Consider the following 120,326-nt stretch of genomic DNA (forward strand, 5'->3'; position numbering starts at 1 on the left):
CCAGCAGTACCAGATCCGACAGTCGGGGACGGTGATCACCTGGGAATTCGGGACTTGGCGGCTCCAGTATTCACCAGGTTCGGTGGCGGCGGAAATCGTGTGGTTCCGGCTCTTCTCAGGACAGACGTCTTCTATCCTCGAGCCTGCCCACACGTCACCTTTGTGGATTGACTGTTATCAGATTCTGAGATTGTCTGTATATTCGTTGTGCACCTTCACAACATTAAATTGTTACTTTTTTGGCTCATCTATTGACCGTTCATTTGCGCCCCCTGTTGTGGGTCCGTGTCACTACACTTTCACAACAGGATATCTCGGCCAGCGTCATGGATCCCGAGGGGCATCACCCATCTGTTGGACAGCCAATGGAAGAGCAGGGTGCACAGGCGTCTGCAGGAGGCGTGCTCGGTGAGTTGCAGCAAATCCTCACAGCCTTTACCGCTCGGCTGGATTTGATGTCCGAGCAAAACGTCATCCTTAATCGCAGGATGGAGGCTCTCACCGCACAGGTGGAAGTGCGCGATCAGAGCGCTGCTGCGGCTCCTCCTCCTGCCGACCCGGTGCCGGATATTAACATTCCACTGGTCGTTCAACGAACCCCCCCACCATCCCCTGAAGCATACATAAGTCCCCCAGAGCCGTACGGGGGTTGTGTGGAGACGTGCGCGGACTTTCTGATGCAGTGTTCACTCGTCTTTGCACAACGACCCGTGATGTACGCGTCTGATGCCAGCAAGGTGGCTTATGTTATTAATTTGCTTCGGGGTAAGGCACGTGCCTGGGCTACGGCGCTCTGGGAACAGAACTCATGGTTGTTATCAGCATACACTGGGTTTGTGGGGGAGTTCAGAACAGCGTTTGATCACCCTAACAGAGGAGAGACCGCTTCAACAATGCTGCTGTCAATGCGACAGGTGCGCCGGTGCGCAGCCAAATATGCAGTCGACTTCCGCATCGCGGCTGTGAGGTCCGGCTGGAATGACGTTGCGCTCCGCGCCGCCTTCATAAACGGACTGTCATCGGTCCTGAAGGAGCATCTGGTAGCTAAGGAAGAACCGCGGGATTTAGATGGGCTTATCGATCTCGTTATACGGTTAGACAATCGGTTGGAGGAACGCTGTCGGGAGCGAGGCGAAGGACGTGGCTGGATACGCGCCGTCCCTCTCCCTTCCGGGTTCGAAAAGGGACCGCCCTCCCCACGCTCCACAGCCGCAGCACTCCGTGGGGCAACAGCTCCCCCTGCTGACGTTGCTAGGGAAACGCGCAGGGCCAAACCGAGAACAGATGACAGAATGAGGAGGCTGGTCCGCGGGGAGTGTTTTCTCTGCAGCTCCAAGGCGCACATACAGAAAAACTGCCCCAAACGGCCAAAACGACAACACTCGCCCTTAGAGACTGGGCTAAGGGGGGGTCACAACATTCACGTGGGACACACACAGATTGCCACACGACTCCCAGTTACAATCCTGAGCGGGGATTTAACCCTTCAAGCCCCAGCACTGGTGGACACGGGGTCAGAAGGGAATCTGCTAGACAGCAGATGGGCAAGGGAGGTAGGGCTCCCTCTGGTGGCGCTTCCTTCGCCATTGCAGGTGCGGGCACTAGATGGCACCCTCCTCCCTTTAATCACACACAAGACACAACCAGTAACTCTGGTGGTGTCTGGAAACCATCGGGAGGAGATTGAGTTTTTTGTAACTCCTTCTACCTCCCGCGTGATTTTGGGCTTCCCATGGATGTTGAAACACAATCCCCGGATTGATTGGCTGTCTGGGGTAGTGGTTCAGTGGAGCGAAACCTGCCATCGGGTGTGTTTAGGATCCTCGGTTCCTCCCGGTTTGCATGCTAAGCAGGAGGTCAAAGCCCCTCCCAATCTGACGGCAGTGCCGGTTGAGTACCACGATCTTGCTGACGTCTTCAGCAAGGATCTGGCACTCACCCTTCCCCTGCACCGTCCGTACGATTGTGCCATTGATTTGGTTCCAGGCGTTGAGTTCCCGTCCAGCAGGCTGTACAACCTCTCATGACCTGAGCGCGAATCAATGGAGACCTACATCCGGGACTCATTAGCTGCCGGGCTGATCCGGAACTCCACCTCCCCGATGGGTGCAGGTTTCTTTTTTGTGGGCAAGAAAGATGGCGGACTCCGTCCATGCATTGATTACAGGGGGCTGAATGAGATTACGGTTCACAACCGATACCCGTTGCCATTGTTGGATTCCGTGTTCACCCCCCTGCATGGAGCCAAAATCTTTACTAAGCTGGATCTTAGAAATGCGTATCACCTGGTTCGGATACGGAAGGGAGACGAATGGAAGACGGCATTTAACACCCCGTTAGGTCACTTTGAGTACCTGGTCATGCCGTTCGGCCTCACCAACGCCCCCGCGACGTTCCAAGCCTTGGTTAACGACGTCTTGCGGGACTTCCTGCACCAATTCGTCTTCGTATATCTGGACGATATTCTCATCTTTTCTCCGGATCTTGAGACCCATGTCCAGCATGTACGTCAGGTCCTGCAGCGGTTGTTAGAGAACCGACTGTTTGTGAAGGGCGAGAAGTGCGAGTTTCACCGCACGTCTTTGTCCTTCCTGGGGTTTATCATCTCCTCTAACTCTGTCGCCCCTGATCCGGCCAAGGTTGCGGCGGTGGGAGATTGGCCCCAACCAACAAGCCGTAGGAAGCTGCAACAGTTCCTTGGCTTCGCTAATTTCTATAGGAGGTTCATTAAGGGCTACATTCAGGTAGTTAGCCCCCTGACAGCCCTGAACTCTCCAAAAGTCCCCTTCACCTGGTCGGATCGGTGCGAAGCCATGTTCAAGGAGTTGAAACGATGGTTCTCTACTGCGCCAGTTTTGGTGCAGCCCGACCCTAGCCGCCAGTTCGTGGTTGAAGTGGATGCCTCTGACTCAGGGATAGGAGCCGTGCTATCCCAGAGCGGAGAGACCGATAAGGTTCTTCACCCGTGTGCCTACTTTTCTCGCAGGTTGACCCCGGCTGAACGGAACTATGACGTCGGCAATCGAGAACTCCTTGCGGTGAAAGAGGCTCTTGAGGAGTGGAGACACCTGTTGGAGGGGGCGTCTGTGCCATTCACGGTTTTCACTGACCATCGGAACCTGGAGTATATCAGGACCACCAGGTGGCTGAACCCCAGGCAAGCCCGCTGGTCACTGTTCTTCGGACGTTTTGACTTCCGGATCACCTATCGCCCCGGGACCAAGAACCAGAGATCGGATGCCTTGTCCCGTGTACACGAAGACGAAGTCAAAACTGTGCTGTCGGATCCACCAGAGCCCATCATTCCGGAGTCCACTATCGTGGCCACCCTCACCTGGGACGTGGAGAAGACCGTCCGGGAGGCCCTGGCACGGAGCCCGGACCCCGGAACTGGTCCGAAGAATCGTCTATACGTCCCACCAGAGGCCAGAGCTGCAGTCTTGGACTTCTGTCACGGTTCCAAGCTCTCCTGTCATCCAGGGGTGCGAAGGACCGTGGCAGTTGTCCGGCAGCGCTTCTGGTGGGCGTCTATGGAGGCCGACGTCCGGGAGTACATCCAGGCCTGCACCACCTGTGCCAGGGGCAAGGCAGACCACAAGAGGTCCCAAGGGCTTCTCCAGCCGCTTCCTGTGCCCCTGGTCCCATATTGGCCTGGATTTCATCACGGGCCTTCCGCCGTCCCAGGGCAACACCACCATCTTCACGATAGTGGACCGATTCTGCAAGGCGGCCCACTTCGTGGCCCTCCCAAAGCTCCCAACAGCCCAGGAGACAGCAGACCTCCTGGTCCACCACGTCGTCCATCTGCATGGGATACCTACCGATATCGTCTCTGATCGTGGTCCCCAGTTCTCCTCACACGTCTGGAGGAGCTTCTGCCGGGAACTGGGGGCCACTGTGAGCCTCTCGTCCGGGTATCACCCGCAGACCAATGGACAGGCAGAACGGGCCAATCAGGAATTGGAGCAAGCCCTGCGCTGTGTGACGTCTGCACACCCGACGGCCTGGAGTGAACATCTGGCCTGGATCGAGTATGCGCATAACAGCCAGGTGTCCTCTGCCACCGGCCTCTCCCCGTTTGAGGTGTGTTTGGGGTATCAGCCCCCTTTGTTTCCCATGGTGGAGGGAGAGGTCAGTGTGCCCTCGGTCCAGGCCCACCTGCGGAAGTGCCGTCGGGTGTGGCGCTCCGCCCGTTCTGCCTTGTTGAAGGCCCGGACGAGGGCGAAGACCCATGCGGACCGTCGGCGATCCCCGGCCCCTGCTTACCAGCCCGGGCAGGAGGTGTGGCTGTCCACGAAGGACATCCCCCTCCAGGTGGACTCCCCGAAACTCAAGGACAGGTATATTGGACCATACAGAATCCTCAAAATCCTCAGTCCTGCCGCAGTGAAGCTCCAACTCCCGGCTTCACTGCGGATCCACCCAGTCTTTCATGTGTCCAGGATCAAGCCTCACCACACCTCACCCCTCTGTGCTCCTGGTCCGGCGCCACCTCCTGCCCGGATCATTGACGGGGAGCCGGCTTGGACAGTGCGCCGGCTCCTGGACGTCCGTCGAATGGGCCGGGGGTTCCAATATCTGGTGGACTGGGAGGGGTATGGACCCGAAGAACGCTCCTGGATGAAGAGGAGCTTCATCCTGGATCCGGCCCTCCTGGCCGATTTCTACCGTCATGTTTTGAAACAAGGTTCAGTCAGATCGGCACACAGAAATGATCACACAGACTGCATTTTGCTAGAACAAACAGGCGTATATTTATTCCCCACAAAAGCAGTTACATCAAGCACAAGTGGTTGCAGCGCATGAAACATCTCTTTCTCTCTTACCGTGACGCCTTTAAGGTGGAGAGCCAACACCCTCGGCAGAGTGCGCTTGTCAACCGGCTGGGCGTTCGTACGAAACCCGCAGCAGACTCTATCGAAGCATGGCTCTGGCCCCTCTTTTCTAGTGTGTGCGCGAAGGGAGGGTGAGTGGCCATTTCACACTCCCTGGCGCACATAATTCCTTTAATCAACAGGCATCAGAAAGTTCTTTCCTCTTGCAAAAACATCTCAGCTCTTCACTCCCAGTTCAGACTGACCCCAGCATGCTTCACTCCCAGTCGTTAGTGGATATAAAAACAAATTCGTGCAATTAGTGTAATAATAACAAATATATCATTAGGGTTATTTTAAGACAGGGGCAAAACAACATATTATTCTCTCCACACACGTCAACACCCCGATAAGCCTGGTCGGGCGCCAGGAGGCGCCCGTTGAGGGGGGGGTCCTGTTGTGTGGGCCGCCAGAAGAGGAGGTACTGCTGGCCCACCACCAGAGGGCGCCCTGCCTGAAGTGCGGGCTTCAGGCACGAGAGGGCGCTGCCGCCACGGACACAGCCGGGAGTGACAGCTGTCACTCATTATTTCCTGACAGCTGTCACTCATTCTTCATCATCTCACTCCATAAAACCCAGACGTCATCTCCACCTCATCGCCGAGATATCGTACTTCTATGGAGGTAACTTCTCTGCTGACTTACATTAAGAAATAATCTGAGCTCTTTTTGCAGCTGTTTTCCTGTGGTGTTTTCTTATCTGCTGGATTGGCGGTTGGTGTGATTAGCGACTGCTTCGCCTCACACCCCAACCAGATAAGTGGTTACACAGACGCTGCACGAGTGTGTTTTAGAGGTGGAGGTGGCATTCCCACCGTTGTTGTTACGGGGTGTACACACACCCACACTTGACTGTCTTTGCTCTTCGCCAGCAGTACCAGATCCGACAGTCGGGGACGGTGATCACCTGGGAATTCGGGACTTGGCGGTTCCAGTATTCACCAGGTTCGGTGGCGGCGGAAATCGTGTGGTTCCGGCTCTTCTCAGGACAGACGTCTTCTATCCTCGAGCCTGCCCACACGTCACCTTTGTGGATTGACTGTTATCAGATTCTGAGATTGTCTGTATATTCGTTGTGCACCTTCACAACATTAAATTGTTACTTTTTTGGCTCATCTATTGACCGTTCATTTGCGCCCCCTGTTGTGGGTCCGTGTCACTACACTTTCACAACAGGCCGACCGATATATTGGTCGGGCTCTAGTGTCGACTTTCAGCTTTAATTCAAGGGGTTTAACAAATATATAACATTAACAATTTAGGAATTACCACCATGTCTGAACACACTCCCTTCATAGTCAGAACCCATATGTAACTACAGAAATTAGATGTTAGTCAGAGCTCACGCCTTCACCAAGGCTACATGTCCACTCCACATGTTCCTGACCGCTTAACTCTTCTTCTGGATCCTACATCCAGAATATGTTCCAGATCAAATTTGTCCATCTGCTCACTAAATTTAATCAACATCTTCTCACAAATTTTTGAATATTGCTATGTGCCAGACAGTCCTCTGGATCTCAATTCCAGTTGGATCACCTTCTAAATCCACTTGTGTGAACTGCTGGATGTACAGATGGCCACGTCAGAGTGCACACAGCACAGCGAGCCGCCTCCCAGCTCACTGACAGCTACAAACACCGAGACCACAGCCAGGACAGGTATATTAATAAGTACTACACTACCTACATACACAATTACATAACAAATAACTAAAACATAATGATCACATAACAGAGAGTGACACGCTGTTGTGTGTGCTGAACTGAAATGTCGAGTTAAGATCTCTGGTTCTGGACGTCCCAGCTGGAGAACACGTAGGGGAATCAGTAGCTATATCTGCAGAACTACATATATATTTGCAGTAGTTATGCCATATGTTTATGCATAAAGACATCCCCCTTATAAATTAGTGTTTTGTTTTTGGATACATTAAGGGTAAAACTAAGTGGCAAGTAACGTCAGTTTTTTCCTATCAAAAGTAAATTTCGTGGCTGTCAGTGTCTTTGTATTTATTTCTCACAACAGAGGAAAGGTGGCCCAAACAATAGTTATTAGTTAGAAGACTACCCCGTCCAACTGATGTGCATGTGTTATGTCTTCTCCAGGCTATTAGCTATTTGATAACATGACTTGTGTGTGTGTCACATGCACCCGGGACACAGTGAATCAGTCTAGAAAGTGATTTACTAAGCCCCAGTATCAAGTGGATGACAAATATTACTTGTTGAAGCTTATACATTTATTTTTCCATGAATTATTTCTATAATTTGTGTATATAAACAACTGTTTTCATGTTTGAACAGAAATGATGACAGTTGTAATTATAATATTTTCTAAGACTTATATCACTATATAAGACACTCACACATTACATAGCTGGTTTGCTGGATTATAGTTTGTATATGCATTAGTATAAATTTAATAATTTTGAAGAAATCTTTATAATCATGTGTTTTTTTGTTATATTCTAAGTTCATTCACTGTGCCCCAGACACTGATTGACTGCGCCCCGTGAATTATTGTCCGGGGCACAGTGAATCAAAAATTTTAAAATCGATTTTAAACACCTGTAAATGACTCTTGGGGAGACATAAATAACAGTCTTATAAACAATAATTTGCTGTATTAAATCCACAATAGAATGACCTAAATCTATGCATAATGTGTTTATGCTGCCACAAAACAACATTTCTGATCCACTGTGCCCCGGCTTCCCCTACCGTGTTTTGACGGACATGACCTAACAACTGTCCACTGTGATGTGTCTGCTTGCTGTCCTTACATGGACATACATAAAAACATATATCAATGTTGTGACAGGCTGCAGGTGAAACGGACTGTCAGACCATCAACACACAGCAGGTGATCTGAATGTCAAGTCACCCAAAAAGGCTCTGTTCCACCTAACGCAGTGTCTGTCCTGCCTCGCACTGTCCACAGGACAAGCTGGGGCAGTACATGTGGACATGATAGGAATGCATGAAATGCTTCATTCATGTCATTTCATGACTGTATGTCTGTGACCATGGGTCATCTACAGAGGGACAGACGGTTCATACTTCTATTGTTCCCTCGATAAGAGGGATTCAATAAAATTCAGTGTTTTTTTATGGTGTGTGGTTTTATTTTTTTTTTAAATATGTTGATCTTCTTGTTGATTTCAGGCATTTTACACACCTTTTATAGGACAGCGATGGTAGCGCAGTGGTAAAGTTTCTGTCTGGCAGTCAGAGCTTTTGTAAATTGCGTGTATTTTATTTTTATTTTTTGCCACAGCAGCCTCACAATGTGGTTACGCATGCTCTAGCTGCTCACACTGTGTTCCCGCTGCGATGGTTTCATGCACGAGCGGAATCATTCCCGCCTGCCCAACCATGTGTCCCTCCCAACGTTGGCTTGCTGTTTTCCAGTGGTGTCAAAAGTACACACATTTGTTACTTAAGTAGAAGTATAGATACTGCAGTTTAAAAACACTCTGGTAAAAGTTGAAGTATCAACTTGACCTCTTTACTCAAGTAAAAGTGAAAAAGTATGTGCTCCAAAACCTACTTAAAGTATAAAAGTATAAAGTAACCTTTAAAAAAAAAAAGGTAGATGCCACTATATGAATTGAAAGCTTAATTTAAAAACTGATTCGTTCTACATGTGGCCCAAGACCCAAAACCCAAAATTACCCCCAACACCACCTGCACAAAAATGTTTCAATTCTAGAAGCTCTGAAATGCAATCTGGGACTATTCCAGACAATAAACTGCAGTGAGTGCAGCATCCATTTAGTGAAGGGGGAAAAAAAAACAACAAAAAACACAACTTTCCTTATTCAAATTCATTCCAGTAGTATTTTGCTCTTACTAGGATGTAGCAGTTTTCTAGATTGGCAGATAGTTCTGGAGGAAATCACTGAAGAAATTAACAAATTTAAAATATGGTTTGTCCGAAACAAACTCATTAAATAAGACAGGGATGAAGTGGAGGTATAAGAATCACTAGGTGTTCACAGGAAACACTCATTTATTTATGTATGTATTTATTTACGTATGTTCATTGTTAGTTGCTTTTATATTTTCTGTTGTGTTTCTATTCAGGTTCTTTTTGCCTCTTTCTCTAGAATTGTATATAATAATCATTAGATTATTAATATATAAACAAAAATAAATTTAAGAAATATTACAATTTGAAAACAAATGCACCCGAACGTGATGACAGCTGCAACTGCATAATGCTAAGTTTTAACATTGAAAATGCCATAGACATGCTAACGCGTTAGCATCGCTCCCGTTTTTAAGTTATAAAATACATCCATCAACTGTTTCAGAAGACCATAACAGGTCAGTTTAACATAGAAAATGTAAATAATACTCACATAAGTATGCTCTTTAGGGTTTTAGCGGGGGAAAATTAAGCGAAAGAAAGAAAGAATAAACGAAGCAATGGTCGTAGCATTGCTTCAATCTGCGAACCACTGCTTCGATTGGTTCACGGTTCACAGCAAAGCCGTGCTGCAGAAAAGTTGATTACAGGCGCACATGACGTGAAATATATATATAAACATTAAACTGAAGCCAAAAGTAACGAGGCTGTTTGTTTTAAAAATGTAAGGAATAGAAAGTACAGATACTTGTGTGAAAATGTAATGAGTAGAAGTCAGAAGAAGGCAGAAAAATAAGTAATGGAGTAAAGTATAGATACCTAAAAAGTGTACTTAAGTACAGTAACGAAGTATTTGTACTTCGTTACTTGACACCTCTGCTGTTTTCATGGTTCACTCATATGAGCTATTTTGCCGTGATTTGCCCTGATTTGTAGTTATTTGTACTATGTGTGAAGGGGCCCTAAGCGATTGTACAAAAAGAAGAATGGTGAGAGAAGCCACCAACACACCTATTCAACTCTGAAGGAGTCATGGGTTCCTGTGGTTGTGACTGAAGAAACTGCACAGTGCAACTTTTGTCTGGTGCATCACCACTTATAAGGCATCATGGAGACGTGGCATAGAGAATTTTTAAAAAAGAAATATTTAAATGTGAACAGGTATAAGTTAACTTAAGGAGGAGGAGCTGTATCATAGATATTATGTTTGTATGTCTACATATGAGTCCTTGGGTGTTTTGCTCATAAGAGTCCAGCAGAGGGCGATGTGAGACCAAGGAAGTTGAGCATGGTTCAGTAGATTACTTTTTGGGAAACTCAGTTTACCAGTGGATGTTAATCATTTATGAAGATGCAACACTTAATATAACACAGCCACGAAGGTAGCCAACATAAACATATTTTGTTGACACGTAGGTCTAATTTATCCCATGTAAATTATCACTTATCACTGTTCTGTTTTTTTCTTCCTCTTCCTTTCTCTTGTTTCTTTTCTGGCTTCCTGTAAAATAACTCTGCCTCATGATTGCTGAAGTTTTATATTTTGCCAGTGTCCTGAGTCCCGTTGAAATGCACTAGTACCCATCGACATGATCTCCACCGCACAACTGCGCTGCACATGTGCATCTCTCTCTACCCCGGACTTTACACTTCACCCGTCAAGTTGAGCTATGTCATGTGGCTGGCTACTGTGGGAGGCGCCCCCTTGAGGGGGATTCTGATAACATTGTCACTGCACTTTCCTGCACTGACTGCCACAGAATTTAAAGGGGTGCTCACACAGTTTGTTGTTGCATAAAATTCAAAACCAGTCATTGTCTGGGGGCCACAGACAATTGGTTGGTTTGCTTGCCTTGTTGCAACAGGCCTATATCTATATATTCCTGATACATATACGGATATATACTATATATATAGTGTTCAAAATAATTAGGAGAATGCAGTGTATACACTCACCAGTCACTTTATTAGTTACACCTTGCGAGCACTGGGTTGGACCACCTTTTGCCTTCAGAACTGCCTTAATTCTTCATGGCATAGATTTAACAAGGTGTTAGAAACAGTCCTTAGAGATGTCGGTCTATATTGACATGATAGAATCACACAATCGCCCATTCAACCAGTATGTCCATTCTCCTCTGACCGCTGATATCAACAAGGCATTTTAGTCCACACAACCACCACTGACTGGATATTCTCTGTAAACCTTAGAGATGGTTGTGTGTGAAAATCCCAGTAGATCAGCAGTTTCTGAAATACTCAGACCACCCTGTTTGGCACCAACAGCCATGCCACATTCAAAGTTACTTAAATCCCTTTTCTACCCCATTCTGATGCTTGGTTTGAACCACAGCATGTCGTCTTCACCACATCTAGATGCTTAAATGCACTGAGTTGATTGGATGATTAGCTACGAGGGCTGTCAATAAAGTATAGGTCCTTTTTATTTTTTTTCAAAAACTATATGGATTTCATTCATATGTTTTTACGTCACACATGCTTGAACCCTCGTGCGCATGCGTGAGTTTTTCCACGCCTGTCGGTGACGTCATTCGCCTGTGAGCACTGCTTGTGGGAGGAGTCGTCCAGCCCCTCGTCGGAATTCCTTTGTCTGAGAAGTTGCTGAGAGACTGGCGCTTTGTTTGATCAAAATTTTTTCTAAACCTGTGAGACACATCGAAGTGGACACGGTTCGAAAAATTAAGCTGGTTTTCCGTGAAAATTTTAACGGCTGATGAGAGATTTTGAGGTGATACTGTCACTTTAAGGACTTCCCACGGTGCGAGACGTCGCGCAGCGCTCTCAGGCGCCGTCGTCAGCCTGTTTCAAGCTGAAAACCTCCACATTTCAGGCTCTATTGATCCAGGACGTTGTGAGAGAACAGAAAAGTTTCAGAAGAAGTCAGTTTCAGCATTTTATCCGGATATTCCACTGTTAAAGGAGATTTTTTTTAATGAAAGACGTGCGGACGGGTCCGTGCATCGGGACGCAGCCGGCGCGGTGCAGCGGCACAGGAAAAACACCTCCGTGTTGATAACCATTTGTAAAATCCAGGCGGCTTTTGATGGCTTTCAGTGGAGTGAGTATATGAGAAATTGTTTAACAGCTGGACATGTTCCAACTTGTCCTTAAGGCTTCCAACGGAGGTGTTTTTCCTGTGGCGGAGCGTCGCAGCGGCTGCGAGCCGACGCTGCAATCCGTCCGCACGTCTTGCATTAAAAAAATCCTCCTTTAACAGTGGAATATCCCGATAAAATGCTGAAACCGACTTCTTCTGAAACTTCTCTGTTCTCTCACAACGTCCTGGATCAATAGAGCCTGAAATGTGGAGGTTTTCAGCTTGAAACAGGCTGACGACGGCGCCTGAGAGCGCTGAGCGACGTCTCGCTCCGTGGGAAGTCCTTAAAGCGACAGTATCACCTCAAAATCTCTCATCAGCCGTTAAAATTTTCACGGAAAACCAGCTTAATTTTTCGAACCGTGTCCACTTCGATGTGCCTCACAGGTTTAGAAAACATTTTGATCAAACAAAGCGCCAGTCTCTCAGCAACTTCTCAGACAAAGGAATTCCGACGAGGGGCTGGATGACTCCTCCCACAAGGAGTGCTCACAGGCGAATGACGTCACCGACAGGCATGGAAAAACTCACGCATGCGCACGAGGGTTCAAGCATGTCTGACGTAAAAACATATGAATGAAATCCATATAGTTTTTGAAAAAAATAAAAAGGACCTATACTTTATTGACAGACCTCGTATTTGTGTTAATGAGCAATTGAACGGGTGTACCTAATAAAGTGGCCGGTGAGTATATAAACAGTGTCTCACTGACAACCAGACTAGCTCTTAATTTCCATCATCCATCCAGCAGGGGGCATACACATGCATTATATTACACGTGTAAAAGAAAGTTGTTTTTTGGATTAATCTGGTGCATGTTTCTCAAAATCTTTCAAACCAGAAATCACTTAACCAATAAATAAAAAATTTACTACCTAGATATCCAAAAACATAATATAATACAGAGCTGTGGACTTTCTGCCAGCTTGGCTGTGCATGAGCTTCAAGTGCGGTGCTTGGGTTCAGTGAGCTCACGACTGTGCACAGAAGAGACGGTGGACACTTCATCCTCAATTCTTTTAATCTGAGGAGAGATTCTTTTAGTATTTGGATCCAGACGTGCGTTGAGCGTGCACCGAGTCGTCTCTATTGGGGTGCATGAAATTATTTTTAACTGCATTCACAATTGAATGGTGTGCACACTCAGCTGCAGCCCCTCCACTCACAATGTCATTTTACCACGACTGCATCGAAATTAACCCAGTTACTACTTTAAAACAAGTTGTCATGACACAAAATCAAACTTATGGCAACTTTGCAATTAATTGATAGTTCACATGTGTGTTGATCTGTGGGGAGGGGTCCATATGGATCACAGATGAACTCGGATCTGTTACACTACTAAGCAATGTACTCACGGACCACTAGGGGTTGCCTACGGACTACCGGTGGAAAGCCGACTACTCTTTGAGAAAGGCTGATCTGATGCATCAAATGTCACTAAATTTGGATGTGTTTGTCCTTTTAATTTGGAGATGTGCAAGATAGCATTCATTGTTTTTGAGTTATGTTGTTTTTACGGTAAAAAAAAACTATATTAACATATTTTACTCTATTTGTACAAGGTGTTAATATAAGAAGTTCTGGAAAAAAATCATGTTTGTAAAGAGCTGAGTAGGTTATATATCAATTGGTTAAAAGGATTCTGCACTTCATGCATTAAAATGTGGGTGCACACGTTTCCCAAAAGCTGCCTGTACCCCATTCAGAGTATTTATTTTTGCTGTATTTTTTGCAGATTTTTTTATTTACACGTCCACCAGTTTAAAAAAAAAAAAAACAACTTTTTTTTTTTTAAAAGAGTGTGGAGCTAGAAAAGTAATTTATTTATTAACTCACTGCATTTTACAAGGTCTTGGCTTTTCCAAAGCTCAGGAACAAACAAATCAACAAACAAATGCAGGTGAAAACAGTCGGACACGAATGAATGCAAACTTGATGCTTGTCGTGATGGATAATAAATAAGTTACTCTCACATCATAGAAGGCGAGCAAAATGCCCCCTAAGCTCAAATACCCAGCAGTATACGGTTCAAATCCTCAGGTAAGGGTTTTAACATCTCCCTCCTCTGTCTCTCTCTCTGCTCCTTGATGTTTTCTTGTCCTCCTCCGCAGGGCCAAAGATGAGTCCAGCTGAGAGAGCTGGTTGAGAAATCCAACGTTTGGCAGAATGTTCCTGTGCCTGCAAACAGCCTCGACCGCCTCCACCAGGGTGAGTCTTTCTTTGATCATGAGGAAGGCCAGCACGAGTGCAGCCGAGCGACTGGTTCCCCGTGCACAGTGGACCAGCACCTTACCTGCACACACACAACATACAACACACAATATGGACTCATGTTGTCCATTGTTTCAGTCAGGGATGCACGGCTGCATATCAAACTCATGGACCCGCCGTGTGTTTCTGCGATGATCCGCCTCAGCAAATAAGTAAATTCACCTCTGACCTTCACAATCAGGTGAACACTGGAGGAAATAGTCCAGTTATTTTATAGAAAGCCTACACACCCTTTAGATGTTACACATTTTAACTTATTTATTAGGCCACAGGCCAGAAACAGGTCCTGAGCACCACCCCCCCCCCCCCCCAAACACACACACACACACACACACACAAAAATCTGTTTTTTGTTGTTGTTTTTGAGTTTTTTTTGGGGGGGGTGGATAAATTTCAGTGTTGGCATTGAAAACGCTGGGTGCAAACCATGTTTTGACTACTTAAATGAGTCAAAGCAGTACTTAAATGAGGGTACCCCAAATTGTAAAAAGCCACTTTTTGAAAAAAAAAAAAAAGGTGCCATATTAAATAGCTTCTTGCTTAGTCAGTAAACTTTGGATTGTAGCATGCAATATATCAAGTTGCCCTTAAGGACAAGGGACACAACTTTAAGTTAATTTATGGCTGTCGGTCCATCTTACAGTCTAATTTAACAAACTAATAATAATAATAATGATGATGATAATAATAACATAATGACCCTCTAATAATAATAGCCATCTAATAAACAGTTGAATCCTTGCTGCACGTTTGAGCAGCTTTTGTCACCATCTAGTGGGTGATATAAGCATTTCAGGGCTTCTGTTACATTTCCTACTTGAAACCCAAAATTCAATATAAAAGCATTTACAAATGTCACAAATGCATGATTTTTTTTGACACGCAGAGCTGTGACCTCCCAGTATTAATTATAATAATAATAATAATAATAATAAAAATCAGATTTTGAGAGTTTTATTATTCTTGAGTTTTATTGCGTCAGGAAGGGCATCCGACGTAAAAACCTCTGCCAAATCAACATGCAACTTGTGCCAAATCTGTGGCAACCGGAGTGAAAACAAGAGAGCAGCTGAAGGGTCTTACTTTGTGGTTCTTTTAGGACGTGGAAGGTTTCGCTGTACAGATAGACGGAAGGACAGTAATTTCTGTTGACAAGCACAACTTACAGTTGAGAACAAAAGGTCATTACACACACACACAATTCCCCAAAGCAGGTTTTTATGGTGCTCCAATCAAAGTAAACGCATTCACTGAAATGTGAAACTTAAATAATAAACATAATAGTGTCACAGAGGCCTGGAAATCAGAAAACCTGATTTCCCCTAAATTGATCTAAATGTACTATGAACCAACCCTTACCAAAAAGTAGTATGAATGAAAATGAATGAATGAATGAAAACTGTTTATTTTGAACATTTGATACAACAACAATTACAAGATAGATCAGTAAAGACAACAACAAAAAAGTTCCTAGTACATGCAAGTATGTTTCAAGTATACTTCCAGTTTACTTTTTATATACTTGTCAATACTATTTTTTGGTAAGGGAATCCATGGTTCCATTTAAACATTATAATTTGGTTCACACAAGGTTGTTCAAAAGAAGGTTTAACTTTGTGAGGCAAAACAAAATCAGCATGTTTAAATGTGCCTGCTTGAACTTTACATTTGGTTGGTAATTACCAACCAAATACTGTAATACCTGTTTAGAACAGGAAATTTAAGCTAAGCTTTTATGCTATGCTAACAACAGCTGGCTTCTTCCTTTAGGCTACTTCTATGCTGTGCTTTCTGCTGCTGTATGTAGTGCTGCCCCCAGTGGTAAACAAGAGGTGAGCAGAGGCAGTGCCAACATGTTGCAGCACAGTAGTAAAACTGTGAAGAAGGTTGCTAGTTTTTCGTACAATTTGTATTTGAAGGTAAGCAATGCCGCTTTAGGCTTCTTCTAATTTATCATGGAAAAAGAATGTTGGCATTAAACAAAGAATTGTTTCGGATTGCTTCATATCGCACCAAACTGAATAGAATCCCTTACCAAAAAGTAGTATATGCAAGTATGTTTCAAGTATACTTCTAGTTTACTTTTTATATACTTATCAGTACTATTTTTTGGTAAGGGATTGAATTGTTCCATAATAAAAAGTATCAGCTAGCCTAAACGTTAGCTTTGATAATGGCTAGTCCTCCAACTGAAAAGTTAACTCTGATAATGCAAAACTGATCAACTGCTAAAACATTTGGTGAAGCTGCTGCTATTAACCTTTATAATATGAATTTAGCTAAAAAACAAAACAAAATAAAACAGAAAAACGGACCAAAAGAGCTGAAATTCTAATATGTTGTAATGTAAACATGAAGGTACCCAAAAAGGTTCAGCATGCCAAGATAAGATGTACATGAATAATTTCATGAACAAATAAAATTAAACACTTTCTATTCAACATACAGTTTATTCACAGTACAGAAAGTGCTGAACTAATAAGATGTAATAATAAGCATAATGCAATCTGCAGCTTTACCACTAGGTGACAATGTATCCTACACACTGTAGCTTTAATATACAGGGGTGCAAACAGTATTGGTCTGGACTGTATGTTCCTAAAGTGTTTTTTTTTTTATTTGAGCTGATGTGTGAGTGGCTGCGTACCTTTCTGTGTCAGAGCGTTGTGAATGAACTCAGCTGTCTCCATGAAGAATGGACTCAAGTCAAAGTCTTTACAGTCTGCTGCTTTTACCCCATGATAGAGTACACCAGTGTCTGTGTAGAAAAGTGGCCCGGTGTCGACGTGCTGCGGGCCGTCTGCACCGTTCACCACGTGCGTTATTCCCATGCGCACTAACAGGCTTTTTTCTCGAGCTATCACCCTGCAAACAGCACACGGTGCAGGAAATGTCATGTTTAGTCATACAGTCATACAATAAACGTGTTACTGCTATGCTGCAGTCACCCACCTCTGTTTACAGGAAGGTGCGTTAGATAGAGGTGGGCGGATTGATCCTAATATCGATAATATCGATACCAACGCTGGTATTGATATTGAACAATCCTCGTGTAAAAAGATTGAAACTCAAACTTTTTTTTCTCTCCCGCACGCAATGACTGCTGCGCACGCAGATTCATCAAAGTCTACGCTCTGTCTGTAAGAGCAGCGCTGTGCTGTGTCACACAACATGGAGCAGTGCACCTTTGTATTGTGGTTTGTCAGCCCTCTACCTCAGGAGATTTTAAGTTGTGTTGAGTGACATTTTTTAAACAAAAATGTTGATTGTGATAATAAAGTATTTTGTTGTCACGTACAATCTTTGGTGAAATTCTATCCTAGGTCTTTTGGATCCTTTGGGTCTATGAAGGTTAAATATGAAAAAGTATCGGTATCGGTATCGATATTGGCGATACTGGGCCTGTATTTACTTGGTATCGGATCAATACCAAAATTCCCGGTATTGCCCACCTCTAGCGTTAGTCTTTGTTTATCAGCAGGATTACGCAAAGGATTTAAGCAAATAGGTCTAAAGTCTGGGCTGAGGTTAGAAACCATTACACCCAGGAATCTTAGTACAAATCTACTTATGCCTTGAATTTTGAGAACAATTAAAGGGGCTGTAATGGGTGAAATCTATTTCAATCTATTTTTTCAGTTGCGTGTGATGAGGATATCAAGTAGAACATCTTGGAAGATCTGCAACACTGAATCTGTAAACTATCCTGCTTAAAGAAAAATGTATCCCTGAAACAGCTCCTCTTATACTTAGGGAATAACCCTGTTGTATCTGATGATTTGCAGACATTCATGCTGGTTATACGGTCGCAAATAGAGCTTAAAAAAAGGAGTTTTATGGTGACTCGTTAGTGGAGCTGTAAAACGGCTATTTGTGACCAAATAATGACATGAACGTTCACAAATCATCAGACACACAGGGGGTTATTCCCATTCTAATTCAATTCCATTGTTTGCACAGTTTATTTTTCTGTAGGTAATTCAGTCAGTGAGGTTTACCGTCGAGCCAAGGCAGCGTCAATCCAACAGCGGTCAGGGCGCGGAGTTATCTATCAAATGTGAAAATCCATCAAATCATCAATACTTTCGTATGGCAGCTTAAATTTAAAATTTTATGGTAGCTTAAATTCACCCATTTCAGCAGCAGCAGTACGCGACTTTCTCTTGCTCTCAGCTAACAGTGCTAACGGCTAGCAGTCTGCACAGCCGGTGTTCTGTCAAATTGTGCGTCTTGTCGCATAAATCGACAGTTCCACGTACCAACAATATTGTGCATGCGTGCGTATGCATGCACATGCGCAGTTGCGCGGAGGACCGGAATGACATTTGACAGGAACATTTTGTCAGAGCACAAGTGAGGGCGCGGAGTAATACATCCAAATGTGAAACAGTCAAATATTTTGCCACCGTTACCCCGATATTATACGGTCTGAAATCTCACACGTTTAACCAATCAGATTCACGGAAAAAATGTAAGTGGATTAGAATAGCATCACATACATCACAGGAATACATATTTTAACTTCTGATTTCTCTGAAAGACACGCCCACTGACCCACTGAGTCAGTTTGACACATTCACATTTATGAGGGAACGCGAGATGTGACATGTTGACTACGTGGTTTCTCTATGCATGGTCCACCACATACTGTAGGTGCCTCAGTGTTGAAGACACAATGGCCCGTGAAGTCCAAAGTGATGCCCATTTTCCACCTGGCCGTGGCAGATATATGGTTACTTTTAAGCGGCAGGGACAGACTGGTTGTTTGCTTGGGTAGTTGCCATCCAGGACCCGAGGTGCGAAGAACAATCCCAGTCCTGACCTGATTTGATGTCTATGGACCACTCATTTTGCCAAATTATTCATTCCTGTGCTCGCGATAACGACAACATTTATTGAATGAAGAGATGATTCATTTTTTTATTGTGGTCGCAGCTTTGTTTGCTTGTTTTTGTCAGTATACACTAGCTTTTTTTTGCTATTCCTACCCGAACCAATCAGCTGTAACAAAAAAAGAGCTCTACATAAATTATTAACTTTCCCAGCTATAAATTGTGAAAGCAGAGCTGCCAATATTCTATTTACCCAGACCCCAGTGTGATTGCATGGTTAACAGAAACTTTTTTTTTTCCAAATCCAGTATCAGAACACAAAAGATGAGTTTCACTGAACGTCTCCTAATTAATCAACCGCAGTGATCAAGCCAACAGTCAAAGGGAAGAGACACTCACTCTCGTTGGTCTGTTCCGACACACGCCATCGGGGTCTTTCTAGTTGTTGCCGCCAAGTAAATTGCACTGTCGGTTCAGTTTGTCTGTCAGCAGAATGTCTCGCGCGGCTCAGTGAAACCTGACGGCAGAGGTAGGCCTCAGGTTGAGAAGGAGGTGATTAGTGTTTGAGATGGATGTGGATCCAACATAATAAGGTAAGCGGCTGCTTCTCAGCCACTTATATCCATCTTGTTTTCACTCTGGTGGAAGAGCAGCCACGCTCGCAGCAGATTTTAGGACAAACAGACGATGATGGGGGTTTGGCAGAAGAACGAGCGCTCTGAGTGCTGCTTTACGTGTGAAAGCATCACTGGTGACTCAGTGGAGCAGCTTTCATATTGAATTATGAATCATTTGGCAAATTAAGGACTTGTTTGTGGCAAGAATTTCTCAATCGCAGTGTCACGTTGCAGACGAGGGCTGGAGCGAGCGCGACACTTACGCGTCTCCGATGTAGAGGTTGGGCCAAACCTCGTTGACGGCACCAGTGGGACGTCTGTTCTTCAGCAGAAGGCCGAGCAGATCGCATGTGGGCGGTGTCTGATATTGCAGCTCCTCCTCTCGGCTCATGGCCCTCGCATAAATGTCGCGCTCTAATTAGGGATCTGTGTTGCTGTAAATTTTCTGAAATCTGTGCTGCGGTCGATCATTTGTGAAGGACCTGCTCGCCGTGTTCCCCTCTGAGTGTGTAGGTATAAGTGCTGTTTAAAGCCGGAACCCAGCAGGACGCAGACAGCTGAGGAGGCCAAAAGTGACAGGAACAGTGTGGACTATTTATTCCTCAGCACTCTGTAAGAGAAGAAGGACGGCTTGTGTTGTGACCACAGCAGTGTTTGTTGTAACACTGTGACTCAGCGTTTTTGGCCAGGAATCAACACTGATGTCTTTGTTAAAACAACACTGTCATCCATCCATTCATACCTGTTTATGCCCATCCATCCATCAGTCAATCAATCAATGGATCCATCTGTCATCTCTTCCTCTCTTTATGTCCATCTACAACCATCCATCATAACCTCCGCCAAGGAAGTTGGACGAAGGCAGTGTGATTGCCTGCGTTTGTTTGTTGGTTAGTTAGTCTCACAGTTACATTTCTGCATCTATCGTCATAAAATTTGAACACACGGTCCAGATAATCCTAAAATAGACTGAATTCATTTTTCAAGGTCATGGAAAAAGTGAATATAACGCAATACTAAAATACCCTCGGCCGTAGGAGCATCGTGTTCTTTATAATTAGCAATTGTATAATCCTATTGTCTTACGTACAATTTGTACATGTTCAAATCAAATCATCGTTTGCAAATCAAGGAATATTTGTAGCTCACCCTTTGTGCATGTGCAGGTATTAATGAGACAGATTTAACTCCATAGTAAGTTAGCTTTGAGTTAGCAGAAGTTAGCGTACATGCTAACATCCACAAAATGTTTTGTAAAATGTCTTGTAAATTACACCACAGGTGTTATCAGGTTCCAAAAACATAATTTTCAGTTTTAGAAGTGTTTATATCTCACAACCTTTTACATAATATATGACAAAGAGGTTATATTTACACACAAACGAAACAGAGTTTTGCAGCTACCAGCCTGTGATGTCATCATGCTAATGTCCTCAAAATGTCATGTAAGCATGCTCAGATGTAGAGAAGCTTGAATCTTCGACTGGACTGGGTTGCTTGACGAGAGGACGTTTCGCTTCAAATCAAAGAAGCTTGCTCAGCTAAAATTCTTGCTCTGGTAGTCTGACTTCTGTCTTGACTCTTGCAGAGAATAATAAACCAGAAGCCAACAAAAGCTGGAGTTTTTTAACCTAACCAGACCCCTCCTACCGAGAGGCCGACTGCTATAGGCTAGTGACTAAACAATAGCTCTAATTAGCACCTATTTTGCTCTAGTTAGCACTCTCCTAATGATGGGATGGAAGCCTCTCCTGATGGCTCCCTTGACGACTCTCCTGATGGCGTGAATGACTCATTACCATGAACAAAAGACTGAAACTGCTTTGACCTGAGTACCCCATTGTAAACAGGGGACAAAGCGTGTCTGAGACCCGCCCCCCCGGTTAAGGCTGGGTTTCAACTGTTTTACAAAGAATGCTTCCTTGACACCTCTCTCAAACCATTTCTTCTCTCTGACTAATATTTTAACTTCCTTGTCCTCAAACGTGTGGTTAGTGTCTTTCAGGTGGAGATGAACTGCAGACTGAGGTCCACTGGGGACCTCTCTGCAGTGCTGGTATAGCCTCTTGTTTAAAGCTTGCTTAGTCTCACCTATGTAGTGTTCATTACAGTTTTCCTGACATCTGATATAATACACTACATTGCTCTGTTTGTAACTAGGGATCCTGTCCTTAGGGTGAACTAATTAGTTCACCCTAAGGACAGGGTCCCTAGTCCCTAGGTCCCCAGTGGACAATGGGGTACTCAGGTCAAAGCAGTTTCAGTCTTTTGTTCATGGTAATGAGTCATTCACGTCATCAGCAGAGTCGTCAAGGGAGCCACAGCTGCCCTGTCATTAGGAGGGTGCTAACTAGAGCACAATAGGTTCTAATTAGAGCTATTGTTTAGTCACTAGCCTTAGCAGTCTGCCTCTCGGTAGGAGGGGTCTGGTTAGGTTTAAAACTCCAGCTTTTGTGACTTCGGATCATTCTTCTCGACAAGAGTCAAGACAGAAGTCAGACCACCAGAGCAAGAATTTTAGCTGAGGAAGCTTCTGCGATTTGAAGCGAAACATCCTCGCGTCAAGCAACCCAGTCCAGTCGAAGATTCAAGCTTCTCTACTATGACTTTTTCTCTCCACTAGATGGGGCCCTTTGTTCTGTTCTGGTCATATATTGTTCTCCACTAGACCGCGTCCTTAAATTGTACTGCACACCAGGTTTGGATTATGAGTGATTATTGAGAGACTATTTAAACGCAGACTTTACTTTCTTTAATTGCCAGATATTACTGTAGACTTCCACGTCTGTTTTCTGTTTCCTTGTTTAACCATTTGCCTCACCAGCCCCCAAGCCTTGTCCACGCTCCAGACAGAGATCAGAGGGTTTTACCTGACTGCTGCACTGTGACCCTGAATGCATCTCCACTTCTGATTGGGGAATCTAGGTCACGTGGTTATGATGATGTGCACCCTTACTTGTTTTCTATCTGTATGTAGAGCCAAAAGTACCTTTTCAAGTAACGATCTTAAACACTTCCAGTGGTTCAAAAAATATTCATAACTTTAGCTCTTGGTGAAATTCTATTGTACCTGGATTAATTCTATTGTAATTGCATTAATGGCAAATGACCACCAGGTAGAGACATTATTTCATTTCAAGAAGCCTTGAATGTGACAATGACCAACCTGTTGCTCATATTAGTAGATTATCTTTCTAACTCTATCACAGTCATTGTATCCTTGAAGTAGGAAAGAAAAACATAATTGGGATTTGAACACAGTTTTCTGATGCCCTGCCACTTAGGCCACAGTATCGCATCATAGTATGAAGTCATTAACAGAGGTGGGACGAAGTCACTGTCAAGTCATTCTTAAGTCATCAATCTCCAAGTCTCAAGTCAAGTCTCAAGTTAGCTTGCAAACAACTGGTGGTCATTATGACTTGAGATTTGACTTGGGACTTGCAAATTCATGATTTGAGAGTAACTTGCTGGTGACTTCATCCCACCTCTGGTCATTAAACATCCAAGTGGAGAAAGTCACTTAATTTAAAATCTACCCTTAATCCTAAGGCTAGCTACAGATAGCAGCTTCATACACTTTTATCACTACTACAGGTCGCATGGTGAACAGAATGTCACATAACATTCAAAAATACGAGGTCTGTCAATAAAGTAACGGACCTTTTTATTTATTTTTTTTTAACTATATGGATTTGATTCATATGTTTTTACGTCAGAGAAGCTTGAACCCTCGTGCGCATGCGTGAGTTTTTCCACGCCTGTCGGTGACTTCATTCGCCTGTGAGCACGCCTTGTGGAAGGAGTGGTCCCGCCCCCTTGTTGGATTTTCATTGTCTGGAAATGGCGGAATGATTTGGACTTTTTTTCCATCAGAATTTTTTCAGAAGCTGTTAGAGACTGGCACCTGGAAACCATTTGAAAAATTTATCTGGCTTTCAGTGATAACCAGATAAAGTGCACACGACGGTCTCGTATCCACAGAGCCATCAGCTTAGAAATGATATGGCGTTTTCTGCCTCATCATCGCAGCTCGGAGCGCGGCGCGCCGAGCGTCCTTAAAGCCGTCCTTAAAGCTGTAGTAACAGTCCTTATTCTCTGTGAAGCGCGTAAAACCGAAAGCCAGATAAATTTTTCAAAAGGTTTCCAGGTGCCAGTCTCTAACAGCTTCTGAAAAAATTCTGATGGAAAAAAAGTCCAAATCATTCCGCCATTTCCAGACAATGAAAATCCGACGAGGGGGCGTGACCACTCCTTCCACAAGGCGTGCTCACAGGCGAATGACGCCACCGACAGGCGTGGAAAAACTCACGCATTCGCACGAGGGTTCAAGCTTGTCTGACGTGAAAACATATGAATCAAATCCATAGAGTTTTTGAAAAAAAAATAAAAAGGACCGTTACTTTATTGACAGACCTCGTACATAATACAGTATATGTGAATGAAGCAAGAGATGTGAGCTTGTTAAACATGATAAAAGATGACATTTCTTCAATTTTGTATTGAACGACAACAACAAAATGCCAATATTTAGCAGAATTTACCAAGAAATTGCCATACAGTTGTTGCAAGAGCCTTGCTAAAAAGACAGTTATCATTAGAGGACAAAACCCAGCACTGACAATCAGTCAATGGAAACACTGTTATTTCTTTTTCTTTTTTCAGCATTCTGAAAACAAGTAAATTGCCTGTAAGGAACGCAATTGTAAGTTGATATCTTATTTTCAGCAAAAACTAATTTCTCAAATGAATAAACAGTCAAGACCTTGCAGCACATATGAGCAGCTTTTGTCGCCATCTAGTGGGCGATGTGAGCATTTCAGAGCTTCTGTTACATTTCCTACTTGAAACACAAAACTCAGTTACAAAAAGCCATTATATATATATATATATATATATATATATATATATATATATATATATATATATATATATATATATATATCAGAAATCCATAATTTATTTGGCACGCAGAGCTTTGACCTTCCAGTATTAATGTACGTCGTATAAAAATTTCAATTTTCAGAGTTTTATCATTCTTGAGTTTTAAGACTTGAAGGGTTTTGCTGTACAGACAGATGGAAGGACAGCTGTTTCTGTTGATATTCACACCTTACAGTTGTGAATATCACTAAAATTTGTCACAAATCTGTAACGCAAACCCAGGTAGTGTGTAGTTACTGGCTCAAACGCAGTCTACGGAGTGATCTGAATTTGTATCATTAACAGGATCAGAGGATGTAGATTAAATTAGGAGACTGGGGATTTCATTTATTGGTCATTAAAATGAAGAGAAGTAATCCTGCTTAAACTCATTTTTGGATTTGTGTTTTAGACTTTGGGTTGTACCATCCACCAATGTTTTTTAGCTGCACGCCATTTATGTATAGTTGCTGTTGCACATAAACATACATTTTCTAAAGAGCTGTGAGGAAGCCAACGTTCAGAATATAGGTCAGTGTTTTAATTTTAGAAAAGGAACACCTGCTCTTGTCATTACCAACATGGGAAAAGTAAAGGCTACACAGACTTTAAAAATAAATTTTGTGAGAAGGACAAGCCGTAACGCGATGAGTACGAACCATCACCAGGAAAAGCGCAACGTTTCCTCTGGCCCTCCTTCTGTGAAAGAACTTGTGAAAATTTTGTACGGAGGGAAAAGGTTTGGGAATCATGTGGATGAAGTTTGGCCCAACCTCTTCATTGGTGACATGTGAGTCTTAATTCTTAATTATTTACAGCATATAACTATCATATAATGACACTCAAATGGTCCTTACTTAATATTAGTTAGCTAGTCTTAGGTCAGGCAAATGTTAGCATTAGCTAGTTAAACTGTAGTTTTAAATGTTAAAAACTAGCTAGTGTTATCATTAATCCATAGACATTTTACACAATTTAACCTTTGAAAGTATGAAAGTGTATTAAACAAGCTAGCTGTTTACATTTACCTGCTACGCTGGCTAGCGCCACACACTGGATCACAGGCTTAAATGAGTCATTGCAATGATAGAGTGATGCAGACAGACAGATACTGAACGATAATTATGTTCGCCAACGATGTAATAAAATTGTCTATTTATTTATTTGTCTGTTAGAAGGATTACATCAAATGTACAACACAGACAGATATTAGGCCATGGAAGACTCCATTAAATTTTGGAGGTGATCTGGATCTGAATTCTGGATCAAGATTTCACTTTATATAGGCTTTGAAGGATTATGTCAAAACTACTTAATGGATTTTGACCAAACTTTCACCATACATTGATGTTAGGCCTTGGAAGACTCTATTAAATTTTGGCGGTGATCTGGATCCAGATTCTGGATCACAGTTTCACTTTGTACACTTTTAAGGATTCCGTCAAAACTACTGCACGGATTTTTACGAAATTTTCACTACATATAAATATTAGGGCATGGAAGACTCCATTACAGTTTGGAGGTGATCTGGAGCTGGATTCTGGCTCAGAATTTGTTGGGAGTGATCAGGATCAATATGCAGGTTGTGCCGCAGAAAGATATGACCTCACAATGTAAAACTAAGATCAGGAACACAGTATTTTGTAACAGCTTGTGAATTAAATATCAGATTACAACATCTTGATCATTCTGGATCAGTTTGCATTGTGTTGTGGAATCTGGATCCAGGTAAAGTCCAGGTCACGATGTGAATCACATACTGTATCTTTTACTCTGAGTACTCATCAGTCCTTGGCAACATCAGAAATCTTTGATTGCTCTTGTTAATGGTATGGTCCACTTTAGAGGTGTGTGATTACAGGTTTCTTTCAAACATGACTATGTGAAATATTTTGTATTAATATGTGGCTGCGACACTACACACACTCTGATTGGCTGATTACCGGTCGGATATTTTACCCTGACAATCAGTCCACAACGCGTATTTGCGTTACAAACCAGGAAGCAAAACACACGATTAAAAACCAAGTCAGACATAAACATACTCTATAAATATCTAACCAGCATTTGAAAAAACACACAGATAAGCTTACCAGCTAACAACTGGACCATCTGTTAGCAAGTTCTTCATGGAGGTGAAGCAAACAGTTCAGACTAAAAGCCGTCAGCAGCTTTCATATACCGGTGATACTGTAAGTTTGCATGTTTATATATATAATAGCCATATATTAAACAAATTATTAACCTCGCTTGCTTGGTTTGTATGGGGATATCAGACCTCCGTGTTTTTCGCTGACAACACGTCGGTCTGATATTTCCCCATACAGATTTCGCAGTCGGTTAATAATCCTTTAATATTTACAATTACAGTACAAATAACTGACAAGAAAATATGTACACAGCTATATTTACCAAAATATAAAGTGGAAGATTACTGAATAACAGAACCTGATTTTGTGCCGTTTTTAAATCATCCCCCTATTTAAATATGTATGTCAAATTGCCAAAATCCTTCAACCTCTCTGCTGTCTTTGTATACAGGTCAGTAGCCAATGATCGTTACTCTTTGTGGAAGTTGGGGATCACTCATGTTGTGAATGCGGCTCACGGGAGGATGCACTGTTCAGGAAGTCACGACTTCTATGGATCCACTGTGGATTATTTTGGTGTTCCCGCTGACGACTCGCCATCCTTTGACCTCTCTCGCTATTTCTTCCCTTCTGCCGAGTACATTCAGAAGGCGCTTGACACAGCTGGTGGTAAACACAGAGTGTGTTTTACTGTTACTCATGTGCAAAACATTTGGCAGCAGCATCACCTCATAAAAAATAAAATCAAAATAAAATTCAAGTATTTGTCGGTGTAATTACAGAGCTAAATTATTAGATTACACATCTCCAAAATCTTCCATACATATGTAGTGATGGGACTTTGAACTAAGTGAATTAACTGTTTCAGAAAATTACTGAGTGTTTCACGAAGTAATGAAACAATAACTTCAGAAAATGATTCAATGGTTCAAAATGCTGAAAATACGTTTCATAAAACAATTCATTATTTAAAACACTGAAAACATCAAAGTTGATGGCTCACCAGTCAGCAAGTCCATTTCAAAATACTTAAAACAATAAATATCTTGAACAGAATTGAACAATTGAATTTTGAAATTATTCATTTATTTTAAATGCATTAAGTGAAACAATTCCTTCAGAAAATGACAATTTTGAAATGTGACAAACACTACAATAGTGTTGTTTTATGTACAGTGAGGATTGCTTGGTTCAGACACTGAAACACAGCTTTTAAAATTTTTCAAACATGACTTAAAACATTAGCTTTAGAACATGATTTAATGTTTCAAGTTAACATAACTAAATGAAAAAAGTGTTTTTGAAACTATTCAGTTTGAAAAGGCTCAAAAAACTGAATAAACCATTTATTTAAAAAATGCATCACACACGCAAAACATTAAATTTAATAATTGTTTAATGAATAATTTTTTTAAAATCATTTCATTTTAATTGTTCTTTTTAATCCAGTGCATGTATGTCATCAACCCACCCATGTAAGACGTATCTGAATATAGCGCCATATAAATAGTAGAAAATCTCTGTGGTTGACTTTAGCCCTAGATTTTGGTGTTCTGTGGAACAATCTCTTAGTTTCTCTTGCCTAATGTTAGCAGTGCACCGACACTGTGCTGGACTGCACCTTATTTTAAGACCAACAGAGGAGCAAAAGTGCAGTTCCTCTTTACACAACGTGGACACCGGATGCGATAACTGCGTTGGTTGGAAACTACCAGTGACATGTGTTGCAGTGTGCGCTGCTTTTTGCCAAGTGTAAGATCAAGTCCTTCGTGTTGTAAAATGCATTGATGGTGACATGTAGGGAGCAAAATGAATTCCGTTTTGCTTTTTGTTCTCAATTCTAATGGTCATGTTGTTGTTCACCAGCGAGAGTCTTTGTGCACTGTGCAGTTGGGGTGAGCAGGTCCGCCTCCCTCGTCCTGGCCTACCTGATGATCTACCACCGTTACTCTCTGCTGGATGCCATCTATAAAATCAAAGAGCGCAGGTGGATCTTCCCAAACAGGGGATTCCTGAAACAGCTTAATACACTGGAAATGAAACTTCACCAGATATCATCAACATAAGATCTGAAAATGCAGTGAACTTTGTCTCTTTTTCTCAAAACAAGTGATGATCTCATCACTTCCAACGGTGGCACTAATTATGTGTTGTTTGTTTCAGAATGTGTCAAATGTCATGCCAATGAGTCAAGTGTTATATGTGTGCTATGAGTCATTCTGTTTTTTTCCCACAAAATACTGACTGTTGTGAAAATATTATTTGAAAACAAAATGTTTAATGTACAGCAAAATATTAATTTACTTTTCCTGTTATAATAATGAGGGCATTTGAGCTCTCATTAGAGGTTTGAGCTCTCCAACTTTCCTTTTTCTTACATTTCTATATTGTTCCAAATGTAAGACTGCTTTCTTCTTGAAAATACATCTGAAAAAAAGAGTGTCTTATATTCAGGGTTTAAACTTACATGTAATATATATCTGTCTATCTAACTATCTTATATACTCCATGACACAAAGAGCCAGTGATCATCCTGAAAAGATGCCAGAAGTTGAGTAAGTTAACCAGCAACTGTGAGGGAGTTGTGATGCAACGTGAAGCATATGTTGACAAATGCAGTAGACTCATCAAACAAATCTTAAGCAACCACGAAATGTGGCGTGAGAGTGTAATATGAGAAGAGGATGAGCACAAGAAGACCTTTTTACAAATGCTAACAGTCAGAAAAGCTAACTGTGGTCCTAGAAGAGGGAGTCTGTCCATTAAATGTGCTTTATAAAATTAAACTTTTTTTTTTCAAGGAAAGCATTTTCTTTGGGAAAAAAGTCTTCAAAAATGTTTTTCAAAGAATATATTTTGAAAAGGGTGTTCTTCGTATAATCAGAGTCCTCATATTTGACACAACACAATAATTTAAATGCTTGAATCCTTTGTTGGATCTATTCTCTTATACCACTGACAGTGCACCTTCATGTTCCTGTGGCAATCATCTACACATTATTGCACATTACGAGCTTGTTTTAAAAGATGTGATTTCAGTTTAATGTGTTCTTTGTTATGTGTCGGACGCAGCTCGGAGAACCGACCAGCGTTTGAAGGACCCAGTATGAAATAAGCAGAGCACGGTACAAAGGCTAACTGAATTTAATACATAACAGTGATAATACAAAAAGGTGCGGTCTGGCGTGGTGCGCTCCCAGCAGCGCTAACGGTCCGGAGCCAGAAGCTGTTTCGGACCCAAGGACCCCGCCGACACCCCCCAGGTGGCCGCAACAACCGAGTCTGTGAAAGAAGGAACCATTATGTGAGTCCACACTCTACACACAGAACACTTAAAGGTGTACAAACAGCAAACACTTCCTGGCTTGATTGCTGATCAGCTTCCAACCTGCGGGCATGGAACATCCAGTTCACAAAACTCCACCGCAGTGGAAGCTGATACATGACTAACAAACAGCTCAATACAATAAGGTGTGAGGGACACCACATTTACTGACTGTATAACTGTTAGTCACAAATCTAACGTACCTCAGGAAGTGTGCTGACGAGCGTGAGACCTCACCCCCTCCTCTTTCACAGACTGTGCATCAAACCTGGACATTCTCAGCGTCCGCTGCTGATGAGATGGTTCCCAAGACGACGATCTCACCCGTCTGGTCACAAGGTCGAGTCTCTGGCAAATACACACTGTGCACTCCAGTCTTAAATGCCAACATGCTCCAATCCATCCAGATGCACCTCAGCTGTGAGTCCTGACGAGTCGCAGGTGATCAGGGTGAGGTCCTGACAGCCTCAGCAACACAGCCACTCAGTCCCAAATGCACGCCACCTGGGAGGAAAACAAACAGACAAACAAACCGGCAGCCAGGCCCCCCCCAGCCATATAACAGTACCCCACCCTCACGGGAAGCCTCCCGGCGACCACACACACCCGGCCCAGGAGAAACACCCCCCTCCAGGGACCATGGCTGGAAACCGCGTCTGCGCCCGTCCTCCAACAGACTGGTTGAACTGACTGCATCTTTGCCCTTGTTTGACAGTCTCAGCACAGGTGTGGCCAGGAGTTCCTACACCTGTGCGGTCAGCCTTTAACCAAACATGTGTGATTAGTCATAACACAAAACAACCAAAACACCCCCCCCCGCCCCAGGGGACCGTCCCATCAAACCCCAGGGAAGGGGAGAAAAGAAAAACAACCCACATGTAAACTCACAAACAAAAATGCCAAAATACCCCCCCTCCTCCCCCCCAAACGACACGCAGGGACCAACACCCCCCAGAGGGCCACCCGCCAGCTCCAGGAGTAATAACCACGGCTGAGGTCCCTCTGGGATCCACCGTCACCCACGGGGACTACCAGCGCCCCCCAGAGGACCACTCGTCAACCCCAGGAGACGCCTCCCCTCACGACCAATGGACCCAGCCCCGGCCGTCCACGGCTAGATGGACCCAACGCCTTTTCCCCCCCAGAGGACACCACAGTCAACCCTGAGGGCGGAAACTGGGGGAGGGAAAACAAAAAAAAAACCCAAACCCCCCCCCCCCTCCCCTCCCGGGTGCAGAGGCCACCTGGGAAACGCCCAGCACAACCTAACTGCACCCCTCCAGCAATGCCGACACTACGGCACACCCGGCTGGAGTCAGAGGAGAAGAGAGGGCACAACAAAAAACAAAGAGAAAAAAACAACCCAAATACCACCCCATCACCCCCCAGGGGACCGCTCCATCTAACCCTGGGGATGTGAAACAAAAAGAAACAAAAGAAAAAAAAAAAACAGACCAACACACAGTTGTTTGGGTCCCCGTTTTCTTTTTTTTTTTTTTTTTTTTTTGTTCTTGGTTAGCAAAGGCTACAGGGTCACACCCCCAGACAAATAGTGGACAACAAAAAAGAAAAGCCCACACAAAAACCAACTCAAAAAACACCCACACAAAATGAACTAACACAAAACAAATCAGTGAGTTATACCGTCAAGCTCAACCAAATGGAACACACCTGTTCCTACTCCAGAGCTTGACGGTACCGTGATTCAGTCACCACAAGGGGGAACCAGAGTGCTAAAAATGAAAAAACCCCTTGGGCGACAGAAAAAAACAAACGAGCTGCTTTTATGTGCGCAGCTGAGTGCAACACACAACCAAAATGTGCTCAACTAAATAACGCCGGAGCTGATACAACAGACGCAGTAGTTACCTTTGTCCGGGGAAACGGGGCTACGACTGTAACACAGGAAGCCCAGCGACCCGTGCTAACAGAGCTCCGCCGTGCGCGTGAACCCATTACAAACGCACTCTTGCAGCTCCCGTTTACACCTCCCATCCGGTCGGAGTGTGACGCGAAGCCGTCGCCAGTCACACTCCACCACGATCCACGGATGAGGCACAACACAGGAACACAGCTGCAAGAGAGCACAAATTAGTATCCAGTAATGGGTCTCAAACACGCACCTTCCGGGCGGAGAGCCCCGCAACTGATCCGGATAACCACTGAACGTCTGCTGCCGCCTTCCCGGCGCGTTACCGTCTCTGCTAACGCTGGGTCCGTGATGTTTGGCCAGAGACTACTGTTATGAGTCGGACGCAGCTCGGAGAACCGACCAGCGTTTGAAGGACCCAGTATGAAATAAGCAGAGCACGGTACAAAGGCTAACTGAATTTAATACATAACAGTGATAATACAAAAAGGTGCGGTCTGGCGTGGTGCGCTCCCAGCAGCGCTAACGGTCCGGAGCCAGAAGCTGTTTCGGACCCAAGGACCCCGCCGACACCCCCCAGGTGGCCGCAACAACCGAGTCTGTGAAAGAAGGAACCATTATGTGAGTCCACACTCTACACACAGAACACTTAAAGGTGTACAAACAGCAAACACTTCCTGGCTTGATTGCTGATCAGCTTCCAACCTGCGGGCATGGAACATCCAGTTCACAAAACTCCACCGCAGTGGAAGCTGATACATGACTAACAAACAGCTCAATACAATAAGGTGTGAGGGACACCACATTTACTGACTGTATAACTGTTAGTCACAAAATCTAACGTACCTCAGGAAGTGTGCTGACGAGCGTGAGACCTCACCCCCTCCTCTTTCACAGACTGTGCATCAAACCTGGACATTCTCAGCGTCCGCTGCTGATGAGATGGCTCCCAAGACGACGATCTCACCCGTCTGGTCACAAGGTCGAGTCTCTGGCAAATACACACTGTGCACTCCAGTCTTAAATGCCAACATGCTCCAATCCATCCAGATGCACCTCAGCTGTGAGTCCTGACGAGTCGCAGGTGATCAGGGTGAGGTCCTGACAGCCTCAGCAACACAGCCACTCAGTCCCAAATGCACGCCACCTGGGAGGAAAACAAACAGACAAACAAACCGGCAGCCAGGCCCCCCCCAGCCATATAACATTCTTAATATGTTTATATTAACACTGAGGATGTAACAGTTTGTAATACTAATGATTTTGAAGTTGCAATTGCTTAATTTTTCTTGTTGGACTTGGCAACAGGGTTTTGAAGAACAATGTTGTGAATATTATCCAAATAGGCAGCCTAGTCTACAGGGTAGTAGGTACCTGACGTGGACTCCCTGGTAGAATGGGAGGGGGATTATTTTGATCAGTGCTGCTCCTCATTCTGTCTATCTAACGTTAATATCGTGACAGGTTTGATGACACTTCCTGAAGGTGTCATCCAGACTGTGGAACATGGTGTCACGTCAGTCTCGGTCTCAGTATTGACGGGGCTCTGGGGCTCTTGAGTGGCAACACTGTGGTCAGCCGGTGTGGAGGTTGTCCGTGATGAAGGATTTTGATATTCCTTGTTGATTATCTGCAAGTGCCTGCAGTTTTGTCTTAAACACAAATGACCATGGCATGGAACTTGTGGCTTGTACGACTCCAGTTTCACTCCATTTCTTTTCAGAATCTGTTTTGAGTCGTACTCTGTCTCCTACACTTAAGGCAGGGAGCAGCTTTGCAGAGCATCTTCTATCGTATGTTGTGTGGGCCGCTGAAGAGGAGGTACTGCTGGCCCACCACCACTAGAGGGCGCCCTGCCTGGAGTGCGGGCTCCAGGCACCGGAGGGCGCTGCCGCCTTACAGGAGCAGCCAGGATGACAGCTGTCACCCATCACCGGAGACAGCTGATCCCAATCACTACGGAGGTATATCAGCAGGACGGCATCTCCACCTCATTGCCGAGATATCGTTTCTACCAGAGAGGTAACGTATCAAAGCAAATAGAGTGCATCTTTTGGATTGAGCTAGCTTTTTGGATTACTGTTCCAAGGAGAGGTGGAGGTACCTTTCCTGCTGTTCGGAGTCCTGGGTGCATACGCGCCCCCATCTAACTGTTCTTTGCTCCTCGCCAGCAGTACCAGGTCCGACACGCGGAGGCAGTGGCCACCTGGAAGTTCGGGACTTGGCGGCTCCAGTATTCCCGGGGTCCTGTGGCGGAGGAAGCCGTGTGGTTCCGGTCTTACCTTGGAGAGGCGTCTCCTATCTTCGAGCCTGCCCACACAACACTTTTGTGAATTGACTGTTGTCCATTGCTGTGATTGGTTGTATTCGTTGTGCACATTCACAACAGTAAAGCGTTGTTATTTTGACTTACTCCATTGTCCGTTCATTTGCGCCCCCTGTTGTGGGTCCGTGTTCCTACACTTTCCCAACAGGATATCTCGGCCAGCGTCATGGATCCCGAGGGGCGTCAACCGGCTGTTGAACGGCCAATGGAAGAACAGGACGCGCAGGCGTCCGCGGGAGGGGTAATCGGTGAGTTGCAGCAGATCCTCACCGCTTTCACGACTCGGTTGGATTTCATGACCGAGCAGAACGTCCTCCTGAACCGCAGGGTGGAGGCTCTCGCCGCGCAGGTGGAAGCGCGCCCCCCGGGCGCCGCTGCGGCTCTCCCTCCCGTAGATCCTGTGCGTAACGTTGACGTTCCACTGGTTGTTCAACGACCTCTCCCTCCTTCCCCGGAAGCATACATAAGCCCTCCAGAGCCGTACGGAGGCTGTGTGGAGACGTGCGCGGATTTTCTGATGCAGTGTTCGCTCGTCTTCGCACAGCGTCCCGTTATGTACGCGACCGATGCTAGTAAAGTAGCTTATGTCATAAACCTGCTTCGCAGTGAGGCACGCGCTTGGGCTATAGCGCTCTGGGAGCAGAATTCACGGCTCCTTCTGACATACGATGGGTTTGTGAGGGGGCTCAGAACCGTGTTCGATCACCCTAATAGAGGAGAAACCGCTTCAACCGTGCTACTGTCAATGAGACAGGGGCGCCGGAGCGCAGCTGTTTATGCAGTCGACTTCCGCATCGCGGCTGCGAGATCCGGCTGGAATAACGCTGCCCTCCGCGCCGCCTTTGTAAACGGACTGTCTTTGGTTCTCAAGGAGCACCTGGTGGCTAAGGACGAACCGCGGGATTTAGACGGGCTTATCGATCTTGTCATACGGTTAAACAACCGGTTAGAAGAACGTCGGCGGGAACGAGACGAAGGGCGTGGCCGGGCACGCGCCGTCCCTCTCCCTTCCGGTTCCGACCGCGCTCCGCCTTCCCCACGCTCCACGGCCCCTGCGCTCCGTGGGGCCACAGCTCCCCCTACTGACGAAGCTATGGACACGAGTAGGGCAACATTTAGGGCACCAGCTGCACAGAGGAGACGGGCCCATGGAGCTTGTTTTGTTTGTGGTGCACTAGAGCACCATGTGAGAGACTGCCCCGAACGGTTACAACACCAACGCCCGCCCCTAGAGACTGGGCTAGGGGTGGGCCGAGACATTCACGTGGGACACACCCACATTGCTACACGACTCCCAGTCACGATCCTGTATGAGGATTTAACCCTGAAGGCCCCAGCACTGGTGGACACGGGCTCTGAGGGGAATCTGTTGGACTGCAGATGGGCCAGGGAGATAGGGCTCCCTCTGGTGGCGCTTACCTCGCCTGTGCAGGTTCGAGCACTAGATGGCTCCCTGCTTCCTCCGATCACACATAAGACACCACCTGTAACGCTGGTGGTGTCAGGAAACCACCGGGAGGTGATCGAGTTTTTTGTGACTCAGGCCACTTCCCGTGTGGTTTTAGGCTTTCCCTGGATGTTGAAGCACAATCCCCGGATTGATTGGCCGTCCGGGGTAGTGGTTCAGTGGAGCGAGACCTGCCATCGGGTGTGTCTAGGTTCCTCGGTTCCTCCCGGCTCCCAAGCTAAGGAGGAGGTCAGAGTCCCGCCCAATCTGGGGACGGTGCCGGTGGAGTACCACGACCTTGTCGACGTGTTCAGCAAGGATCTGGCGCTCACACTCCCCCCCCCACCGTCCGTACGATTGTGCCATCGATTTGGTTCCAGGCAGTGGGTTCCCGTCCAGTAGACTGTACAACCTCTCACGGCCTGAGCGCGAATCAATGGAGACCTACATCCGGGACTCGTTAGCTGCCGGGTTGATCCGAAATTCCACCTCCCCGATGGGCGCAGGTTTCTTTTTCGTGGGTAAAAAAGATGGCGGACTTCGTCCATGCATCGATTATAGGGGGCTGAACGAAATCACGGTTCGCAACCGATACCCGTTACCCCTGTTGGATTCGGTGTTCACGCCCCTGCATGGAGCCAAGATTTTTACCAAGCTTGATCTTAGAAACGCGTATCATCTGGTTCGGATCCGGAAGGGAGACGAGTGGAAGACGGCATTCAGCACCCCCTTAGGTCACTTTGAGTACCTGGTCATGCCGTTCGGCCTCACAAACGCCCCCGCGACGTTCCAAGCCTTGGTTAACGACGTATTGCGGGACTTCCTGCACCGGTTTGTCTTCGTATATCTAGACGATATACTCATCTTTTCTCCGGATCCTGAGACTCATGTCCGGCATGTACGTCAGGTCCTGCAGCGGTTGTTAGAGAACCGGCTGTTTGTGAAGGGCGAGAAGTGTGAGTTCCACCGCACTTCTTTGTCCTTCCTGGGGTTCATCATCTCCTCCAACTCCGTCGCTCCTGATCCAGCCAAGGTTGCGGCGGTGAGAGACTGGCCCCAACCAACAAGCCGTAGGAAGTTGCAACAGTTCCTAGGCTTTGCTAATTTCTACAGGAGGTTCATTAAGGGCTACAGTCAGGTAGTTAGCCACCTGACAGCCCTGACCTCACCAAAAGTTCCCTTCACCTGGTCGGATCGGTGCGATGCCGCATTTAAGGAGTTGAAACGGCGCTTCTCGTCTGCACCCGTTCTGGTGCAGCCCGATCCTAGTCGCCAGTTAGTGGTTGAAGTGGACGCCTCGGACTCAGGGATAGGAGCCGTGCTGTCCCAGAGCGGGAAGACCGATAAGGTCCTTCACCCGTGTGCCTATTTTTCCCGCAGGTTGACCCCAGCCGAACGGAACTATGACGTCGGCAATCGAGAGCTCCTTGCGGTGAAAGAGGCTCTTGAGGAGTGGAGACATCTGTTGGAGGGAACGTCCGTGCCATTCACGGTTTTCACTGACCAACGGAACCTGGAGTATATCAGGACCGCCAAGCGACTGAACCCCAGGCAAGCCCGCTGGTCACTGTTCTTTGGCCGTTTTGACTTCCGGATCACCTACCGTCCCGGGACCAAAAACCAAAGGTCGGATGCCTTGTCCCGGGTACACGAAGATGAGGTCAAAACGGAGCCGTCGGATCCCCCGGAACCCATCATCCCGGAGTCCGCTATTGTGGCCGCCCTCACCTGGGACGTGGAGAAAACCGTCCGGGAGGCCCTGACACGAGACCCGGACCCCGGAACCGGACCGAAGAACAAACTCTACGTCCCACCAGAAGCCAGGGCTGCAGTTCTGGACTTCTGTCACGGTTCTAAGCTCTCCTGTCACCCTGGGGTGCGAAGAACCGTGGCAGTCGTCCGGCAGCGCTTCTGGTGGGCGTCCCTGGAGGCCGACGTCCGGGGTTACATCCAGGCCTGTACCACCTGTGCCAGGGGCAAGGCGGATCACCGTAAGACACCGGGCTTGCAACAGCCGCTGCCCGTGCCTCATCGCCCCTGGTCCCACATCGGCCTGGATTTTGTCACGGGTCTCCCGCCGTCCCAGGGAAACACCGTCGTCCTCACGATAGTGGACCGATTCTCCAAGGCGGCCCACTTCGTGGCCCTCCCGAAGCTCCCAACGGCCCAGGAGACAGCGGACCTCCTTGTCCACCACGTCGTCCGTCTGCATGGGATACCATCACACATCGTCTCCCATCGCGGTCCCCAGTTCTCCTCGCAGGTTTGGAGGAGCTTTTGCCGGGAACTGGGGGCCACGGTCAGTCTCTCGTCCGGGTACCACCCCCAGACCAACGGACAAGCAGAACGGGCAAACCAGGAGATGGAGCAAACCTTGCGCTGTGTGACAGCCGCGCACCCGACGGCCTGGAGTACCCACCTGGCCTGGATCGAGTACGCGCACAACAGTCAAGTGTCGTCCGCCACCGGCCTCTCCCCCTTTGAGGTGTGTTTGGGGTATCAACCCCCGTTGTTTCCGGTGGTTGAGGGGGAGGTCGGTGTGCCCTCGGTCCAGGCCCACCTACGGAAGTGCCGTCGGGTGTGGCGTGCCGCCCGTTCTGCTTTGTTGAAGGCCCGGACGAGGGCGAAGAACCATGCAGACCGGCGGCGGGCCCCAGCTCCCACATATCGTCCAGGGCAGGAGGTCTGGTTGTCCACCAAAGACATTCCCCTTCAAGTGGACTCCCCGAAATTGCAAGAACGATACATCGGCCCCTACAAAATACTCAAGGTCATCAATCCTGCCGCAGTGAGGCTCCGGCTTCCGGCCTCACTGCGGATTCACCCGGTATTCCATGTGTCAAGGATTAAACCCCATCACACCTCACCCCTCTGCACTCCGGGTCCGGCGCCACCTCCTGCCCGGATCATCGACGGAGAGCCGGCTTGGACCGTGCGCCGGCTCCTCGACGTCCGACGAATGGGCCGGGGTTTTCAGTATCTGGTGGACTGGGAGGGGTACGGCCCCGAAGAACGCTCCTGGGTGAAGAAGGGCTTCATCCTGGACCCGGCCCTCCTGGCCGACTTCTACCGTCGCCATCCTGACAAACCCGGTCGTGCGCCAGGAGGCGCCCGTTGAGGGGGGGGTCCTGTTGTGTGGGCCGCTGAAGAGGAGGTACTGCTGGCCCACCACCACTAGAGGGCGCCCTGCCTGGAGTGCGGGCTCCAGGCACCGGAGGGCGCTGCCGCCTTACAGGAGCAGCCAGGATGACAGCTGTCACCCATCACCGGAGACAGCTGATCCCAATCACTACGGAGGTATATCAGCAGGACGGCATCTCCACCTCATTGCCGAGATATCGTTTCTACCAGAGAGGTAACGTATCAAAGCAAATAGAGTGCATCTTTTGGATTGAGCTAGCTTTTTGGATTACTGTTCCAACGAGAGGTGGAGGTACCTTTCCTGCTGTTCGGAGTCCTGGGTGCATACGCGCCCCCATCTAACTGTTCTTTGCTCCTCGCCAGCAGTACCAGGTCCGACACGCGGAGGCAGTGGCCACCTGGAAGTTCGGGACTTGGCGGCTCCAGTATTCCCGGGGTCCTGTGGCGGAGGAAGCCGTGTGGTTCCGGTCTTACCTTGGAGAGGCGTCTCCTATCTTCGAGCCTGCCCACACAACACTTTTGTGAATTGACTGTTGTCCATTGCTGTGATTGGTTGTATTCGTTGTGCACATTCACAACAGTAAAGCGTTGTTATTTTGACTTACTCCATTGTCCGTTCATTTGCGCCCCTTGTTGTGGGTCCGTGTTCCTACACTTTCCCAACATCGTAGACATTTTCATGAGCTTACTTATCCTCATTCTGTCTTACTTTTGACAGATCAAGTTAGGCTGGTCTTAGTTGATTGTACGGTTCAGTTTGGGAAGTGTGGTCCACAGTCTCCTTCCCTTAAGGAGTCAGGCTGGGCTCACCTTGGCTGGCTCTGCAGTGGTATCCCAATAACTTAGAATAGAATAGTTGTTTATTGTCATGGTATTTCTGTAATGTATTTCTCTGATGCCCAAACACATATTCTTTCTCTGAGCATATTTCTTTTCTGCTTCACTGAGTATGCGAGAGCAACAGGCCCCCAGTTTGAGAATACCTCCACAATCTTACACACCGCTGATGCATCAGCACCTACTACACCAGACAATTTTGGGTCAAATACTGGAGTATGGGTGCAGAGAATATTAGCGTTTTTACCCTTTTAAAAGCGTCATCCTGCTGTGGGCCCCACATCCATGGCATACTGGCTTTCAAAAGTTCATTGAAGGGGTGAAGGGTTTAAGATAGGTGTGGTGTATACCTGCCAATATAGATCATCATGCCAGGCACCCTCTTCAACTCAGACACACTCAAGCATGAGAGACAGCATGAAAAATCCTGAAAGTTGGTCAGGGGTTTGGGGCCCACTGTAGGGGTTCCTGTGTTTTAGGCAAAATTAGACCCATTTTAAACCTTATTTTGGCAGCCAAGCAGATGATTGAAAAATGTCAGGATTACTTCATCTAGATTATCCTAAAAAAAAAAATCAAGATTTTAGGGAAAATCCTGAAAATTCTCATTCTTATTGTTGAAGGGTGGTGATGGTGGACACCCTCTGTGACCATGGAGCTATGTCATCCTTCCTGATAACTTGCCCCAGAAATTCGAGAGACCTCTGCCTGAACTTCCACATTTGCTTGTTGAGCTTCAGGCCAGATTCTTTGATGGTCACCATTTTACAGATAACAGTTATGCTCTTCCATTGTAGCTCCAAACACCAAGATGTCATCCATGTAGGCAACTGTGCCTTCGTGGTCCTGCAGCAATTCCTGCATCTGTCTCTGGAATACCTGTGGTGTGGACGTAATTCTAAATGGGAGTCTTTTGACGTAATAGCTGCTTTTTGGAGTTATAAATCACTGTATACTTGCATGGCAGCACGGTGGCTTAGTGGTTAGCGCCGTTGCCTCACAATGAGAAGGTCATGGCTCACAGGGTTGATTCCCACCTGTGGCCTCAGAGTTTGCATGTTCACCCCATGTTTGTGTGGGTTCCCTCTGGGTGCTCCGGTTTCCTCCCATATCCAAAGACAGGTGAACTGGAAACTTTAAATTGTCCATAGGTGTGCACGTGAATGTGTTTGTCTGCCTATATGTGGCCCTGGTCCTATCCAGGGTGTACCCTGTCACATACTGGGTGGGTTTTAATCTGAAGAGCGGTAGATGTGAAACAGTCTACTGCTGAATGCACTTCAGACAAAGTGTCGATCAGGAACAGGGCTGTTACCTCAGACTAAAACATCATACCTATTCCCCACTGAATTTTTTTGACCTACTTGTTTGGTGTCTCTCAGTAAAATATTGTAAAAGTGTTCAGAATAACATATGCACAAATAGTAATGTGACACAGAAGTAGACATTATGCAGGACCCGATGCCCACAGTTCTTACACAGATTTTAGCGCTTATCGCTGGTTTCTGGGGAGATCGCTCAAGGTTTGTTTAAATACTTGGGTAAAGCAACTTCTTCTGTTGAACAAATCTCCAGCATTGTAGATATTAATGCTGCTGGACCCAAGTGTACGAGAGTTAATGACTCCCAATGGACAGAACACTGGCTAATGTTATTCAATTTATTACACGCCAAATCACAACAAAAGTTGCCTCAAGGCACCTCACACAAAACAGTTCAAAATCCAAATTAAAATGAGTGAGTAAATTAAAAATACACAATTAAAAGACACAAGTAAAATAATAAACAGATTTAAAAAAATAAAAGCTAGTCATAAGAAAGGGAGTAAAAATACGCTTTTAGTCTTGACTTAAAATGTCCACAGAATCTGTCTACCTCACGGTTGCAGGGAGACTGTTCCATAGACCAGGTGCACAATAAGAGAAGACTCTTTGACCTGCTGACTTCTTCTTCACCCTAGGAACACACAGTAGTCCCGCATCCTGCGACCGCAAAACCCACGCCGGTACGTAGGGTTTCACAGATTGTGGTCCATCACAGTTTACTTCCCAGCCAAGACCAGTACCACTTTGCAGCTAAGTGGACTAGAACAATGCAGATGAAGTATTTTGTCTAAGGATTGGGAATCAAACCCAGATTTACCAGTATGTAAACCCAATGGGGTATCTGCTCCAAAATGTGGCATACAGCTTAAGCCTAACTCACAACTTTGCGTACGTGTAGTGGACACATACGGGTTGCAGGGTTTGGTAGCTCACAGCCGGGCTGCAGGAATCCAGGGGAATGTTTGGGATATAGGACTTGTCAAGTCCAGGTTGTACACCGAACTTGTAAAAAGCGTGGGAAAATTGTGCTGTTACCCTGAGCAAAGCATATGTCTGACCCATGTGATCAATGTGTCTTCAGTGCACATGGAATGTGTGACTTGCAATTAACCAGTTTCACAAGCTAGGAGTACTGACCACCCTTGTGACACATGTGGTTAGCATGTTAGCTCATGCCTCTCCTCAGTTTCTATCATCTGCCTATAGAGGTCCAACAGCCTCAGTCATTGTGGTGGATCTTCTCTTCTACAATGCTACATGCTACAACAGCTGCCCAATATGTATACCCGGAGTCTTGCCACTTATGTCATGTGCAGGTCGAGTGCGCTGCATGCACGCCACACACAGAACGTGTAGAACGTGAGATGTACTTCTGTAATAGCAAGTATGCAGTACTTCTGTAGTACCTCTGAGGCACATCACCTGTACAATGACAATGTATCACTATTGCGTTTTACTGACATCGCAAAGCCCCTACTAGCTGTGCTCCTGACTTGGTTCAGGCGTACAAAAGGAGTACAAGTCCCTACGTTCTGTATGTGTTCTTGATTTTTTGCAAGACCCATTGAATTTGCATGTGCAAGACCAAAAGTGTCCACAAGCAGTGTGTGACCTTCTACGGCACTGAACACATGCAAGGCTCAAGCACGGTTTTGACACATTTTATCCCATAGACTGCCCGTAGTAGCACTTACAGCGGGTTGCGACTTAGGCGTTACTAAACTATACCTCCATCTGCATCATGCCCAAATCTCTACTTCAAGGATGTTATGGCTCATTTTCTCCTGGATTTTAATACTCTGGTGGGTTTTTGTGACATGTTTTTGACCAACCACACACCTCAACCACCGATAAGCAGAAACTACACCTTAAATAATATCAATCAATCAGTGTTTCTAGGGTCAAAAAGCACCTGGAGACGTGTATTGACTGATTTGGGGAATAAAATATGCACTGACATTTCACAACACATAATTTTACTTCCACTATTCTTGACCTGGACCGAGGAAAGTGGACTCAGAGAGGTTGGTTTTGTTTTTCCATAATGCTACCCTTTGGCGTAAGAGCCATTCAGTGTCAGGAGTTTTTGCAGTATTGTGTTACTGATCACCGCATAAACATTTGTCCAAATTACATGCAGTTATGAGCTTCATGGAATTGTTGAGTCTTGTTAAATGTCGCGCAGCAGAGCTCAGGCAGCAGTGTCCTGTATGTGTGTGTGTGCACGTCTGATGACGACTGATAAACACCTGCTCCTGCATGTCACCCTGAGTGCGAGCGCACATTTGCTGCTTGAACACGACAGACATTTGGAAGACCAATCAATCCAATCTGGACTTAAAATGCCAACACGTAAAGACAAGAGGAAAGAATACTTGTCTGTGAAAGACCTGCAGAAACTTTTGGACTCATGTAAACTACGCCTCAATCATATTGATGAGGTCTGGCCAAACATCTATATCGGGAACGTGTAAGTATACTGAGGATGGGGATTAATCTAGCACAGGTCAAAACTGCATCGCAAGATCATTTTTGACATGAACAGCGTATATCCCAGCTAACACATAATGTTTTGGGAACATTATATATTGGTTATATTTAGGGTATGGTTATCAGAACATTCCTAGAATGTGTTGAGGGAAATTTGACAAATATATTAATTCTAGTCTCATCGTGTTTCTTTCTAGATTATAACTTTAGGTAACGTTACCAGAATGTTCTGAGAACCAAAAAGAAACTGTCTTTAAAAATGTTCCCAGGACGTTAGGTCTAACGTTCTCAAAATGTTTGCACTAACGTTACTGTCAAACGTTCTGGGAACCAAAAAGACTGTCCTTAGAAATGTTCTCAGAGCGTTAGGTGTAACGTTCTCTAGGTCTAACATTCTCAAAACGTTTGTGCTAATGTTATTGTCAAATGTTCTGGGAACAAAAAAGAAACTTTCTTTAAAAATTTTCCCAGAATATTAGGTCTAACATTCTCAAAAGGTTTGCGCTAACGTTACTGTCAAATGATCTGGGAACCAAAAAGACTGCCCTTAGAAATGTTCCCAGAATGTTAGGTGTAACGTTCTCTAGGTCTAACGTTATCAAAATGTTTGTGCTAATGTTATTGTCAAATGTTCTGGAAACCAAAAAAAAGAAACTTTCTTTAAAAATTTTCCCAAAACATTAGGTCTAACGTTCTCAAAATGTTTGTGCTAACATTATTACCAAATGTTCTGATAACTAAAAAAAAAAAAAAACTTCCTGTTGGGAAAGTGTAGTGACACGGACCCACAACAGGGGGCGCAAATGATCGGACAATGAAAGAGTCGAATATGAACACTTTACTGTTGTGAAAGAGCACAACAAAAACACAGAGGATTACAGAATTTGAGCAAACAGTCAATCCACAAAGGTAACGTGTGGGCCCTCTGGTGGTGGGCCAGCAGTACCTCCTCTTCTGGCGGCCCACACAACAGGACCCCCCCCCTCAACGGGCGCCTCCTGGCGCCCGACCAGGCTTGTCCGGGTGACGGCAGTAGAAATCGTCCAGGAGGGCCGGGTCCAGGATGAAGCTCCTCTTTACCCAGGAGCGTTCTTCGGGTCCATACCCCTCCCAGTCCACCAAATACTGGAATCCCCGGCCCATTCGACGGACGTCCAGGAGCCGGCGCACTGTCCAAGCCGGCTCCCCGTCGATGATCTGGGCAGGAGCCGGTGCCGGACCGGGAGCACAGAGGGGTGAGTTGAGGTGTGGTTTAATCCGGGAGACATGAAAAACAGGGTGGATCCGCAGTGAAGCCGGGAGTTGGAGCTTCACTGCAGCAGGACTGAGGATTTTGATGATCTTGAAGGGTCCAATCAATCAATCAATCAACTTTTTTCTTGTATAGCGCCAAATCACAACAAACAGTTGCCCCAAGGCGCTCCACATTGCAAGGCAAGGCCATACAATAATTATGAAACACAGTCTACGTCTAAAGAAACATAACCAAGGGATGGTCCAGGGTCACCCGATCCAGCCCTAACTATAAGCCTTAGCGAAAAGGAAAGTTTTAAGCCTAATCTTAAAAGTAGAGAGGGTATCTGTCTCCCTGATCTGAATTGGGAGCTGGTTCCACAGGAGAGGAGCCTGAAAGCTGAAGGCTCTGCCTCCCATTCTACTCTTACAAACCCTAGGAACTACAAGTAAGCCCGCAGTCTGAGAGCGAAGCGCTCTAATGGGGTAATATGGTACTATGAGGTCCCTAAGATAAGATGGGACCTGATTATTCAAAACCTTATAAGTAAGAAGAAGAATTTTAAATTCTATTCTAGCATTAACAGGAAGCCAATGAAGGGAGGCCAACACGGGTGAGATATGCTCTCTCCTGCTAGTCCCCGTCAGTACTCTAGCTGCAGCATTCTGAACCAACTGAAGGCTTTTTAGGGAACTTTTAGGACAACCTGATAATAATGAATTACAATAGTCCAGCCTAGAGGAAACAAATGCATGAATTAGTTTTTCAGCATCACTCTGAGACAAGACCTTTCTGATTTTAGAGATATGCGTAAATGCAAAAAGGCAGTCCTACATATTTGTTTAATATGCGCTTTGAATGACATATCCTGATCAAAAATAACTCCAAGATTTCTCACAGTATTACTAGAGATCAGGGAAATGCCATCCAGAGTAACGATCTGGTTAGACACCATGCTTCTAAGATTTGTGGGGCCAAGTACAATAACTTCAGTTTTATCTGAGTTTAAAAGCAGGAAATTAGAGGTCATCCATGTCTTTATGTCTGTAAGACAATCCTGCAGTTTAGCTAATTGGTGCGTATCCTCTGGCTTCATGGATAGATAAAGCTGGGTATCATCTGCGTAACAATGAAAATTTAAGCAATACCGTCTAATAATACTGCCCAAGAGAAGCATGTATAAAGTGAATAAAATTGGTCCTAGCACAGAACCTTGTGGAACTCCATAATTAACTTTAGTCTGTGAAGAAGATTCCCCATTTACATGAACAAACTGTAATCTATTAGACAAATATGATTCAAACCACCGCAGCGCAATGCCTTTAATACCTATGACATGCTCTAATCTCTGTAATAAAATTTTATGGTCAACAGTATCAAAAGCAGCACTGAGGTCTAACAGAACAAGCACAGAGATAAGTCCACTGTCCGAAGCCATAAGAAGATCATTTGTAACCTTCACTAATGCTGTTTCTGTACTATGATGAATTCTAAAACCTGACTGAAACTCTTCAAATAGACCATTCCTCTGCAGGTGATCAGTTAGCTGTTTTACAACTACCCTCTCAAGAATCTTTGAGAGAAAAGGAAGGTTGGAGATTGGCCTATAATTAGCTAAGATAGCTGGGTCAAGTGATGGCTTTTTAAGTAATGGTTTAATTACTGCCACCTTAAAGGCCTGTGGTACATAACCAACTAACAAAGATAGATTGATCATATTTAAGATTGAAGCATTAAATAATGGTAGGACTTCCTTGAGCAGCCTGGCAGGAATGGGGTCTAATAAGCATGTTGATGGTTTGGATGAAGTAACTAATGAAAATAACTCAGACAGAACAATCGGAGAGAAAGAGTCTAACCAAATACCGGCATCACTGAAAGCAGCCAAAGATAACGATACATCTTTGGGATGGTTATGAGTAATTTTTTCTCTAATAGTCAAAATTTTGTTAGCAAAGAAAGTCATGAAGTCATTACTAGTAAAGTTAATGGAATACTCAGCTCAATAGAGCTCTGACTCTTTGTCAGCCTGGCTACAGTGCTGAAAAGAACCTGGGGTTGTTCTTATTTTCTTCAATTAGTGATGAGTAGAAAGATGTCCTAGCTTCACGAAGGGCTTTCTTATAGAGCAACAAACTCTTTTTCCAGGCTAAGTGAAGATCTTCTAAATTAGTGAGACGCCATTTCCTCTCCAACTTACGGGTTATCTGCTTTAAGCTACGAGTTTGTGAGTTATACCACGGAGTCAGACACTTCTGATTTAAAGCTCTCTTTTTTCAGAGGAGCTACAGCATCCAAAGTTGTCTTCAATGAGGATGTAAAACTATTGACAAGATACTCTAACTCCCTTACAGAGTTTAGGTAGCTACTCTGCTCTGTGTGGTATATGACATTAGAGAACATAAAGAAGGAATCATATCCTTAAACCTAGTTACAGCGCTTTCTGAAAGACTTCTAGTGTAATGAAACTTATTCCCCACTGCAGGGTAGTCCATCAGGGTAAATGTAAATGTTATTAAAAAATGATCAGACAAAAGGGAGGTTTTCAGGGACTACTGTTAAGTCTTCTATTTCCATACCATAAGTCAGAACAAGATCTAAAATATGATTAAAGTGGTGGGTGGACTCATTTACTTTTTGAGCAAAGCCGATAGAGTCTAATAATAGATTAAATGCAGTGTTGAGGCTGTCATTCTCAGCATCTGTGTGGATGTTAAAATCGCCCACTATAATTATCTTATCTGAGCTAAGCACTAAGTCAGACAAAAGGTCTGAAAATTCACAGAGAACTCAAAGTAACGACCAGGGGACGATAGATAATAACAAATAAAACTGGTTTTTGGGACTTCCAATTTGGATGGACAAGACTAAGAGACAAGCTTTCAAATGAATTAAAGCTCTGTCTAGGTTTTTGATTAATTAATAAGCTGGAATGGAAGATTGCTGCTAATCCTCCGCCCCGGCCCGTGCTACGAGCATTCTGACAGTTAGTGTGACTCGGGGGTGTTGACTCATTTAAACTAACATATTCATCCTGCTGTAACCAAGTTTCTGTTAGGCAGAATAAATCAATACGTTGATCAATTATTATATCATTTACCAACAGGGACTTAGAAGAAAGAGACCTAATGTTTAATAGACCACATTTAACTGTTTTAGTCTGTGGTGCAATTGAAGGTGCCTATATTATTTTTTCTTTTTGAATTTTTATGCTTAAATAGATTTTTGCTAGTTATTGGTGGTCTGGGAGCAGGCAACGTCTCTACGGGGATGGGGTAATAGGGGGATGGCAGGGGGAGAGAAGCTGCAGAGAGGTGTATAAGACCACAGCTTTGCCTCCTGGTCCCAACGCTAGACAGTCACAGTTTGGAGGATCCCAAAACATTGGCCCAGATTTCTAGAAATGAGAGCTGCTCCCTCTAAAGTGGGATGGATGCCCGTCTCTCCTAACAAGACCAGGTTTTCCCAGAAGCTTTGCCAATTATCAATGAAGCCCACCTCATTTTTTGGACACCACTCAGACAGCCAGCAATTCAAGGAGAACATGCGGCTAAACAATGTCACTCCCGGTCCAATGAATCTGTCCCATCAGTTTGGGGGAGTTCCACCTGCAGGGGAATGTCTTAGTTGATAAACCACACCTCCTGCCCGGGCTGGTATGCAGGGGCCGGGGACCGCCAGCAGTCTGCATGGGTCTTAGCCCATGCACACAAAGCACTCCCCGCGGGCCAGCCTCCTCTGTCTGTTAGGTGGTCTAAATGTGGCCCCTGCTCATGTCCATAGCTTCGTCAGCAGGGGGGCTGTAGCCAACGGAGCGTTGAGGCTGTGGAGCGTGGGGAGGGCGGAACCTTTTCGGACCCGGAAAGAGGGAGAGAGACGGCGCGTGCCCGGCCACGTCCTTCATCTCGCTCCCGCCGGCATTCCTCTAACCGATTGTCTAACCATATGACGAGATCAATAAGCCCATCTAGCTCCCGCGGTTCTCTCCTTGGCTACCAGGTGCTCCTTCAGGGACCGACGACAGTCCGTTTATGACGGTTTATGAACGTTATTCCAGCTGGACCCCTCGCAGCTGCGCTGCGGAAGTCGACTGCATATTCGGCTGTGCTCCGGCGCCCCAGTCTCATAGACTGCAGCACAGTTGAAGCAGTCTATCCCTCTATTAGGGTGATCAAAACCGTTTTTGAACTCCCTCACAAACCCAGGTATAAGTGGTAAGGAGCCGTGAATTTTGCTCCCAAAGCGCTGTAGCCCAAGCGCGTGCCTCACCACGAAGCAAGTTAATTACATAAGCCACCTTACTGGCGTCAGACGCGTACATGATGGGACGTTGTGCAAAGACGAGCGAACACTGCATAAGAAAGTCCGCGCACGTCTCCACACAACCTCGGTACGGCTCTGGCGGACTTATGTATGCTTCAGGGGATGGTGGGGGGGGTCATTGAACGACCAGTGGAACGTCCATATTCTGCACCGGGTCGGCAGGAGGAGGAGCTGCAGCAGTGCCCTGAGCGTGTGCTTCCACCTGCGCGGTGAGAGCCTCCATCCTGCGGTTAAGGATGACGTTTTGCTCGGTCATCAAATCCAACCCAGCGGTAAAGGCGGTGAGGATTTGCTGCAACTCACCAATCACGCCTCCTGCAGACGCCTGTGCACCCTGCTCTTCCATTGGTTGTCCAACAGATGGTTGACGCCCCTCGGGATCCATGACGCTGGCCGAGATATCCTGTTGGGAAAGTGTAGTGACACGGACCCACAACAGGGAGCGCAAATGATCGGACAATGAAAGAGTCGAATATGAACACTTTACTGTTGTGAAAGAGCACAACAAAAACACAGAGGATTACAGAATTTGAGCAAACAGTCAATCCACAAAGGTGACGTGTGGGCAGGCTCGAGGATAGAAGACGGTCTGTCCTGAGAAGAACCCGGAACCACACGATTTCCTCCACCACCGAACTGGAGAATACTGGAGCCGCCAAGTTCCCAGTCCCCAGGTGGCCACCGTCTCTGAGTGTCGGATCTGGTACTGCTGGCGAGGAGCAAAAACAGTCATATGTGGGTGCGTGCACACCCAGTAACAACAATGGTGGGAATTCCACCTCCACCTCTAACACACACTTGTGCAGCTCCTGTCTAGCCACTTATCTGGTTGGGGTGTGAAGCGAAGCCGTCGCTGATCACACCAACGCCAATCTCTCAGCTAGGGAACACAACAGGAAAGCAGCTGCAAAAGAGTTCAGACTAAGACACAGTTAAGGCTGAGAATATTACCTTCACAGGTAGCTGATATCTCGGCACGAGGTGGAGGATGACGTCCGGTTTTTATGGAGTGGAATGATGAAGTGTAGATGGATGAAAGCTGTCACCCCAGGCTGTGTCCGTGGCGGCAGCGCCCTCTCGTGCCTGAAGCCCGCACTTCAGGTAGGGCGCCCTCTGGTGGTGGGCCAGCAGTACCTTCTCTTCTGGCGGCCCACACAACACTTACCTCTGAAACATCTGAGAACTTTTCTGTTAAATGTTGGCAAACGTTCTTATAACGTTTTGGGAACTTTATTTTGTAAGATGGGTAGGAACCTTATGTTTACATCCACCAGGGATGTAATAAAATCATCTGCATTTATTTATTTGTCTGTCTGTTAGCAAGATTACGTCAAACCTACTGCACAGATTTTGCCGAAATTTTCACCACAGATATTAGGCCATGGAAGACTCCACTGAATTTTGGAGGTGATCTGAATCCGGAATCAAGATCTCTTGGTCAGCTGGTCGGTCGGTCGGTCGGCCGATCGATCGATAGATAGATAGCAGAACAGACAGTATAAATTAATCAATAAAAAAGAAAACACAGCCAGACAAACACAGCCAGACAAACACAGCCAGACAAACACAGCGGACAATCCCCAAAAACAGCAACAAAAATCTATAAGCTAGTTCATCATATTATAAGAAGCAATCATATTGGTTCTTACAGAGCCTTTTAAGCTGACTAATGTACCAGATAATTGATTGTTATCAGGACAATTATTCCCAAATATTAACACCTTTACAGAAATGCAATGACTTTTGACAGTAGTTCGAATCTTTTGACTTTTCAAATACTAACATTCCTCTTAAATTGTAACCTGGACTCCCTAATTTTAAACAGATCCTGGACCTGATGAGGAAAAAGTTTGATTTTGACTTTATACGTGATTTGAATTGCTGGCATACTCAACCAACGTCCCAGAATTTTAAAATTATACTCAACAAAAATATAAACGCAACACTTTTGGTTTTGCTCCCATTTTGTATGAGATTAACTCAACGATCTAAAACTTTTTCCACATTAAACAATATCACCATTTCCCTCAATACTGTGCCCAAACCAGTCTAAATCTGTGATAGTGAGCACTTCTCCTTTGCTGATAATCCATCCCACCTCACAGGTTGTGCCATACCAAGATGCTGATTAGACACCATGATTAGTGCCACAGGTGTGCCTTAGACTGCCCACAATAAAAGGCCACTCTGAAAGGTGCAGTTTTGTTTTATTGGGGGGGATACCAGTCAGTATCTGGTGTGACCACCATTTGCCTCATGCAGTGCAACACATCTCCTTCGCATCATCCGTGAAGCGAACACCTCTCCAACGTGCCAAACTGGCAGCAAATGTGAGCATTTGCCCACTCAAACGGTTACGACGCCGAACTGCAGTCGGGTCGAGACCCCGATGAGGACGACGAGCATGCAGCTGAGCTTCCCTGAGACAGTTTCTGACAGTTTGTGCAGAAATTCTTTGGTTATTGCAAACCGATTGTTTTCAGCAGCTGTGCGAGTGGCTGGTCTCAGATGATCTTGGAGGTGAACATGCTGGATGTGGAGGTCCTGGGTGGTGTGGTTACACGTGGTCTGCGGTTGTGAGGCTGGTTGGATGTACTGCCAAATCTCTGAAAAGCCTTTGGAGACGGCTCCTTATGGTAGAGAAAGAACATTCAATAACGAGCAACAGTTATGGTTGACATTCCTGCTCGTCAGCATGCCAATTGCACGCTCCTTCAAAGCTCTGCAACATCTGTGGCATTGTGCTGTGTGATAAAACTGCACCTTTCTAGAGTGGCCCTTTTATTGTGGGCAGTCTAAGGCACACCTGTGCACTATCATGTGTCTAATCAGCATTTGATAGGCACCACCTGTGAGGTGGGATGGATTATCTCAACAAAGGAGGAACTTGGTCACTATCCCAGATTTAGAGTGGTTTTGTGAACACTATTTTGAGAGAAATGCTGTTATTGTATATGTGGAAAAAGTTTTAGGTCTTTGAGTTCATCACATACAACATGGCAGCAAAACCAAAAGTGTTGAGTATATGTAAACCCGACAACTAATGGGTTGTTGGTTCCTGGTAGGGTTTGTCACTAATAATTCTTATGGCTTTCTTTTGTAGTAAAATAATGATTTTGTATTAGTTTTGTATGTGTTTCTCCCAATCTCAATGCAATAGGGTCACATATGGAACAAGTAAGAATGATATAAAATAGTGAGAATGTTGCAAGAGGAAGTCTTTTGCTTATACAGAATTGCAATGGCTTTAGACATTTTTAGATAACATAACTTGATATGTGTTTTCCAGCTTAATTTGTCATCAATAAAAACCCCAAGAAATTTTGTTTCAGTTACAAGCTCAATTTCAGTATCACGTAATTTTCTGCCATTTCTAACTACCTCGGTGACTTCGTGCTGGGTAATGGATGAGTCTGCCTCTGAGTCCCCAGTCTCTGCTTCCTCTTCGGAAGACGTGACGATGGGATTGAGGAGATCTTCGAAAGTATTCCTTCCACGCCCGACAACATTCCCAGTCAGGGTCAACAGCTCCCCACCCCGCACCGTAGACAGTGTTGGTGGAGAGCTGCTTCCGCCCTCCTGAGGATCAGACGGTTTGCCAGAATTTCTTCGAGGCTGACCGATAGTCCTCCTCCATGGCCTCCCCGAACTCCTCCCAGACCCGAGTTTTTGCCTCTGCGACCGCACGGGCTGCAGCACGCTTGGCCTGCTCGGTACCCTGTCAGCTGCCTCCGGGGTCGCACCCTACCAACAAAGACCAAGTAGGACTCCTTCTTCAGTTGACGGCATCCCTTAGTTCCAGCGTCCACCACCGGGTTCAGGGATTTGCTGCCGCGACTGGCACAGAGACCTTGTGACACAGCTATGAGCAGCCACATCGACAATGGAGGTGGAGAACATGGTCCACTCGGACTCCATGTCTCCAACCTCCCCCGGGATGGGAGAAGCTCTCCCGGAGGTGGGAGTTGAAGACCTCGCTGACAGAGGGTTCGCCAGTCGTTCCCAGCAGACCCTCACGATACGTTTGGGCCTGCCAGGTCTGACTGGCTTCCTCCCCTCCCAGCGGATCCAACTCACCACCAGGTGGTGATCAGTCGACAGCTCAGCCCCTCTCTTCACTCGAGTGTCCGAGACACATGGACACATGGCCGAAGGTCAGATGATACAACTACAAAGTCGATCATCGACCTCCGGCTCAGGGTGTCCTGGTGTCACGTGCACTTATGGACACCCTTGTGCTCGAAACATGGTGTTCATGATAGACAAACTGTGACTAGCACAGAAGTCCAACAACTGAACACCACTCGGGTTCAGATCGGGGAGGCCGTGCTTCCCGATCACCCCCCTCCAGGTCTCACTGTCGGCACCCACGTGGGCGTTGAAATCCCCCAGGAGAACAATGGAGTCCCCAGTCTGAGCGCTATCTAGTACCCCTCCCAGGGACTCCAAGAAGGTCGGGTACTCTGCACTGCCGCTCGGCCCGTAGGCCGAGACAACAGTGAGAGACCTGTCCCCGACCCGAAGGCGTAGGGACGTGACCCTCTCGTTCACCTGGTGTGAACTCCAACACATGGCGACTGAGCTGCCACGTGTAACGTGGAGTTGCGTCAAGAAGAGCATTCGCTATTAAACTTGTGCCAAATCAACATGCAGACCCACCTTGGATCTACTGTGGCGACCCCTATTGAAAACAAGGAAGCAGCCAAAGGGCCATAGTTTACCTTTATATAGTCCAAGCACAAGCATTCAGAGAATGTTTGGCTAACGTTCACACAACATTTGTGGTAAGTTACTATCAATGTTCTGGGAACAAAAAAAACCCCTTCCTTAAAAACGTTCCTAGAACTTTACAGCTAACATTCTGATAATGTTCTTGTACATTTTGGGAACTTTATGTTATTAGCTGGGATGATGTTCTATTTGCTGTTCAGTTAAGTCTTGGTTTTCTGTGTCTTTGTCTTGCTAGGACAGCAGCCCAAAACAAGTCTACCTTGTTGAAATTAGGTATAACTCACATATTAAATGCTGCTCACTCCAAGCGTGGCAGCATAGGGAACCAAAGCTTTTATGGCAACGACTTTGTATATTGCGGCATTCCAGCAGAAGACTCGACACACTTTGACCTGGATGTGTACTTCCAGCCTGCTGCCAATTTCATTCATGAAGCTCTAAAGGCACCTGATGGTAAGATGCCCCGAGGGTTTCTCCGGTAGTACACAGTCAATTAGAAGAGCAGTCAGAGAGTGCGCACCTCTGGCTGGGTAATAATGGCCAAATATCATTACCAACCACAACTGTGGCATTAGCGACAATTTGGTGAATAGGGATGGAATTTTTGAACAGCTCGAAAATTTACCCTGATTTTAAAACTGGTGCAGATTATGGCCGTAACTAATTCATATACCAAGTTGACAAAGATGAATCAAGAAATTACTATGATACTTCAAAATGCACCCTGAATTTGTTATTCAGGGTGAACAGAATGGAACGGTGGTCTGCGGAACTGCACCCTTGGACCTGAGCCTTTACACCAATTAATGGTGCAAAAAGACATATTATGACAACCGTTATCATCACGCTATGTCAAAGATGACATTTACAACACACGTGAATGATCAAAATCCATCATCCTTTTTTTTTTATTCAAAGGTATTGGTTTATTAATGAAAAAGCTTGAGTTTGGATCCCTGCCTGTTCAGCCACATGCCGCCATCTTCGATTAAATCCATCATGAATCACTGCTTTAAGAGGCGCTCACCTTGGTCACGTTGTAAACCACAATCTGAAAGTGAACTTAACGCTCCGCCAATAAACACTTAGCGGATCGCAAACCAGCTTTAGAGGTGCACCCCGCCACCTACTGTATCGGAGTGTGTGGAATTATGGCATTAATTATTCTAAGTCAATACACTACAGAACATGAAAAAGTAAATGAAAAAATAATAATCAAAGCGTAGAATATCTTAACACTGTTAGGAAAGAAGCACAGTTTTGCTAGTTTTAGCATAATTATGCAGCGGTTTTTAAAAGAGTAAATAAGAGCATTATTGTGAGTACGCTAGTTGATGTGCTGATTTCAATGATGATCTTATTTTTCTATTTTTTATTAGGGCAAATGCCTAGAATGTGGTAATTACTCTTCTCCTGTTCAAAGGCAAGTACCTCTGCTAGTATCTGTAACACAACAGTAAAACAAAGAAGCGACACTCACAATGAAAACAACCATAATTTACCTGTTTGTTATTGGTTATGCAAATTTCTTTGTGAGTCAGTGTAAAGATAATATGTGGCATTGGGTTTGACCATTGATATTGGAGTTTCATAGTTCCTCAAGTAACCATTCTAAATTAATGTGACCTTTCAGATCATCCAAAATCTAAAGTCATGTGACCAATAGAAAGATAACTAACAGCTTCCTATTAGTCTTCCATCATAGCCACCAGTATATCTATAATTAAATTCCTTGAAATAGCGAATCTAAATGAGATTGACCTTTCAAGGTCACCAAGGTAGAGGGGGTCGTGTGATCAATAGTAAGGTGGATTATGATGTTATATTAGAGTTTTGCAGTCAACAATAGACATAGACATTCTAAATACATATCAACTCTTTATAAGCAATCAGGCCCAAATGATTCTTAAAATCAATCACTTGTATTGGAAGACCTTCAAACATTTGAGCTACACTGCAAAAATATTTTCAATTTAAGAATTAATGCACTTTAAAAAAAAAATTGCTTCATGAATCCTCAGGTTAGACCTTTCAAATACTTATTCTCCATCTCCATCCTTTCACAGTGCAACCTGTCACCAGAATGTAACTCCTTTGGTGTCAAAGTGTCCCGATAAGACTCCAGGCAGCAGTAATAATGAGGGTCTTACTTGGCAGAATTTAGGTCTGTACTGTGACTATAGTTCCATTCAAAGTAGTTAATATCAGCAAGGTGGGATTAAAGGATGGCCCGGCTCGGTCTGTAAAGGGACCTCAATGACAAGACGAGGATTGTGGGGATCTATTTTTAGCTCCGTGTGGCCCAACAAAAAGACCAGGAGCAGTGTGTGTGACGTGCCTCATTATGATATTAATAAGACTGCGGCTTCTCGCTAACCTTCACATCCCTCTGTGTTGTAAGGGAAAGTTCTCGGTGTCACTGCATCATGGGAATGAGCCGCTCCTCTACCTTGGTGCTGGCGTACCTCATGATCTATCACCACATCCCGCTCAAGCTGGCTCTGCAGAAACTGATCCAAAGAGAGCCATCTACCCAATCGCATTTCCTGGCTTTGCTGTTGGATCTGGATCTTCAGCTGATGAGAAAAAAAAGAAATCATGTCAGATCCCTGTAATCAGATTAAAGTTTTTTTTTTTTTTTTTAATCCAATTTTATCTGGTTGTAAATGTGCGGGACTATAAGCTCGGCAACGTTTTGTGAGACCTTTTTGTCAGTGTGGTGCTAATCGTCTCAACTACAAAGTTAAATTTATAGAGTACAATCACTAAATAGTAGAGCAGAACAAAATACTTATTTTCACGCAAAGGAGTGTAGCAGGGTCATTTTTGAGCCAGCTATATGCCTAAACAATCAAGCTAGCTGAGTTGCTGAGTCATTATTTGGTTGATTAGCCCAAAGGTCCCTAAAGAAGACCAGTCAGCTAGTTAGCTAGCAGGCTAACGGCAAGCAGCGGTGACTATTCAATATTCGGAAGGCCCCCCCACCCAAAAACATTAAAAATAACAGCAACACCTTTCTGTTCTCTAATCTTCCTCAGGATTTGAAAGTTTCTCTGTGGCATGTCCTTGGTTGGCTTCTAGCCTGACAGCGGGGAAGCGCTAAAGCTCCGGGCGTCTGCCTGCATACTTCTCTGCTTTTCAGGGGCTTTTCGGCCGGACATTACGCCGTCTCCACATCCAGCCTGATTGACCTTTGGACCAATGAGCCTTCAGAATATTGAATAGTCACATATATATATATATATATATATATATATATATATATATATATATAATATATTATACTGAAAAAGAATATAAATGCAACACTTTTGTCTTTGCTCCCATTTTTCATGAGCTGAACCCAAAGATCTAAGACATGTTCACTATACACAAAAGACTTATTTCTTTCAAATATTGTTCATCTATCCCACCTCACAGGGTGGCATATAAAGATGCTGATTAGACAGCATGACTATTGCACATGTGTGCCTTAGGTTGGCCACAATAAAAGGCCACCCTGACATATTCAGTTTTATTACACAGCACAATGCCACAGATGTCTCACGTTTTGAGAGAGCGTGCAATTGACATGCTAACTGCAGGAATGTCCACCAGAACTGTTGCCCCTGAATTGACTGTTCATTTCTCTACCATAAGCCGTTTCCAAAGGCGTTTCAGAGAATTTGACAGTACATCCAACCGGCCTCACAACCGTAGACCACGTGTAACTACACCAGCCTAGGACCTCCGCTTTTTGGATTACTGTTCCAACGAGAGGTGGAGGTACCTTTCCTGCTGTTCGGAGTCCTGGGTGCATACGCGCCCCCATCTAACTGTTCTTTGCTCCTCGCCAGCAGTACCAGGTCCGACACGCGGAGGCAGTGGCCACCTGGAAGTTCGGGACTTGGCGGCTCCAGTATTCCCGGGGTCCTGTGGCGGAGGAAGCCGTGTGGTTCCGGTCTTACCTTGGAGAGGCGTCTCCTATCTTCGAGCCTGCCCACACAACACTTTTGTGAATTGACTGTTGTCCATTGCTGTGATTGGTTGTATTCGTTGTGCACATTCACAACAGTAAAGCGTTGTTATTTGACTTACTCCATTGTCCGTTCATTTGCGCCCCTTGTTGTGGGTCCGTGTTCCTACACTTTCCCAACATCGTAGACATTTTCATGAGCTTACTTATCCTCATTCTGTCTTACTTTTGACAGATCAAGTTAGGCTGGTTAGTTGATTGTACGGTTCAGTTTGGGAAGTGTGGTCCACAGTTCCTTCCCTTAAGGAGTCAGGCTGGGCTCACCTTGGCTGGCTCTGCAGTGGTATCCCAATAACTTAGAATAGAATAGTTGTTTATTGTCATGGTATTTCTGTAATGTATTTCTCTGATGCCCAAACACATATTCTTTCTCTGAGCATATTTCTTTTCTGCTTCACTGAGTATGCGAGAGCAACAGGCCCCCAGTTTGAGAATACCTCCACAATCTTACACACCGCTGATGCATCAGCACCTACTACACCAGACAATTTTGGGTCAAAATACTGGAGTATGGGTGCAGAGAATATTAGCGTTTTTACCCTTTTAAAAGCGTCATCCTGCTGTGGGCCCCACATCCATGGCATACTGGCTTTCAAAAGTTCATTGAAGGGGTGAAGGGTTTAAGATAGGTGTGGTGTATACCTGCCAATATAGATCATCATGCCAGGCACCCTCTTCAACTCAGACACACTCAAGCATGAGAGACAGCATGAAAAATCCTGAAAGTTGGTCAGGGGTTTGGGGCCCACTGTAGGGGTTCCTGTGTTTTAGGCAAAATTAGACCCATTTTAAACCTTATTTTGGCAGCCAAGCAGATGATTGAAAAATGTCAGGATTACTTCATCTAGATTATCCTAAAAAAAAAAAATCAAGATTTTAGGGAAAATCCTGAAAATTCTCATTCTTATTGTTGAAGGGTGGTGATGGTGGACACCCTCTGTGACCATGGAGCTATGTCATCCTTCCTGATAACTTGCCCCAGAAATTCGAGAGACCTCTGCCTGAACTTCCACATTTGCTTGTTGAGCTTCAGGCCAGATTCTTTGATGGTCACCATTTTACAGATAACAGTTATGCTCTTCCATTGTAGCTCCAAACACCAAGATGTCATCCATGTAGGCAACTGTGCCTTCGTGGTCCTGCAGCAATTCCTGCATCTGTCTCTGGAATACCTGTGGTGTGGACGTAATTCTAAATGGGAGTCTTTTGACGTAATAGCTGCTTTTTGGAGTTATAAATCACTGTACTTGCATGGCAGCACGGTGGCTTAGTGGTTAGCGCCGTTGCCTCACAATGAGAAGGTCATGGCTCACAGGGTTGATTCCACCTGTGGCCTCAGAGTTTGCATGTTCACCCCATGTTTGTGTGGGTTCCCTCTGGGTGCTCCGGTTTCCTCCCATATCCAAAGACAGGTGAACTGGAAACTTTAAATTGTCCATAGGTGTGCACGTGAATGTGTTTGTCTGCCTATATGTGGCCCTGGTCCTATCCAGGGTGTACCCTGTCACATACGGGTGGGTTTTAATCTGAAGAGCGGTAGATGTGAAACAGTCTACTGCTGAATGCACTTCAGACAAAGTGTCGATCAGGAACAGGGCTGTTACCTCAGACTAAAACATCATACCTTTCCCCACTGAATTTTTTTGACCTACTTGTTTGGTGTCTCTCAGTAAAATATTGTAAAAGTGTTCAGAATAACATATGCACAAATAGTAATGTGACACAGAAGTAGACATTATGCAGGACCCGATGCCCACAGTTCTTACACAGATTTTAGCGCTTATCGCTGGTTTCTGGGGAGATCGCTCAAGGTTTGTTTAAATACTTGGGTAAAGCAACTTCTTCTGTTGAACAAATCTCCAGCATTGTAGATATTAATGCTGCTGGACCCAAGTGTACGAGAGTTAATGACTCCCAATGGACAGAACACTGGCTAATGTTATTCAATTTATTACACGCCAAATCACAACAAAAGTTGCCTCAAGGCACCTCACACAAAACAGTTCAAAATCCAAATTAAAATGAGTGAGTAAATTAAAAATACACAATTAAAAGACACAAGTAAAATAATAAACAGATTTAAAAAAATAAAAGCTAGTCATAAGAAAGGGAGTAAAAATACGCTTTTAGTCTTGACTTAAAAATGTCCACAGAATCTGTCTACCTCACGGTTGCAGGGAGACTGTTCCATAGACCAGGTGCACAATAAGAGAAGACTCTTTGACCTGCTGACTTCTTCTTCACCCTAGGAACACACAGTAGTCCCGCATCCTGCGACCGCACAACCCACGCCGGTACGTAGGGTTTCACAGATTGTGGTCCATCACAGTTTACTTCCCAGCCAAGACCAGTACCACTTTGCAGCTAAGTGGACTAGAACAATGCAGATGAAGTATTTTGTCTAAGGATTGGGAATCAAACCCAGATTTACCAGTATGTAAACCCAATGGGGTATCTGCTCCAAAATGTGGCATACAGCTTAAGCCTAACTCACAACTTTGCGTACGTGTAGTGGACACATACGGGTTGCAGGGTTTGGTAGCTCACAGCCGGGCTGCAGGAATCCAGGGGAATGTTTGGGATATAGGACTTGTCAAGTCCAGGTTGTACACCGAACTTGTAAAAAGCGTGGGAAAAATTGTGCTGTTACCCTGAGCAAAGCATATGTCTGACCCATGTGATCAATGTGTCTTCAGTGCACATGGAATGTGTGACTTGCAATTAACCAGTTTCACAAGCTAGGAGTACTGACCACCCTTGTGACACATGTGGTTAGCATGTTAGCTCATGCCTCTCCTCAGTTTCTATCATCTGCCTATAGAGGTCCAACAGCCTCAGTCATTGTGGTGGATCTTCTCTTCTACAATGCTACATGCTACAACAGCTGCCCAATATGTATACCCGGAGTCTTGCCACTTATGTCATGTGCAGGTCGAGTGCGCTGCATGCACGCCACACACAGAACGTGTAGAACGTGAGATGTACTTCTGTAATAGCAAGTATGCAGTACTTCTGTAGTACCTCTGAGGCACATCACCTGTACAATGACAATGTATCACTATTGCGTTTTACTGACATCGCAAAGCCCCTACTAGCTGTGCTCCTGACTTGGTTCAGGCGTACAAAAGGAGTACAAGTCCCTACGTTCTGTATGTGTTCTTGATTTTTTGCAAGACCCATTGAATTTGCATGTGCAAGACCAAAAGTGTCCACAAGCAGTGTGTGACCTTCTACGGCACTGAACACATGCAAGGCTCAAGCACGGTTTTGACACATTTTATCCCATAGACTGCCCGTAGTAGCACTTACAGCGGGTTGCGACTTAGGCGTTACTAAACTATACCTCCATCTGCATCATGCCCAAATCTCTACTTCAAGGATGTTATGGCTCATTTTCTCTCCTGGATTTAATACTCTGGTGGGTTTTTGTGACATGTTTTTGACCAACCACACACCTCAACCACCGATAAGCAGAAACTACACCTTAAATAATATCAATCAATCAGTGTTTCTAGGGTCAAAAAGGCACCTGGAGACGTGTATTGACTGATTTGGGAATAAAATATGCACTGACATTTCACAACACATAATTTTACTTCCACTATTCTTGACCTGGACCGAGGAAAGTGGACTCAGAGAGGTTGGTTTTGTTTTTCCATAATGCTACCCTTTGGCGTAAGAGCCATTCAGTGTCAGGAGTTTTTGCAGTATTGTGTTACTGATCACCGCATAAACATTTGTCCAAATTACATGCAGTTATGAGCTTCATGGAATTGTTGAGTCTTGTTAAATGTCGCGCAGCAGAGCTCAGGCAGCAGTGTCCTGTATTGTGTGTGGTGCACGTCTGTGACGACTGATAAACACCTGCTCCTGCATGTCACCCTGAGTGCGAGCGCACATTTGCTGCTTGAACACGACAGACATTTGGAAGACCAATCAATCAATCTGGACTTAAAATGCCAACACGTAAAGACAAGAGGAAAGAATACTTGTCTGTGAAAGACCTGCATAAACTTTGGACTCATGTAAACTACGCCTCAATCATATTGATGAGGGTCTGGCCAAACATCTATATCGGGAACGTGTAAGTATACTGAGGATGGGGATTAATCTAGCACAGGTCAAAACTGCATCGCAAGATCATTTTTGACATGAACAGCGTATATCCCAGCTAACACATAATGTTTTGGGAACATTATATATTGGTTATATTTAGGGTATGGTTATCAGAACATTCCTAGAATGTGTTGAGGGAAATTTGACAAATATATTAATTCTAGTCTCATCGTCTTTCTTTCTAGATTATAACTTTAGGTAACGTTACCAGAATGTTCTGAGAACCAAAAAGAAACTGTCTTTAAAAATGTTCCCAGGACGTTAGGTCTAACGTTCTCAAAATGTTTGCACTAACGTTACTGTCAAACGTTCTGGGAACCAAAAAGACTGTCCTTAGAAATGTTTCCAGAGCGTTAGGTGTAACGTTCTCTAGTCTAACATCTCAAAAACGTTTGTGCTAATGTTATTGTCAAATGTTCTGGGAACAAAAAAGAAACTTTCTTTAAAAATTTTCCCAGAATATTAGGTCTAACATTCTCAAAAGGTTTGCGCTAACGTTACTGTCAAAATGATCTGGGAACCAAAAGACTGCCCTTAGAAATGTTCCCAGAATGTTAGGTGTAACGTTCTCTAGGTCTAACGTTATCAAAATGTTTGTGCTAATGTATTGTCAAATGTTCTGGGAAACCAAAAAAAAGAAACTTTCTTTAAAAATTTTCCCAAACATTAGGTCTAACGTTCTCAAAATGTTTGTGCTAACATTATTACCAAATGTTCTGATAACTAAAAAAAAAAAAAAACTTCCTGTTGGGAAAGTGTAGTGACACGGACCCACAACAGGGGGGCGCAAATGATCGGACAATGAAAGAGTCGAATATGAAACTTTACTGTTGTGAAGAGCACAACAAAAACACAGAGGATTACAGAATTTGAGCAAACAGTCAATCCACAAAGGTAACGTGTGGGCCCTCTGGTGGTGGGCCAGCAGTACCTCCTCTTCTGGCGGCCCACACAACAGGACCCCCCCTCAACGGGCGCCTCCTGGCGCCCGACCAGGCTTGTCGGGTGACGGCAGTAGAAATCGTCCAGGAGGGCCGGGTCCAGGATGAAGCTCCTCTTTACCCAGGAGCGTTCTCGGGTCCATACCCCTCCCAGTCCACCAATACTGGAATCCCCGGCCCATTCGACGGACGTCCAGGAGCCGGCGCACTGTCCAAGCCGGCTCCCCGTCGATGATCTGGGCAGGAGCCGGTGCCGGACCGGGAGCACAGAGGGGTGAGTTGAGGTGTGGTTTAATCCGGGAGACATGAAAACAGGGTGGATCCGCAGTGAAGCCGGGAGTTGGAGCTTCACTGCAGCAGGACTGAGGATTTTGATGATCTTGAAGGGTCCAATCAATCAATCAATCAACTTTTTTCTTGTATAGCGCCAAATCACAACAAACAGTTGCCCCAAGGCGCTCCACATTGCAAGGCAAGGCCATACAATAATTATGAAACACAGTCTACGTCTAAAGAAACATAACCAAGGGATGGTCCAGGGTCACCCGATCCAGCCCTAACTATAAGCCTTAGCGAAAAGGAAAGTTTTAAGCCTAATCTTAAAAGTAGAGAGGGTATCTGTCTCCCTGATCTGAATTGGGAGCTGGTTCCACAGGAGAGGAGCCTGAAAGCTGAAGGCTCTGCCTCCCATTCTACTCTTACAAACCCTAGGAACTACAAGTAAGCCCGCAGTCTGAGAGCGAAGCGCTCTAATGGGGTAATATGGTACTATGAGGTCCTAAGATAAGATGGGACCTGATTATTCAAACCCTTATAAGTAAGAAGAAGAATTTTAAATTCTATTCTAGCATTAACAGGAAGCCAATGAAGGGAGGCCAACACGGGTGAGATATGCTCTCTCCTGCTAGTCCCCCGTCAGTACTCTAGCTGCAGCATTCTGAACCAACTGAAGGCTTTTTAGGGAACTTTTAGGACAACCTGATAATAATGAATTACAATAGTCCAGCCTAGAGGAAACAATGCATGAATTAGTTTTTCAGCATCACTCTGAGACAAGACCTTTCTGATTTTAGAGATATTGCGTAAATGCAAAAAGGCAGTCCTACATATTTGTTTAATATGCGCTTTGAATGACATATCCTGATCAAAAATAACTCCAAGATTTCTCACAGTATTACTAGAGATCAGGGAAATGCATCCAGAGTACCGATCTGGTAGACACCATGCTTCTAAGATTTGTGGGGCCAGTACAATAACTTCAGTTTTATCTGAGTTTAAAAGCAGGAAATTAGAGGTCATCCATGTCTTTATGTCTGTAAGACAATCCTGCAGTTTAGCTAATTGGTGCGTATCCTCTGGCTTCATGGATAGATAAAGCTGGGTATCATCTCCGTAACAATGAAATTTAAGCAATACCGTCTAATAATACTGCCCAAGCGAAGCATGTATAAAGTGAATAAAATTGGTCCTAGCACAGAACCTTGTGGAACTCATAATTAACTTTAGTCTGTGAAGAAGATTCCCCATTTACCTGAACAAACTGTAATCTATTAGACAAATATGATTTCAACCACCGCAGCGCAATGCCTTTAATACCTATGACATGCTCTAATCTCTGTAATAAAATTTTATGGTCAACAGTATCAAAAGCAGCACTGAGGTCTAACAGAACAAGCACAGAGATAAGTCCACTGTCCGAAGCCATAAGAAGATCATTTGTAACCTTCACTAATGCTGTTTCTGTACTATGATGAATTCTAAAACCTGACTGAACTCTTCAAATAGACCATTCCTCTGCAGGTGATCAGTTAGCTGTTTTACAACTACCCTCTCAAGAATCTTTGAGAGAAAAGGAAGGTTGGAGATTGGCCTATAATTAGCTAAGATAGCTGGTCAAGTGATGGCTTTTAAGTAATGGTTTAATTACTGCCACCTTAAAGGCCTGTGGTACATAACCAACTAACAAAGATAGATTGATCATATTTAAGATTGAAGCATTAAATAATGGTAGGACTTCCTTGAGCAGCCTGGCAGGAATGGGGGTCTAATAGCATGTTGATGGTTTGGATGAAGTAACTAATGAAAATAACTCAGACAGAACAATCGGAGAGAAAGAGTCTAAACCAAATACCGGCATCACTGAAAGCAGCCAAAGATAACGATACATCTTTGGGATGGTTATGAGTAATTTTTTCTCTAATAGTCAAAATTTTGTTAGCAAAGAAAGTCATGAAGTCATTACTAGTTAAAGTTAATGGAATACTCAGCTCAATAGAGCTCTGACTCTTTGTCAGCCTGGCTACAGTGCTGAAAAGAAACCTGGGGTTGTTCTTATTTTCTTCAATTAGTGATGAGTAGAAAGATGTCCTAGCTTCACGAAGGGCTTTCTTATAGAGCAACAAACTCTTTTTCCAGGCTAAGTGAAGATCTTCTAAATTAGTGAGACGCCATTTCCTCTCCAACTTACGGGTTATCTGCTTTAAGCTACGAGTTTGTGAGTTATACCACGGAGTCAGACACTTCTGATTTAAAGCTCTCTTTTTCAGAGGAGCTACAGCATCCAAAGTTGTCTTCAATGAGGATGTAAAACTATGACAAGATACTCTAACTCCCTTACAGAGTTTAGGTAGCTACTCTGCTCTGTGTTGGTATATGACATTAGAGAACATAAGAAGGAATCATATCCTTAAACCTAGTTACAGCGCTTTCTGAAAGACTTCTAGTGTAATGAAACTTATTCCCCACTGCAGGGTAGTCCATCAGGGTAAATGTAAATGTTATTAAAAAATGATCAGACAAAAGGGAGTTTTCAGGGAATACTGTTAAGTCTTCTATTTCCATACCATAAGTCAGAACAAGATCTAAAATATGATTAAAGTGGTGGGTGGACTCATTTACTTTTTGAGCAAAGCCGATAGAGTCTAATAATAGATTAAATGCAGTGTTGAGGCTGTCATTCTCAGCATCTGTGTGGATGTTAAAATCGCCCACTATAATTATCTTATCTGAGCTAAGCACTAAGTCAGACAAAAGGTCTGAAAATTCACAGAGAAACTCACAGTAACGACCAGGTGGACGATAGATAATAACAAATAAAACTGGTTTTTGGGACTTCCAATTTGGATGGACAAGACTAAGAGACAAGCTTTCAAATGAATTAAAGCTCTGTCTAGGTTTTTGATTAATTAATAAGCTGGAATGGAAGATTGCTGCTAATCCTCCGCCCCGGCCCGTGCTACGAGCATTCTGACAGTTAGTGTGACTCGGGGGTGTTGACTCATTTAAACTAACATATTCATCCTGCGTTAACCAAGTTTCTGTTAGGCAGAATAAATCAATACGTTGATCAATTATTATATCATTTACCAACAGGGACTTAGAAGAAAGAGACCTAATGTTTAATAGACCACATTTAACTGTTTTAGTCTGTGGTGCAATTGAAGGTGCTATATTATTTTTTCTTTTGAATTTTTATGCTTAAATAGATTTTTGCTAGTTATTGGTGGTCTGGGAGCAGGCACCGTCTCTACGGGGATGGGGTAATAGGGGGATGGCAGGGGGAGAGAAGCTGCAGAGAGGTGTATAAGACCACAGCTTTGCCTCCTGGTCCCAACGCTAGACAGTCACAGTTTGGAGGATCCCAAAAAATTGGCCAGATTTCTAGAAATGAGAGCTGCTCCCTCTAAAGTGGGATGGATGCCGTCTCTCCTAACAAGACCAGGTTTTCCCCAGAAGCTTTGCCAATTATCAATGAAGCCCACCTCATTTTTTGGACACCACTCAGACAGCCAGCAATTCAAGGAGAACATGCGGCTAAACATGTCACTCCCGGTCCAATGAATCTGTCCATCAGTTTGGGGGAGTCCACCTGCAGGGGAATGTCCTTAGTTGATAACCACACCTCCTGCCCGGGCTGGTATGCAGGGGCCGGGGACCGCCAGCAGTCTGCATGGGTCTTAGCCCATGCACACAAAGCACTCCCCGCGGGCCAGCCTCCTCTGTCTGTTAGGTGGTCTAAATGTGGCCCTGCTCATGTCCATAGCTTCGTCAGCAGGGGGAGCTGTAGCCACACGGAGCGTTGAGGCTGTGGAGCGTGGGGAGGGCGGAACCTTTTCGGACCCGGAAGAGAGAGAGACGGCGCGTGCCCGGCCACGTCCTTCATCTCGCTCCCGACGGCATTCCTCTAACCGATTGTCTAACCATATGACGAGATCAATAAGCCCATCTAGATCCCGCGGTTCTTCCTTGGCTACCAGGTGCTCCTTCAGGACCGACGACAGTCCGTTTATGAAGGTTTATGAACGTTATTCCAGCTGGACCTCGCAGCTGCGATGCGGAAGTCGACTGCATATTCGGCTGTGCTCCGGCGCCCCTGTCTCATAGACTGCAGCACAGTTGAAGCAGTCTCTCCTCTATTAGGGTGATCAAAAACCGTTTTGAACTCCCTCACAAACCCAGTATAAGTGGTAAGGAGCCGTGAATTTTGCTCCCAAAGCGCTGTAGCCCAAGCGCGTGCCTCACCACGAAGCAAGTTAATTACATAAGCCACCTTACTGGCGTCAGACGCGTACATGATGGGACGTTGTGCAAAGACGAGCGAACACTGCATAAGAAAGTCCGCGCACGTCTCCACACAACCTCGGTACGGCTCTGGCGGACTTATGTATGCTTCAGGGGATGGTGGGGGGGGTCATTGAACGACCAGTGGAACGTCCATATTCTGCACCGGGTCGGCAGGAGGAGGAGCTGCAGCAGTGCCCTGAGCGTGTGCTTCCACCTGCGCGGTGAGAGCCTCCATCCTGCGGTTAAGGATGACGTTTTGCTCGGTCATCAAATCCAACCCAGCGGTAAAGGCGGTGAGGATTTGCTGCAACTCACCAATCACGCCTCCTGCAGACGCCTGTGCACCCTGCTCTTCCATTGGTTGTCCAACAGATGGTTGACGCCCCTCGGGATCCATGACGCTGGCCGAGATATCCTGTTGGGAAAGTGTAGTGACACGGACCCACAACAGGGAGCGCAAATGATCGGACAATGAAAGAGTCGAATATGAACACTTTACTGTTGTGAAAGAGCACAACAAAAACACAGAGGATTACAGAATTTGAGCAAACAGTCAATCCACAAAGGTGACGTGTGGGCAGGCTCGAGGATAGAAGACGTCTGTCCTGAGAAGAACCGGAACCACACGATTTCCTCCACCACCGAACCTGGAGAATACTGGAGCCGCCAAGTTCCCAGTCCCCAGGTGGCCACCGTCTCTGAGTGTCGGATCTGGTACTGCTGGCGAGGAGCAAAAACAGTCATATGTGGGTGCGTGCACACCCAGTAACAACAATGGTGGGAATTCCACCTCCACCTCTAACACACACTTGTGCAGCTCCTGTCTAGCCACTTATCTGGTTGGGGTGTGAAGCGAAGCCGTCGCTGATCACACCAAACGCCAATCTCTCAGATAGGGAACACAACAGGAAAGCAGCTGCAAAAAGAGTTCAGACTAAGACACAGTTAAGGCTGAGAATATTACCTTCACAGGTAGATGATATCTCGGCAACGAGGTGGAGATGACGTCCGGTTTTTATGGAGTGGAATGATGAAGTGTAGATGGATGAAAGCTGTCACCCCCGGCTGTGTCCGTGGCGGCAGCGCCCTCTCGTGCCTGAAGCCCGCACTTCAGGTAGGGCGCCCTCTGGTGGTGGGCCAGCAGTACCTTCTCTTCTGGCGGCCCACACAACACTTACCTCTGAAACATTCTGAGAACTTTCTGTTAAATGTTGGCAAACGTTCTTATAACGTTTTGGGAACTTTATTTTGTAAGATGGGTAGGAACCTTATGTTTACATCCACCAGGGATGTAATAAAATCATCTGCATTTATTTATTTGTCTGTCTGTTAGCAAGATTACGTCAAACCTACTGCACAGATTTTGCCGAAATTTTCACCACAGATATTAGGCCATGGAAGACTCCACTGAATTTTGGAGGTGATCTGAATCCGGAATCAAGATCTCTTGGTCAGCTGGTCGGTCGGTCGGTCGGCCGATCGATCGATAGATAGATAGCAGAACAGACAGTATAAATTAATCAATAAAAAAGAAAACACAGCCAGACAAACACAGCCAGACAAACACAGCCAGACAAACACAGCGGACAATCCCCAAAAACAGCAACAAAAATCTATAAGCCTAGTTCATCATATTATAAGAAGCAATCATATTGTTCTTACAGAGCCTTTTAAAGCTGACTAATGTACCAGATAATTTGATGTTATCAGGACAATTATTCCAAATATTAACACCTTTAACAGAAATGCAATGACTTTTGACAGTAGTTCGAATCTTTGACTTTTCAAATACTAACATTCCTCTTAAATTGTAACTGGACTCCCTAATTTTAAACAGATCCTGGACATGATGAGGAAAAAGTTTGATTTTGACTTTATACGTGATTTGAATTGTGGCATACTCAACCAAGTCCCAGAATTTTAAAATATACTCAACAAAAATATAAACGCAACACTTTTGGTTTTGCTCCCATTTTGTATGAGATTAACTCAACGATCTAAAACTTTTTCCACATACACAATATCACCATTTCCCTCAAATACTGTGCACAAACCAGTCTAAATCTGTGATAGTGAGCACTTCTCCTTTGCTGAGATAATCCATCCCACCTCACAGGTGTGCCATACCAAGATGCTGATTAGACACCATGATTAGTGCACAGGTGTGCCTTAGACTGCCCACAATAAAAGGCCACTCTGAAAGGTGCAGTTTTGTTTTATTGGGGGGGGATACCAGTCAGTATCTGGTGTGACCACCATTTGCCTCATGCAGTGCAACACATCTCCTTCGCATCATCCGTGAAGAGAACACCTCTCCAACGTGCCAAACGGCAGCAAATGTGAGCATTTGCCCACTCAAATCGGTTACGACGCCGAACTGCAGTCGGGTCGAGACCCCGATGAGGACGACGAGCATGCAGATGAGCTTCCCTGAGACAGTTTCTGACAGTTTGTGCAGAAATTCTTTGGTTATGCAAACCGATTGTTTCAGCAGCTGTGCGAGTGGCTGGTCTCAGATGATCTTGGAGGTGAACATGCTGGATGTGGAGGTCCTGGGCTGGTGTGGTTACACGTGGTCTGCGGTTGTGAGGCTGGTTGGATGTACTGCCAAATTCTCTGAAACGCCTTTGGAGACGGCTTATGGTAGAGAAATGAACATTCAATACACGAGCAACAGTTCTGGTTGACATTCCTGCTGTCAGCATGCCAATTGCACGCTCCTTCAAAGCTTGCAACATCTGTGGCATTGTGCTGTGTGATAAAACTGCACCTTTCAGAGTGGCCTTTTATTGTGGGCAGTCTAAGGCACACCTGTGCACTAATCATGGTGTCTAATCAGCATCTTGATATGGCACACCTGTGAGGTGGGATGGATTATCTCAACAAAGGAGAATTGCTCACTATCACAGATTTAGAGTGGTTTGTGAACAATATTTGAGAGAAATGCTGTTATTGTATATGTGGAAAAAGTTTTAGGTCTTTGAGTTCATCTCATACAAAATGGGAGCAAAACCAAAAGTGTTGAGTATATGTAAACCGACAAATAATGGGTTTGTTGGTTCATGGTAGGGTTTGTCACTAATAATTCTTATGGCTTTCTTTTGTAGTAAAAATAATGATTTTGTATTAGTTTTGTATGTGTTTCTCCAAATCTCAATGCAATAGGTCACATATGGAACAAGTAATGAATGATATAAAATAGTTGATGAATGTTGCAAGAGGAAGTCTTTTGCTTTATACAGAATTGCAATGGCTTTAGACATTTTAGATTTAACATAATTGATATGTGTTTTCCAGCTTAATTTGTCATCAATAAAAACCCCAAGAAATTTTGTTTCAGTTACAAGCTCAATTTCAGTATCACGTAATTTCTGCATTCTAACTACCTCGGTGACTTCGGCCTGGGTAATGGATGAGTCTGCCTCTGAGTCCCCAGTCTCTGCTTCCTCTTCGGAAGACGTGACGATGGGATTGAGGAGATCTTCGAAGTATTCCTTCCACCGCCCGACAACATTCCCAGTCAGGGTCAACAGCTCCCCACCCGCACCGTAGACAGTGTTGGTGGAGAGCTGCTTCCGCCTCCTGAGGCATCAGACGGTTTGCCAGAATTTCTTCGAGGCTGACCGATAGTCCTCCTCCATGGCCTCCCCGAACTCCTCCCAGACCCGAGTTTTTGCCTCTGCGACCGCACGGGCTGCAGCACGCTTGGCCTGCTGGTACCTGTCAGCTGCCTCCGGGGTCGCACCTACCAACAAAGACAAGTAGGACTCCTTCTTCAGTTTGACGGCATCCCTTAGTTCCAGCGTCCACCACCGGGTTCAGGGATTGCTGCCGCGACTGGCACCAGAGACCTTGTGACCACAGCTATGAGCAGCCACATCGACAATGGAGGTGGAGAACATGGTCCACTCGGACTCCATGTCTCCAACCTCCCCCGGGATGGGAGAAGCTCTCCCGGAGGTGGGAGTTGAAGACCTCGCTGACAGAGGGTTCCGCCAGTCGTTCCCAGCAGACCCTCACGATACGTTTGGGCCTGCCAGGTCTGACTGGCTTCCTCCCCTCCCAGCGGATCCAACTCACCACCAGGTGGTGATCAGTCGACAGCTCAGCCCCTCTCTTCACTCGAGTGTCCGAGACACATGGACACATGGCCGAAGGTCAGATGATACAACTACAAAGTCGATCATCGACCTCCGGCTCAGGGTGTCCTGGTGTCACGTGCACTTATGGACACCCTTGTGCTCGAACATGGTGTTCATGATAGACAAACTGTGACTAGCACAGAAGTCCAACAACTGAACACCACTCGGGTTCAGATCGGGGAGGCCGTGCTTCCCGATCACCCCCCTCCAGGTCTCACTGTCGGCACCCACGTGGGCGTTGAAATCCCCCAGGAGAACAATGGAGTCCCCAGTCTGAGCGCTATCTAGTACCCCTCCCAGGGACTCCAAGAAGGTCGGGTACTCTGCACTGCCGCTCGGCCCGTAGGCCGAGACAACAGTGAGAGACCTGTCCCCGACCCGAAGGCGTAGGGACGTGACCCTCTCGTTCACTGGTGTGAACTCCAACACATGGCGACTGAGCTGCCACGTGTAACGTGGAGTTGCGTCAAGAAGAGCATTCGCTATTAAACTTGTGCCAAATCAACATGCAGACCCACCTTGGATCTACTGTGGCGACCCCTATTGAAAACAAGGAAGCAGCCAAAGGGCCATAGTTTACCTTTATATAGTCCAAGCACAAGCATTCAGAGAATGTTTGGCTAACGTTCACACAACATTTGTGGTAATGTTACTATCAAATGTTCTGGGAACAAAAAAAACCCCTTCCTTAAAAACGTTCCTAGAACTTTACAGCTAACATTCTGATAATGTTCTTGTACATTTTGGGAACTTTATGTTATTAGCTGGGATGATGTTCTATTTGCTGTTCAGTTAAGTCTTGTTTTCTGTGTCTTTGTCTTGCTAGGACAGCAGCCCAAAACAAGTCTACCTTGTTGAAATTAGGTATAACTCACATATTAAATGCTGCTCACTCCAAGCGTGGCAGCATAGGGAACCAAAGCTTTTATGGCAACGACTTTGTATATTGCGGCATTCCAGCAGAAGACTCGACACACTTTGACCTGGATGTGTACTTCCAGCCTGCTGCCAATTTCATTCATGAAGCTCTAAAGGCACCTGATGGTAAGATGCCCCGAGGGTTTACTCCGGTAGTACACAGTCAATTAGAAGAGCAGTCAGAGAGTGCGCACCTCTGGCTGGGTAATAATGGCCAAATATCATTACCAACCACAACTGTGGCATTAGCGACAATTTGGTGAATAGGGATGGAATTTTTGAACAGCTCGAAAATTTTACCCTGATTTTAAAACTGGTGCAGATTATGGCCGTAACTACTTCATATACCAAGTTTGACAAAGATGAATCAAGAAATTACTATGATACTTCAAAATGCACCCTGATTTGTTATTCAGGGTGAAACAGAATGGAACGGTGGTCTGCGGAACTGCACCCTTGGACCTGAGCCTTTACACCAATTAATGGTGCAAAAAGACATATTATGACAACCGTTATCATCACGCTATGTCAAAGATGACATTTACAACACACGTGAATGATCAAAATCCATCATCCTTTTTTTTTTATTCAAAGGTATTGGTTTATTAATGAAAAAGCTTGAGTTTGGATCCCTGCCTGTTCAGCCACATGCCGCCATCTTCGATTAAATCCATCATGAATCACTGCTTTAAGGCGCTCACCTTGGTCACGTTGTAAACCACAATCTGAAAGTGAACTTAACGCTCCGCCAATAAACACTTAGCGGATCGCAAACCAGCTTTAGAGGTGCACACCGCCACCTACTGTATCGGAGTGTGTGGAATTATGGCATTAATTATTCTAAGTCAATACACTACAGAACATGAAAAAGTAAAATGAAAAATAAATAATCAAAGCGTAGAATATCTTAACACTGTTAGGAAAGAGCACAGTTTTGCTAGTTTTAGCATAATTATGCAGCGGTTTTAAAAAGAGTAAATAAGAGCATTATTGTGAGTACGCTAGTTGATGTGCTGATTTCAATGATGATCTTAATTTTTCTATTTTTTATTATGGCAAATGCCTAGAATGTGGTAATTACTCTTCTCCTGTTCAAAGGCAAGTACCTCTGCTAGTATCTGTAACACAACAGTAAAACAAAGAAGCGACACTCACAATGAAAACAACCATAATTTACCTGTTTGTTATTGGGTTATGCAAATTTCTTTGTGAGTCAGTGTAAAGATAATATGTGGCATTGGGTTTGACCATTGATATTGGAGTTTCATAGTTCCTCAAAGTAACCATTCTAAATTAATGTGACCTTTCAAGATCATCCAAAATCTAAAGTCATGTGACCAATAGAAAGATAACTAAACAGCTTCCTATTAGTCTTCCATCATAGCCACCAGTATATCTATAATAAATTCCTTGAAATAGCGAATCTAAATGAGATTGACCTTTCAAGGTCACCCAAGGTAGAGGGGTCGTGTGATCAATAGTAAGGTGATTTATGATGTTATATTAGAGTTTTGCAGTCACAATAGACATAGACATTCTAAATACATATCAACTCTTTATAAGCATCAGGCCCAAATGATTCTTAAAATCAAATCACTTTGTAGTTGGACGACCTTCAAACATTTGAGCTACACTGCAAAAATATTTCAATTTAAGAATTAATGCACTTTAAAAAAAAAATTGCTTCATGAATCCTCAGTTAGCCCTTTCAAATACTTATTCTCCATCATCCCATCCTTTCAGTGCAACCTGTCACCAGAATGTAACTCCTTTGGTGTCAAAGTGTCCGATAAGACTCCAGGCAGCAGTAATAATGAGGGTCTTACTTGGCAGAATTTAGGTCTGTACTGTGACTATAGTTCCATTCAAAGTAGTTAATATACAGACAAGGTGGGATTAAAGTGATGGCCCGGCTCGGTCTGTAAAGGGACCTCAAATGAACAAAGACGAGGATTGTGGGATCTATTTTTAGCTCAGTGTGGCAAAAAAAGACCAGGAGCAGTGTTGTGACGTGTACTCATGTATGATATTAATAAGACTGAGGCTTCTCGCTAATCCTTCACATCCCTCTGTGTTGTACAGGGAAAGTTCTGGTGCACTGCATCATGGGAATGAGCCGCTCCTCTACCTTGGTGCTGGCGTACCTCATGATCTATCACCACATCCCGCTCAAGCTGGCTCTGCAGAAACTGATCCAAAAGAGAGCCATCTACCCCAATCGCAATTTCCTGGCTTTGCTGTTGGATCTGGATCTTCAGCTGATGAGAAAAAAGAAATCATGTCAGATCCTGTAATCAAGATTTAAAGTTTTTTTTTTTTTTTTAATCCAATTTTATCTGGTGTAAATGTGCGGGACTATAAGCTCGGCAACGTTTTGTGAGACCTTTTTGTCAGTGTGGTGCTAATCGTCTCAACTACAAAGTTAAATTTATAGAGTACAATCACTAAATAGTAGAGCAGAACAAAATACATTATTTTCACGCAAAGGAGTGTAGCAGGGTCATTTTTGAGCCAGCTATATGCTAAACAATCAAGCTAGCTGAGTTGCTGAGTCATTATATTGGTTGATTAGCCCAAAGGTCCCTAAAGAAGACCAGTCAGCTAGTTAGCTAGCAGGCTAACGGCAAGCAGCGGTGACTATTCAATATTCGGAAGGCCCCCCCACCCAAAAAACATTAAAAATAACAGCAACACCTTTCTGTTCTCTAATCTTCCTCAGGATTTGAAAGTTTCTCTGTGGCATGTCCTTGGTTGGCTTCTAGCCTGACAGCGGGGAAGCGCTAAAGCTCCGGGCGTCTGCCTGCATACTTCTCTGCTTTTCAGGGGCTTTTCGGCCGGACATTACGCCGTCTCCACATCCAGCCTGATTGACCTTTGGACCAATGAGCCTTCAGAATATTGAATAGTCACATTATATATATATATATATATATATATATATATATATATATATATATATATATACTGAAAAAGAATATAAATGCAACACTTTTGTCTTTGCTCCCATTTTTCATGAGCTGAACCCAAAGATCTAAGACATGTTCACTATACACAAAAGACTTATTTCTTTCAAATATTGTTCATCTATCCCACCTCACAGGTGTGGCATATAAAGATGCTGATTAGACAGCATGACTATTGCACATGTGTGCCTTAGGTTGGCCACAATAAAAGGCCACCCTGACATATTCAGTTTTATTACACAGCACAATGCCACAGATGTCTCACGTTTTGAGAGAGCGTGCAATTGACATGCTAACTGCAGGAATGTCCACCAGAACTGTTGCCCCTGAATTGACTGTTCATTTCTCTACCATAAGCCGTTTCCAAAGGCGTTTCAGAGAATTTGACAGTACATCCAACCGGCCTCACAACCGTAGACCACGTGTAACTACACCAGCCTAGGACCTCCACATCCAGCATGTTCACCTTCAAGATCACCTGAGACCAGCCACTGGGACAGCTGCTGTAACAATCAGTTTGCAGAGCCAAAGGATTTCTGCACAGTCAGAAACTTTCTCAGGCTTGTTGGCCCCATCGGGGTCTCGACTTGACTGCAGTTCATCGTCGTAAGGTGGGCAAATGCTCACATTCGATGGCAACTGGCTGCTGATCAACTCTATGTGAAGGAGATGTGTTGCGCAGCGTGAGGCAAATGGTGGTCACACCAGATACTGACTGGTTTTCTGACCCCCCCATAAAGCCAAACTGCACATTTCAGAGTGGTCTTTTATTGTGGCCTACCTAAAGCACACCTGTGCAATAATCATGCAAAGGAGAAGTGCTCTGCCAGTTCTGCAGCCTGGCCCTAATAATCTTCTCTGCTGCCCTCACAACCCTCCCCAGTGCCTTCCCCTCTGGAAGGCTGCTACTTTCAAGCCACAGAGAGATACTACTGGTTAGCACACTCTCTATTGTTCCTCTTAGAAGGGTTGAGGACATCCGGCCTTAGATAGGCACTCTTTAACTTGTGGAGAAAGTGCAGACGTTGGTTGGCCTTTTTAACAAGAGAGGATATCAATCAATCAATCAATCAATCAATTTTATTTATATAGCGCCAAATCACAACAAACAGTTGCCCCAAGGTGCTTTATATTGTAAGGCAAGGCCATACAATAATTACGTAAAAATATATATCCAGAGACCAGGTCAGGTTGTCGAAGACATTAACCACCAGGAATTTTGATTGCTGCACAATCTCCACAGCAGAGTCCTTGAAGTAAATGGGTGCATGGGGGGGGCATCTTCTCCTGAAGTTAATCACCAGCTCCTTGGTTTTCTCCACATTCAGGATCAGATTGTTGTTGTTGCACCAAACAATGAAGAGTCTCACCTCCTCCTTGTAGTGTGTGTCATCCTCATTCTGGATGAGCCCCACTACTTTTGTTGCAGTACCAAAGTTAGCACTGGGTAGAACAGTCAGATATATTGATTCACAATCCCATTTGTACTAAAACACTACACATTTTTGTCTTAGGTAGCATAGCGTAGTTAGTTCTTATTTTCATATATTTTTTGGAAATGGTATCTACTACTACAAGCAACAGGTTTGTCATGTCCCACAGCAGTCAGTACTCAAGGTTCTTGAAATAGAGCAATATCACCACCTGATGGACATTTACCATTAATGCGGGTGCAATAAAATTTTGCCAAGAGCTTTAGCGGTTCAAGAACGCCTTGAACGTCTCCGTAGAGCCTGGCTACAGAGAACTAACACAAACTGTGAAGTGTAAATGCAAATACTTACTGTACATCTTGAATTGTGTTCTTATGTCTTTTCTTTAATACCTCACTGTGTATGACCGAAGAATGGACCAAAGGTTGCAAGAAATGTGGAATTACGCACCACATCTTTGTAAATTCTATGGGTAATTGGCAAAGACAGAAAATATTTTAGTTTCTGCAAATCTACAAACTTAAAATTGCAATCCAGTTGTGTGCGCGAGTGTGTGTGTGTGTTCATCTTTAAGCCTTCATATAATGCAAGTGTTTTCTGATTTGAAGATGTACAATGTTCTCTCAATAAATATCTATGTTACAATTATTATGTTGCTTCTGTATTATTAATTATTACATCTGTCTGCATTCATTTATTTGTCTGTCTGTTAGCAGGATTACGTCAAACCTACTGCACGGATTTTGACAAAATTTTCACCACAGATTAGATATTAGGCCATGGAAGACTCCATTAAAGCTTTGAGGTGATCCAGATGCAGATCCAAATTCTGAATCAACTTTCACTTTATATAGGCTTTGAAGCATTACATCAAAACTACTACACAGATTCTCACCAAATTTGCACCACAGATAGATATTGGGGCACGGAAGACACCATGTAATTTTGGAAGTGATCTGGATCTGGATTCTGGATCAACTTTCACGTTATATAGTCTTTGAAGGATTGCGTCAAAACTACTTCATGGATTCTCACCAAATTTCCACCACAGATAGATATTGGGGCATGGAAGACGCCGCTGAATTTTGGAAGTGATCTGGATCTGGGTCCGGATTCTGGATCAACTTTCACGTTATTTAGGCTTTGAAGGATTGCGTCAAAACTACTTCACGGATTCTCACCATATTTGCACCACACATAGATATTGGGGCATGGAAGACTCCAATGAATTTTGGAAGTGATCTGGATCTGGATACGGATTCTGGATCAACTTTCACTTTATATAGGCTTCTGAAGGATTACGTCAAAACTTGGTCCGCCTGTGACCTTGACTTTTAACTAATTTCTCTGTGTATCAAATCACTTTGTCTTTGGCTGCCCCTCGAGCATTCAAAGTTTTGGATAAATCGTATGTAGAATCTCTGAGTTATTTTGCTCACACACAGAGGAACAGCCACACAGGGTGTAAAACTCGACTACCGCTGTGTGCAGGCGTACCAGAGCCGGCCCAAGGCATACGCCAACTACGCGGTCGCTTAGGGCCTCCACGCCACCAGGGGGCCCCGAGAGCACCGAAACATTGTGATTAAAAAAGTAAATATATACATGAAAATAAAATAATATCGAATAATTTAAACAAAATTGTATTACACCCGAACAAAAATAAATTCATTTTGACAAAATACCAATACTAGGTTAATCGATGCCTCCTGTTGGCTGCTGCCACCGTTGGGCAAATTTAGATGCACCGCTTGGGTCAGGTGATCGATGACTAATCGTGAGGAACGAAGTGAGTGAAAGTCATGTCTCAGAAAAGAAATGATCCCTCTGGAGCGGAGAAAAGAAAAAAGAAGTTGGAAGACGAGAAAAAACAAGACAAAGGTAGGTTTGCATGTCCAATATTACAATTTTTGTTGTCATTATTTGCGAAATGCTCCGTTCGTTTAGTGTAAAGTGCTTTAAGTGTCTTAAAGTCAGAGGCGATTGTTCTAAGACTGCAAGGGAAGCTCAGCTTCCCCTAAAATGTCAAAAAATAAGTGATCAAATATATACTGTTGTGTGTACATGTCATTGACTAAATATGCGCTACAACACACTCAACTTTTGTTCAGAATCAGCTTCTTATCACTGGTAACGACGCGGCTTTCCTCTCACTCAAACCCGCAGCTTCACAGTACTTTAACTTCAATAGCGACACAAAGACTGCAGCGAAACGAGACGAGTCATTGGATAAATGCTGGGCTTTGTCCCGCCCATCGGACGCTCAGCGTGTCTGGGGGTCTATGGGGCAGTGGGCTGGCCTCGGCTGGCCCGGATGCTCAGCTTCTGCATGATGATTGGATGATCTGTCTGAGGCTGAATCCCTTTTTCATTGATAGCGAAATGAGCGAATCAGCGATCTTTTGGTGTAAACATCCGTGGGAGCATTTTTTAATTTTCATTCTGTTCTGAGTTGAACCGGAGACTTTCCTAATCCTCTTTGTTAAAAACGACTAGCGACAAATCGAGCTTCTATTTCTGGTGTGGTTTTTTGTAGCTGCTTGTGTTTGGAGACTGACTTCTATCACTCTTTCTGACTTCTATCGCAGTTTCTGTCTCTACCGAGCAGCGGGTGCTGCTGAGCTCCTCCACCGTCACAAAGCACTCACAGGCGGACACACTTCACACTAGCCTCCCGCCAGTCCCAGCTAGTGAGCTAGCTAGGTATCAAGCTGCACGTAATGGCAGACAATTTGAATGTTGTTGACCGGATTTTGGCGAAGCCGTTTGATAGTCTTCCTTACGAAGAAAAAAAAAAAAAAGCAGGGCAGATCAACTCCTCAGATTAATTTGGTGCAAATGTAAAGTAGCTCAGCTCTCAATGGTTTGCAGGCCAAAGTTAAAGCAGTAGCCCCCAGTGCAATGTTTGTGCATTGCTATGCACAAACATTGCTGTTATGTTGCGGATTTCTATGTTCATTTTGGAGATTATTTAAGTATTGTATTTATTATTTAAATATTTAATTTTGATTACAACTTTATTTTTCTGTAAGATGATGTGAATGTCATTTGATTCTATTTTGTATTTGGATATTGAACATTTTGCACACCATTGCACATCTGAAAGAAATTAAACTCTTTAACGTGTTTACTATAAATGCAATCTCCTGCCTGCTGATGTTACTTTCAAATAGTTAAATTAATGAGCCATACTTATACATCACTCTGTATGTAAAAGTTAATTAAAACATATTTATGAGTTTGCTACCCCTTTAAGGTTAAAAACAAGAATGACACCTGTATGATGTAAGATAATTACAAATAATGCTAATGATTGTGGGTACGTTACACACAACAGTGTAGCCTGTTGGGAAGGTGTCGTAACACGGACCCACAACAGGGGGCGCTAATGAACGGACAATGGATAAGGGAAGGAGTAACAGGTACTGCCAATCACACACAAGAGGATTGCGGGCAGGCTCGAAGATAGGAGACCTCAGATGAACGAAGAGCCGGGACCCACACCGCTTCTACCACCAACGGCCTGAAGAACACTGAAGCCGCCAAGCCCCGAGTCCCCAGGTGGTCTCTGTCCTCCGTTGTCGGCCCTGGTACTGCTGGCAGAAAAAACAGAAGGTAGTGAGTGTGAATCCTCACACCCAGCAACCTTGATTATTGATTCTTGTGGAGGGAGAGCCTCCACCTCCAATCATACACACGTGCAGCTCCGAAAATCCAGTCAAGGAAATACCACCAGGAAAAAACAGCTGCAAAACAGATCAGATTATTATTTGACGTATAAGTCAGCAGAGAGATTACCTTGTATCGTAGGAGATTTCTCGGCGAGGAGGTGGAGTCGCCACCCGGCCTTTATGGTGATGGTGATGATGAGATGATGAGTGACAGCTGGTGTTGAGGATGATTGACGGCTGTCACTCCCAGTGGTTCTGGCGCCCTCTTGTGCTTGAAGCCCGCACTCCAAGCAGGGCGCCATCCGGTGGTGGTGAGCCAGCAGTACCTCCTCTTCAGCGGCCCACACAACAGTAGCCTATGGAATAATAAGGCATCTGGTGCTGAGGTGATGGTAGGGGGGGCCCCCAAATGAAATTCTGCTTAAGGGCCCATAAAGGGCTGGGCTGGCCCTGAGGCGTACAGTGGTATTTTAGGAAGGTTTTCAAAAAGTGAGCAATAAATTATATTCATATACTTGCTAAAAGTTCATGTTTACACACTTGCTTGTCTTGTTTGACATTTATGCTGCCGTCTAAACCGAACATAGTCCAGCTGACAAAGTGTTTGATGTCTATTAAAACCTCTAACTATGAGCATAAATCACTATAAACTATAATCTGCCTTCAGTCAACTAATGATCAGTACCACAAACTGAAACAGCTCCAGACCTCCTGACTGCGCCAACTTGCGTTTTAATTTAAACGCCTTTTAGGGTAGAGAAAAGTCCTCGATATAAAGAGTGTCAGGTTTGAGTTCAGCTCTGATGTGGTTCTGCTGTGAGAGAAAAAAAAAAAACGTGTCCTACCCTTCCTCCCTCCCTCCCGCGCTGGAAGCTCGGGTAACCTTTAAGGAATGCAGGCGATAGTGCCAGGATTATTTTGGGCTGAGATTCAGAAGTTAAAATAAGAAAAAAGGGTTGCAGGGTAGATTACAGGGGAGAACACAGACAGTTTGTCGACCTACATGTAGCTCTTTCAGGCAAGCGACGTTTCCGACCAAGGCAAGTGCGTCTATTAACCATGTATTCTGACTCATTTATTAAAGATAACTCTCGATGCTTCACAGCGTTTAGATTAGCTGTAAGGTAAATGCACTTTTAAAATGCAGCCTAATGCAGGTCCTTCTTTTATTTATTCGCCCACAAATCCGGTTAAACCGCATCCACGCCGGCTGAAGAAAGACGTGTAATTCATGAAAGCGCAGAGATGTGACCCAGACGGGTAAAAAGACATTTTTATTTGCCCTCCATGTTAACTGTGGGCACTTTCCCATACATAGCATCTTTAATTACACAGAAGTAGAGCAGGAAGGACGGCTGAGCCCGAGGCAGCGCTGCAGCTCAACACGTGCACCAGGGAAATCAGCTCTCTGCCCCGACCGTGGGAGGCAGGGAAGGCTCGTACTTATAGATCAGTGAGGAGAAAGAAGAGCCTGCAGGTGCGCGCGCACGCTGTGCTCTGCCTTCACAACGCGCACGCCGGGTCAAATGTAGCTTTTCAACACGCACGTTTAAAGATGATGTGGATGCACCCGCGCGTACACAGAGGCAGGGATAAGGTCACCCTGATGTTGCAGCGTGATATGAAAGGTCACCGACAGCAGTGCGAATTACTCATACGCACGGACAGTGCACTGTCTCCCCGCGGCGGCAGAACGCGTGCATCGCATTCTGTACAGTATCACGATATGTGCTCATCGGTGCTGCGACCTCCCAGCCTGCAGCACAATCATGCAGCTGACTAAACACATGCAAATGTATACAGCGCCTCGCGCTACACGTTTGTGTAAAACGCAGCGTGTGTACATTGCAAATGCAAAGGTTAGGTTTGCCTGCAGGAAATGAAAAGTCGCGTTATAGGCTTTGAATTCTAATTTCTACATCTCTGGAGATAAACATATTTACTGAACTGTGGATAAAGTAATGAGAGCATCACGAGGTCAATGGGGAGCCATGTGCTGCTGCAGTCCTTTACCGTTCAGCACCACGTTTATAATAGTTTGTATTTAACAAGACAATATGTAATATTTTGATGAAACAATTCTCACGGTATTGCTGAATTTTTTTTGTTTTCCCTCATGACAGTAAAATCTAATCATCTTTCTTTTAGCATCTGGAGCTGAGAACCTTTGTGTGTATTTCCATGGGTGGAGCTTATGTGATCGCACCCATCCATCTCTCCGTTCACATACAGTTGTGGTCTTAACTTTACATACAGTTATCATGGGCATACGTGTCATGGTAATTTTGAGCTTTTAATGATGTCTTTGGACTGTTCTTTTTGGACAGCATGCATCATTAATGACTCCCAAAAAAAACAAGAATAATCTTGATGACTCAAATTATGACTTTGTACTCACTGACCCCGTGGCCTCATTAATATGCAAATCAGGCACTGTCGCTATGGTGACTGTTTCCCCACCCAATGCAACGACCCATGTGCTAAGTTTGGTTAGTTTGATCCTAAGGGCCTTAGAGACTTGATGCCAAAACTTGCAGCTGGACGGACAGATGGGTGGAAAATATATATAAAAATATACAAAAAGTCAAAAATCATCAAGAAAAGGTGGAAGAAAGATCCTGCACTTTTCACCTCACTGAAAAGCCTGTGAATCAAGCGAACTCAAACAGAAGTTAAAATGAAATTCGCTGACATCTGCGAAGATTTCAATGAAAGACTGAATGAATGAATGAAACAAAACTGAAACTAACGAAAGAAAAACAAAGCGAACATCGACCTTGACGCTTTAAACAAAATCAAAATGAAACCATTTTGACGTGACCGATAGCGGATATAAAACCGAGTGCAGCCAACCTTGTCCACATTTCCGCAGTACTTGCAGGTGCAAGATTTTGTTTGCCTTGACAACAGGTGAGAGATTTTGTTTGTCTTCACAACAACAAGTTTTGTTTGTCTTCACATTCTGAGTTCTCGCTGTGTGTCTGTACCTTGTTGTACACTTTATCTGTGATGGTTCTTGTCCTGAGGAGTACCTTTGACAAGTCCATGGCATCAGCTAGGGGGAACTGTCCGTGTCAGACGAAGGCAACTCTCCAAGACACACACACACAGGCACACGCAGGCCAGCCACAAACGGGTGAAATGTGCGGAAATAGTTAAAGTAGTTAATAAAGAGTTCTTAACGCTATTATTTCTTTTTCGTCCCAAAAATTAATGATTCTTTAGTGATACGAGGATGTTTCGTTCAGCTCATCGAAGCTTTAGTTATTGATTCATTCAGATATAGTTAGGTTCATCAACCTTCGTTCAATATGTCGGACTTGGGAGGTTCAACGAAGTTTGACGAAAGTCAAACAAAACGCTAGCGTTACGAAAACTAAGCAAACGATAAGAAACCATGAAGAATGAAAGCAAAACAACATATGGAAGAATTGAGGTTGTCCGCGGTATTCATTCAAATTTTTCAACAGTTTAAAAATTCTGCTGCAGGAACGAAGTTGAACGAAGGTTAAACGATGCCTCTGAAAGTCAGCAAAAGTCCAGATTTCTTGTTTTGTTTGGGCATTGTTGCCCTTCACTAGTGCCATGTGACAGGTGTCTCTATATAGTAAACATACAAACATGAATCATATTCTGCCAGAATTTTGTATTTTTGTGTTTTTATGCTTCAGTTTGCAAACCAGAACTGGATCACCAAGTTATGCCCAGAGGAGGCCTGAGCTGTTTAAGGAGCCCTGAAGGGGCAAGCGGCAGGTATGAAACCCCGCCGGCGTCAGAGCTCCACAGACTGATGTGGACAAAGAAAGGAAGCAGTAACCACCTGGATGAGGTCCAGCCCAGGATCTATATTGGAGACATGTGAGAATCCAGCATTGCCTGTTGATGCCCAAAGCTGAAGTTGAATGAGTTGAGTGATAGTATCACTGAATCCACTACTGATATCAGTCTGCACTGAGCCGCTGCGGTGGGCCTTTTGAAACACTGTGGTGACCCTTCCTAAATGCATCGCTCCCGCATTTCTGCAAACTCCACTTCCCAAGCAGAGAGCAGATACTACGGTGCCCTTATCACTCAAGGGAATAGTAGTTCATTTCTGCCTTTCTGCACTCTATTTTCTTGGTTTCAAAGTCCTTACAGAATGTTATGGGATCAGGACATTTTTGGTTTCATTTTCAATCGCCAACTGTCTGAAGTACAACTAGTGTACAATTACCAATTTTAAAAAAGGACATCTCATACTTTACTGTAAAAACACTACATTTAAAGGATTCATTCTATTTTTACAGACTGAATCATAGTACTATTGCTACCAATCATGTCTCTGAGTGTTCGACTCACCTTTGATGACTGCATAAGGAAAAATCCCTTTGACTGCACATTTGTACAACAATAAATAAATGGGAGCAAACAGGGGATCCGTTTTATAGTTCTAAATAAACTTGAGGAACAGTGACCCGAGTCTCAAAATTGCACAGTGTTATTTTTACGTATTGCGATTACATGCAACTGGGGTGGAACAGTACTTGTATTCATACCGAACCATCGCAGTAAGTATCTTACGGTTTGGTGCGGGCCGTTATACAGAGAATACGCAGTGTAAAAATGTAACACGGAAGAAAATTTCACACATGCAAATTCTTTCAGGACACCTCTGAGTCTATCACACTCATTCATATGCAAGTGACTAACGTTGCACAGGAGCTAAAGAAAGGAACCGCGTGCTTCTTTTAAATCAGTGGTATGGGAACGAACCGTGATGTCCAAAAAGTGGTGTAAACTTCTAAACTTCTGCATAGTGCTGTACCCTGACTTACAAGTACATTCTTCTTTACAGTGGTGTAATATTGTAATTAGTTGTGTGTTTTAGGCATGACTTGAAATAAACCAATCAGACTCTCATTTGTTATGCCCTTTAAGAGTCTGAGTGTGCCAGCACCTTGGCTTACTGTTATTCAGAAAGCAGACTCAAGTTAGATGACTGTTGGTGAATTATTGGATTTGCATCAACACGTCAAAGCACACCAGTGGAGAGCTGCCACCAAAGCTCCCTGAGGTGAAGTAATGAAGCATTAAAGAGTGTTTGGCTTTCTGTAAATTTACAGCCCTCACTATCAAAAGTGGATCACAAGTGGATCAGCTCACCTATTGTTTAGAGAATGCGTTTTTAATTAATATATAGGCTATGGGAGAGAGATTTAGTCCAACAAGTTGCTTGTCTTCTATCTCTGAGGGCTTCCCATTTTCAAATTTATTCACAAATGCACATGCCCGTATCTACATTTGCATATAAAATCCTTCAAATTCAGGACACATATCTCCTGAAAGCAACTGTGTTAAATATGTTGGAATCCATCCTTTTTCGATACCTGCTAAGTCCAATGAAGGCGGGGGGGGGGGGGGGGGCTGGAGCCTATCCCAGGAATCATATAGCGTGAGGCAGGGTACACCCTGGACAGGACGCCAGTCTACCACAGATATGTTTGAATGATTTAAGATATTAGTATAATTTAATACCCAAGGTCTAAAGAAACCGTTAAGAGTCTTCAACATTTGAACCTGGTATGAACACCAAAGTCTATTTTGATATAATGCTGCTAAGAGACAGACAAATAAATAAACAAACATCAATGATTTTATTACATCCTTGGCGGACATAATAATTGGCACAGTGAAGGCTGAAGATGCAATCTCAAAGGATCAAAATCTGATAAAGCTATGATAGAACTGGTGTGAATATATAAAGTCTAGGCCAATTCATATTAAACACAGTAGTACTACTCAAAAAATTCCTTTATGGGGCCAGTTCTTACTGGATTTAATCAGAGGTGTGAGTTATTCATCAACATGGTGCACAGTGGATTTATTAATGTTGATTTGAGGAAATCAGTGCTGAATAGCCACGCCCCACAGCCCGTTAAGGCTGATTTCGGGTTAAAAGTGTGTTGTGATGCACTTTACTGAAATATGTAGCAAGTATAATATTACTGAAAAGGTATACATAAAAGGTATATATAAAAGGTATAAAATGCTTTACAATAATGTGTTAGAGCAAAAAGTAATACATTACTGTAACTGCAGTACTTTTGTAAGGTGTTACTCCCAACACGTGTTACGTGTTTCATGAACCTGCCTCGTATTGTGAACCGTAAACAACTCCACATTAGACCAGTTTTTGTTGGTCTGTGGTGGAATCGTTTTCTGCTGCAGCATCACGACACCAATAATATTAAATGATAATATAAATAGAAAATAATAAACCCTTATGTTCCTTGTTCACCCTAATTCATTCCTGAAGTAATTTTTCAAAACTGGACTTCTTGCATTCTTCAAAGGCGAGCACAGCACACATAGACTTGACTGCTAATAATGTTTTAATATGCATGTTTTAAAAAATTGCAGAAATTACACAATGGCTCATAGTCAGAAAGTGCAAAATTAAAAATTATTATTGAAGTGTCAAATTTCTGTCAAATTTCTGATGATCTTTGACCTGGTAGAGCAGATTAGTGAGTGGATAAGGTGCTGGTCTGTCCATCTACAGACCCTGGTTTGAATCCTGAACATGGTGCTTGTCTATGTTCTTGGACAAGACACTTAATCAACCTTGTCTTGTCTCAGTCCACACGGCTTTAAATGGATACTGTCCTTGTTTGGGGAAGTAACCTGTATTAGACTGGGGTCTCATGCAGAGGGATGCAAGTTGTTGACTCTCGTTCGCATAATGATAGAAGTCCCGGGGCCAGTATAGGACTTACTTCTTGACCTAACCATGTGTTCTGAATTTTTCCTTCAGAAATAATAATAATAATAATAATAATAATAATAATTCTAAAATTTAAATCATGACTTAAATTCTTATAAGCATTTTGGCAAAAATCAAGTGTTTATTAGCTTCTGTAAAAAAGTAAAAGTAAAAAGTCTGCCCTCCCCAAGGCAACTGGGAAGCCTTGACTCAGCTGAGACAGTAATGTGAAGAAAAAATAAAAATCGGCAAATCTTCAGCTGAATTACAGGCTGAAGCAGAGCGGAAGCCGCCCTTTTTCATCAATAATAGTAACATTTATGGGAGCTGTCGTTCTTAAATTTTGTCAAATAAATGATCATAGAATTTCAAGTTATTTTTTTCTTGTATCATTTATGACATTGTAACTGAGTTATACTGTGCAAAAGCCATTTTTGAGTTCTTTGTATTCTGGCTCCGATTGTGCTCTTTCCATAGAGTTGCAGTACTTGCAGGTGCAGTGAAAAATGAAAAGGAAAGGAAAGGAAAGGGTTGGTATGACTTCTTTGTGACTTCATAATGAAGTCATTCAAACCAATCAATCATAAATACTTGTACAACCCCTGGCAAAAATTATGGAATCACCGGCCTCGGAGGATGTTCATTCAGTTGTTTAATTTTGTAGAAAAAAAGCAGATCACAGACATGACACAAAACTAAAGTCATTTCAAATGGCAACTTTCTGGCTTTAAGAAACACTATAAGAAATCAAGAAAAAAAGATTGTGGCAGTCAGTAACGGTTACTTTTTTAGACCAAGCAGAGGAAAAAAATATGGAATCACTCAATTCTGAGGAAAAAATTATGGAATCACCCTGTAAATTTTCATCCCCCAAACTAACACCTGCATCAAATCAGATCTGCTCGTTAGTCTGCATCTAAAAAGGAGTGATCACACCTTGGAGAGCTGTTGCACCAAGTGGACTGACATGAATCATGGCTCCAACACGAGAGATGTCAATTGAAACAAAGGAGAGGATTATCAAACTCTTAAAAGAGAGTAAATCATCACGCAATGTTGCAAAAGATGTTGGTTGTTCACAGTCAGCTGTGTCTAAACTCTGGACCAAATACAAACAACATGGGAAAGTTGTTAAAGGCAAACATACTGGTAGACCAAGGAAGACATCAAAGCGTCAAGACAGAAAACTTAAAGCAATATGTCTCAAAAATCGAAAAATGTACAACAAAACAAATGAGGAATGAATGGGAGGAAACTGGAGTCAACGTCTGTGACCGAACTGTAAGAAACCGCCTAAAGGAAATGGGATTTACATACAGAAAAGCTAAACGAAAGGCATCATTAACACCTAAACAGAAAAAAACAAGGTTACAATGGGCTAAGGAAAAGCAGTTGTGGACTGTGGATGACTGGATGAAAGTCATATTCAGTGATGAATCTCAAATCTGCATTGGGCAAGGTGATGATGCTGGAACGTTTGTTTGGTGCCTTTCCAATGAGATTTATAAAGATGACTGCCTGAAGAGAACATGTAAATTTCCACAGTCATTGATGATATGGGGCTGCATGTCAGGTAAAGGCACTGGGGAGATGGCTGTCATTACATCATCAATAAATGCACAAGTTTATGTTGATATTTTGGACAATTGAAAGGATGTTTGGGGATGATGAAATCATTTTTCAAGATGATAATGCATCTTGCCATAGAGCAAAAACTGCAAAAACATTCTGTTGTGTGGGCCGCTGAAGAGGAGGTACTGCTGGCCCACCACCACCAGATGGCGCCCTGCTTGGAGTGCGGGCTCCAAGCACGAGAGGGCGTCGGAGCCGCTGGAGGTGACAGCTGTCATCTATCAACACCAGCTGTCACCCATCACCACCACTACAAAGACCGGACTGCAACTCCACCTCCTCGCCGAGAAATCAGCTACCATTCACGTAACTTTCTCTGCTGACTCAAAACATTGAGTAATAATCTGTACTTCTTTGCAGCCGTTTTCCTGTGGTGTGTCCTTATCTGTGGGATTGGCGTTTGGTGTGATCAGCGACGGCTTCGCTTCACACTCCAACCAGATAAGTGGTTAGACAGGAGCTGCACGAGTGTGTGATTGGAGGTGGAGGTGCTCCCTCCTAACTAAACACTGACTGTGGGATTACTGAGTGTGCGAACTCACACTCATCAGGACTATCTCTGTTTTCTGCCAGCAGTACCGGGTCTGACTGCTGAAGACAGCGGCCACCTGGGGCGCAGGGCTTGGCGGCTCCAGTGTTCTTCAGCTCCGTTGGTGGTGAGAGCTGTGTGGGGATCCGGCTCTTCTCTCGCCAGGCGTCTTCTATCGTCGAGCCTGCCCACACGTCACCTGGTGTATGATTGACAGTCCACCACATTGTTGTTGTCTGTACGTCGTTGTGCGATTCACAACATTAAATGTTACGTTTGGCTTATCCATTGTCCGTTCATTAACGCCCCCTGTTGTGGGTCCGTGTCACGACACTTTCACAACAGGATTTCTCGGCCAGCGTCATGGATCCCGAGGGGTATCAACCATCGCTTGAACAGCCAATGGAAGAGCGAGGTGCACAGGCGCCAGCAGGAGGCGTGTTGGGTGAGCTGCAGCACATCTTAACCGCCTTTACCGCTCGGTTGGACTTAGTTACCGAGCAGAGCAGTGTTCTCAATCGTAGGATGGAGGCTCTCACCGCCCAGGTGGAAGCGCGTGCTCAGGGCGCTGCTGCAGCACCTCCTCCTGCTGACCGTGTGCCAGAAACAGACATTCCGCTGGTCGTTCAACGAACCCCCCCACCTTCCCCTGAAGCATACATAAGCCCTCCGGAGCCGTACGGAGGCTGTGTGGAGACGTGCACGGACTTCTTGATGCAGTGCTCGCTCGTCTTTTCACAGCGTCCCATCATGTACGCAGCAGACGTATCCGGGTGGCTTATGTGATCAATTTGCTTCGAGGAGAGGCACGCGCCTGGGCTACGGCGCTTTGGGAGCAGAATTCACGGCTCCTAATGGTTTATACTGAGTTTGTGAGGGAGTTCCGACAGGTGTTCGACCACCCTCATAGAGGCGAGACCGCTTCAAGTGTGCTGCTGTCGATACAGCAGGGGCGTCGGAGCGCAGCGAAGTATGCAGTCGACTTCTGCATTGCGGCAGCGTGAGCTGGCTGGAATGCTGTTGCGCTCCGCGCCGCCTTTGTAAACGGACTGTCTCTGGTCCTTAAGGAGCACCTGGTGGCGAAGGACGAGCCGCGGGATTTAGACGGGCTTATCGACCTGGTTATACGGTTAGACAACCGATTAACGGAACACCGACGGGAGCGAGGCGAGGGGCGTGGCCAGGCACAAGCCGTCCCTCTTCCTCCCGGGTCCGAAAGGAAGCCGACTTCCCCACGCTCCACTGCCAGGGCTCTCCACGTGACAACAGCTCTCCCTGCTCACGTTGCTATGGAAACGAGCAGGGCCAAAAAACGATCAGATCAGAGACAAAGGAGGCTGATCCGTGGAGAGTGTTTTCTCTGCAGCTCTACTGAGCACACACAGAGAGAATGCCCCAAACGGTCAAAACAGCAGCACTCGTCCTTAGAGACTGGGCTAAGGGTGGGTCACAACACCCACATGGGGAAACCCCGACGATCTGCACGAATCCCAGTCACGATCATGAGTGGGGATCTAACCCTTCATGCCCCAGCACTGGTGGACACGGGGTCGGAGGGGAATCTGCTGGATAGCAGATGGGCAAAGGAGGTTGGGCTCCCTCTAGTGGCCTTACCGTCACCATTGTCGGTGCGGGCGCTAGATGGCACCCTTCTTCCACTGATCACACACCAGACACAGCCAGTGACATTGGTGGTGTCTGGGAATCACAGGGAGGAGATTGTGTTTTATGTAACACCTTCTACCTCCCGAGTAATTTTGGGTTTTCCATGGGTACTAAAACACAATCCCCGGATTGATTGGCCGTCTGGGGCTGTGGTTCAGTGGAGCGAAACCTGCTACCGGGAGTGTTTAGGATCCTCGGTTCCACCCGGTGTGACAGCTAAGGAGGAGGTTTTAGTCCCCCCCAATCTGGCGGCGGTGCCAGCCGAGTACCATGACCTTGCTGACGTCTTCAGCAAGGATCTGGCACTCACGCTGCCCCCGCACCGTCCGTACGATTGTGCCATTGATTTGATACCGGGCGCTGAGTACCCGTCCAGCAGGCTGTACAACCTCTCATGTCCGGAACGCGAATCAATGGAGACCTACATCCGGGACTCGTTAGCTGCCGGGTTGATCCGGAACTCCACCTCCCCGATGGGTGCTGGTTTCTTTTTTGTGGGCAAGAAGGACGGCGGACTCCGTCCATGCATTGATTACAGAGGGCTGAACGAGATCACGGTTCGCAACCGATACCCGTTACCTCTGTTGGATTCAGTGTTCACGCCCCTGCATGGAGCCCAAATTTTCACGAAATTGGATCTTAGGAATGCTTATCACCTGGTTCGGCTCCGGGAGGGAGACGAGTGGAAGACGGCATTTAACACCCCGTTAGGTCACTTTGAGTACCTGGTCATGCCGTTCGGCCTCACCAATGCGCCCGCGACGTTCCAAGCGTTGGTTAATGACGTCTTGCGGGACTTCCTGCATCAGTTTGTCTTCGTATATCTAGACGATATACTCATCTTTTCTCCGGATCCTGAGACCCATGTCAAGCATGTACGTCAGGTCCTACAGCGGTTGTTGGAGAACCGGCTGTTTGTGAAGGGCGAGAAGTGTGAGTTCCACCGCACTTCTTTGTCTTTCCTGGGGTTCATAATCTCCTCCAACTCCGTCGCCCCTGATCCGGCCAAGGTTGCGGCGGTGAGAGATTGGCCCCAACCAACGAACCGTAGGAAACTACAACAGTTCCTCGGTTTTGCAAATTTCTACCGGAGGTTCATCAAGGGCTACAGTCAGGTAGTTAGCCCCCTGACAGCCCTGACATCCACAAAAGTCCCCTTCACTTGGTCGGATCGGTGCGAAGCCGCGTTTAGGGAGTTGAAACGCCGGTTCTCGACTGCACCAGTTCTGGTGCAGCCTGATCCCAAGCGCCAGTTCGTAGTTGAAGTGGACGCCTCTGACTCAGGGATAGGAGCCGTGCTATCCCAGAGCGCGGAGTCCGACAAGGTTCTCCATCCATGTGCCTACTTTTCCCGCAGGTTGACCCCAGCTGAACGGAACTATGACGTCGGCAATCGGGAACTTCTTGCGGTGAAGGAGGCTCTTGAGGAGTGGAGACACCTGTTGGAGGGAGCATCGGTACCATTTACGGTTTTCACGGACCATCGGAACCTGGAGTACATCCGGACCGCGAAGCGTCTGAACCCCTGGCAAGCCCGCTGGTCACTGTTCTTCGGGCGCTTTGACTTCCAGATTACGTACCGCCCCGGGGCCAAGAACCAACGGTCGGATGCACTGTCCCGGGTGCATGAAGAGGAAGCCAAGGCCGAGCTGTCAGACCCCCCAGAGACCATCATCCCTGAGTCCACTGTCGTGGCCACCCTCACCTGGGACGTGGAGAAGACCGTCCTGGAGGACCTGACACGGAACCCGGACCAGGGGACCGGCCCAAAGAAAAAGATGTACGTCCCACCAGAGGCCAGAGCTGCAGTTTTGGACTTCTGCCATGGGTCCAAACTCTCCTGTCATCCCGGAGTGCGCAGGACCATGGCGGTAGTCCAGCAGCGCTTCTGGTGGGCGTCTATGGAAGCCGACGTCCGGGACTACGTCCAGGCCTGCACCACCTTCGCCAGGGGCAAGGCGGACCACAAGAGGACCTCAGGACTCCTCCGACCCCTACCGGTGCCTCATCGCCCCTGGTCCCACATCGGCCTGGACTTTGTCACGGGCCTCCCGCCGTCCCAGGGCCACACCACCATCTTGACGATAGTGGACCGGTTCTCCAAGGCGGCCCACTTCGTGGCCCTCCCGAAGCTCCCTACGGCCCAGGAAACAGCAGACCTCCTGGTCCACCACGTTGTGCGTCTGCATGGGATACCAGCGGACATCGTCTCAGACCGTGACCCTCAGTTCTCCTCTCAGGTCTGGAGGAGTTTTTGCAAGGAACTGGGGGCCACCGTGAGTCTCTCGTCCGGGTATCACCCCCAGACGAACGGACAGGCAGAGCGGGCCAACCAGGAGTTGGAGCAGGCCCTCCGTTGCGTTACCTCCGCGCACCCGACGGCCTGGAGCACCCATCTGGCCTGCATCAAGTACGCCCACAACAGCCAAGTGTCGTCTGCCACCGGCCTCTCCCCGTTCGAGGCGTGTTTGGGGTACCAGCCCCCATTGTTCCCGCTTGTGGAGGGTGAGGTCGGTGTGCCCTCGGTCCAGGCCCACCTCAGGAGGTGCCGCCGGGTGTGGCGGACCGCCCGTTCTGCCCTGTTGAAGGCCCGGACGAGGGCCAAGGCCCATGCAGACCGCCGGCGTTCCCCGGCCTCTGCATACCAGCCCGGGCAGGAGGTATGGTTGTCGACGAAGGACATCCCACTTCAAGTAGAATCACAGAAACTGAAAGACAGATATATCGGACCCTTTCCCATCACCAAAGTCCTCAGCCCGGCCGCAGTGAAGCTACGGCTGCCAGCTTCACTGCGGATCCATCCTGTTTTTCACATTTCACGTATCAAACCATACCACACCTCACCGCTCTGCACCCCTGGACCTGCACCACCTCCTGCCCGGATCATCGACGGGGAGCCGGCGTGGACCGTGCGTCGGCTTCTGGACGTCCGTCGCAAGGGTCGGGGCTTCCAGTATCTGGTGGACTGGGAGGGGTATGGTCCCGAGGAACGCTCCTGGGTGAAAAGGAGCTTCATTCTGGACCCGGCCCTCCTGGCCGACTTCTACGCCTGGCACCCGGATAAACCTGGTCGGGCGCCAGGAGGCGCCCGTTGAGGGGGGGGTCCTGTTGTGTGGGCCGCTGAAGAGGAGGTACTGCTGACCCACCACCACCAGATGGCGCCCTGCTTGGAGTGCGGGCTCCAAGCACGAGAGGGTGTCGGAGCCGCTGGAGGTGACAGCTGTCATCTATCAACACCAGCTGTCACCCATCACTACCACTACAAAGACCGGACTGCAACTCCACCTCCTCGCCGAGAAATCAGCTACCATTCAGGTAACTTTCTCTGCTGACTCAAAACATTGAGTAATAATCTGTACTTCTTTGCAGCCGTTTTCCTGTGGTGTGTCCTTATCTGTGGGATTGGCGTTTGGTGTGATCAGCGACGGCTTCGCTTCACACTCCAACCAGATAAGTGGTTAGACAGGAGCTGCACGAGTGTGTGATTGGAGGTGGAGGTGCTCCCTCCTAACTAAACACTGACTGTGGGATTACTGAGTGTGCGAACTCACACTCATCAGGACTGTCTCTGTTTTCTGCCAGCAGTACCGGGTCTGACTGCTGAAGACAGCGGCCACCTGGGGCGCAGGGCTTGGCGGCTCCGGTGTTCCTCAGCTCCGTTGGTGGTGAGAGCTGTGTGGGGATCCGGCTCTTCTCTCGCCAGGCGTCTTCTATTGTTGAGCCTGCCCACACGTCACCTGGTGTATGATCGACAGTCCACCATATTGTTGTTGTCTGTACATCGTTGTGCAATTCACAACATTAAATTGTTACTTTTGGCTTATCCATTGTCCGTTCATTAACGCCCCCTGTTGTGGGTCCGTGTCACGACACTTTCACAACACATTCCTTGCAAAAAGACACATAGGGTCAATGTCATGGCATAGGGTCAATGTCAATGAGCAGATCTGATTTGATGCAGGTGTTAATTTGGGGGATGAAAATTTACAGGGTGATTCCATAATTTTTTCCTCAGAATTGAGTGATTCCATATATTTTTCCTCTGCTTGGTCTAAAAAAGTAACCGTTACTGACTGCCACAATCTTTTTTTCTTGATTTCTTATAGTGTTTCTTAAAGCCAGGAAGTTGCCATTTGAAATTACTTTAGTTTTGTGTCATGTCTGTGATCTGCTTTTTTTTCTACAAAATTAAACAACTGAATGAACATCCTCTGAGGCCGGTGATTCCATAATTTTTGCCATGGGTTGTAGTTTGGTGCTCAATATATGCTTTAGATCATCGATCTAGGCTGTTTAATTGTTGAGATGGACCACCCGGCAGGCCATGTTGTCCTCGACCTTGACCTATGATGTTTCACCAAACTACTCCAAACCCTAATCACTTCATGTCTATCCAAGTAATATTCTCACCAAACTTCATCCTGAAAACCTGCTTAGGTCCACATTTTTCTACAGAGAAAACTGATCAAGCATCCATAAGGGCCTAGAAAAGGAACCGAACCAACAGTCATCATGATCAATGAAAATGTCACATAGAGTATCTATTTATGGCTGAGTTTAAATAAAATGATTTACATCCTTCTACCTAGGGTCATGTCTAGGGTTGGGTATTGAGAACCGGTTCTTTTCGGGTATCTTTAAGAAATGATTCGATCCACCGATATCAATAATCTTTTGCTTAACGATTCCCTTATCAGTCCTTCAGAGCGGCTGTTATGTTTTAGGGTGTTTGTTGGGAAAATGATCATTTCTCTACATTGATTACAGACCCTGCAGCAGGTCTGTAATCAACCGCTTCTGCAGCGTGATTCCACTTTCACTTTGAAGCGTGAATCAATGAAGCAGTGCTTCGATCCGCTGGCTCATTGGTTCTTTGTTTTATTTTGCTTTATCTTAATTTTTCCCCGCTAAAACCCTAAAGAGCATATGCCTGTGAGTAATATTAACCTTTTTATGTTAAACTGACCTGTTGTGGTCTTCTGAAACACTTGATTGATGTATGTTGTAACTTAAAAACGTGACCGATGCTAATGCGTTAGCATGGCTATGGCGTTTTCAATGTTAAAATTTGCATTAAGCTGTTCGCATCTCAGCACGTTTGAGTGCATTTGGCTCAGCATTTGTTGTTGTCTTTATAAATTACATCCTGACGCAGCACAGCTGCAAGAGCTCAGCTCAGATGTATGGAAAGACATTCATGCCAATAATGTCTGAAAGGAAATGCTTTTGACAAAAACTGCAGATTTTTATGTATTTCTATTTATGTCCAGAGATCAAGGATCCAGTGACCAGTTTCATACTAATTTACTTTAAGACTCAATAAAATGTTGACATAGAAAACCTGTAAAGCCTACTTTTAGTACACAGAAAATTCACAAGAGGTATGGATAAGGGAATCGATAAGGGAATCGGATCGATAAGTGGAATCGATAATTGCACAGATATCAATAAAATCTTATCAATACCCATCCCTAGTCATGTCTGTTTTGAACTCGTTATACTGCTGCCATCATTTCTGGTTGTACTCTTCAGTTTCATCTGTAAACTTCCAGAAAATGAACATAAACACAAACAAACTGAACGCAAAGTGTGGACAGAAGGCATGGTCGTTCTTAAATCTGTGTGACAGGTCCAATGGAACCATCCTCTGTTGGTAATTTTTATTTATTGCTAATGATGCCTTTGCAGTTAATAATTGGTCTTCTAAACCCAAGGTGCAGTTTCATCTACTGAGAGATAATTATGGGTTTCTCATTAGGTACGCAGCAAAAGACAAGAGGACCCTTGAGGCTCATCGTATCACCCATGTCCTTAACGCCGCTGATGGGAAGTTCAACGTAAACACGGGACCGAGCTTCTACAGGGACACAAATATCACTTATCAAGGAGTGGAAGCTTTTGACATGTCGTCGTTTAATTTGAGTCCCTTCTTTTACCCAGCGGCCAACTTTATTAAGACCGCTTTGAGCTCGCCCACAGGTGAGCGGCTCTCAACGTGCTTCTCGACATTTTCCCACATTCACTTAAAGACGACGTTTTTTTTTTTCTGTGCAGTACAGAGACATTTTGTCAGTCAGTTCCCATTCCGGCAATCCTCAGTTGTATTTGTCATTAAAATGCAAATTGAACATTAAACACAATATCAAGCTAATATCTTTCCCCCGCGGTAATCTTCTCATAAGCTCAGACCTTGGCAAGAAAATTGGTTTGAAACGGATTGCCCCTGTAATTTGTAAGCAACACTTTTATTGGACGTAGAAATTACACAATTATGTTTGTGGCCTGTGCCTGGCTGCTCTGTTATGCAAAGAGAAGGCGGTATCTGACATGACGGTAATAAGAAGAGGTCTGCTCCTTCACATGCAGGCTGATCAGGGGGCGGGGAGGTGCAGCGGGTGGCGGTTCCTACAGTAATCCTCCGCTGAAATGCACAGACCCCAAGACAGTTCAATTACTCACTCCCCTGCACCCTAATCCTCAGGTCCGATAAGGGACCGGGGGGATTACCATGTGTAGGAACATTTGTTGTAACATTCTTGAAAACTTTTAAAAGTACTCAACTCTTTTTAATCCATGGAGAAGTAACAAATTAGAGAGTCTGAATAAAGTCCACCACAAAAATCCAGCAGCTAAACGGGACGCAGAGGTGATATCAGACGGTGAGCGTCGAGCCGAGGTGACGCTGGGTGATGCTGAGTGGTTGATTCTGTTGATTTGCAGGTAAAGTGTTTGTCCACTGTGCCATGGGCCTCAGCCGGTCGTCCACCCTCGTCCTAGCCTATCTGATGATCCACCAGGACATGACCCTAGTGGAGGCCATCAAAGCTGTGAGCGCCAACAGGAACATCTGTCCAAATGAAGGCTTCTTGGAACAGCTACGAGATCTGGACAAAAAGTTGCACTGTCAGGGGTGGAACTGATGAAAAAAGATCAATAAATATGGACTATCCTGCTTTGTTACATCATTAAGTAGCCTTAAAGCAAATATTATACAGATGTTATGATTGTATGTAGTAGGGAGGTAGCTAGATACCATGGATGCCACTGATGGATGGATAGATGGATGGATGGGTGGGTGCAGTAGTGGGCACAGTTCAGCTCATCAGTTGACAGCTAATTAGAAAAGCTAACTTTTTGTTTGTGGAACAGCGTCTCAGCTAACTTCAAAAACCATTAGCAGACCAGATTCCATGAAATTTTATTCTGCTAACTTTGAGTCAGCTAACTTTATTTAAAAAAAAAAATACATTAATGGTCAAAAATGTTTATAAACCCTAAAATCATATGTTTGTTCATGTTGAAACTTATACATTATAATGCAATAAGTTAAATTCACACACAAGCATTAATTCAAGGAGATGGAGGAGCAGGAGATCAAGCTAAAGTAAATGCATGAACTGCATTATTATAATTATTTTCCAAGTTTATTTTTAATTATTAATATTGTTTTTTGTTTGTTTAATATTTTCTGCACTGTGAATAAACTATTTTGAATGTAAACAACTGCTTATTTTCATTTATTCATTTAATTATTTCTGTTCATCTTGATTATCATCTGATCTTAGTGTGCTAAACCAGTTTGGGAACCTCTGTGTTTACGCTATAACATATTAAAGTTTCAGTTCTTTAAGTCTGTTTTTAGGGCTTTACAGCCAAAATCCAAGGCTAAATTGATACAATACAACTTAGCAATTGCTTCAACTAAATGTTTTTGCAGTTTCCGAGTCACTTCAGCCAAACTAGCATTTGCAGCGGCCCCTATATGCGGCGCACTTGACTGGCTGCCGAAATTTTGCAATTTTCCGGAACTCCTCCCATCACAAATTGACACCAATGAAAATGAAGGTGGGCAGTCATTGACGCATTGAAATAGTTCAACTTCAAAACCTAATTTAAAAAAAACCTCCAATTTTGGCCCTCAAGAAATTGGCCCTTCTAGAGGGCCTAGAAAAAAAAACGAAATTTGGTTGAGGGACTTCGAATTTTAAGATTTTTCTATATCTACTCATAGACCTTTCACCAAAAAACTATTTCAGGCAGATCTAAGGGGGTCATATATCACCCCTGAAAAGTAATCTGCCTGAATCTTAAAAAATTCAGCTCTTAAACGTATTTGTCAATTTGCTACTTCAAATTGAAAAATTTGGAGGGTAATGGAAACCCGCCAACTGTCATGTGACTGACTCTGGAGCACATGATACAGGTTATATGCAACCAGTTTGTCATGTTCTTATTTAAACATTCCTGATGTTTTCATAAGCTTAGAACAAGTCCTTCATGCCTACATGTTAGCCGGCCTTCTCATGGTGGACGCCATGTTGATATAGTTGCTCAAAAGGGACATATTTACTCCACTTTTTGTATTTTGCAGCAGCTGCAAAATACAAAAGAAGAAGAAGACCCTGTGGCTGTTCTCCAAAATGCTGTCTACTGGTTACTAGTGCAGGTGAGTTTGAGAAGCCTCATTTTTTAAAACTGGAGGACCATACTTATTCCTTTCACGTGAGAAATCAAGGGAGCACCAAAGAATAAACTGAAAAACTAAGAAAAAGAAAATCATGGCTGTCAAGGGTCTAATGCAATCTGTAACCTCACCACTAGTTGACACCAAATTCGACACACTATAGCTTAAAACTTTCTAATACCTCTTACCTGGATGTCTGTAAATCTTCATCTTTAATTCAATTCTTTAATTTGGTAATATCAATTTTTAAATATTTCCATTTTTTCATGTAACGCCATGCATGTGTAATTAAAAAAAAGACGTTTCATCTTTATTTGTCAGGTAATTGACGGCCAGTAATAGAACACATTTTTGGTTAGACTGACTCAGCAATACAGTTATGTATGCGCTTATTAGTCGTTTATATATATATATATATATATGTATATATATATATATATACACGAGGGCTGTCCATAAAGTATAGGTCCTTTTTATTTTTTTCAAAAACTATATGGATTTCATTCATATGTTTTTACGTCAGACATGCATGAACCCTCGTGCGCATGCGTGAGTTTTTCCACGCCTGTCGGTGACGTCATTCGCCTGTGAGCACTCCTTGTGGGAGGAGTCGTCCAGCCCCTCGTCGGAATTCCTTTGTCTGAGAAGTTGCTGAGAGACTGGCGCTTTGTTTGATCAAAATTTTTTCTAAACCTGTGAGACACATCGATGTGGACACGGTTCGAAAAATTAAGCTGGTTTTCAGTGAAAATTTTAACGGCTGATGAGAGATTTTGAGGTGACACTGTCGCTTTAAGGACTTCCCACGGTGCGAGACGTCGCGCTGCGCTCTCAGGCGGCGTCATCAGCCTGTTTCAAGCTGAAAACCTCCACATTTCAGGCTCTATTGATCCAGGACGTCGTGAGAGAACAGAGAAGTTTCAGAAGAAGTCGGTTTCAGCATTTTATCCGGATATTCCACTGTTAAAGGAGATTTTTTTAATGAAAGACGTGCGGACGGGTCCGCGCGTCGGGACGCAGCCGACGCGACGCTCCGCCACAGGAAAAACACCTCCGTGTTGATAACCATTTGTAAAATCCAGGCGGCTTTTGATGGCTTTCAGTCAATCAATCAATCAATTTTTTTTATATAGCGCCAAATCACAACAAACAGTTGCCCCAAGGCGCTTTATATTGTAAGGCAAGGCCATACAATAATTATGTAAAACCCCAACGGTCAAAACGACCCCCTGTGAGCAAGCACTTGGCTACAGTGGGAAGGAAAAACTCCCTTTTAACAGGAAGAAACCTCCAGCAGAACCAGGCTCAGGGAGGGGCAGTCTTCTGCTGGGACTGGTTGGGGCTGAGGGAGAGAACCAGGAAAAAGACATGCTGTGGAGGGGAGCAGAGATCGATCACTAATGATTAAATGCAGAGTGGTGCATACAGAGCAAAAAGAGAAAGAAACAGTGCATCATGGGAACCCCCCAGCAGTCTACGTCTATAGCAGCATAACTAAGGGATGGTTCAGGGTCACCTGATCCAGCCCTAACTATAAGCTTTAGCAAAAAGGAAAGTTTTAAGCCTAATCTTAAAAGTAGAGAGGGTGTCTGTGGAGTGAGTATATGAGAAATTGTTTAACAGCTGGACATGTTCCAACTTGTCCTTAAGGCTTCCAACAGATGTGTTTTTCCTGTGGCGGAGCAGCCGCCGCGCGGACCCGTACAATCTCAATTGTAATCTGATTACTTTTGGATTACATTTCAAAGTAATCCTACCCAACCCTGTGTATGTATATATATATATATATATATATATAGATATATATCTATATATATATAGATATAGATATATATAGATAGATAGGTTGGTAGGTCTGGGCCTTACAAACAGGTCAGTGTTTTGGTAGTACCGCACTCTGACCAGTGGGTGTCACTCTTCTATAACCCGTGACAAGCACTTTGTGAATGAATCTGTGTGCGCACGTCTTCCAGACGTTACGGTTCTGCCTGTCAACAATAAATACTAACATCGGAAAACAACGGCGAAATGATTTCCAACCAGCCTGCGTTATTACAGCAAACGCTGCCGCAGCGTGTCCAGACTCGTCTGAAATGCTGTGTAGCTGGCTAACTCAAGGAGTAAATTTAAGCGTCGTCTTCTCCTAACACTGCCTGTTCGTGGGTGAGTGGGCTGACCCTAAATCAAGCGAGCTAATAGCTAGCTATCGTTAGCATGAGCTGAAGCAGTTTTCACTGTGTACTTCAAGGGCCACTGTAAACCAGCACAATGGTATTTAATTAGCTTTCCAGGCGATTAATTATAAGATTTTTCCTAGCTTCACCTGAAAGCCTCACCTAAGTGGGACGCACTGCAGGGAAGATTTGATTTTTTTGACACCTAAATCACTTTATTCATAGCTAAACGTCAGAAGTAGTGACATGAATAGAAGACATACTTAGTTAGAAAATAACTTTTTGTCTGTGACACTATAGTTTAAAAAAGGCACATTTGTAGTGGGACAGTGAAGTTTGTAGATATGGTTGGCTTTAATTCAGAAGGGTTTAATAGACATATTGCATTAAAGGTGTACAGCCTTTCAAATGTTTAAGATTTAAGTCATAAAAACAGTTTTCTTTGGCGCTAGTCTAAATTATTTATTAGCCTTTAAACAGGATATTCATAATGTCACATTGCTAGTATGATCAAAATCCATACTATCTGGGGAAAAAGTTCCCTTGCAGGGAAAAATTTCAAACAAACCTTGAACTATTTCAGGTAAGGGATGCTGGGAAGCACACAGCGACAGCCAATCAGAGAACAGATGCACAGTGACATCTGCTGGCTACTTGCTCAAACTGAATGAACCAAGATGGCAGAAAATGCTTCAAAACAGCTTATTACGTCCACCAAGAACGTAACAAAATCATTGGCAGGATTCCGTCAAAGCTACTGTATGGATTTTGACCAAATTTTCACCACAGATAGTTCTTAGGCCATGGAAGACTCCACTAAATTTTGGAGGTGATCTGGATCTGGATTCTGGATCAAGATTTCACTTTATATAGGCTTTGAAGGATTATGTCAGAACTACTTCACAGATTCTCACCAAATTTGCATCACAGATAGATATTAGCCCATGGAAGACTCCAGTGAATTTTGGAGGTGATTCGGTGTCACCAACTGAACAGTCCCCTCTAAAAATTGGTCCCCTCTGCCTTTTGGAGCTTCAGCAGTAAGTCACCGATTATCGCCTCGTTTCTGCTTAAAACTGCGCTCCAGTCATCATCTGTCTCAGTGACAGATACCTGAAACTTTTGTACAACAATCATTTCCATATAAATTCGGCATTATTTCATAATAAAAGATGGGGGAACACGTCTGAGTCTGACTCTGAGTCTGACTCATACACCCAAAGCGATCAAAGAGAATAATGTGATTATTAACCATCAGATGACAAAGTACAATCTCAAATCATTCTAAAGTCAGTTTTAAGCAGAAACGAGGCGAAAATCGGTGAATTGCCGCTGATGTTGTGACATGCCGCATGCACAGTAAAGGCAGGAGGACAGATTTTTAGGGGAGACTGCTCGGTCTGCGACACCGGATCCAGATCGGCGGATGTCAGAAATCTTGGATTTCTCTTGTTTCTGTATAAATCTAACATGTTTCTCATATATTTTGGAAATGTTAGTGAGAGATAAACACTTATAAATCTAAAAATGCTGTTTTACCAACCAGATAACACCTCTAAAGTGACCTTAGTGATCTTAGTGTTAGTGTGCATGCTCCGCGTATGCGCATCACGCCCTTTTAACTATGGACGTAGCATAGTAACGCTCTATTCACGTTAAAAAAAATTGTAATTTAGTTCAATAGCATTATAGTGTAAGATCATTTGTAATTTCATGCATTTTTTGGTAAAAGCAAAAACTCCCTTAATTTTGAAAGAAGATATAATAAACTTAAAAAACATTAGGGTGCCATTTTTTTCCCTAATATTCTAAGTTTCTGAAATCCAAGATGGCGCTGCAATATCTTTGCTAATACACAAGATATAATTCCAAACAAAGTATCTAAAATATAGGTTTTCTTGAGAGAAAAGTTATTATTTACATGTCTAATTTCAAGATCGCATCCAAATGTTGCTTGAACATTTGATAATTTTGTTTGTTTGCTGCTCAGGTAACAAAACAAAGTCCAAAATCCTAGTTTTTAACTTGTTAGATGAAGACTCTGCCATGTAGGTTAATAAACAGACTCTAAGCAATATTATAGTTGCTGTGTGTACGTCTTTCCTGCAAATACAAAGAAAATATATCTTTGCATGCACATATACACCAAATGTTTAAACCTTAACCTAATGTGGAAAAACTGTGTCCACCGACTGAGTTCAGACATTGATTTTGGGCCCACCATGTTTAATTCAGGATGGCAGTCTGTTTGAAATGTCACAAAATAAAAAGATTAGTCATCACAGGCAAGTTGTTATCCATATCGGAATTTTTAGATACAGTTTTACAAGGAATAGATGCTGAAAAAAATAAATAATTGGAACCAGATTTATATCAACCAAAATATAATCAACCAGATTTATATCAACCATTTATGACATTTTTGTATCATGGAAGCTGTCTTGGATTTCAGGGCATTATACCGTGGGGGGAAAATGGCACCCTATTTTTTTAAATGTTTAAATTATATTCTAACAGAATCAGGTGAGTTTTTGCTTTTACAAAAAATAAATAAAAATAAATAAATAAATAAATAAAATAAAAATACAATTTTATTTTGTGACAAATGGGCCAACACTATTAAATTATTGAATAATTTAATTCACCAAATTGTATGACATACAGTAATCATGAACTTGATGCCCTTTCATCCTCATCGCTTAATGCCATTAAAATCTTCAACTATACCAGTTGAGTTTGTTTAATGGAGAATATGAGAATGTTGGTCTTACAATATAACATTTAAGACTTTTTAAAAATTCTTTACTGGCCTATAATTGATCTGTCACTCCCAACCATTTGTAGTGCCATTAAATTGCAGATGTGTAGTTTAATTATTCTAATTTATTCATGCAGGGTATAAAATTATATTGATTAGACAGTTTAGAAGGATGTTCATACAAGAAAACAGAATCTATGTTTGAGTCTCCAGTGTGCCTTCTGAAAAAGAGCAGCTGAAACTTCACATCTCTCTGTTAAGGGCCCCTTCACACATAGTGTGAAGTTTGGTCAAATACAGCGAAACAGCGCGAAACAGTTTGAATTAGCACATCACAAAACATCGCGCCGACTGGCAGTTGTGCATGATCCTGGTGCGAGAGTTCATGCACATGACGGTGTCTTTCGAGCAGGAAGGACATGGAAGTATTCCAAAAAAAAATTAAAATCACACACCATATAAAAACACCACATTTATCAAGCGAGCAATACAAATATGATCCATCTGTTCCTCAGTAGATGACCCATGGTCACTGACATACAGTCATGAAATGACATGAATGAGAAGCAGTTTGCTCTGATCATGTCCACATCTACTCGTCCGGTACATCCAGTTGCCCCTCACACGTGTTCTGCATGACATGCGTGTCTTGTGGATGGCACGCCGCAGCACAGACACGTCATGTGGAACAGAGCTAACGTGGATGACTTGCTGGTCAGATTACCCGCTGCGTGTTCTGATCTGATGGTCCGTTTCAACCTGGCAGCCTGTCAGTGTCCACTTCGTGCACATGCTCGTTCCCTGCAGCTTGTCGCCATGGGGATATGTCTTTTTATTTATGTCCATGAAAGTACAGTAATCGGACACACGTGCCTCACAGTGGACAGTTGTTAGTCCATGACTGTCCAAACACAATAGGTGTTTTCCAGCTGGAATGTCCAGAATGACAGATCACCACATCTGCTTCTGTCAGAAGCCACAACTCCCGTGAGTGGAGTGCACACACCCATGTGTCAATGTGTGTTTGCAAATTCACACTTGTGGGGAACTTAGACAAATTTCATTGCGAGAATGACAGTGATTGTCTGCAGTCTGTTGTTCTGCCATGAGTGCGACTGGCCACACATTTTCTAAGTGTCATGCGAGCGGTGTTGGATGTTGGATGGACCTGGAATTTGGCTGACACTTGCCGCGAAAGGGTTCGATGGGCTTGCACAGTGTGCACTCTGTCTTTCAGGCGCTGGTGTGCGCAAATAGTTGTAGGAACAGGTGTTACAGGCAGCTATGATTTTATACGTTTTGCATACAATTCCTGCTTCATGTCCACTTTGACCAAACTTTGCACTATGTGTGATGGGGCCCTAAGAAACTCCTCCTGTGCCGCTCCAGGATGAAGTAACAAATACACAGTTTCTTCAATCATCTTAAGGCCTTCAGAGTTGTCTGCTTTCTTCACTGGTCTCCTCTTTGATACCTCCTCCGGACCGATTTTGTATTTCTTAATTATTGACTAAAATGAAGTCTTAAGACAATTCGATGATTTAGGAATTTTCACGTGTCCCCCTCCAATGATTTAATCCTTGCTTTAAGAATGATGTTAGTACATAGAAATAAATGAGTGTAATTCTTAACACGTGCCTGACTGTGCAGCGGAGCTGAAGGCTGCTGACTTACGGAGCTTACGTTAGACATCTTTGATGTTGTAAGAAGTGTAAATTATTTTCGGCTCATTATGGAACTGTGGTAGGACAAATTAGCCACTGGTGGGCCGCCACAGTCAAGGTAGTTGATGGGGAAACCCTGTGGATGGATGCCGACTAAACAAATTTAAAGGTTTAATTGTATTAATTGGATGTTTATCTCAGTGACAGGTTTGGGGGAAATAAACACCTGGATTATCAGAGCTGGCAGCTTAAATAAAGCAGCTCGAGGTGTCGGTATGACTGAAAGCTATCCTGTGAATCTTCATATTGAGCCTGTAATGATCTCAATTTGTTTGTATTGTCACTCTGTTTATCTAACTTGTTTAGTTTATTCTGTGGAACTGACACAAGTCTTAAAGTTTCTCTTTGGCTTGAGAACTATTCTTACCCTTTTACTGACATTATTCGGGTGCATTTACATTGTGCAGTCAGGCGTTTGCAATTTCTTGCCAGAATTTGCCTCACACGGTTGCTCAAACTGGGAAGGCTCAGCTTGCTTGCTTGTAGATCAGGAGTTATAGAACTTATTTTCTGTCAGTGTGACAGTCTGTTGTGGTCTTATTGTTGAATAAGTAGAAAGTATTGTTTGTGTTTGTCTCTTGTTTTTCTTCAGATTTCTTTGTGAGAAGGTCAACATCGAACTGGGATTGGTAGTCGAGACATCAGTTGGCCCAGTTTGTCCTTTTGAAATTGTGTTCTTTCTGCTTTTAGCCTTCGGAGTGAAGAGGAAATGACCCAGCTGAGTGTCCGTCGATGGACACCGAAACACGTAGCCAAATGGCTGAAGGAAGAGGGCTTCTGCGATTATGTAGACTTGCTTTGCAACAAGCATCGACTGGACGGCACCAGCCTGCTCACCCTCAGCGAGTACGACCTCCGCTCGCCACCTCTGGAGCTCAAGGTGTTGGGCGATATCAAGCGGCTAATGGTGTCGATCCGCAAGCTCCAAAAACAGAACGTGGACGTGCTGGAGGAGCTGGGTCTTCCCTTTGATGGACACTCTCCTACAGGTTCTGGAGGCACTTTGGACTGGCTGTGTAACGGAGAGCCCGGCAGAGACGGTGACAGGACAGACACGGCACCGGTTGGAGAAGAGTATCACAAGTACAGTAATGGGAAGTACAAGCAGCAGACGAGGCGTCTAGATCCAGAGTACTGGAAGACGGGGCTGAGCTCCGTCTACGTGGTGTTTGTGTTTGGCTTCACTTCCTTCGTCATGGTCATAGTACATGAGCGGGTGCCGGACATGCGCACATACCCTCCTTTGCCAGATATTTTCCTAGACAGGTAGGTGTCAGTGCAGAATCAGGCCTCTTGTCTCTGGGGAATTTTTAGATCCAGATCCATTTTTAGAGTTTAGATCCAATTTGGATCATACTTGAATTAACGATTAAGGATCAGCCAAGGTCAAAGTGATTCATTTTTGAGATCAGTCAGCTGAAAGCCAAGGTCACATTTTGGCCTAATGCATGGGGTGTTTTACAATAACTATTTTAAGGAAAATATACACCTATGACTACTATAAAACACTAATATGATGTCATATAATCACCTGTCTATTGATCTTATGACCTTTAAACTTTGATCTTAAGGTCAAATACAAGGTAAGGCAGTATTCAAATATTTGCGCACCTATGATAAACAGAAATCCTTCTGGATCACTCCTAAATGTCCGCTGCTATAGCAGCTCTGCATGGAGCAGATTTGTTCAGCATTGTGCTAAAGGAATGAAAGGCATCTGAGGTCTGATGCAAACTCTGTGCACACGGAGATGTTTCCATGTCAGAGAGTGTTTTGATTAGAAAAACGTGGTGATAATTTGTTTATTGGAATCCTCGTGGTTTTGTTGCAAGGACATCATGTTTGTCCAAAAAATAAGTTGTTCACAAGATCTCATTGTCTTTGAGGTTACCAGATCAGCATTTCAAAGCTTAACAGGTCTCACAGTTCCTTACATGGAGAAACCTCAGAAATATGTAGACTATAGTCCGACTACGTGCTTTGTCATGTTGCTGGATTTGCTGTCATGTTGACAAAAAAATCAGTAGCTATGCAGTGGGTAGCAAGTACTGCTGTCTCTTTATAAACGTGGGGAGGGGGCAACGGTTTTACAAGGCGGGACTCGCATGCAGTAAACATGACTGAGACTAATGGGATAGAAAAGCTCAGAGCACAGAGGGAGTGTTGTGTCATTCTCTGCACAGGATGCTGTTTAGCCACATAATAGTTACAGAGATAGTTTTTGGCTGCTATATTATAACGTGTAAAATGGCTTTAAAGCAGCAGCAAATAAGACACGCTGTCAACCTGCACAAGACACTTCTGCAAAGTATGTTAAATACTTTTATTCTGCAGTTTGTGAATAAAAATAGGATAAATGTTGCTCCCCCTCCTCCAGGTTTTTTTTTTTTAGCAATTTAACTGTCAGAATATGACACCAGATGGTGGACATTAAAATTTGTCCTACTTCGTAGCATTTCTATTATCGTCTCCATATATTCCTGATGGACCAGCTTTGGTTCAAAGGGATCTTTGAGCTTGACCTACATTGTGGTAAACAGTGTGACCTGCTGTTTGTGACCAGCTTGGAGCTGTTCTTACAAGTTAGCTTTGCTCCGTGGGAGGAACACTTTTTGGAAAATATCAGCATGGTTTTAAAAAGATGAAATGCTTTTAGTTTGCTGCAGATTATATACCCAGATCGAGTACTGTAGTGCTTATTGATGTATTGTAGGTAAGGAAAGAACGAGAACTTGTGTAATATTGCCTTTTCTGGGTTTGAAGAGGGTTTTTTAAGAATTAAGCGGTGGTTAATGTGACCATCTCAGATTTGTCTGAATAATAATAATTATAATCATTTTTATTGTTATTATTGTTTTTGTGGAAGGTCTATAGGTAGATTGAAAAATCCTAAAATTCTTAGTCCCTCTAATAGTAATGTACCTGAATCTTTAAATAAATAATTACAAAAATGGTAGTTTAATACATTTACATTTGGGCAACCAACAGTGTACTCTTTACCTGAATTTTGGGGGTTTGGTGGCCCGTGGGACCAGTGCTTAAAAAATATTACCATAGAAGGGTGGTGTTGTCGAAGAATGTAAACTGGTGCAGTTTTGGACAAAACTGATCAGATATCAAGGCCACACAGAACCAAATATGAAATCATCAAATCACAACACATTAGTTTGTGTGAATTGTGTCAAACACACAGTAAGGCTCAAGTGTTGCACCCTTTCTAGTTTGACTTGAATTCCGTCATTATAGCAGCGACCTTGAACATAAACGAGTCTATCCTCAGTGTTTAAACTTGATCCGTGGTGTTGAAGATAATAAAATGACTGGATGTTGTTTGTTTTTTTTCCCCCACAGCGTGCCTAGAATCCCGTGGGCCTTCGCCATGGCTGAGGCATGTGGTGTGATCCTCTGTAATATTTGGCTGCTGGTTCTGCTGCTACATAAACACAGGTGGAGTACTGATGCACACTCACTCACTCCAGTGTAATGTTGCCACGTCAGGGGCTGTGTTGCCAGATATGCAGAGTGTGCCCTTTTAAGTCCGTATCAAAGAAGGCTCTCGTTGACCTTTCCTGTCCGCTGGCAGGTCCATCCTTCTGCGTCGCATGTGCAGCCTCATGGGGACAGTGTTCATGTTGCGCTGCATCACCATGTTCGTCACTTCCCTCTCCGTGCCAGGACAGCACCTGCAGTGCTCAGGAAAGGTAGCTCGCAGTGAACGTAGCTGGTGTCCATCTTCGCGACTGTGTTCAGACTTCCCTTCTCTCCTAGATGTATGGCGACATGTGGGCCAAACTGCAGCGGGCGGTGGCCATCTGGAGCGGGTTTGGGATGACCCTGACGGGAGTGCACACGTGTGGCGACTATATGTTCAGCGGTCACACTGTGGTCCTCACCATGCTCAACTTCTTTGTCACAGAGTGTGAGTGGCTCCTCGAGACACGTTGGCACAGAAGCAGACGTACAATGATTCCACCCATTTTACAACGACGCATCTAGACCACACAACAAGGGCACAAACACACATTTAAACTTTTGTTCTATTCTACGTAAGCCAGACATTTTTGTATAGTTCTGCTGATGAACCAAAAAAAATAAACCCAAGCTGCAGGCTGTGTTCTTACATTCGTATTGTATTTGACAGCAGCTATTCTCAAAGGTAACTGCAAAGTCCTTCATGCTGCTGCTTCCTTCAGAGCCCTTTATGACATCAGAGATGATTTTCCTCTGTGGAGCCACATAGCAGGCATTACATTGACAGTAATCTGGTGTAATTTTGGGGTGTGTGTGCATGACAATAATATGTTTAGCAGCCCAAAACTCATCTGGGAAAAATTCTTTAGCACTGATGTGCTGCCATGTGTTTGTGTCCGTCTTGGATATACTGATGAAATTCTGTGTGGTATTTGCACATTTTCCTGTACACATCTGGTATGCACAGTTCACCTCTGGCCTTGAGGCTTTACACTGTATGTGATATCTGCCTATGTGTCAACGAGGCTGTAATTTGGGTGTTTATTATTGATATCTACTACTATAAGCAACACCTCGGTTGTTGTTGTCTCCCTATGAAATGGAGCAATATCTCCATCTGGTGGACATTTACCATTAATGCAAGTACAATAAAATTTCACCAATAATCCAGTCATATTGAGACTTGACCCACCACTAATTGCAAAATAAAGTTTTATGTGGGACTCCTCTGATATTCCTCAGGAATAACATACTAAAAATAGATTTCCCAAAATATGCAAAATGATGTGTGATGTATGAACATCAAAGGAACCAGTCAAACAACTGGAAATCTTGTATCTGTCATTAAAAGAAGGATTGAAATGCTATATAGATTCTCCTGAAATACAGCTGTATGTAAAAGTTTGGGCACCCCTGATAATTTTCATGATTTTCCTTTATAAATCATTGGTTGTCTGGATCAGAAATTTCAGTTAAATATATCATATAGCAGACAAACAGTGACATTTGAGAAGTGAAATGAAGTTTCTAGTATTTACAGAAAGTGTGCAATAATTAAACAAAATAGGGCAGTGCATAAATTTGAGCACCCTCGTCATTTTATTGATTTGAATACAAAATTGATTTGGTAAGCTCATTGACCCTTGACCTCCATACACAGGTGAAAGGGTATTTAAGGTGGCCATTTGCAAATGTTTCCCCTCTTTGCATCTCTTGTAATGAATGGCAACATGGGAGCCTCTAAACAGCTGTCAAATGACCTGAAAGCAAAGATTGTTCAACATCATGGTTTAGGGGAAGGATACAAAAAGCTATCTCAGAGATTTCAGCTATCAGTTTCCACTGTGAGGAACATAGTGAGGCAATGGAAGACCGCAGGCACAGTACTAGTTCAGGCCCGAAGTGGCAGGCCAAGAAAAATCTAAGATGAAGCGACGGGTCTTTCAACAAGATAACGACCCGAAACACTGCTCAAAATCTACAAAGGCATTCATGCAGAGGAACAAGTACAATGTTCTGGAATGACCATCTCAATCCCCAGACCTGAATATTATTGAAAATCTGTGGTGTGATGTTTGCTCAGAAACCAACAAACGTGACTGAACTGGAGATGTTTTGTAAAGAAGAATGGTCCAACACACCTTCAGCCAGAATCCAGACTCTCAGTGGAAGCTATAGGAAGCATTTAGAGGCTGTTATTTCTGCAAAAGGAGGATCTACTAAATATTGATGTATTTTTTTCTGTTGGGGTGCCCAAATTTATGCACCTGCCCAATTTTGTTTAAATAATTATTGCACACTTTCTGTAAATCCTATAAACTTCATTTAACTTCTCAAATATCACTGTGTTTGTCTGCTATATGATATATTTAACTGAAATTTCTGATCCAGACAACCAATGATTCATAAAGGAAAATCATGAAAATTATCAGGGGTGCCCAAACTTTTGCATACAACTATACTAGAAACTGAAATTGGTTGCTCTTTTGGATAATTAGTTAATTATACTGCTTGATTATTCTGAATTCAGAAGACATGCAGAATAACTTGACTGGACTATAACTACGGCAGAGTTGACAGAGTCATTTTGTGAGTTTGATCACAGATCAAGATTTGTTCTTTTCATTTATTTGTCACTGTGGGGTGACATGAATCCAAAACAGATTCATCTGTAATTTTTCTTAATAGGGCAGCGCAGTCTCATTTGAACCCTGCATGATATTACGGGATTTGACCACTTATGGGGACAGCCGCTCCCATTGTGTAATATATACACAGCATAACTTCACACGGATAAATGGTGTAATGTTTTGTTTTCGGTTGCAATCACCGTAGCAGTTGCGAAAAGTGCAGTTTTTTTCAGTTCCCAGTGGAGAAGGGAAAACGAGACGAATGGGAGAGGTTGTGTCAGTAAGTGTCAGCCTACGCAGCTAACCACAGTAACTACATTTTCTCGCCTGCAAAACCGCCTCGATACGTTTGAGCTCCAGGTCATAAACAAACTGCAACACACGTCCACTTTCCATAACATTGTCACTTTTTCTTTGTATTTTCACTTTCTTTGCATGTAATTTGCCCAAAAACTGAGAGAAAGTGCCATGTTTCTGTCCCTGGAAAAAGAGAAATTACATCATACGTATACGTCATATTTTACCCTTTTAGCGCCCACCTTCAAACGAGACTGCGCTGCCCAATTAATTGCCCATTGACACCCGTCACTACATGTCAAAAAATTGGTGATTTCAATTAACGTGACATCACAATGAAAGCTGAAGAGTCTAAAACAAGACTGCATTCAAAGTTCCAGAGGTTCCCCAGGCAGGGAGTTTGGTGTTGTTAGGGGAATCCCCAATGACAAATTTCTCATAAACAAATAGGCCTTTTCTCATGAATGAGTTTTGTTTGGCTACAAAACAGAAAACGTGCAAATTTTTTGTCACACAAACTACATAGAACAGTAATACCTCTGCAAAATGCAGAGCTGGTAGTTTTCTTGACATTTATCACATTTTTTGTAAAGAAAGAGGAAACTTATTCAGAGAATGTGACATTCTGGAGGCTCTTTCTCATCTGTCCTCATTCAGTGTCTTTCCACAAAGGTTCTGTTGGAACTAGTCAGGTGTTACCATGCCTGCTCAGAAAAACACAACAGGCTTCAAGTTATTGTCCACAGTCAAACTCTTCACGAAGACTTCATATGTGACGGATGAACGTACGTTTGGAAGTCACGTTTTATTAACTGATGATCATAATGTGGCAGTCTACAATTCCTGATTTTCACTGGCAGGACATTTTCATGTCTGTGCAGTTTAATTGTTTTATGTCATTGTGTTTAGTGCAGAATGTGCACTCGCTGCTCATTTCCCTCTTTCAGTTATTTATAATGTGAGATTAGAGTTTGATTAGGTGTCTGAGAATAAAGTGCTTCAGTGTGAGAGGGATAAAATAATAATGACAATGAGACTGCAGCTGGAATTACAAACATTGTTCATTTGTTGCCATCCAGTGTCCATTTATGGTACTACAGATAAAATGGAAATACCAGGCTTGTGGGATCAGATGGCATTTTGAGTCCTCTGAATCCGAGGCTGTGTAGAAGATGAAGTAGAAAATCTTTTTTTTTTTTTAAGAAACCTTTATGTTCTACGTATCCATGGCTGTCCTTTGCCTTTGTGTCCCAAACAGACACCCCGAGAAGTTGGAACTTCATCCACACATTGTCCTGGGTCCTCAACCTCTTCGGTATCTTCTTCATCCTGGCTGCACATGAACACTACTCCATCGACGTCTTCATCGCCTTCTACATCACCACCAGGCTCTTCCTGTACTACCACACTCTAGCCAACACCCGGGCCTACCAGCAGAGTCGACGAGCCCGAATCTGGTTCCCCATGTTCTCCTTCTTCGAGTGTAACGTCAACGGGCCCGTTCCCAACGAGTACTGCTGGCCCTTCTCTCGGCCCGCTGTGCTGAGGAGGCTCATCGGGTAGGAACAGCTGCTACACGGCTCGCTGCCCCCCTCTCCCCCAGTTCATCATCCTTCTTCTCCTGCCAATGTGGGTCTTGTGTAATATCGTCACTGACGTTGGTGACTAGCGTGACGCTGTCAGCGCTGAGGCCTGATGGGATACAATGAGCCAAAACTTGTCACATGCTGTGACTTTGCCTGCTTCTCCCCGTGTCGTCTTCGTTTGGGTGGATTCAAACCCGGCAGAGTTCGTCACCCTTTGCTGAATCTGAAAACAGAGCTGTCACATTTATTGGTGGCTCATCTTTACTGTAAAGAGTTAAAAAGGGGTCATATTATGAATCTTTTCAACAAGCTAATGTCGGCAGGCAGGAGAATTGCTCCATGATTGGTGGATCTCAGTCCTGCGTTAATTATGGGAACTCGTCTCTGGGACCCGTGTTGCCAGGGCTGAGTACGCTAATCCGTGAACTGAAAAGTTAACTGTGATAACGCTATACCAATAAACTGCTAAAGCATTTAGCTGAAGCTGCCGCTAACCACATTTGAATTCAGTTTGGCTTTTGTTTTGGCTCTAAAAATGAACCTAAAGAGCAGAAAATTTAACAAGTTAAAGTGTAAACATGGAGGTTAATGAAATGGATGAACAATTGGCCACATGTTCTCTATTTTCTGGAGTATAAGTTGCTTTTTTTGCTAGCTTGGGAGACCGTGCAACCTGTACTCAGGCGTGACTTATAAGCTGAAAAATCATACATTTATTATTCATAATCGTAACTGTAATTATTTATGTAGTACTTTAAAGGGATTCAAAGCACTAAACAAAATAAACTCCAATAATAAAAGAATAAATGCCAATAAGTCGTACACTTCCACAATGCACCAACATCCCAAATTAATTAGCCGATAATACAGAAAAAAGGTACAACTTGCTTATGAGTTTTTCCTCTTCAAGAAACATTTATACTCCAGAAAATATGATACATAAGTAAATGAAGTGAAATTAAACAGTACTTTCTGTTCAACACACTTAATTCACAGTGCTGCAAGTATTAAATGGCTAAGCAGCATTAAGAAATCATAATAAAACATGGAAAATAATTTTAATCTAATGAATGCGTTTAGTTGAGCCTGACCTGCTCCTCCGTCTCCTCGAGGCGATGCTTGTTGCCTTTGTGCGATCTGCCAGTTTCACTTATTGGATTAGTTTATAAACTCTGACAGGAACAAACATGATTTTTAAGGTTAACAAACATTTTCACAAATTATTCAAGAAATGTTAGCAGTTGCAAACGCTGTCGCTAACATATGCCAATAGCTGCTAATGTTTGCACATGGTTATTTGCCAACATTCGCGCTCATGTTGATAATTGGCACTAAATGTCGCTAATGACAGGTGAACACTGATTTTTGGTGAATAATAGATTTGGAAAGCCTGATTTGCACAATATGACCCCTTTAATTTTTTTTTTTTTTTTGCTTTCACTGTGTTTTTGAACATTCCCCAACTAAACGGATGACATTTATCAAGTAATTTGCACAAAAGTAAAAATGCACAAAGATTTGAGGAATGTCTGAAAATATAACTTGGTGTAACATTTCTTTTCTGCCTTCCCAAACCAGTGGATTAACGTTTTTACCTCCATATATTATTTGTAGGGGTTCTTTTTAGTACAGTATTTTATTTCCATGCTATTTTCATTGATTGTATTCCTCGACTTCCTGCTGTGCTTTTGCCGATGTTACGAATTAATCCACCGGTTATTTTATGATCCAACACATAATTTGCCTTTTTTTTTCCCTCTTAGTGGAGCTAATGATGAATATGTTGAACAAAATGTCATCAGCCAAAATGTGGAAGGAGAGATTTATTCCCCCCTGTTGTCTTAAATTTAATTCCATTTGCCAATCTCACTACTGTTGATTTCTTTTAATGAAAATGCCCCAAATATGTCCTGCTTATTGTTGACTAAATGTATGAATGCGTCATAAAAAAATACTGCTTGTAGTTGAAGGATCCTTAAATTTGTATTTATTTCTATTTATTTCATTTTGTAACTGCCAGTGGGTATTTTTGTATTCCACATACAAAGTTAACAGCAACATGCACATGGAAAAATAGGTTTACAGTTGCTTATAACAATGTATTGGTTTGAAACGATGTGCTTTTTCTGTGCTTTGTGAATTTTAGGTTTCTACATTTCAGTGAGAGAGAAACATAAACTTGTAACAGACTGGTTGGTTGTGATGGCGTTGATCATCACGTCATGATCGAAGCGTAGCAATTCTAAATGGAGCTAGAGGCAACTTTAAATCCACTCATCAAGGTAAAGATGTATTTAAAGATACGTGCAAAGCCATATGACGTCTCCATATCGTTCCTGACATTAAAGAGCTGAAATCGGAGTGCAGTTTCATCGTTTCATTCATTGCTTCAAAGTACAATTGTGTGTTAGATATTTAAGCTAGTTAACAAAAAGCATTGGAGAGGTCTGTGCAAACAAAATTGTGACGTGTGCATACCATAAAGTTTGTAGGAATTGAGAATGACGCCAGTGGCAATCTGACATTTGACCCCAATTTTCTTGACCATCCAAATGATTGACTTTTGGATAACTTTCCCAAAGCAACTCTGGAAATTAAAGTCCATTGTGTGATGATTTTTTTTTATAAGATACTGCCATCTAGTGGGCTCAGAAAAAACATGCTTCATGAGGCCACACATGGCTATCATTGCGACGAACTGGCAAGTAGTGTGTAGTAGTAGTAGTTTGTCTTTATTTTCAAAATGAGTGCCAGTTTGGTGATAGAATTTCAAATCAGTTCTCACCCGTAGTGCGAGTAGACTCCATGCTATTCAGACCTCCCGATCTCTGGTTTACTTAGGTTTTATGTTATATTGAATGGGAGCTCGGGCAGCACGGTGCCTGATAGCAAGAAGGTCATAGAATCGATTCCCACCTGTGGCCTTTCTGTGTGGAGTTTTCATCTTCTCCATGTATTTGCGGGGGTTCCCCCTGGGTGCTCCGGCTTTCTCTCACCATCCAAAGACACGCAGGTTATGTGATTTGGAAACTTTAAATTGTCCATAGACGTGCGTGCAAATGTGACTGTTTTTGTCTATATGTGGCCCTGCGACAGACCGGTCTCCTGTCCAGGGTGCACCCTGCCTCATGCTCTATGACTGCTGGGATAGGCTCCAGCCCCCCCGTGACCCTGAATTTGAGTAAGCGGAGTGGGTGGGAGCTCACTTCAGAGTGTGATGAGTGGACTTCTTTCAGACTTTTGTACATGAGCAAAAGGGCAGACTTTGTGTCTCTCATGCAAATTTAACAATCGTAAATTTAGAGATCGAATTTCAACTTAGTTTCTGCCTGTAGCACCAGTAGACGCTATTCACAGCCCTCCTTATGACTGGTTTATACCGACCTTCCATCACCGTTATGCTAGTGGCCAAATGAGGCTGAGTGATGGATTTGGCTTTTTTTTTTTTTTTTTTTTTTAGCTCACTAGACTGCAGTTTTTTTTTAAACCTAGGAAGGAAACAGGTGCATTGTGCTTTAAACTTTTTTATCACATGCCATCTTGTGGTCTCAGAAAAACAAAAAAATGCTTCATGAGGTGTCATGGCTTCACTAAATTACACCACAAATGGGGTACGATGCATTGTAGTTTAAAATTTTAAAAAGGGGATAGAAAAACTTTATTTTTAATTAGTTATTTTTGTGTTTGTGTTAAAAGTACTAATTCATTTAATTGAAAGATACTATTGTTTTTGCACATTGTTACATTTTTAATATAGGAAGCTCTAGTGGTTGTGGTTGCTGGAAAACTAAATTATGCCAGTTTACATGAATAAAAACAGTATGTCTCTGCATGTCTCCACAAAGAAACACTTTTGGGCATGAGGAGAGCAATTCTCATGACAACAATGAAACATCAGAGTAACATCTGCCACATACAACCAGCAGGTGAATGTAGCATAGCATTTACTGACAAAATAAGTCAACCCAACCCGCAAAAAATGTGCAACACAAAGAGTGACTCGTTTCTGGAGCCGACCTCAAGTGGCCGTGAGGCTGATCACGTCCAGAGATGAAATGTCATAGCTGACGTTCCCTCATGATGCAAATGATACTCGTCCAATCCAAACTGCTTGTGTGCCACAAAGTCAATCCAGCAGTACCCAAGGATCCTCCAAAGAGACCTGGTTCAAAAGACATCCAATTGTCTCGTTAGGTCACTGGTTAGGCTCAAGGTCTCAACCATGCAGTAAGACAGGAAGCACCACGACCCTAAAGCCTTGGACCTTCATTCAACAAAGACATCGGCATCACCGAACACCTCAATCCACAAAGCATCACTTGATCTCAAAGAAAGGATCCAGAGCCATAAATGTCACTGTTGACATCAGTAAATGTCTCGAGAAGTTCAACAACACCTTCACCACATACAGGTGCATTTCAAACAAGAGCAATCAGATTTCTGACGTCCGCCAATCTAGATCCGGATCACCTCCAAAATTCAGTGGCGTCTTCCACACCCCAATATCTATCTGTGGTGCAAATTTGGTGAGAATCCATGGAGTAAGTTTTGACGTAATCCTTCTAAACCTATTTAAAGGAAAACCTTGATCCAGATCACCTCCAAAATTCAGTGGTCTTCCACACCCTAATATCTATCTGTGGTGCAAATTTAGTGAGAATCCATGAAGTATGTTTGATGTAATCCTTAAAAGCATATATAAAGTGAAATCTTGATCCAGAATCTGGATTCGACTCACCTCCAAAATTGAATGGAGTCTTCAATGCACTAATATGCATCTGTGTTGAAAATTTCATAAAAACCTGTGCAGTAGTTTTGACATAATCCTGCTAACAGTAATCCTTCAAAGCCTATATAAAGTGAAATTTGATCCAGAATTCGGATCCGGATCACCTCCAAAATTTAATGGGGTCTTCCATGGCCTAATATCTATCTCTGGGGAAAATCTGTGTAGTAGTTTTGATGTAATCCTGCTAACAGACAAATAAACGCCAATGATTTTATGACGTACTTGGCAGACATAACGAGCAATCGGCGATTGCGACATCTGCCAAGGGTTGACAAGGACTCAAAATAAAAGATATGTGATTCACTTTGTGACCTGGACTTTGCCTGGATCCGGATTCTCATCAGTCCACAAAATATTCCTCCATTTCTCTTTAGGCCAGTTGATGTGTTCTTCGGCAAATTGTAACCCCCTTCTGCACGTCTTTTATTTAACAGAGGGACTTTGCAGGAGATTCTTGCAAATAAATTAGCTTCACACAGGCGTCTTCTAATTGTCACAGCACTTACAGGTAACTCCAGACTGTCTTTGATCATCCTGGAGCTGATCAATGGGTGAGTCTTTGCCATTCTGGTTATTCTTCTATCCATTTTGATGGTTGTTTTCCGTTTTCTTCCACGTGTCTTTTTTTTTTTTTGTCCATTTTAAAGCATTGGAGATCATTGTAGATGAACAGCTTATAATGTTTTGCATCTGCGTGTAAGTTTTCCCCTCTCCAATCAACTTTTTAATCAAACTACGCTGTTCTTCTGGACAATGTCTTGAACGTTCCATTTTCCTCAGGCTTTCAAAGAGAAAAGCGTGTTCAACAGGTGCTGGCTTCATACTTAAATAGGGGACACCTGATTCACGCCCGTTTGTTCCACAAAATTGACGAACTCACTGACTAAATGCCACACTACTATTATTGTGAACACCCCCTTTTCTACTTTTTTTTTACTAATAGCCCAATTTCATAGCCTTAAGAGTGTGTCTATCATGAATGCTTGGTCTTGTTGGATTTGTGAGAATCTACTGGTACATTGTTTCCCATGTAACAATAAGAAATATACTCAAAACCTGGATTAATCTTTTTAGTCACATAGCACTACTATTATTCTGAACACTGTTGTATATAAATTGAATCTTGATCCAGAATCGGGATTCGGATCACCTGCAAAATTTAATGGAGTCTTCTATGGTCTAATATGTATCTGGACTAATTTGTCCCTCAACAAGCTTTTCTTTCTACAGTCATCACCTCCAATTCAAAGGTAAGCTGGACAATTTCCTCTTTCAGACTCCGTGTTGTAAATTTGAGGACTTTTCTGCCAAACGTATGTGATCCTGAAATGTAAACTATTAACATATGATGGGAGATGGAGTGAAAGCAGAAAAGTGTCAAATCACAGCCTTTTGCTGTGAATGAGTGTACATCAGACTGCAGGTCAGAGACTGAACACTGTGTGGAAAAAT

The 120,326-nt window shown here is 44.2% G+C and overlaps 6 protein-coding genes across 6 annotated transcripts; 5 read left to right on the forward strand and 1 right to left on the reverse strand.

The window, feature by feature from the left end:
• Positions 1–13,739: 13,739 nt before the first annotated feature.
• On the reverse strand, positions 13,740–20,069 carry LOC117530929 (dual specificity phosphatase DUPD1-like). Its single transcript, XM_034193892.1, has 3 exons — positions 19,853–20,069; positions 16,788–17,005; positions 13,740–14,162 (listed from the first exon to the last, which is right to left on the reverse strand). Exons 1-3 carry the CDS (start codon positions 19,978–19,980, stop codon positions 13,906–13,908), a joined length of 603 nt encoding a protein of 200 aa, XP_034049783.1. The 5' UTR covers positions 19,981–20,069; the 3' UTR covers positions 13,740–13,905.
• Positions 20,070–27,048: 6,979 nt separating this feature from the next.
• On the forward strand, positions 27,049–28,668 carry LOC117531111 (dual specificity protein phosphatase 13-like). Its single transcript, XM_034194148.1, has 2 exons — positions 27,049–27,271; positions 28,469–28,668. Exons 1-2 carry the CDS (start codon positions 27,127–27,129, stop codon positions 28,666–28,668), a joined length of 345 nt encoding a protein of 114 aa, XP_034050039.1. The 5' UTR covers positions 27,049–27,126.
• A 14,454-nt stretch (positions 28,669–43,122) lies between these two features.
• LOC117530548 (dual specificity protein phosphatase 26-like) lies at positions 43,123–56,266 on the forward strand. The gene is made up of 3 exons (XM_034193443.1): positions 43,123–43,343; positions 53,887–54,120; positions 56,059–56,266. Exons 1-3 carry the CDS (start codon positions 43,216–43,218, stop codon positions 56,264–56,266), a joined length of 570 nt encoding a protein of 189 aa, XP_034049334.1. The 5' UTR covers positions 43,123–43,215.
• A 3,137-nt stretch (positions 56,267–59,403) lies between these two features.
• On the forward strand, positions 59,404–74,643 carry LOC117530550 (dual specificity protein phosphatase 13-like). The gene is made up of 3 exons (XM_034193444.1): positions 59,404–59,477; positions 72,255–72,472; positions 74,429–74,643. The coding sequence occupies exons 1-3, from the start codon at positions 59,404–59,406 to the stop codon at positions 74,638–74,640; spliced, it is 504 nt and encodes a 167-aa protein (XP_034049335.1). The 3' UTR covers positions 74,641–74,643.
• Positions 74,644–81,388: 6,745 nt separating this feature from the next.
• Positions 81,389–98,067, forward strand: LOC117531122 (dual specificity phosphatase DUPD1-like). The gene is made up of 4 exons (XM_034194159.1): positions 81,389–81,457; positions 84,085–84,271; positions 96,740–96,960; positions 97,702–98,067. Exons 2-4 carry the CDS (start codon positions 84,114–84,116, stop codon positions 97,899–97,901), a joined length of 579 nt encoding a protein of 192 aa, XP_034050050.1. The 5' UTR covers positions 81,389–81,457; positions 84,085–84,113; the 3' UTR covers positions 97,902–98,067.
• Positions 98,068–101,417: 3,350 nt separating this feature from the next.
• Positions 101,418–115,978, forward strand: LOC117531120 (sphingomyelin synthase-related protein 1-like). Its single transcript, XM_034194158.1, has 6 exons — positions 101,418–101,608; positions 106,792–107,367; positions 109,453–109,548; positions 109,685–109,802; positions 109,870–110,020; positions 113,758–115,978. The coding sequence occupies exons 2-6, from the start codon at positions 106,811–106,813 to the stop codon at positions 114,060–114,062; spliced, it is 1,227 nt and encodes a 408-aa protein (XP_034050049.1). The 5' UTR covers positions 101,418–101,608; positions 106,792–106,810; the 3' UTR covers positions 114,063–115,978.
• Positions 115,979–120,326: the final 4,348 nt, after the last annotated feature.

Source organism: Thalassophryne amazonica, chromosome 18 (assembly GCF_902500255.1).
Source record: "Thalassophryne amazonica chromosome 18, fThaAma1.1, whole genome shotgun sequence".
NCBI lineage: Eukaryota > Metazoa > Chordata > Actinopteri > Batrachoidiformes > Batrachoididae > Thalassophryne > Thalassophryne amazonica.

Coding starts and splice junctions, on each gene's coding strand:
- LOC117530929 (XM_034193892.1), bottom strand. CDS start 19,980: ATGAGCCGAGAGGAGGAGCTGCAATATCAGACACCGCCCACATGCGAT. Junction 17,006..19,852: donor AACCTCTACATCGGAGACGC/GTAAGTGTCGCG, acceptor TGCTGTTTGCAG/GGTGATAGCTCGAGAAAAAA. Junction 14,163..16,787: donor CAACGCTCTGACACAGAAAG/GTACGCAGCCAC, acceptor GTGTGTGTGCAG/GTAAGGTGCTGGTCCACTGT.
- LOC117531111 (XM_034194148.1), top strand. CDS start 27,127: ATGCACTGTTCAGGAAGTCACGACTTCTATGGATCCACTGTGGATTAT. Junction 27,272..28,468: donor GGCGCTTGACACAGCTGGTG/GTAAACACAGAG, acceptor GTTGTTCACCAG/CGAGAGTCTTTGTGCACTGT.
- LOC117530548 (XM_034193443.1), top strand. CDS start 43,216: ATGCCAACACGTAAAGACAAGAGGAAAGAATACTTGTCTGTGAAAGAC. Junction 43,344..53,886: donor AACATCTATATCGGGAACGT/GTAAGTATACTG, acceptor TTGTCTTGCTAG/GACAGCAGCCCAAAACAAGT. Junction 54,121..56,058: donor GATGGTAAGATGCCCCGAGG/GTTTCTCCGGTA, acceptor TGTAAGGGAAAG/TTCTCGGTGTCACTGCATCA.
- LOC117530550 (XM_034193444.1), top strand. CDS start 59,404: ATGCAGGACCCGATGCCCACAGTTCTTACACAGATTTTAGCGCTTATC. Junction 59,478..72,254: donor TTCTGGGGAGATCGCTCAAG/GTTTGTTTAAAT, acceptor TTGTCTTGCTAG/GACAGCAGCCCAAAACAAGT. Junction 72,473..74,428: donor AGCTCTAAAGGCACCTGATG/GTAAGATGCCCC, acceptor TGTGTTGTACAG/GGAAAGTTCTGGTGCACTGC.
- LOC117531122 (XM_034194159.1), top strand. CDS start 84,114: ATGCCCAGAGGAGGCCTGAGCTGTTTAAGGAGCCCTGAAGGGGCAAGC. Junction 84,272..96,739: donor AGGATCTATATTGGAGACAT/GTGAGAATCCAG, acceptor GTTTCTCATTAG/GTACGCAGCAAAAGACAAGA. Junction 96,961..97,701: donor CGCTTTGAGCTCGCCCACAG/GTGAGCGGCTCT, acceptor GTTGATTTGCAG/GTAAAGTGTTTGTCCACTGT.
- LOC117531120 (XM_034194158.1), top strand. CDS start 106,811: ATGACCCAGCTGAGTGTCCGTCGATGGACACCGAAACACGTAGCCAAA. Junction 107,368..109,452: donor CCAGATATTTTCCTAGACAG/GTAGGTGTCAGT, acceptor TTTCCCCCACAG/CGTGCCTAGAATCCCGTGGG. Junction 110,021..113,757: donor CAACTTCTTTGTCACAGAGT/GTGAGTGGCTCC, acceptor TGTCCCAAACAG/ACACCCCGAGAAGTTGGAAC.